Source organism: Nylanderia fulva, unplaced genomic scaffold (genome assembly GCF_048542155.1).
Source record: "Nylanderia fulva isolate GAGA-0341 unplaced genomic scaffold, ASM4854215v1 Scaffold8, whole genome shotgun sequence".
NCBI classification, from domain to species: domain Eukaryota; kingdom Metazoa; phylum Arthropoda; class Insecta; order Hymenoptera; family Formicidae; genus Nylanderia; species Nylanderia fulva.
The window spans coordinates 1,916,441-2,060,619 of NW_028190916.1; the positions used below are offsets into that span (position 1 = coordinate 1,916,441).

At 34.0% G+C, this 144,179-nt stretch overlaps 3 protein-coding genes and 2 non-coding genes across 6 annotated transcripts; 1 reads left to right on the forward strand and 4 right to left on the reverse strand.

Annotated features, from left to right (window-relative positions):
• Positions 1-993: 993 nt before the first annotated feature.
• smash (smallish) lies at positions 994-63,659 on the reverse strand. Its single transcript, XM_029307840.2, is given in 19 exon segments — positions 994-2,252; positions 2,556-2,720; positions 2,806-2,975; positions 3,366-3,568; positions 3,859-4,099; positions 4,202-4,524; positions 5,008-5,064; positions 5,492-5,867; positions 6,048-6,412; positions 6,629-6,853; positions 7,051-7,371; positions 11,607-11,771; positions 11,773-12,471; positions 12,473-12,538; positions 12,869-14,368; positions 14,923-15,210; positions 15,623-15,811; positions 16,123-16,274; positions 63,243-63,659. Coding segments are annotated over 18 exon segments (5,427 nt in total). The 5' UTR covers positions 16,174-16,274; positions 63,243-63,659; the 3' UTR covers positions 994-2,229.
• Positions 63,660-70,804: 7,145 nt separating this feature from the next.
• Positions 70,805-70,876, reverse strand: TRNAM-CAU (transfer RNA methionine (anticodon CAU)). Its single transcript has one exon. It is a non-coding gene; the product is annotated as a tRNA-Met (tRNA).
• A 232-nt stretch (positions 70,877-71,108) lies between these two features.
• TRNAM-CAU (transfer RNA methionine (anticodon CAU)) lies at positions 71,109-71,180 on the forward strand. The gene has a single exon. It is a non-coding gene; the product is annotated as a tRNA-Met (tRNA).
• Positions 71,181-104,381: 33,201 nt separating this feature from the next.
• Positions 104,382-113,136, reverse strand: Lgr3 (Leucine-rich repeat-containing G protein-coupled receptor 3). The gene is given in 22 exon segments (XM_085489223.1): positions 104,382-105,068; positions 105,148-105,182; positions 105,184-105,304; positions 105,500-105,690; positions 106,066-106,195; positions 106,307-106,457; positions 106,910-107,055; positions 107,521-107,682; positions 107,831-107,901; positions 108,250-108,321; positions 108,513-108,584; positions 108,936-109,007; positions 109,446-109,517; positions 109,603-109,674; positions 109,779-109,847; positions 110,662-110,805; positions 110,880-110,951; positions 111,023-111,094; positions 111,300-111,405; positions 111,473-111,538; positions 111,894-112,013; positions 112,737-113,136. Coding segments are annotated over 22 exon segments (2,160 nt in total). The 5' UTR covers positions 112,825-113,136; the 3' UTR covers positions 104,382-105,012.
• Positions 113,137-116,464: 3,328 nt separating this feature from the next.
• On the reverse strand, positions 116,465-126,700 carry hrg (poly(A) polymerase hiiragi). 2 transcript variants are annotated; one of them, XM_085489182.1, is made up of 13 exons: positions 126,133-126,700; positions 125,548-125,806; positions 125,142-125,385; positions 124,649-124,753; positions 124,428-124,532; positions 124,199-124,349; positions 123,907-124,118; positions 123,405-123,702; positions 122,686-122,862; positions 122,501-122,622; positions 122,198-122,353; positions 122,030-122,128; positions 116,465-121,538 (listed from the first exon to the last, which is right to left on the reverse strand). In XM_085489182.1, the coding sequence occupies exons 2-13, from the start codon at positions 125,754-125,756 to the stop codon at positions 121,485-121,487; spliced, it is 1,932 nt and encodes a 643-aa protein (XP_085345308.1). In that variant the 5' UTR covers positions 125,757-125,806; positions 126,133-126,700; the 3' UTR covers positions 116,465-121,484. The 2 variants fall into 2 exon arrangements, with proteins under 2 accessions (XP_085345308.1, XP_085345309.1); XM_085489183.1 differs by lacking the exon at positions 124,649-124,753 and having other exon boundaries at positions 126,133-126,699.
• Between the last annotated feature and the right edge of the window lie 17,479 nt (positions 126,701-144,179).

Consider the following 144,179-nt stretch of genomic DNA (forward strand, 5'->3'; position numbering starts at 1 on the left):
AATCGCGAACCTCGCGCGCAAGATTGACTTCGTCAGCCGCAAATCTTCGCTTCCTTCACATTCTCGGCGTGACGTCACAGCTCGAACCCGCCAAAAGTTCGCGCGCGCAAGTTTACGAGGGTGCATCGCGACGATTATCGGGCGCCTTTTGATGCGAAAATTTTCCAGTTTTTCGGCGTCGTCGATCGCATTCTGAACGGGCGATTACGCGTTTCCGGTCAAACTTTCGGGTCATCGTGTCGAAATATCATTTCGCGGCGAATGAAGTTCGTAATTGTCGCAATTAAAATCGTAGATCATCGTAGATCGATTTCGATAATGGTCCCGTCGCCATATTGATATATGTAATAATCAATTATCAATGTCGTACGCCACCCTCGAAATCTCCGCGATTTCTTCGTCGTTGAATATTCGGTGAAGTATAAAAAACGTAGTGCCCAATTTCGAAATATCGGCGACTTCTGAGTGCGTCGCGGGGAAGTCACCGTCGTCGTTCGATGGGGTCCTCGCCGATGAGTGACCTTGAAGCGGCGACGCGAAAACGGAGCATCGGTTTTGTTCGCGCGCGAATAAGCTCTCGCGATTCTCGCGTTTTACCGAAAACGCGTCGAAAACATGATCATTAAAACCCGAGCGTCGCGAACGAAAAAAAAGTGACGCGAGTGCAAGTGTTTCGAAGCTTCTACGAGAGGAGGAGGAGGCACGGGGTGGCATCGGGCATATTGATCCGATCAACTACATGGTGAGAAATTTATTTATTATTTATTATTACTATATATTGCATTTAATGCAAATAATAATTTTATTTTTCAAAATATTAATTGTATTTATAATTTATAATTGTTAAAATTTGTTAAATTTATTATAATTGTATTTATATATTTTACAGTTTACAACTCCGCTGTTCCGCATCGTGTCGGTGAGTCTCATGAATTTTTGTTTAAAATTTTGGGTCATAATTTTGTGAAAATCTCCGAAAAAAGAGAAAATATATAATTTTATCTGTGCTTCATTTATTTTGTTCAATAATATAAAATTGCGTTAATACTTGAATATGTTACAATATTTCACAATGCAACACGTCTTCGGCACGATTATGGGTACGCTTGCAGGAAACGATTAAGTTGTGTTGCTTAAACGCGCCATCACATCGAGAGTAGATTGTCTCATACGAAAGTATTTATACGAATCGTGCTTTGATTTGTGAACAGTGGCAGATTTTTCACGATTGACCTGGGTATCGATTGTGTAACTTTTTATAATAAAAACGTAAAAAGTGAAAAATTTCTTCCAATTACACATCGATTTCATTTTAAAATCATTGTGTGATTGGTGGAAATTTTTCATTTTTCACGTTTTCACTTTAGAAAAAGTTACACAATTGATACCCTCAAGTTGATATTTTTGCGGGAAGCTTCTTATAAAAAAGTTTAGTTTTATAAATTATATATATATAATATTCAATATTTTAACAATATTATATAGTATAAGAGATTTATAGAAGAAAAACCATGTTTAAAAAAGTATAAGTAGACACACAGAAAAATTAATATTATTTTTGACTATCAGAATATTTTAAGCTTGAATTGTGATGTTAATGTAATAATAAATAGATCCGCATGCCACTGTTTGTAATGATTAATTGTTGAATCCATAGAATCAATTAGATTTGATTATCAGCAGAAGCTCGATTTCGTATTATTTCACTTCCAATTAAGAAAACACTCACGCATTCTGTTATTCGAATATACGGTGTAAATTATCTGGTATAAATAAACAATACGAGAATTATATATTACAAAAATATACAGCGTTGCTAAATCAACGCCAATTACACTGAACCTTAATAACTATTTCTTACTTTTATACTAATTACATAAATACATCTTATATACATCCTTCACGTATGATTTATGTTAGTTGATAGAAACAGTTGCATAGATAGTATAACTCAATATTTTGAAATAAAAACACATTAGATTATATATATATATATATATATATATATAAATGTATACATATCTAATCGGCGGACACAATGGTATCATTCTTTTATCTCAGTTGTCAACATTACATTTATGCACATTTATTTATATGCATGTCGTTTGTTTCCAATGATATTTTTAAGCAAGGGTAACTTGAACTGGGTTGAGGTTTCAAAAATCATACGATTTAACTGAAAAGCATTACAATCGAATAATCGGCATTTTTTCGTTAACCACCAGGCTTCTACACACAACTGAACTTGACACCTGAAAATTTAATAGCAATATAAATTGTAAAGTGAACATATCTTTCCGAGATGCATATTTACACTTTCACAATCACGTTAATAATTAATTGGCTTTTACGTTTTTATAACTACATAAAACTTTTATATTGATAAGTATACATTTGAAATTATTAAAAATATAATTTTGTAAGACGTTCTTTAATTATTTTTTTCAAGTAAAAAAATGCATTTTATCATACCGTTCTCGAAATCAATAGACGCTCAATCAATATTACGTATATTATACGTAATACAATATTTAAAGAGAGTTAAATATATGTACCATCGTCACTGGAGTAGCAATTATGGCAGTGGAGCTTGTGATTTCGGACACGCACATCTGTACCCATTAATCCATCGCCGAGACGTACGTGACATACGCAACATTTGAAGCACTCCATATGATAAAACAATCGTAGACTTTCGATTATCATTGCAGCACCACGACCTAGGTATCATTAAGAATATCATTTTAACAAATGTATATACATATAAAGGTGAAAGAACGTTCGAAAAGTTTCCAATTTGATTACCTAATTCCTCTCCGCAGTGAGAACATTTTTTCTTTCCACTCACACTTAGCATTTTTTCTTGATTTCCATTGTTACTCGTGATTGGAGTATGTTGTGTTTTTTGAGATTGTAATGCGTATTGTGGTGGTTGATGTTGCACAGTGTTTAAGTGTTCTTGAACTTGCTCTGATCTGAAAAGATAAAGAAAAACTCTCATAAAAACACAAGAAATAGCTAAGATTTTGAAAAGAAAATATGTCATAAATCATAAATTAGAATCTTATTCTTTATTATTAAAAAAATATTATTTTAATAAAATAAAGAATTATAATAATATATATTTAATTTATATATAATAAATATAATTTATATTTAATAAATATTTATTTATATAATACAATTATTTAATTATTAAGTAATTGAATAATTTATTTAATAATAAATAATTAATATTTAGTAAATATATATTTAATAAAAAAAAAGAGTAATAAATAATAAAGAATTATAATTTTTAATGAAAAAATACTACACATTTTAATAATAAAAAATAGTATTTTATTAAAGAATAGTAAAATGTTTACCTTCTTCTTGTTAAAAGAGGTTTCTCTTGTGTTTTATTTTGTACTCTTTGCGTTAGAGTTTGTATGATAGAATCGGGTAGCGGTTTGCTATCTGTTCGAGCTGGAGCATTATTATATGGTACGGAGGTGCCAGTTATATGCGGTTGAGATTTCCGCGCTGGCGATCGTTGATTTCTCTCATTAATCCTCCTTTGTTCTGCCTCCTGTCAGAGGAAGTGTACAGTTAGAAATAGTAAATAATTAATCATTTATACACATTTGCATCTCATTTTATACGCTATACTCTATATGCATTTAATTTTATCAGAAATTTAATATAAAAAAATTAGCTAATCGTGTTTAAAAATTGAAATTTAAAGAAATGAGTCTTCAAAAAACAAAACGAATAATTAATCAATTATCTGAAAATTATTGGAAAGTGAAATACGGAGTTATATAAAAGAATTAATGTTTGTCTATTTGCTAGTTTAATTAAGATAATTTTAATACGCACTTGAATGAGCCAATGTTGGTAGTTTACATCGTGAGCGCCTCTCGGTACGTCACTTTTTCTCCGTTGAACCCATTGATCACCTTGGACAATTCGTGATCGCGGTACTGCGCTTAACGCCTGTAAGGTTTGCCTGGACATTTGCTGACCAGCGTGACTCGCAAGTGTCGTCGCCGATGCGTTCTCTCGAATCGATGCATCTACTTGTTGGGGGATCGAGTCCGCAGACGGTATACGGCTGTTTCTGTAAATTTGCGATTAAATGAAAAAATCAATTTCGATTATCTTACTTCATGTGGGGAATCTTAGAGTAACGCAAAAGTATCTGTATAATATTTGTATTGACCTGATAGTAACGTCTCTTTGTCTTTGATCTAATATACGTGGTTTAGTAAATGGAATCGGTGGTGGCGGTGGTCTTCTTCTTGGCTCTTGAAATGACTGTAAATTTGGCATCGAAGATCTGTAATTCACGGTAGGCGTGTGATACTTGTATTGTTGTGTATTCTTAACAGAATTTTGTGCAACGTCTTGCAAGGATTGCCACTGCTCCTGTAACTGTTCCGCCAATCTAAGTTGTTTTTGCTCACGATAAGCCAAATTATTGCGCTGTCTCTTTAATTCTTCTTGCTCCAATTGCAAAAGCTCCCTTTCTACTCGTAGCACTTCCTAAAGAAATACAATATTTTTCTATTATATTTGCCACACATCTCTATTTATCTAACATATTATTAGGCATAAATATTTTGAACTGTGTTTGTTTCTAGTCCTTTTTTAATTGAAGCAATTATTACAAATAATAAAAATTTAAATATATAGAAATATTTTTAAAATTCTGACTTGTCACTTTCGATTTTAAGTTATTGAATATATGCATATATGTATAACTCAATAAATATAATAATAAAACAAAATAGTTTTTAATAAAAATTATCTTGACATATAATGATTAATCTATTTGTATAACATATTGTAATGCAAATGAGAAGATCAAATTAAGCTAGCCTCAGATTAGTCAAGATGCCCGAAAGATATTTAAAATAGTGATAGTAATGAGAGATAAATAGAATTTTTAATGAATATAAAATGAATAATATTTAAGTAAAAGTTCAGTGCAAACAAGCGATTAAAAAATTACAATTATTGCCTTACCCCGGAAGGGAATTCATCTTCGTTGTTGCACAACCCAGCACCGACCAATGCTTTGTTCTGCGAATAATTAGCAATAATCCCTCTATCAATATTTACACTACGCTATATATTTAATTTGCACCGTCTACTATTCAACAATCGAATCCTTCGGGCAATGTTGCAAAAAGGAATGTGATTTTTTAAATTAAAGATTTTACAAATAAAAAAGTATCGAATTGAAGATAACATTGTTCGAAGGATATGTGATAATAACATTTTCAAGCTATCGGTTAAAAATGCGTGCCTCATACTAAAGGAAATATGTGCATAGTTTTCAAGTTTCTTGCAAACGAAAAAATTGACAGAAAAATGTCACAGGAAAGAACATATTCGGAAGATAGTAGAGACCTCGTTCTAAATTCGCTATCTACTTTTTAACATTGGCTTTTTATTTCCTCGCTAGCGTTATCCCGACGAAAAGAAAAAGCCGAATAATTGGCCTTACCTCTTGTTCGCGAATTTGACTTTCCATCGTTCGGATGCGCAATTCCTCCTTGCGACACGCATCGGCGACTCTTCGTTCTTTCTCTTCGATCTCGTTCTGCATTCTCAACTGTTCCGACTGCATCTTAAGCTCTCCGTCCTTTCGCTTGTCCCCAACGTACTTTACTTCCTCCTTCTCCTCCGTTCGCGCCTGGGTCTCCCGCTGTTTCGCTGTCTCATCGTGTTGCTCATGCGAGGAAGTATCTTCCTGCTTGCGTGCGTTGTCGTCCTTCTTGCGAAACGCGTCCTCGTTGCAGCGCAGTATCGCCTCTCTCTCCAGCTGCATCTTTTCTTCCTCGAGTTCACGCAACTTGTGAGCCAGCCTTTCCCCTAAGTCACTGTAATGATGTAACGACATATTTAGACTCAATTCGCAATATTTTTTTAACAAAAAATAAAGAAGACCAGAAAATATTTGAAAATATTGAACAAAATTCAATATCTTTTTGATTGACACTTTTTGGACTCTCATACTTGAAATAATTAATAGGGGAAAAATTTCGATGAATTATTTGTACCTATTATACTCGCGATTATCGCCGTATCGCCACTGTTCCTCTTTCTCGAGAACCTCCATGATCTCTCGCTCTTTTTTCGTGATCTCATCCTCTTCGGAGGAGGTCACACTGGCGCCGAAAGGCTCGCTGCTCTGTCTGCTGTGCTGTGACATGTCGGGGCTGACGGGCTGCTTCGCCCAATCCTCGACGTGGCCCAGTTCGACTCCAGAATCTCTCTCGTGACTCGAATCTTGTTCATAGTTACTGTCAGTATCGTAGGAGCGACGATGAAGTTGTTCGATGCGTCTCTCTTCAGCGAGAATCGCTGCCATGTCAGGTGGTTTCGTCAACGTTAACTCAGACTCGAGATCATCGTCGTTGACCTGCTATTAACAAAACGTACAATGTATATCTTCAAATATTTCTTTTATAAAAAGACATAAGATTCATAAAAATTACAAACTGAAAACATAAAGATGAAAAAAGGAAAGAGATATATATTAAAAATTTTGATCTGTAGTTTGTTAGATACATTATATTGATTTCTTTTTAAATCAAGATTTTTTCAAGATAGACTAGCAGATTTTTATTTTCGCACTTACCCCTTCAATACCGAGAAAATCCGATCGTCTTGTACGCAACTCTTTCTTTATTCTGCGAGTAGAGTTTAATCTTTTGAGCGGCTCTGGAGGAGGATTCTCATCATCGCTAGCCTCTACCGGAGGTGGCGGTGGTTTTTCTTTTGGTGGCTCCACACTCGTTGGTGGACTCAGAAGAAAAGGTTGATCAATTATCTCCTCGTCATTAGATAGAGTAAGTAGCACTATCTGTAAATATACCAGATTAATTAATACATAAACTAAAATGTTTATATTATGAATATCACTCTATATCTTATAAAATCTTATATGTTATCGTATACAAACAAGATTGAAATTAATATAATTTTACTTTATCACTTTCTCCTTTTATTGAAAAAAAAAAAAAAATAAAATTAAAAAAACTTGAGTGACGATCTACTAACTTGTTTGGAAATCGGTGAAGCTGGGTTCGGGGTACTCAACGCGTCGATCAAATTAGCTTCTTGTTTGACTAAACCCAGATTCGCTGGTCGCTCCAACGGATGATCGGCTGTCGGCGTGACAATTGTAGTAGCAGATATATCGTGCATATCAGTATCGACACATTTTTTCGTAGTGACGATAGAGTCGGTGGTGACAGGCATTTCGACACTCGTCGTAATCTCCGTCGTTTCGTGCTGCTCGTGTTTGACTACTGAAGCTACCGGGGGATTCGCAACGGTAGCTGCCTCCTCTTGGTCCGTTTTCTCGAGAACGATCCGTTCCTGAGGAGAGGAAACGTAATGTAGCCGAGAATTGTACGTAAAATGCGAGTCGGTCTCGCACCGTGTGCCACACGAATTTTGCAACGTTACATTCTAATATGTAAATCGACGGATCATTCGGAACAGTGTTTCTAAAAAAATCCACGAAAATTGTACGCGAATAAATTTCGATTGAAAGACAGATCTCATCCATCACAGTATTCTGACTGCGCTTTAGAGCGCTTGAGAACATATTTCTTGACACTATCTCTGATTAATGTTTCAGGAATATATTTTACACTAAATTAGAATCATCAATCATGACACGGAAATAAACGTGATATTCGAATGGCGATATTAAATTATGTCATTGAAAAATATTGCATTTTAGTTTCGCAATCATCCTAATTAATCTAAATATCTAAGAAATGTCAAAATATGTTTCATAATATTGTATCAAAGTAGTGATTAAAAAAACTATAAATATTATAATATTTAAAAAAAGTTTCTTCTAAAATTCTTGAGGATTATACATTCATAATTCGCGAATTTAATGAAGTAATTGTCATTAAGTGACATAATATAATGCGTCTACTTGAACGTCACGAAAGTATTGTCCCAAACGTCTCTTCTCAGAAGTAGAAATTGCACGAAAAATGTTGGGAAAAAGGTTTCGCGCACACTGGATGTGCAATTCTTGTCGTGGGAATATGCGGGTGCATTTTACCAGGTCGATGCGCATTGCGTAATGTTACACGTCCAATGGATCTCGCGGATCCCTGCAATTATGTGTGCTTTTCTCTAGCGATTTGACACGCCTTTACAAAGGAGATATACGAGCAATATTAAACGTGGTTAAATGTGGACTTGAGATACACTGATTTTGAATAATGATCCGAATAACAATGAATTCACGATCTCTATATTTGCTACGTATAGAAGCAGTACATAATGCAATTCTTTTATAACAGATTTTTAAAGCAATTATCGAAAAAAATATTACTGCACATTATTCATTAACTAATAAATACGATACGTTGCAAAATATGTGGATGACATTGGGCGTTGATAAATAATTTACAGAATATGTTAATATAAATTCTACAAATTAATATACTGAATACGTGGACGGTAATTAATGAGTGATTGGATAAGATATTGTTGGATAAAAATTTGTCAATTCTCAAAACTTGCATGCATTGTAATTTTTTTTTATAATAAAAGAAGCAGCAATAAAATTCAAAAGTTATAAGCAACTGAAAGAAAGAATGAATTTTTGCCAATAAAGCCTCGAAGATAGAAATAAATATTATAAATAAATAATGGAATTATTTAATCAGTTGTTAAAATGCATTAAATATTAATTTACTAGTTTAAAATTGATATATTTTATAAGCTTGTACATTAAAAAAATTTTTTTCAATTTTCTACATCTCTTGCCTCATTTCCACTCTATTTCTCAAGATCTTTTCTTAAGAAAAAATTGCTGTTCTATATAAAGATAACATATCACTAAGCTAATAGCTTACTCTGAATTTTTTTTCTAAAAGCAGATACACGTAAGCGTTCTTATTGTTAGCCCGTCAAGAAAAGACTACAAGTATATCGATCAAAGCAACGATCACGCGAACTCACGTACACTTCAAATATACTACAAATTAAAAATCGCACTTCACCAATATACACCCGGTTAAGTAGTACCCTTTACCTCACGAGTCATACTCGCAAATTGCATGCAGGGACGAGAATACACGCGGGGGAAAGAGAAAACTACGTTCACTTTCTCAAGTTGCAAGCGAAATATCGTGCAGCACACGCCTCGAAAATCGTACAGCCACTAGATCACCGTGATCTCAGGTGTTGTCGGACTGATTAAAGGCGTTGCGAGCACATGACGCGATAAGGTCTTTCGGCGGTCGAGATAAGAGAGAATACTTAGCCCCCGCTATCGCTAGGCTCGAATTTTCCAATGGAGTGCGGGTGTGACGTAATACGTAATTTGTCAATCAAATATGATAATTTGACTTTAAATGAAATTGATAAGGAAGCGATTCGACCAGGGTTTATCTTACGCCTTTATAACGAAGAATCAAGCACGTGTCTATAGGATTCGCGATAAATGATAATGAAGATAAGCGAAACGAGCACTCTTCAATCTCACTATGACTTTGTTATTTTCATTTTTATTTTAAATTATCAAACAAAATTAATTTTCTTTGTAATAGACAATTTCTTGAAAATAGATAAATAATATATTAAATATTCTTTAAATATTATATAAATATTAAATTTGTTTTGTTTATTATTAAAATAGTAGATAAAATAGAAAATTAGATATTTCTCCGAAGATAGACCCTGGATTCGAAAAAGCTACCGTACAGCCATGCGTGTCTCGTGAAATTTGTGCGATTCGTTCTGGGTTCTACTAAAAAAGAAAGCCGTTCGCCGACACGGTATTCTTCGGGGCTAACACACAGCTCAGGCAAATCGCTGCTTGTTCGATGCAATCAAAAATATATGACGTCTTACCTCTTCAGTGTATCGAGGACGAGACACGTGGAAAGAAAACGATCGCGAGGCTCGCGCGCCGACGAACGAGTAACAATCGTTGATGGAAATATCGTTGACTCTGACATGGGTGCTTTTATCACGGCACGTCAGCAAGAACTCTTTATTCATAATTAAATGTCATTGCGATTGACCTATGACTTCGCGCGTGTTGGGAATGATCATATCTATCGTACTTTGAACGTGACTGTTATTAAAAGCGCATATTTGTGTACCCTATTAACCTGGAGATAAACTGTGCTAAGTTTTTGCATTGACAAATAATCTCCGAGTGAATTTCACGCTAAACAATTCAATTCGTGATTCTCTAAATTAGGAAATATAAATATAAATGGAAATTGAAATTAGTAGGCACATCATTAATTAATTCGGAATTAATTTTTAAGTGATTAATATCGAAAAAAAAAATATTTTTATACTAAAGCAAAATAAGATTTTTAATTGAATAAAATCCACATGAGTGTGAGAAGAAAATACAAGACGGCAAATTTCGTTGGCTAGTGTTTTGTATCTTATGTATTTCATCGTTGCTCGTTCTCTTTCGCGGTCGACCGCTATACAATCCATGACAATTAATCATAATCGCGCGTCAAGTGTCGGCGAATTCTTTTAAAGTAACGTTACAAAAGACCGTTACAAGTGAAGCAAGTCTTATACATTTCTTGCATTTGCTTGGAGAACGCATCGCGATATCGTTTCTATAATTTCTCGCGCAATTGATAATTCTAATTGCATATATTCTTATTACGATCGATCGCATTCGGTAATTAAGATTGAATGTTATCACAATGGCTTATTCTCTCGTACGATCGATTTCAGCAATCGATTTTAATCTTAATTTAAAAAGTGCTCGCGGTTTATTTTTTTTTTTTAAATCGTAATTCAACTTTCCCACATTATACGATTAATGTGCCATAATTTGAGAAAGTTATCAATTAAAGTGCGATTAAAGTCGCGATCGACGTTGCCGAAATCGGTCGTCGATATTTTCTTTAAACGGCATATGCAATATCCAACAGCACTTATAAACAGCCTGCTGTTACGCCGCAGACATACCGCATAACATAAACTTTATTGCAAATCATTATGCCGTTATAATGTATATAGAGTAACCGTTACGATGTGTAGCGCTTTTGTATATATAACCCGATTTAACTCTATATAATACCGGAGATTATCTTATACCTTCTTTCGCACCTGCTTCGCGCTTATTTACACGACTAACTGACGGTATAGTTTAAGTTTAATTTTGCGCTCGCGCGATGCGTAATAACGTAGACGCGATAATGACCCCCATGTGCGTTATGCTAATTCCTTTCTGGATAATAATAATTATTATAATAATCCTCCTCTCGAAGGATTCGACGAACTAGCGGCAGAACTCGCGAGACCGGATGACTCTCGTAAAAACGTAAACGTTTTTAAAACGTTCGACTCATCGGTTAAACCGTAAGAATTGCTCCTGGCATCCTCCTCATTCTCTCAACATGTCACACGCTCGACGTTTCTCGCACTCTACGAGTCCGCATAGCCCCCTTTTCCCCGAGATGCAATCTATGTACAGGATCTAGCACGGCTTGTCTAGAGGCTGATCGAAAAAGCGGAGGACAGTACGTTATTGCGAAAAAAAGAATCCTCGCACTTTAAGACTTTTTCGAGGCGTTGCCGGCTTGCTGATCGTTTCTAACCTCGGTCACAGAACCCTGCTTGTCCGCGTTTATGGGCCGGTTCACCGTGATGAACGGCGTCACCGACGGCGTCGTAGAAGTCTTGCCCTGAGGTACCATCACCTTTTCGCACACTTCCACCACGGTTCGACGTCGGTCCGCAGGTAGTAGCGTCTCCTCGTGGACGTCGCGCGTTTCCTGAGCTGAGTCTCGAAGGGGAGGAAGGAAGCACGAGTTGCTCCGTTAGGTCCGATTGCGTGGACGTCGGCGAGGAAGAGGATTCGACGACGGTCGAGCAAATAGGAAGCGCCGTTTCAGATATTCTTCGAATCGGGCTGAAAATCTGACTCGTCGTGGACTTGTTACTCGTGTTGGACTTCGAAGGCGACGAGCCTTTGGAAGCGGACGAGGTCAAGACAGAGTCGGGAGGTGAAGACTTGACAATTTTGCGAGAAAGCGGGGTGGGAATCTTGGATATCGTTCGAGAGGACGTGGGTTTAGAAAGCGCAGGATTGGCTTCGAGGGAGGGACCGACTGGAATCGTCGTCGTTCTGACAGCGGGGAAGGATAATTGATAAGTTTCTGCGCTAAGAATGATATCCGAGGACGGCGGAAGAGTGTTGGAGGAGTGTTCCTTGACGAGGTTCTGTCGCTTTATTTGGCCAACGAATTTCGGTCTCGCTTGCTCGATGGAAAGTTTCAGACTAGCCGATACTATGGACTCGTTCAAACTCGGTTCGGAATCTGTCTTGAGCTCGGCCGCGTCTTTCCCGAATGTCCGCAATTTCGAGAAGCTTTCGGAAGTTTTTTCTCGCGGTGGTACCGTGGAACTCAGATGAGTGGCCGCGCGAGACACCGAGGTATATGAGCGAGATGTATTAGAATTAAGTAGTGATCTCTACGTGCGGCTGTGATTTGTTAGTCGATAGTTTTCCAGAGCTGTCAGCAGTACCCTACAGAATCAGAGAGTTACAACCTGATTTGTAGTCGTTTAACCCATAACCAGAAAAGAAAAATGTGAAAGATAGCGCGTAAAAAGTGGTAAAAACAATGATTGAATTTAAAATGTGAATATTTAAGGGATGTAGATAAAATTATAGTTAGTAATGGAATTGTATATATGCGCTTTTATTCGAGCATGTAAAAAATTGTTAGAAATTCGATCCAAGTTAACTTGAAAAGTTTAAGAAAAAATTGCTATAAGATAACGATCGTTTTTCGCTAGTACTTTCGCGGAGTTTATTTCGTATATTTGAAATTCTATAAAATAATATTTAACTTACCTTGTTCACCGCTACTGCCTCCCGGGGACTGGTAAACTGTGAATGAGTGGCCGGCGTGGTATCATTCGATGCTTCAACCATCATGCTAGACGACGTGTCTTCCTGGATGGTGGAAGTAGTAGATGATGGAAGTAGCTTGATCCTCTCCTCGACAATGACTTCTCGTCTTGGCTCGACGGTTGCACTACCAGTATGATGCATGATCTCCTCGTCGATCGGTTCGTCCGCCTGGCTGACCGAACAGCTCACATCTGCGGTATGGATCCCTGAATCTTCACGGTCCGTGTCATTCAAAAGTTCCGCGGATGATGATGAGGCAGGATATCGCCGTCCGTAATCGAGCTCTTCGAGGCTCTGCACACGTTCGAAGGTATCAGGTCCGCTGGACGCGTCGGCGTCCAAGGAATCCAGGCTCCTATGGAAGACTGCACGAGGTACACGGTATTCAGAATCCGGCGACGAACTTCTCTCGCTAGGCGTTGACGTGTCAACTCTGTTCTCCTGATCTCGGAAACAGAGCGGGTGTTTGCCGACATGCGCCGGTCCACGTTTGTCTGTCGCGTCCTTGTTCCTAGCAGTGTCGTTGAATGTGCTGAAGCGATCCTTGATCGTCCTGGTGGTTAACTCGCCGTTACGCGAGCGCGACTCGTTCGTCGGTACCGAGGACTCGTCGCTGCTGCTGTATTTTTCTAGAGTAGATAATCTTTCTCTAAGTGGCCTCACCGTCTCCAGATCTTCCGTGCTAAGCTTGCGGTGAACGGAACTCTTGTTCTCTCGCTCCGAAGCTTGCTTCTCCAAATGGGTGAGCCTCTCCCGAATCGAACTCATATCGCCGGACAATCGATTAAGCGTCTTGTTAGTAGTTTTGTCGCTGTTCTCGGTCTCGTACTTTTGCCTCTCGAGACTCGACAGCCTTTCTTTGATCGACTTCGTGCCAGTAAAGTCACCGGATAACCTGTTGTTCGTTTTACTGTCATTGCTCTTCTGCGACGCCTTCTCGAACACCTCGCGTCTTTTGAGTATATCCACTTTTACCACCGATAGCGGTGACTTATTGCTGTCGTCGTTCAAGCTCGTCTTGGAACCGTTCATCGACGACTTGGCCGCCTCTAGCTTGGACTCGATCCCGGTTAAAGACCTTCTCGGTATATTTTGCGCCACCCTCGAGACGTAACCGCGAATGGCGCCTTCGTACGTATATTCTTCCGGTTCGGGTGAGCTCAATGTCGCGGTAGTAGCGGAATCATACTCCTGATTATGATTGTGACTGCCGTGAAAACCATCACTGAATACTTTCCTCGTCGGAGTGGACGTTGCCGACGTCACTGTCGTAGTCGTCGTCGGCATCGCCGTGATGGCTTCCGTCACTGTCGTCACCGCTGTTGTCGACGATATGATCGTTGCTATTCCTGATGTGGTCGCGATTGTTGTCGCCGTTGTTAGTATCGTGGATGAATCCACGTCCGAATGGCTCTTCTCGATCTCGCTATCCCGGTCACTCTAAAATTTGATAAACGACAGTCATATTATCTCGATCAAATGATAGCTGTAACCAAACTTAAATATTTAAAAATATTTCGCAGTATAAAACATTCTTAAATTTTTTCCCCATTAATCTAGCCTTTTCTTATCACTTTTCGCACATATAAAATGGAGAAAACAAATATCAACCCGCGCGACAAGCGAGCATTTAACTAAATAAGTATTTATAAGAAACATGTAATATGATGCAAACAACTGAACGAACATACAGCATTCACGTGCACGTAATGTAAATTAATATGTGTCATTGTTAGCGAGATTTCGATGATTAAATTTTGAATTCACAAGCCTATACTTTTATACGTAAATTAACAAATTTATGATAAAAAGAATTAACGTTTCGCACAATGAAGAACTTTGCACTTGTCGAAAAAAAACCTTTAAATTCATAAATAATTTATAAATAAAATTTGAAAATCTACATAGAATCACTCTGTTAATAGATTAAATTGTCCTTCGATAAAAGCGAATCGAATGCAAACCATTGCATGTATTTAAATAGATAGACTTACCAGAACACTGTGCGTGTCGTCATGCGTATCGCCGCTGATCGAGCTCTTGCCGCTGCTGGTACCGATTCCAAGGTCGCTGAGATCGTTCGCGTCTTCATCGTTGTACATAGCCAGACTGATGCTTAGCTTGCGACCTCTATTACCGCGTTCTTCCATCATTTCCGAAAACGTTTTGTTTCGACGACGCTGACGGTCATGTTCCTCTAACTCGAGTTTCTTCACCTCCACCACTCGCTCTATTATATGTTCCTGCCGCTTCCTTCGGCTACTTTTCCAGTTATCTAAATTCTGCGGATTGAATGTTGGTTTTGTTAAAAAAGTTTCATTAATCTCTAATTTAATTTAATTCTTTATTTTAAAAAATTCAAATAAATAGTATGCGTTTAGTTAATTTTAATAAAAGATTTAGTGTCTTTGTAAATTTTATATGAGTGTAATAAGTGATTTAATTTATTTTATATTTTATATTTTAATTTAAAAAATTAATAGACAAAAAGAGAGCAAAATTAAGGGAAAAAATTTTGTACATACAAAATATATTTTTAATCCAGAATAAATATTAATTCATATAATTGACTAATCATAATTGTTAATTATATTAATAATTCTAGACTATCGTATGTGAATATAAGTTACTAAATTATGTCGAGGGGATTATCACTTTCTTTTTACTAAAAAGATATCAAGTACGGAGACTTACTGATTGCCAATCTTCTGGATCATCACGGACTTCCTGTTTGACCTTCTTTACTTCTTGAACCTTTTGCAATTGCTCTTGCGCAGTTCGATACAGCGAACATGGTCCAACCTTGACGAATTGTAAAGGATTCGTTGCTTGCTTAGGAGGTGTTTTCAATGTAGTTTTCAATTTCGGTGGTTCTTGCGTTAGCTGTGAGAGAATGGAGAAGATTACAATTTTTTAAACATTTTTTTATATTTTAATATATCACAACAAAACTTAGAATCGTAGACAGAATATTTAAGACTTATATATAAAGCAAACAATATTTGTTTGTTAAAATGTAGAATAATTTTCCGTAAAAATAGATCGATGTAAAGTGTATTATAGAAAATTAAAAATTTTTTCATTTTTCTATTCTGTAGAAAATTTATCTCGTTTTAAAGAATTACAATTATTTTTGTGAATCGTGGATTGTATATTGCATAATAATTCATTTAAAATATATAACGAATACTGACCGTCCTTTCGTTTCGCCGCTCGGTTGCGGCGGCTTGCGATGAAGCAGGCATTCTTCACGCTCTCCTGCTTCTCTCGCTTTTTTAAGATACTCCTCCCCTTCAGTGTTGAACGACACTTCTTTGCACGATTCGGCCCATCCTATGTCTTGTTCCTGCCCAAAACAAGTATTAAAGGTTAATAGAAAACATTTAATACAATTAGGAAATTTACGCCATTAAATAATAAAATTACCAGTAACAACACTTGATTGTATATATTAACCATAATATATTTAAGAAAGTAATTAAATTGTTGAAATTTCGATCAAAATAAAAATTAATCGCCAATATAACTTATCATTAGTGTATGGTAATATTCTTGTACTATAGTAATTCGATATAATTAAATTACAAATTTTTTTCTCGCCATAATAAGTTAAAAGATAAAATCGTTCTAACAAAGTACTGTAGATATTTTATTTGTCTTATTACAAATAAATTTTAAGTTAAACTTTTATCTATAGCAAATGCTCGTCTGGAATCTGTTTATTATTTCGCGCACAAATATTATATTCGGTTTATGCTCGCACGTCGCATTCGCCATATGTGTTATTTCCGAAAACTTTTTGTTCCAAAATATATCATTTCCTTCCGACAGTAAATTAACAAATTTGAAGATAAAAAAATTAATTCTGAAAATTGTTTGAGATCTCCAAGATATTTCAAATTCTATATCTTGTAGAATAAATTTTATGCATAGGATAGAACATGATTGTTTAATTCTAAAATATATAAACTCTGTTAATATAATATTAAAAAAAAAAAAATACACGGTTTTGCTAAGACAATAAGAGTAAAAGCATTTTGAGAGGATCATCTCCAGTCTCAATTTTTAGATACGCTTTGGAGACTCTTCAAGCGATTGAAATCGTATTTTTCTTGATGACCTTGCCGTTGTTCACGATACAGCAGAGATCGCGAGACACATGTTCGCTGATAATAGCTGTTCATTCGCCACGGCGAGACATGTCGCGTACCCTTCGATACGCCCGATTGCATCGCACGTCAGTCAGATAGAATTCCTACGATACCTATGACACGCGCGGTCACTTCAATGACATTGCGATCATGCATGCAAACGCGCGGAGATGAGTCGCTCCTCTTTCTCTCTTTCTATCTCCGCGTCTTTCGCCGCAGATCGTTCGAAGCGAAGCAAACAAGCCTCTCAAAGCAGTTCTGGAGCGAGAGACGCGAGAATGTAGTCTTCGGAGAAGGAAATCGACACGAGGATCGCGAAGAAGTCAAGGCTGGATATTTCTGTCCGCGTGGCTCGCGCACGTAACAGTCTCTGTCTTTCACTAGCGATTTTATTTGGTTTATCTAAGAGACCTCGCGCGGTACTAAACTGCGCATAGAGAGAGAGAGAGTCCGATCCGATTATCTCCGTCCGCTGAACTTGGATGTAATTTTTTTTCATCGTGTTTCTCTTGTGGCAACTTATAATACTAAGGATGATTTGCGTGATTTTTAATGCTCGCGGCGCAAAAATATATAATTAAAGTGTTGTTAAATGTCTAATAGATGAACCGCAATGATGATATCGCGTGTTCAGTGAGTTTTTCAATCATTAGGGAAGCAAAAACTTTATGAGACTATAATACGTGTATTCGAGAAATCACATTAAAAATGAAAAGGCTGGAATTATTTCCGATATATATTGAATATTGTGAAAAATAAAGATAGAGTCATTAAGGAATATTGTAAAGCCAATTAATTCGATCCAAGTAGAAAATAAAGAGATATAATAGGTGCAATTCATGCTCAATGCTTGTGTCAGCCGTTCTGTATAATTGAAATTAAAACCTAATTAATTAAAACAGTCATCGCGGAATGCATCTAAATTGCGCCTTCTTTAAATTTCAAGAAATATCACACAATGCATGGCGCTGGCATTTTGGTATATTGGTGTTGTAATGGATGTCTGCGGAATTGCAGCTGCGGTCACATACGTTCTGAAAATACCATCTCTGCTATTTCGTGCGCGCAAGCGCATCTAAAAAGCCTTCCGAATCGTATGGTATAAATTCGCCAAAATAATCTCCACTATTAAAACGACACTCTTACAAGTTGTTTTTATACGTCTTTACGTTTTCCTTTTTTTTGCATCATCCCTTTTCTTTTTATACCTAAAAGTCAACTGGATTTCAGCATTCGTGGAAAATATTTACGGAAAAACATGACTAAAAATAATTAATATCAAGTATAAATTGATGTAAAAATTCTGCTGCAAAGCTGCTTTCTTAATTAGGCGTTATCATCTCGACGTGTTGATTATTAAAGTAATTTTTACTCTTAGGGATTTATCGCCAGTTAGTTTATAAATTATAAACGACCCTGCAACAGATGATCAGTATTGCATAATCATAGCGGGATAGTCTATCATTTATATCCGTGTCGGTGCAAATGTTTACAGACGACTGCATCGATATGATAAACATTAAAGTAACACGTGAATAAATATTTTCGTATTAAGATCAAGGCTGATCGAGACGCAGTAAAATAACTTTTTTGTGAGGCATCGCGACGTTTCTTCGTCTTCTATATGAATACTTTTTTTTTTAATACAACGAGCCACCGTAACATTTTATGGTGCATAAAAAGATTACTTTATGCTACCGAGATCAGTGTCAGCTTTTATTAAACTATGTCAGGGTGTTTTACGGTCATCGAGCACTTTGATCATCATAAACTCTATAAACGCCAACCCATGCGCTGCCGCTTTCATAGAACGTCCAATTTATCTATGGTTGATCTTCACCATAGCATATATTACGTAGAACTACTTTCTACGTTAAGTTTTATTAGTACTTGCTTATTGAGAATCTTTAATATTGACATGTGTCTTAAACTTTAATATATACGCCACGTCATAAATGATACCATAACAAATTAATATAATATGTGATATAATAAAAGGCCAACTTAACGAGCTTATATGCTATTAATTGAAAAATTTTTTATTAATTTACGTCATAATATACAAAAGTTAAGATAAACGTTTCGACTGTACGACAGTCTTTTTCAATATCCTTATAATATGTCAAAAAATTAATTTAGTCATATCGACCTTATTATAAATACAACATTTATGAGATTATATGACGAACGCAGTACAAAATTCATGTTTGTTGGCATGAGTTAGAGCGTCAGATGCTGTTATATTATGTAACGACACTGTGAACAAATTAATATATCCGCTCAAATATTACATTTAGATTTTTAATAAATAGTGTTAACTTACTTTTTTGTCGCGAACATAACACTTTTTTTAAAAAAATTTTTATTTCTTTTTACTTAACATAATCACAATGTGTACTTTTTTAAAAAAACAAATCGATATCTGTATCTTACCATGTCGGCGCGCTGTATATATACCCAATTTTTAAGATGACGTAGACAATTTTTTTAGAATATCAAAATAAGAACCGTCAAGACGAAAAATTAATATAATCCGGGAAAAATTAAATAAAGTAAATAAAAGAATTATAAATTATAAATTATTATTTGCATATATATATATATATTCGTAAGCATCGTATGTTTAAATCCTATGCTTTCGCATAATAAATTGACCTAACAAGATTTATATATATATATACTATATATATATATATATATATATATATATAAATCTTGTTAGGTCAATTTATTATGCGAAAGCATAGGATTTAAACATACGATGCTTACGAATATGCGATATTATTACTTGTTGTCAAAATAATTCGAAATCTAGATAAACCTATGGGTCGTCTTAGAAAATCGTTTCACAACGGATGGGGAACTTCTATCGTATCTCACAAGCCGACTTATCGAAGCAGAACAGCATCGTTGAGGAAAAAAAAAGATTTGCGTAGGCATAAGCTGCAAGAATTATATTCGCGTGTATTTCTCCCCGCTTCTGATGTCAGACGTGGCGAGATGATAAGATGTAGAGGTGCGCTTAATGCGCCATTAAGAATGAAAAAAGGAAGGAGATGGGGATTTATAACGCGCTTATGTAAGAGACGCTGCTTAAGCCGAGACGTCTCACGGTAAATCCACGACGAAATATCGCGGAGAAGAGCAACTGGGCGAATGTGCGAAGGTAGCTAGCTCTCGCCATAACATATTAGAAGCTGGGCCGGTTTCGCTGTCGGTCCAGGGACGAGCATGCGGGCCTTTGCCATACGACCTGTACGCACGCACAGACACCTTTCTCGAGGGTCCGATCGCGTGATTGTAAGTGCTCCCTCTTCCAAACATGTATATATGTGTGTGTATATTTTAGAAATACGACGGAGCAGCGAATAGCAAGCAGGTATCCTGCATTTTCGAAACGTATTTCTTGAATATTTCGTGAAAATTTTCTAATATTCTCAATATATTTCTTATTTATAAAGCAAATGTAAAAATCTAGGAACGAGATCTTTATTATAATTTTGAGTTTAACAAGAGCATAAAATATTAAATTAAGTACATAGAGAGAATCTCTTAGAATTTACCCTAAAAATCATGGTAATCGTGGGACAGTATTGGAAGAATTTTAAAAGAGTTTCTCTATTATAATTAATATCTACCACAATAAGATATAAAATATGTTCGATTAATTTTATGTACATATTAATATTTTTTATTGTGGTAAAAATATTAATCAGAGAAACTCTTATACAATTCTTCCAATTTCTAATATTATATTGTCTCACGATTACCATGATTTTTTGGAAATTCTAAGAGAAAATTCTCTCCGTGTAGGTACTCTAAAAATAAAAAACAATGTAATTTCTAAAATAATTTTATGCAGTTTAATAATATGAATATAAATTACATTTACAGAGCATCTGTTTAAAAAAAATCTGAACTTTGTATATACAATATTAATTTTTTTATAACAATTATTTATTATAATGTATATTATAATTATTATTATACGTATACAAGAGATATGTACGTATACTTTTTTTAATAAAAAAAAATATCAAAATTTTTATGACAAAAATCACATCATATTATACTTGGTCAAAATCGTACGTAAGTTTCGCCGCATTTTCGACGATAAACAGAATACGATGAAGTATTCGCTCGCAGAGGAGCATCATTGTGCGACGAGATGATGGTACGCACACGTGCGTGTATCTATGTATATATATGTGTGTGTGTATGTCCCGAGCGTTCAAACTGGTCACTCGCGCGCGTCGATAGAGAGGATGGATGTGTACGTTCGTACGTACGTGTACGTTTGTTCGCTCGTGGAGAGCGGTGGCTAGGTCACGGTCAGGGCGATGCCCTCTTCCCTTGGGAGAAAGAGAGGAGGCCGTCGCCGGCGCTGTGATGCTTGAAGCTGCCTCTCGCGCGGGCCACGCGACCGAACGACGGATGAGCCTCCCGATATCGGGTGCGTGCTTTACATCGCGATCGGGTCTCGTCTCATTGTCAGAGAGAACTCAATTAGAGCGATAGAGGGATAAATCTTCGTCGGCCCCGGCAGAGGTACCTTCTTGCAATTCAAAACAATGCGATTTCGAACAATCGATCGCCCGCGATTGAATGGATTTTTCCAAAAAAACCTGATTTCGATAGGAAGCATCATAAGTTTATGCATTACAAACTTAGTGACAAAATAAGTTTGCCAACTCTATTCATGAATTGTGTCGAAAATTCTTATAATATTTATTCATTTTTCCTTTGGGAAAAAGTTTATTTCTCTTCGTTATACTTATTTATATCTTCCTGAAAATTGGATAAGTTGGATGATCTTCAAGATAATCTCGTATTTATATCGAAATAAAATGCAAGAAAATAATGAGTGACATATTTCTCGCCAGATACTATAATTAAAATTTATGTGAACTCTTACTTTCTTGATAATCAGTAACTATATGAATTACTTCATTTGCTTTTATCGTGTTGCAGGCGCGCGTAGCAATGCTTTAACGTGACTATATATTACGATACTATCTCGTGCTCCTATATATATGAAGAGAAAAGAAAAGACACCCGTATATGCATTGTACGATGACTTGTCAGTGCCGTTACACGCGTAGCATATGCATCGCGGTAGAATACGAGCGCTAATTATAAGTAAAGAGAAACAGAGAAGAAGAGAGAACGGTGGATATTCAATGAAGGCATGGTCGAGGCGTCATCGCAGTCGTTTGCATCGCGTCTCGGTGCCATAAATGCTCATTGTACAAATATGCATAGCCGTGTATTCGTCGTATCTCGCGTACGGAGGTCGTTTCGAAGTGTCGTCTAAATTCCTGGGCGCGCGATACGTTCCTCGGGGTGCACTTGAACCAGGAAACCGTCCGCATCCTTGGCGCGCGACGGCAATAAATAGACGTTCCCCGGCTGCTGGCACGCGCAAAGATTAATCGGACGTAGCATCGCGTCGGCGGGAATCGCGAATTTCGCGAGATTCGCGAGCTTGTTCGAAATCCAGGCTCCGAATGCAAAATTGACGGCGGTTACGCCTTAGTCTCCTTCGTCAAAAATGCATGCGTGTCTCTCTTTTTCCGCGAGAAAATGTGGACATTCGCGCGATTCGGAGATGAAAACAAACTGTTTGGGGGAACTTATTTTGCTCGTGGACGGAAATATCCGTGTATATGATCCAGTAAGGCGTAAAATTAGAGAGATGAGGGAGAAATAAGATTTAACTAGCTAATCAGATTTTTTTCTAATTATTTGTCAGATTCAATCCCTGACTTCAGTCATAAATAAACATGTTTCCTTACCAAAAATTATTTCTATTATTTGAACACAATTATGCAAAACAAAATCTTGATCTTTTAATTAATTATTAAAAATCACATTATTCAATGTTTTTTAAAAATATCCTTAATTTAATTTTTAGTATCATCTCAGATATATATACGGAACTTTAAGCATAATGGTTTTTTTTGTATTTTTCTAGTACAACGTAAAAACGACAAAGGGAAGGACATCTTACGGTAAATCTCACGTCGGTCCGCTTCTTCAGCTAGTTCCGCTCTAGTTTCTACAGCACGGTGAAAACTCATTTCCACTTCTACTTACGGTAAGTTTTGCGATATATTATTATGCGACAATGTCGTCAAACACGACCGCGAAAAATTAACCCTGCGCTACAATTATACTACCGTCGGGTATCTGCCGATCTTATTGCGAAATAGTGCACATAGAGTGCTCATAGAGCAAAACCTCAATTTACAATATTCAAAGCTCAATTATTAGAGAGCTCCGTCCGCCTACCTCTACCTAAAAAACAAAGCTGAAGACATGATATATAAATACTGTTATATATCCTGAAAAATATTTTTTCATTTATAAAATGATATGCTTGTGTAAAAAGTCTAAATAGTATATTTTCATAATAGTATATACCTATATATTTTTTCTCGGTAATTAAATATGCGATCTTTTGTCATTTTAATACATTTCCATATTCCGAGTTTTTTAATTGTTCCATATTTATCCAAAATCTCACTAAAAGATATTTGCAATTTAATGATAAATATTATAAAATTATATACATCATATAAAAAAATATTTGACGAGCTGCTGGTTTTTCGTGCTCAAAGGCGTTATCTCAATGAGCCTAATTGTATTATATTGCAACCTTACAACGTTCCGACACGTGATCCGCATGGACGTGGTCGCGTATCGGATTGTAAAAAAAAAAAAAAGAGAAAAAAGATTTCGACGGCCTACATTCGACGTTACGCCATGCATCCGTTCCTCGTGTACAATAGTTGAGGTTGAAATTGCATTGGGTTAATTACGATTTATCCAGCTTACGAAGCCGATTATATCGTCTCTGTCCGATCGGCTAGTACAACGTAATTAGCATCTAGTGGCACGCTATAGAAATCGCTCGCCCACTCGATTCTTGAACATTTTGTAACGAAAGTTCTTTCTCTACAACGAAAATTAAACCGTGCAACGCGCTATAAAATGAAGTTAAGCATAGAACACACGTTAAAAAATTTTTGTTTTGTTACAAAGTTAATCGCTAATTAATCGTAAAATTCGTTTTGCATTACGCCGTAATTTTAATGAAATAATATGTATATTATTTGATAATTATTTTATTTAATATTACTTAATATATATTTAAAATTATGCCTTTATATTTTATTGGTTTTTTAAAATAATTTTTTCTTAAAAAAAAAAGACATTTTAAAGATATTTAATTTATTTACTTTTAGAATAAAAAAACACGCATATATGAGATATTAAGATTATAATACTTGTAACAACTGACACTTGTCAGCTGTTAAAGGTTAAATTACTTATGAAATGTGTAATCATCTCTATAAGGGAAAGAGAAAGTATATTACGTGTAAACCGAGAATGCAGGTCTTATGAATTACGAAAGAGCGATTTTCTAAAATAAATGCACATACATCCGGCATAAAAATTGTCTCGTGTGCATATTTTCAATTGTCATTCTTGATGAAAATTGCTCGAAAAGATTGCTTTCGAAAGGGACAAAAGACCAATGAAATTAACTCAGAAGCACACAATAGCAATTAAACTAATATATTAATTTATTAAATCTACTTTTTCATTTACGATGAAAGATGATTCATATATATAATTCATTTCTCTATATACATATACCAAGTTCACCATACTATTATTAAATATAGTCTCGAATATAGTTTAGCTACTGTTAATAATAATATTGATTGCGGCAGATCGATATAGAATCATCAATTCTATTTATATATCTTTGTATTATAGTATCGCATTATCAAATTTTTTATTCCGTCAAGTATAATTTCAAATTAATTTTGAGTATCTTTTTATCAGATTAAAATTAATTTCTTTTCGAAATCATATATCTTTTACATATATTAATTTCCGTGCAGTTCGGCAAAGCTCTAGTCTTTTTCTTCTTGTATACATATTTCGGAATCTCAGCGGTGCTCCTTGTTGAACAAGATCGCCATATTCTTGGTTTATTTATATTTACCCTTACTAGCACAGGGCAACAGGAACATGAATGAAAGGAAGCGATAGGCAAGCTGCCAAAGCGTGAACTATTAATACAAGCGATACGGGGGCGGAGAAGCTGGAGTTGATTTTGATCGCGAGACGCGCCGCGCCACGCTTGAATTCTCGTTTACGTTTCCCGATCAATCGCAGGCACGTCTCGGTATCAATCGTGCGTATCTACTTATATCGTCCAGAGACTATACGCATTCGACAGTTCAAGGTTCGGCACGTACGACAAAAGTTATACGACACGCGGTTGCGACATATGGCGCGCACGTGTATTCTCTCTCTTCTCTCTCTTCTCTCTTTACGATGTATTTCCCCGGTCTACGTTATCCTAGACCGAAATGTGAGCAAGATCACGGAACGTCATGCCTTCCCGGCTAGCAATATATATTTTTGGATTGTTGGTATTGTAACAGCTTCTCGTCATCAGATAGCGAGGAGATCATAAAGATCTCCGATATTCAACTCGGAACGATCCGGTACTGGCGGATTCTTCTTGCGAGAGCATAGGAAGTAGCTTAGAGAATAAATAGTCATATCAGATAATCAGATAATCAGAAATTCATGTCATCGTATACGTTTATCAGGGAAATTTTTACAATATTTAGAAGATTGGACTATGAGAGAGCCGACAGTTAACAAAATCTTTTGATTGCTATATCATTATAATATATAGTGTAATCAAACTGTTAATATATATTTTCTATAAAATTTGTACATATAATCATGGAAAAAAATTAAGTACTATAATTAAATTTTAGCTGTCACTATATTACAACTTGAAATTTATCATGCCTAAATTTTAGCTATGTTAACTAATATTTTTTAGTTATAGTTTAATGGGGAATTCAATAGCTAAAAATATTAGTTAGCTAAAAGTTAGACATGATAACCAAATTTAATGTGTAATATAGAGACAGCTAAACTTTAGCTGTAGTAGCTAACTTTTTCCCGTGATATATTTATTGTATAAATTTGTCAGTAATAATATTATTAATTTATTAGAATATTATATTCTATAGGGGAGGGATTGTACCATCGTAGACAATTTATTTGGAATATCTTCAAAAGATATAAAACACGTGAATGCATATGACCGCTCATATATCACGTTTAATAGCTACGCAAATCGGCTGTAAATTTACCTCGTTTACCTTGATAACGTAATGCGGATAAGATATGAGTTTGAGCAGATGTAAGCAAACACGGCGCGCGGGTGAAGGTACAATGTCAAAGAGATGTTTGGTACACGTAAGAGTATCGTTTCATTATGCATGCTTGGGAGCAACTCGCGTGTAAAATACAACTGCTGAATCTCCAGGACGAGTCACATCTTTATTCGAACTTGAGGTGTTTTTTAGGCGGCAGAGAACTAAGTTCGCAATTTATGATATACAATTCATTGCATCGATGCCAAGAAATTCATTCATAAAACAGATTTGTTTGAAAAAGTAAACGATTATTAATAAAAAATATATAGGCTGATTACTTAACACGTTTTTGCTTGCATTTTGCCAAGTGCATTTGCTTCAGTCACTTCCACTCGTGTGACTCATTGTTTTTAAAAGCGATGAAAAAAAAAGATGATGCATCACGGAAAGTACATTCATCCCATCTTACCTATCAATGCGTTGCACTAAATAATCGTCAGTTCCGCGCGAGTTCTCGACTTCCTCCTTCCTGATATCGAGCCAGATTATCTTCGCGCGAGTGAAAGGAAAGATCCGAACGCGTTCTCGAACGATCTCGGAAGATTTCCGAATTTTATTTACCCGATTTTATTTACCCCTCTCCACTGTTGGCTCGACGAACTTTATCCGAGGAAGGACGAGGACGGGAAAAACAAGTCAACGACATCCAAACGGCCCTGTCGCGCCGTAGTTGCAGCCCAGCTCGTAAAAGAGTTTAGTGCCGGTTCTGGGACGAGGCCGTTCCTCGGAGATGACGTACTAAAATTTATGGTAGACGTGCGCCAGCAGGCTTCTTCCGATGGTAAACTTGATTTGTACGAACTCCACCAGGACGCGTGTTTTCTGCTCTGTTTGGTACTGTTCAGACACTGTTCTGAATAATTTCGTCTTCGAAGCTCTCCTCATGCGGAATAATAGTAACGAGAATTCTTTATTCTATGTTTGATATATAATTCATGTTAATTTCATTGGAGCCATTGGATTTAGATATTATAGTGATGACGAGTAAAAATGTAAAAAAAAAATTAAATTTTTATCCACAGATTAATTTTATCCATAATTTGGCAAATATTGCCAATATTCACGTACCTTTTATTTTTCATATATTTAAAAAAAATTTTTAATTTTAATTTAAAATTAAGAAAAAATCATGAAAAATTATTATCATAAAATAAAATTAGGCTTACATTTTTTTTCAACAGACAATTGTGACTTGGGTATTCTTTAATTAATTTTTAATTAACATAACAACTAAATAAATTAAATTTTAATATTACGATCTATCCATATATAATTGAGCGATCGAAAATGAACCAGTAATGAAAATAATCCCAAGTCTAGGAACATTCCAAGCAGAGATGACGGCGCCACGAACAAAATGAATTAATGCAATTCACATGATTAGCAATTTCGCAATTTGTCGTCGAGGCCGGTAACGGGTTCTACCGCTCGTAGGAGAATGTCACCGAACATTGTAATTTGTTGAAAGTGGCGCACAAGTCCGCCGCGGCGCCGACAGTACTATATTACGATTCTAATTAAACGAAGAGCTCGTTAACTGCCTATTTCATCGGGCTATCGTAAATTCCCTTTCTTCCTCTTCCCCGACGAACGGTTAAACGGTAAAGATATATCACATAATATGAAAATTAATTTTTACACTCGACACGCATACATACATGTCAGTTATATATACTTGGCTAAAAATAAATGATTTTACGATTGCATCTCGTGCATCCGAGCACCCATCGATCTTTTTCTCTTTACAAGGCAGAAAATCGAGGATATTCTGGGAAAAATAAATAATGCAAAATTATATGAAAACGTAAAGTCTTTTATAGTTTATAGTCTCGTTTACTTCTTTTTTTCAGCGATAATAATGTATTAATGCTGAATATTGTGTCATTTATACGATAGAAAAATAACGTACAACGTATTTAGTGTAACAGCTAATTGTAAGTTGTATTGTATTTTTCTCGCATATTTAAATGACTACAATATAGTTTTAAACTGCAACAAAGAAAGAAATTTAAATATGACAGAATTAGTTTTTTAATTCTACATTTAATTAAATTTTACTGTACTTTTCTTCAACGATTTTAAAACTAGATATTGATTTATCATAATAAAAACGTATGCGTGTGACGATAACTTTTTAACGCTATAAATATTAAATAGATCAAGTTTTTCTTTTCTTTGTAAGTAAAAATTATAATCGATTTTTTTTACTGTCTACTAAATGGGTCCGGATTATTCCGGATTTTTGAAGCCATTTTAGAGCGATGTAAAACACGGATCGCGAAACCTTTCAAAAGTACGTTTCCGTGGAAATTCGAGAGTCAGCGCGAGAAACAACAAATCTTCGTACTTCTAACTGAAACCCAGTAACGATCTCAAGGTAGGAATATACCACCACGGGTGGAATAAAGGGACCCTAAAAATAGCTATGGACCGTCTGTTTTCGTCCGATGACCCATCTGAGCTTTTATAAGAGAAGGCGCCGTATATTCATGCAAGCGGCTTTGCAGAGACAAATGACATGTGGCACTAAGAGAAGTGCGAGCCGTGCACATTAATTTATCAGTTTTCAAGAATTTTGTAGTTGCAAATTGATTTCCTAAAGTGTCAACTAAGGTTAGCAAATTTTACATTTTACAGTAACACGAATTTGCATTAATTATTTTTTTTAGACTGTTATCGATTTTTTGTTCTATAAAGAGAAAAATTATACGCGAAAATTTTTTATCATATTATTTTCTTTAATAGATTTTTTACCATATAATTTGTGTGTGTATATATATATATACACACACATATTATACATATATATATTTATACATACAATTATATAAAATTCGTCAAAGGACAATTTTTTATTAAAGTATAATTCTTTTAAATAATTATATCAAATATAGTTATAAAAAACAAAATTATATACTGCTCTTTGTGAAAATTGCAACACGATGAAGGAATAATAATATATATTAGTTGTGTTGCAATTTTCACAAACAATAGTATATATTTGATAAAAAAAAGTTTCTTGACAGAAGAAACATAATTTTATATAATTATAACATCAGATGCGTTTATCGATCACATTAAAAAAACTGCATTCTATATCTTTCGTATACAGTATATGCAGTCATACTAAAAACGTTCACTTTTATCTTTGCTTGAGGGAACGATCTCGCGACCTTTCGTCTCGTTGTATTTCTTTTTCCTTCACTCTCTTCTTTTTAAAAGTTCACGAAGTTGTGTTTCTCTTTTGCGAAATAATGGCACGTCACATCTCTCACAGTCATTTATATACATTTTCTCGCCATTAAGCGGTGACGCTGTTATAAATTAGTAGTTTCACTCGTTTCAACATTTATACAAACTTTAACGATTATTCATTAATATATATAGTAGTATAAAAAACCGAGTAGTAACTTTTTGAAAATTAAAAAAGCTGTAAAATGACAGAGCTATAAATTTTTGTTCTTCAAGAAAAGGAAAGATAATAAAATACCAATAAAAATGTTTACGAGGTCAACGCTCCCTCAAGACCGAGTTACATAATTCTGTCATAATCCTACGTCAAACTGAATGAATCGACGCTGCATTCTTTTTATCTCCGTTTGTAAAAGCAGGAAGGGACGTCCTGGACCCTCTCATGTGCAAAGTTTCGCTGCGCTCGTCGTATCTCACGCATGTACCACCGTAATTTGCAATTTATATCGCGCATTTACATAAGTCAAGTCGGACGCGATGTTCGAGGACGGAAATTACCGTTAACCGGGCTCCGATCGCCCGGGATCGGATTTTTTCGCGCTGGAATGCCCCGTCGTTGTCGGCGGGTTCAACGCTACCGGTTGGTCTCTTCCTGGGTGAATTTTCATAGACCGTTCGAGTGACACCTTATCGCGGCGAAATTGCCTTGTAAAGGGTCGCCCCGAGAGATCGAGATCGGCGTCGTTTATAAATCGCGTTGGAGAAGCCATTAGGAGCTTGCGCACGCGCGCGAGAATGCGATCTCGCGCTCGCTTCTATATGCTGGGAGCAACGCGCGTAACGATCGCGTTATCCGCGCCAAAGATCTCGTCGGACGAGAAGCTGCTACCGCCCTTTCCACGCTTTTCTGCGGATTTGCCTCAATACCCGTGAGTGTCCACGTGACGCTATCGGGCGATAGTATCTTATAGAGATAATTGGTTATTTTTGTGTATTGCAAATCAAAGTATTTTCACATGCAAAAGAAATGAAATTCCTTTCTTTCTTTTTAATGTATAGCAGCAAACATGTCAAAAATCAAGAATCTTTGAGGAAAGAGAAATCTTTAATAAAAATTTTAATACATTTTCTCAATATGCCATCAATTTTATATAATTATTTGTATCGCGTTCTTCTAATTAAGATAATTAAGATAAAAAATAGACGATTTTTTATGATATACCGGATATCCGGATACAGTTGCGTATAGTATCCGGATAAAGATTCAGAGATCTCGTCGTCTAGATACGCGTATTCATTTCCGATATATCGGCTCGAAAACTATTATACTGTCTGTTATCGTCGCGGATGGAGATCAGCTGAGAATTTCACAAGCAGTGTATTCTCCCGTGTCGCTATCTCTGCAATATTATATGCGTGAAAATGTATTGAACGACGAGGAAATAGGAAGAAGTCTCGAGACGCGACTCGCAAATACGTCGGGGTTTCCGTTCGGTCACGACTCAACCGGAATAGAAGGCGGGTTCCCTGGGAGGCATCGACGAAGCTGGCAGAGTAGGTACGTATGTACTCTGGCAAGGGTAGAAAGTGAACGTAAGCGTGGAGTGTACGAGAGAGGAGTGGCGTTCTTCCATTCGAGAGGAAACGCAAGGACGTGGCATCGGCACGAGCGAATTCTTACGTCCGCACAGTAATATATACGCATATATATGCATATATATACTAAGCCATGCACACACATGCGTACACACACAAACACACGTGATTCTTTTATCTACGTGCTAGCTGGTTACACCAGCTCTCCGCTCCGTGACGCTTATGCCAAGTTATTTTATTATCCCGGTATCCAGCTTGCCTCGAACTCCTCCTACCATTTTACCTTTTACGATTTATACCTGCGTGTTGTATATATAATACACGTACGTAAAATATTCTCGCGTGTATTAATTATATACCGTGTATCTGCATATCATAGAGGAGCGCGATCGGGGTTTCGAGTTATCCCCCTAGTCGCGACAACGTCGATGAACGTCTATTTTGAGAGATCTTTATCACACACATACGTATTTATGCACATATACTCGTAAAACTTGTTTTACTTCTGTCCTTTTACTTCTGTCGTTGAAGTGATAAAATGAATTTGAAATATATGGGGAGAAGAGCTCCCGAGAGGAAGCGTCAATAGTCGAGAAGATAAATAGTATCAAGAGAAAGAGAGACGCGAAAACATGTTCAAGCGTTAAGTGTCGGATAATTTTTTTCTTTTTTTTGCGTTCCTTCCGTATTATTTATAGAACATTTGCACCTCCAGATCGAAATCGTTGTAGCGTTGAAACTATCCGAGTGATCGTAGTAATATTTTCCTCGCGATTATCGATACCATTGGCTCCTTTCCTCTCGGGACACACCTTCATCAAGTAACATTTGAGATACATCGCTACGCTTCGACGTTTCAGAAAGCGTGGCAGAAATTCAAGATGGGTGGCCAAGGCATTCTTGTGTGCCTTCTCTCCTCTTTTATCAGAGTTGCCTATGCTTTATAGCCTTCCTTTCGCCATTCTAAGATCGGAGAACACCGCGATTTCCATCGGACATTACACAATGACCTTGCGCCGGTAGCGACGTTATTATTCAGGAACGCAGACGTTCGTCGCGTTTTATACCCGCGGTAAACTATCACAATTCTTGCCAAGAAGGAAACCGCTTCCCTCCGAATAGATTTGCGCCACGCCGGTTAGGACATCTCTTGAAAGAACAATGTTGTGTGGTTTGATTATATCAGCACGTCTTTAATTAAAAATAACGGCTACATTGAAAAGCCACGTGACGCACAATTAAATTTATCGATAACAGGAATGCTAATTTTAATTAATTCTGTTTCTAAAATTCCGTGATCGCATGAAAAGATATCGTGAGTAATTAACATGCCGTATATCCATAATCAAGTATATTATAAATGCAGTTATGCTCTATTAATTTATGACTCTGATTGAGAATAAATAATGTATTTATAATAATATAATTTTACAATAAATATAATTAATTTAATTAATTATATTATTATAAATGGCAATAATTAAGTTCCCAATAATACGGCGGGATAAGATTTCATCAAGCTGTTATATTCAGCAACATCTAACGCATCATTCTAATAAAACAAGCTTTATTAGCGTTATACCTCGCACGTAAACACGTAACTTGGCCGCATGTGCGAACTCGTCTATCTGCCGAGAGAAGTCGTTTGCATAGTAGCCTTTCCTGCCTTTTTATTTCCACGCTTGTGGTTTACGATTAATTTCATAACGTTGTCTTGAAGCGTTACAGCTCTATGAAATATGTATATAATAAGCATAAGCATACACACGCGCGCGCACAAAACATTACGCTCATACATTTTCTTGGTGATTATCGAGTAATTAATTCTATGCTTTAGTACCACACCGATTTTTTACAGTCGCAGAGATATCGCTCTAGGGTTCTTTGAACTCGTTCATTTCGTTTGAGCAGACATTACAGTTATAATCATTACTTGTCAATTGATAAATAGGTAGACTAAGGAGTAACCATGATCTAGACATAAAATAACATATCAATCCATTGAAAACTTTCAGTTATAATTCTATATTATAGCAAGCGTTTGAAAACATAACATACTTTTATATAAATATACATCTAGTTTAAATTACGAGAAAGTCATAGAGGGAAATAAAAGAATAAAATACTTGTTGTTTATTTATCTTGTTTGTTACAAGAGAATTCCTATGCATTTCTTATTTTTATTTCAAGCAATTCGTTTTATATATTTGGAAAATACGAATATAGCAATTCAACTAGAGATTTATTGAATTCCCAGGATGTTTGTTTCAAAGTTAATGATCTGAAGAAATCTCAAATGAAAGCTTAATAAAAATATGCCAAAGTTACACAGATTGGCTTTACTACAATGTCATGATGAGACAAACCGCTTTGCCTCATATTACGCGGCTGCACTTTTGCCCGTCGTGTCGCTATTTAAATCGCCGCGCAAGACTACCTAGCCAAAAATACCGATCATCTTGGGAATGTCTGGGTCGATGCCAGTTGAGTCCGCAAAAGAATACCAGGCTAATAATGTAATCTTTCTGGCCTCTACGACATATTCAAAAGAATTCCATTGAAAAAAAAATAAATAAATAAATCGTCGGAGAATGAACATAGAATTAAATTGCGCAATACACAGAGTTTATATAAGCTTCGCGCGTCGATAGATTTTTCTTTTATTTCCGATTAGAATGCGATCAAAGATCGTTGTCGAGCTTATCGCGAGGCGTATAATTACGTAGCGTTACGGATTGTTTCCGATAGTGCGGCAAAAATAAAGTTTGAGTCACCAAGTTGTCAGTCGGCTCTGACAGCTCGACACATGGGAAAAGAACCAGAACCTAAGATGAAAACGAACATTTTTACTGCGGATCCTACTTCTCTTTAATCCTCCCGTAGATTTCTAAATATACATAGTATTTAGTAACAGATGTATAGATAGCAGGAAAAATCTACCTGTGTATTTCTAGACATTCAAACTATTTGGACAAGCTCCGCAGATATTTTCGTTGAGTAATCTGCAACATCTATTTTTCCCCGAGGAGAGAATTTGACCGGCCTATTCTCTGCTCTTCTTTTTCTCTAAATTATCTCTAATTCCCTCTCTCTCTCTCTCTCTCTTTAGGAAATTATCTCCGTAACATTCCGTATAACTAGACGATGATAAATTTTTGCTGTCGAGTTTCTAAGAAATAACGATACACGATTATGAGGCCATGCGAGACGACGACGTTCCTCTCGTTCCATCGCGCGAAACGACGCTCGGTATAACTGGCTACTCGGATTTTTGCTCGTGTCGGATCGAATGATCGTTCGTAGTCTCTCGTTCAGGCGAATCATATGGAATCTATACTTTACCGTACGTATATATACGTATACGCGTATTCCGAAGCGATGCGAAACGACGCGCGGCGACGCGACGCAGCCTACGGCGGAATGTTACCCTGGCCGGAGTCCAGTATCCAAGGTCCAGTTCTTCCTCGTGAACGTCGAGTGGCCTTTCCTTAAACCACGCTTCTCGGAAGATCTACCTGGAAACCGTTACGATATCTGGACAGGGCGTGATGGACGTGCGTGTTTTGTGTCAAAAGAATAGAGTTCAAGTGCACCGTTTCACGGCCGTTTCAGTCCTGATAATTTCGCAAATTCACGTACTGTCAGGGAAACGTCACGAATTTTTACCAAAAATTGCGGCTAACTTACCCGTCACGAGACATAAAATTTCGAAAAAAAAGTTTTATTAAAGACATGAGTATATCGTTCGATTTCGACAGATACTTAGATTTCCGAAATAGAATTTTACAATATCCTCAGATAATCATTTCTCAATAATATTTATAAAATAATCAATATATTTAAAACAAAGTGTCAAAAATTTATCGTTGTCTTTGTGCAAACAGAGAACTCTTCATTGTCTCACTCACGACTGCAATTGCAGCTCTATGCACTAGTTCTCGTAAACTCCAAAATCACAATTTTCGTACACTAAATTTCTGTCGATTATCCATAATTAATCTTAATTAATTAATATATATTATACTATCAACAAATCGACAGAAAGATGTTGTTGGATAGAAATATTCATTCTCTCTTATCGCATTTTCTATGAATCATCTCAAAATATTCTATTCAAAATAATTTTGAATTGATTAATAAAGGTATTAGAGCTGTTTTGATAGGTATTCATGATAAATAATTAAATAAATGATATCTTCACTAAAGATATAATAATTCGAGAAAAGGAACGAACAGCTGATGCAAGAGAGTGCCGTTCACATGAGTGTAGATTAATTACTGGGGGCCAGACGGATTCGCTGAATGTGGGGATGGGTTTTGCTCGAGTGCTGTCGTACGAGTATCAAGGAGGTTTTTGACGGCATATCGGACTGCTGCTTACATATGTATACATATATATAATTATGGTTCCGGTCCGATTAAAACTTTTTTTAAGCGATACTGTTCGGTTAAATATTTTTTACATTCGATTACATCACTACACTCATCAGAAGTTAGTGCGACATTAGTAATTCATGTCTATTCTAAGTTTTTCTATTTATTATTATATATTATTCTAACTATTCACAATTATAGTTTGAAAACATAAATTCTGGTCGTCATAACACATTTTTAAATTGATAGATTTTAGTATATGATAATTTTGTTAATGTTTGCTCATATCAATTGCGACACGCATCGATTGAAAGGGGTGTGAGTACTAACTTATACTTAACTTCGCAATTTCTCAGCGGGTGAGATTATAGTCGTTCACCGTAAGAGTACCGTGTTTTCCATTAATTCTTCATTAATCTATCTCACCGTGCGAAATCAGGTCGCGCATTTTACATTTATAAAATTTTTAATTCCGATTTCGAGACACTGACAACTACGAAACGTGTTCATGCTGAGTATATATCGCAGTTCTAGGGGGAGTTTTGGCTAGTTCTCGTAGAGTTCTATGCTCTGCAATTATTTTTAAAAATAGTTCCGGCGATTAAACATTTTTTAATAATTTTTAAAATTTTTTAATGTCCGATTTCAGCACGACACTCGAGCAAAGGGTGTCGTGCTGAGTATATATCGCAGTTCTACGAAGAGTTTTGGCTAGTTCTCGTAGAGTTCTATGCTCTGCAATTATTTTTAAAAATAGTTCCGGCGATTAAACATTTTTTAATAATTTTTAAAATTTTTAATGTCCGATTTCAGCACGACACTCGAGCAAAGGGTGTCGTGCTGAGTATATATCGCAGTTCTAGGAAGAGTTTTGGCTAGTTCTCGTAGAGTTCTATGCTCTGCAATTATTTTTAAAAATAGTTCCGGCGATTAAACATTTTTTAATAATTTTTAAAATTTTTTAATGTCCGATTTCAGCACGACACTCGAGCAAAGGGTGTCGTGCTGAATATATATCGCAGTTCTAGGAAGAGTTTTGGCTAGTTCTCGTAGAGTTCTATGCTCTGCAATTATTTTTAAAAATAGTTCCGGCGATTAAACATTTTTTAATAATTTTTAAAATTTTTTAATGTCCGATTTCAGCACGACACTCGAGCAAAGGGTGTCGTGCTGAGTATATATCGCAGTTCTAGGGGGAGTTTTGGCTAGTTCTCGTAGAGTTCTATGCTCTGCAATTATTTTTAAAAATAGTTCCGGCGATTAAACATTTTTTAATAATTTTTAAAATTTTTTAATGTCCGATTTCAGCACGACACTCGAGCAAAGGGTGTCGTGCTGAGTATATATCGCAGTTCTAGGGGGAGTTTTGGCTAGTTCTCGTAGAGTTCTATGCTCTGCAATTATTTTTAAAAATAGTTCCGGCGATTAAACATTTTTTAATAATTTTTAAAATTTTTTAATGTCCGATTTCAGCACGACACTCGAGCAAAGGGTGTCGTGCTGAGTATATATCGCAGTTCTACGAAGAGTTTTGGCTAGTTCTCGTAGAGTTCTATGCTCTGCAATTATTTTTAAAAATAGTTCCGGCGATTAAACATTTTTTAATAATTTTTAAAATTTTTAATGTCCGATTTCAGCACGACACTCGAGCAAAGGGTGTCGTGCTGAGTATATATCGCAGTTCTAGGAAGAGTTTTGGCTAGTTCTCGTAGAGTTCTATGCTCTGCAATTATTTTTAAAAATAGTTCCGGCGATTAAACATTTTTTAATAATTTTAAAAATTTTTAATGTCCGATTTCAGCACGACACTCGAGCAAAGGGTGTCGTGCTGAGTATATATCGCAGTTCTAGGAGGAGTTTTGGCTAGTTCTCGTAGAGTTCTATGCTCTGCAATTATTTTTAAAAATAGTTCCGGCGAGTAAACATTTTTTAATAATTTTTAAAATTTTTTAATGTCCGATTTCAGCACGACACTCGAGCAAAGGGTGTCGTGCTGAGTATATATCGCAGTTCTAGGGGGAGTTTTGGCTAGTTCTCGTAGAGTTCTATGCTCTGCAATTATTTTCAATAATAGTTCCGGCGATTAAACATTTTTTAATAATTTTTAAAATTTTTTAATGTCCGATTTCAGCACGACACTCGAGCAAAGGGTGTCGTGCTGAGTATATATCGCAGTTCTAGGGGGAGTTTTGGCTAGTTCTCGTAGAGTTCTATGCTCTGCAATTATTTTCAATAATAGTTCCGGCGATTAAACATTTTTTAATAATTTTTAAAATTTTTTAATGTCCGATTTCAGCACGACACTCGAGCAAAGGGTGTCGTGCTGAGTATATATCGCAGTTCTAGGAAGAGTTTTGGCTAGTTCTCGTAGAGTTTTATGCTCTGCAATTATTATTAATAATAGTTCCGGCGATTAAACATTTTTTAATAATTTTTAAAATTTTTTAATGTCCGATTTCAGCACGACACTCGAGCAAAGGGTGTCGTGCTGAGTATATATCGCAGTTCTAGGAAGAGTTTTGGCTAGTTCTCGTAGAGTTCTATGCTCTGCAATTATTTTTAAAAATAGTTCCGGCGAGTAAACATTTTTTAATAATTTTTAAAATTTTTTAATGTCCGATTTCAGCACGACACTCGAGCAAAGGGTGTCGTGCTGAGTATATATCGCAGTTCTAGGGGGAGTTTTGGCTAGTTCTCGTAGAGTTCTATGCTCTGCAATTATTATTAATAATAGTTCCGGCGATTAAACATTTTTTAATAATTTTTAAAATTTTTTAATGTCCGATTTTAGCACGACACTCGAGCAAAGGGTGTCGTGCTGAGTATATATCGCAGTTCTAGGGAAAGTTTTGGCTAGTTCTCGTAGTGTTCTATGCTCTGCAATTATTTTCAATAATAGTTCCGGGGAGTAAACATTTTTTAATAATTTTTAAAATTTTTTAATGTCCGATTTCAGCACGACACTCGATAACTATACTATTGCTCGAGTGTCGTGCTGAAATCGGACATTAAAAAATTTTAAAAATTATTAAAAAATGTTTACTCGCCGGAACTATTTTTAAAAATAATTGCAAAGCATAGAACTCTACGAGAACTAGCCAAAACTCCCCCTAGAACTGCGATATATACTCAGCACGACACCCTTTGCTCGAGTGTCGTGCTGAAATCGGACATTAAAAAATTTTTAAAATTATTAAAAAATGTTTACTCGCCGGAACTATTTTTAAAAATAATTGCAGAGCATAGAACTCTACGAGAACTAGCCAAAACTCCCCCTAGAACTGCGATATATACTCAGCACGACACCCTTTGCTCGAGTGTCGTGCTGAAATCGGACATTAAAAAATTTTAAAAATTATTAAAAAATGTTTAATCGCCGGAACTATTTTTAAAATAATTGCAGAGCATAGAACTCTACGAGAACTAGCCAAAACTCCCCCTAGAACTGCGATATATACTCAGCACGACACCCTTTGCTCGAGTGTCGTGCTGAAATCGGACATTAAAAAATTTTAAAAATTATTAAAAAATGTTTAATCGCCGGAACTATTATTGAAAATAATTGCAGAGCATAGAACTCTACGAGAACTAGCCAAAACTCCCCCTAGAACTGCGATATATACTCAGCACGACACCCTTTGCTCGAGTGTCGTGCTGAAATCGGACATTAAAAAATTTTAAAAATTATTAAAAAATGTTTAATCGCCGGAACTATTATTGAAAATAATTGCAGAGCATAGAACTCTACGAGAACTAGCCAAAACTCTTCCTAGAACTGCGATATATACTCAGCACGACACCCTTTGCTCGAGTGTCGTGCTGAAATCGGACATTAAAAAATTTTAAAAATTATTAAAAAATGTTTACTCGCCGGAAATATTTTTAAAAATAATTGCAGAGCATAGAACTCTACGAGAACTAGCCAAAACTCCTCCTAGAACTGCGATATATACTCAGCACGACACCCTTTGCTCGAGTGTCGTGCTGAAATCGGACATTAAAAATTTTAAAAATTATTAAAAAATGTTTAATCGCCGGAACTATTTTTAAAAATAATTGCAGAGCATAGAACTCTACGAGAACTAGCCAAAACTCTTCCTAGAACTGCGATATATACTCAGCACGACACCCTTTGCTCGAGTGTCGTGCTGAAATCGGACATTAAAAATTTTAAAAATTATTAAAAAATGTTTAATCGCCGGAACTATTTTTAAAAATAATTGCAGAGCATAGAACTCTACGAGAACTAGCCAAAACTCTTCGTAGAACTGCGATATATACTCAGCACGACACCCTTTGCTCGAGTGTCGTGCTGAAATCGGACATTAAAAAATTTTAAAAATTATTAAAAAATGTTTAATCGCCGGAACTATTTTTAAAAATAATTGCAGAGCATAGAACTCTACGAGAACTAGCCAAAACTCCCCCTAGAACTGCGATATATACTCAGCACGACACCCTTTGCTCGAGTGTCGTGCTGAAATTGGACATTAAAAAATTTTAAAAATTATTAAAAAATGTTTAATCGCCGGAACTATTTTTAAAAATAATTGCAGAGCATAGAACTCTACGAGAACTAGCCAAAACTCCCCCTAGAACTGCGATATATACTCAGCACGACACCCTTTGCTCGAGTGTCGTGCTGAAATCGGACATTAAAAAATTTTAAAAATTATTAAAAAATGTTTAATCGCCGGAACTATTTTTAAAAATAATTGCAGAGCATAGAACTCTACGAGAACTAGCCAAAACTCTTCCTAGAACTGCGATATATATTCAGCACGACACCCTTTGCTCGAGTGTCGTGCTGAAATCGGACATTAAAAAATTTTAAAAATTATTAAAAAATGTTTAATCGCCGGAACTATTTTTAAAAATAATTGCAGAGCATAGAACTCTACGAGAACTAGCCAAAACTCCCCCTAGAACTGCGATATATACTCAGCACGACACTCTTTGCTCGAGTGTCGTGCTATAATTATCTTATTAATTATTTAAGTTATTTACTGTTAATCGACAGAACTATTATCAAAAATTATTTTGGAGGTCAGAACTATCCTAGAACTCGTAAAATGCGCCCAGAGAAATAGATATTTCTACCAGCACGACACTCTTCCGCGATGTCGTGCTATAATAGCTTATTAATTAATTAAGTTAATTATGGTTAATCGACAGAACTATTGTCGAACATTATTTTGGAGGTCAGAACTATCCTAGAGCTCGCAAATTGCGCCGTGAGAAATGAATATTTCTATTAGCACAACAAGATAAAATTTTTACAAATATCGTTTAAATTTTGTTTTTTAACTCGTAGAATGCATAGTTCGCCGGAACTATTGTTAAAATCTATCAGGAACTCTAGATCTCGTCGAAATCTATCGAAATACATGAATAAAAAATTTTTTTTGCATAAGTGTCGTGCTGCAGGAAGTTAGCACGACATTTTTAAAAAATTCGTTTTTTGACCTTAAATTGACAGAACTATTTGCGAAACCTATCAGGAACTCTAGAACTCTTAAAAGTGCTACTAGAACTCATATGTTTTTTTTGAAAATCGAAAAAAGCCGTGCCAACTTCACAGAGTCGAAACCGTTACGATAATACGGACAGCGGCCGCGCGCTGCACGTCGGGACGGATGCGAATCGTTTTGTGTCAAGAGAGGATCGGCTTCAACAGCGACCGTTTCACGGCCGTTTCACGCGCGGTCGAGTAAATTCTTCGGCGATTCCAACGATACTGGACTCGAGGGAAACGTCCCAGGAATTTTTACCGAAGAAATATACCGCTACGTCTACGTCGCGTCACGAGAGATAAAATTGTTTCGAGGCGAATGTAATCAAGCACGTATCGATATCAATTAACGAGACAAGATGAAAGATATAAAGTGCACTGTTCGATTGATACGAAGAACGTGACCTTTAAGATTTTTCCGCAAAAATTTGCAAGAGAACATTTTTCAATATCTTCAAGTATAATATTTACCTCAAATATAATATTTAAATATAATATAATCAATATATCTCTCAAATATACCTCAAAGCTCGTCAAATGCGCAAGTCACTATCGTCGTGTCTAAAAATTGATGAAACGGAGAACGAGAGAGACTCTCTCGAGACTCTGTTAGCGGTGCAGGCATCACGAACATTGCATGATGCAGCTGTTGTCTAAATCCGCAACTAATCGTCCTCTTCCGTAGAGGTTACTCGGCAAAGTGGAATGCACAATCTTCTCGTATCACTTAAATTTTTTTTCGAAAATTGACTTTCTCATTTTTTAAATTATTTTATCTGCTAATTTTTATTTTTAATTTATATATATATATATATATATAATACATAATTTTTTATTTCAAACAAACTATACGTTACAGTAAAATAATGATTAATGTATTAGGAAAAATTAAATGAAAGAAATATTTACATCTCTCTCTTATCTATTTTTCTATTGAAATCATCTCATAAATAATTCTATTAAAATAAATTTTGAAAAAGCTTGTTTTAAAATCACTTTAATAAAGAAGTGTATAAATTAAATAGAGACATGATTTTCAGATCAGCTGTAGTTTCATGATATACATAAATAAATAAATGATATCTTTTCAAATCGGGTAAAAAGATATAAATAAATTTCTAAGAGAAAAGAGAGAGATCGGGAAAAGCTGAAATGGAAGAGAAAGACGACAGTTTCAACTAGTTTTATATATTTGAATCGTCGTAAGGATTTAATTACTTTGTGTGAGAGTCCACAAAGACGGAAATCTACGCTGAAACTCGTTGTGCAAAGGATGTCCGGGATCCCATTTCACGATTCTCGAGTGACGAAAGAATCGAGTACGAAGTAATATCATATGTGAGGATATCTTATGAACGGAAACACTATACTGGACTGACTGACTGCTTTAACATATGTATAACATATATATACATTTTGTTCATGTGGTTTACCGTACACAGATAAAAATAAAAATCCTTTTCTCTTTCAACGCGATACTTGTTTTCGAGACTTCAAATATTTTATTACATTTTTCTTATTACATCACTTACATCTTACATTTCATGTAATTTAAAGTCCACATTTAAGTTAATTCATGATCTATTCTATTCCTCTTTTTTCTTATTTTATTTATTTATATATATTTATTCTAACTAATTCAACAACAGTTATACAAAGTTAAAAAATGAAAATCGTTAAATATCATTGTCAGTCATCAACACATATTTTGAAATTGATAGATTTCCAATAGGATATAATTGACCTAATTTTTGTTATCATCGTAATTTTGCTCATATCAATTGCGTACAACATAGGCATTACGATTTGAAAGAGAGGTGTAAAGAGTACCTAAACTATGAATACTGTAACTCTCTGAAACAATTATTCTAACGAGCGGAAGTGAGAATATATAAGTCGTTCACCGTAAGACAGTAAGCGCGTGTTATTCGCATTAATTAGCTCTCATTAATCTACTCCTCACTCGTGCGAAGATCAGGTCGCGCATTTTACGCACCTGTATATAGGAAGGATTTGTTGAACTTCCGTATCTGGAAGAAAGTGGAGGAAACTTGACAACCTACGAAACGTGTTCATGTCGTCGCCTTAATTGACGTTTTGCTCGACGGTAGACCGCGACCGATTTAAAGATCGTCGCCCGGCGCGCCTTTAGACTTCACCGAGAGGTTAATTAGGTGGATTAACGTAGCGTTGTGGAATGGCCATTAATACGAAGCCCCGACACACACCGATTAGATCGTTGATCTTATTTTATAATAAGCGAAAGTCAACGCCTCTCTCGCGCCTGATCGAATTAATTACTCTCACTGCCGTGAGAACCTATCTAACTCGCGATCTGATACGATTCACGTTTGGAATTGTCATTGCATTACAAATAATTGGGATTAATCACAATTATTTAACGTGATATTTTTTTCACCAATTATTGTAATTCTTTTTAAATTAATACTATGAATTAATATATAAAAAATTATATCTTTTTAACATTGCTTAAGTTTATTATCTTATTATTCTTTGCTATATGATAATGCTTATTATTCTTACAGAATTTTATAATAACATTGCAATATAAATACATCCGTTGCGTGTATTTATTGAGAAAACAATATATATTTTGATCCGTGGAGAAAGTTCGTAATGATTCTTGAAAATATAAAGATGAAATTTTTGTAAAGTATTTCCTCAGCAAAAAGCGTTAAAGATATTATCTAAAGTTTATTTTTCTTCAACGCGCTGGCTGTAAAAAATTAATTTTTCGAAAGCACATTCTCACGATGCGCGTAAAGAAAATTAAAGCAAGGCAAAAACATCAAAGAAATTCAATTCGAATAATGCGCGCTTAACGTAGCTTAAGCCGAAAATTACCCGGAGGAGGAGAAAATATCCAAGTGCAGGCGTGAAGTAGAAAAGCGTAAAATAGATATCGTAAGATATCGTTTGATGCCCGCCTTATGCATTCTAGCGTTAATATAATAACAGTTCTATGAATCAAACGTAAGATTACATTTTATATATATATACGAATCTCTCTCGGTGTGTCGTAATCGATCGCACGAATGCCAAGAGAAAAAAAACATACGTGCAGAGCAGTTTCGTGCGGCTTCGATGCGGGTAAGAATCTCCTTCCGTGGAACGAGGAAACGTTATTCTCGAGGCGTGGCACATCGGCCGTAACGTAATCACCACACTTTCTGGCTGCAGGTAAAACGTGCATATACCTGCCCGCCGGAGTTATACAATTCGCGATATGTATAGGTATATGTCTGTATAAGATATACATATATGTATGTATTTATATATGTACTTATATGCAACGCGGTTCACCCATAGACTCCTCTTACCGCCTGTTACTTCGGATTCTACTACACGGGGTTACTTGGCCTGTGATGTAATAACTGTCGATGCACGTAATATATTTCGCTGGAAAAACGTGTTCGCGAATTTTATTCGTTAAAAAATTCCAAATATCGCCCTATATTATCCCCACCGAGAAAAATTAAGAAGTTAAAATTTTTCGCGCTAAAAAAGAAATATGATATGCGTTTTTGAATCGCGTGTATACATGTACTTGTCTTTCGCTTGCGGTCTCGAAAGCGTGAAACGTGAGCAAGAGATCTCGTCGTATATGCTGATCGTTAAAGTGGGAAGTTCCCGAGACACAACAGAAACGTCTCGAGCCTCAAGTATACTTTGTGTTAAACGACGCGTGGACAATGGACGATTTATTGGCATTATCATATATATTCTAACGTACTAAACGTTTCGAACCGAAGCGGCGAAACCTAAGGCGTGCGCCGATATCGATCGCTATGTATGTTAATTCGGTATTTAAGAAAGTGATTTAACGCGCGACCGGGTCTTCGATGCGCCCCGATAACCGCGTTATGTAAAATACGGGAGATGAAACTGATCAAACTTATATCTCTGCACCGAACGAAGAACGAGGAATACCGATATTACTCCACGTCCAACTGCTCTGGTTTCATTACAGAAATCCGCAACAGGAAGTCAATCCGAACGTAAATCGAAACGGTCTATCGGCGTTCGCAAACATTGCCTTCAGTTTTGTCAAATAATTACGGTGTAAAATAAATGTGCAAGCGCGACTAATGTTAATTTTCACGCTCAAATTTCGCCTCGTGCGACGTCAATCGCGAATCAACACTTAAAAACGATCGTAAAAAAAGAAGTGTTTAAATGAAACGAAAATACATAATAATATTATAAAAAAAATACTAAGAAATACATTTATCAATCTCTCATGCGACTCAAATTTCACTGTGTGCACTGTGTGTTATTTTGATACAGAGATTAATTAAAATAATCGCGTTAAAGCAAACAATAAAATATAATAATCGATAACGTGATATAATTATCAAGTTTCGAGCGACACACGTTCCTTGCAACAAAGTGAATTGAATTTCTAAGTGCAGCCGTCCTTGCTACTATTCACACAGTGCAACAATGCAGGAGACACGAGTTGCAATAATGGTACACGCGCGTGGTACTCCCGAGAGTTCTCCATGCATCTCCTGTGTACACAACACAGGAGATACAAAGGAAAGGACGATGGAGAAAAGATAGACGAAGTTAAACACGATATATCCCATTATCTCTCTTTCTTACCCCGGCTTGTACTTACGCGGAACGAGATTAATTCTCGGCGCGAGTCCCTTCTATCTACGTCACGGAGCGTGCGTCTATCGTCTCAAGAAGGAGAGAAAGGAACCCGCTCTTTTTTCATCAGCCTTCATCTTAGACGACGACGACGACGACGACGATCGTCGCCACCGAGGCGAGAACTCGTTACGCCGCGGCATTAAATCTCGAATGATTTATGCGTGCGCAAAATAATCGCGTTCTACGCGCACCTGTATGCAATGCGAATAATTCTCTCGCGTTGAGAATGAAAAGGATCGTCCTTGGAGAGAGAAAGGCCAGGGAAGTTCGACGCAATTCGATCGCGTTTCTGGAAATACCGGCCTTCGGTTTGTGACATATTTCACATATTTCACAGGCGCCACTGATGCTAATTCTCTCTCATCGGGCTAATCAAAAGAATTGCTAATGAAGAATAAAATTACTCTGCTAGATATAAGTTGATTGGTTAATCATTTTTATTTCTGCCAAATGATTTTATTATTGATTATTCTCATGTTATTACAGTAATGATAATGATTCTTCACATTATTGCTGATAAATATATTTTTAATTCTTTACGCACAAACCATAAAAAAAAATAATTCCGGGGTTCCTTTGTAAATTTATTATTGATGAATTTACTATTGCTAGTTTTCTAATAATAGCGGAATTAATAGTAACACTTGAAGTTAGTTTCGAGCTGGCACTCGATCGGGGTCGTTTAAAGCAGGAAGAATCGAAGGTACGGACAGCACTTGGCAACGCATACGATTGATCGCATATCCCATCGGTCGTTCTCTTCGCTATAAATATAGATCGGGGATACCAGGTAGATCGCGTCACGAGCCTGCTTTTGGCGATATTCCACGTGGTCATACGTACCACTCGAAACTACTAATGGGGCGATTGGCCTCTCTTTCAAAATGGTACCATGATGATTGCTCTCATCCTATTTCACCTTGTTATATGTATATTGAGAACTCACTCTAAATTCATAGAAAAACTTTTAAGAGACAAATATTTGATGATTAGTGTTTAAAGTTTTTGCATATGTCAAAAAAAAATAAAAAATAAAAAAAAATATGAATAATTCGTCGATAGCCAAAGAATTTTTTTAATAAAAAAAAACAATGTTTTTAAATGGTATAAAAACCGGTTTCACTGATGTTGATCGCAAACATTAAAACGATTACTTGCAAAACTAGAATTAATGACGGAATACAAAAATAGTGAATGGACAAATAGTGGATGAAACAGAGAGCCGCCAGCAATGAAGCTCGCTTTCTCGAAATTGCAAGGTTCGGGCTCGATTCGGTTTTCCATTTCTAACGTGTACGTATATGATCAGGCGCATCTCGAGTTACTACAACTCTCACGACCTCACTCTCGTCGCGACGACCGAGTTCACCTCTGTGTGGGTTCGCTTTTCCCCGTCGCTTTCCAAAGGGAAGGTGCATTCGCGCGCGCCGGTACATATGAACACCTTGCGCGTATTGTGTACAGGATGCACGTAGCACAACTGGTTATGTTGCAGCAGCGGCGTATCTATACGTGCCACTGTAGAGGCGTAAAAGCCGCCGACGCGGATCGTGGGAATCGGGCCTTTCGGGAAAGTTTTTCCTCGACGCCCGTCGCCGTATATATACATATAAGTAACGACTGCGCATGGCAGCATGCAATCGCCGATCGATTCCTTCGATTAGCGAATTATAACGATAGAGATTCGCGGTCGCGAAGAGAGATACGAGACCGGTGAAAAGATGTGATCACGTATGTACCGTATATATAATACGTATACTTGTCTTCTTTTGCGTACTCGTCACGTCCGCACTGTCGCTTCCTTTCGTTTAACCGAGAACGGCGATTTAAATGACAGTCGACGGACGAGTAAACGCGAAATAAGCGACGACGGTCAGGTCAGGGTAATAGAGCTTGTTCAAACACGGGAAATTGCGTACCCTCGAGAGGTAGTAACGGAGTATCATTATCCGCTTTCAAACGCTGCGCCGATCTCGCTCGATTAAAAAATTCACACATATGCGCCGCGATATCGAAGCGTTGCGCCGCGGCTTTAACGATCGTAAGAGAAATTTTATTCCTCAAAGCTATTGACGAAACTCTTCCTCTTGCCACTGCAAAGATATTGAATTTCTGCACGTAGCACGTGCATCTCACTTGGATGATCGCTAATAAATATTCCTAACATTGCATATTTAAAAATATATATTTTAGTGAACGTCGACAATCGAACGCAGAACTTTCTGTTGTTAAAATCGTATATTATTACTTTATTGCTGCGCATTCGTATTTGCAGAGAAATTTCTAATCTTATAAAATGTTATGTGTCTCATTATCTTGCTTATGATTAAAAGAAAAAGATTTTCAGGAATAAAAATATGAATATGTATATCGTAAAGATATCTGGATATGTTTAATTGTATTAATTATATACAGTTATGTGTAATTTATTTAAGTGTATATAATTATTAATTTATATTATATATATATATATATATATATATATATATATATAAATTATATGTATATGCATACATGTACACAATATACAGAAAATTTACATAATATATACAATTAACACATATCTTTACGATATATTTTTGTTCTTATAGATATACAATTAATTCTGTAACAATTTATATATATACATATTTATATAAAATAAAAATATTTTCGAGTCAAAGAAACTTACGTTAGAGAACCGAAAGCGTGCATTATACGTACATCATGAATATAATGCGAAATCGTATTCTACGCAAGGACGCGTTAAAGTAGTTTTGCATCAACAATCACAGCTATGGTATCTGACTTTTAAAAAATTAATTTTTTAATGCAGAACATAGCACTTTATTTGTATAGTTTTATCAATTAAAAAATTAAATAAATTTAAAAAACTGCGCAAGTGGATTGAGATATCTCAATGTCGAATGCGAGTTATTTTATTTTTTAAACATTTTTAATTGATATAAAACTATAAATAAAATTATTGTTATTCCAAACAACTACAAACGCTACAATAGCTTCAGCAATCTGGAATAGCGAAAATACCGCTGATATAAATCTGATTTAACGCAATTCGTCGTTTCTTTTTAGATGATAATTTTATACTTGGAATATATACGTACACAAAGAAAAGAAAATTAGCTTAAACCAGAATTAGCCTTAAGGAACGTCGATTCCTCCGGCCCTAAAGGTTGAGACGAGAGGAATCTTTCGCCCTTTCTGGACTCTCTTCCATTGTCAAGGATCCGGCCGGTTCTGATGAATATAATTCCGAGGAGGAACGATTGAAGCGGACGATCCCTTGCGTCCTTGAAAGGGCGGAGGTGCTTTCTATATTTCTTACAACACGATTGTGTGTGTGTGTGTGTGTGTGTGTATACATACCTACTATATACATATTGTTCGATCGATATTGCAAGTGCGCGATATTTCGCCATGATATTAGTTACGAGACGGAGAAATATCGAATATCTGGAACGAAGTGCACAGAGAAGAAACGAGATGAAGAAGAGTGTTTGTATTTGTTTGCGTGTGTTTTCCTGCGAGAATGGCCGACTGCGTTAAAGCTGTTTCACACACAATGGCAGGTGCCTGTTTTACGTAAGTCATGCTTGCGTTCTCCTCATCGTCGTCGTTGTCATTTTTGCAACGATAAATCGTTCGTCATTGTCTTCTTCATTCTCTTTCTCTCCTTCTCTCCTCGTCTCAAGAATACTCGGGGGATATTGTTCTATTATTTCAGCTTCTCGCAAGAGATTGTGCCTAGAGTTTACGCATCCTCATAAAACACAGACAATTCGAATTAAGCCGACCACGTCTTAAGTGCGTCGAGTAAGCGTTGAGAAGGCGGGTGTGGCGTGGGAGAGGAAGTACAAAGAGTTTAATGGGCCTTTTTCTTGTACAACAGATTGCGTAGGGTTTATGAGCGGTTCATTTAGTTGCTGCATTTGATTGCCACATTAAAAATGCAAATTATTGAAAATAATTATTTCATATATATGTATATGTATTCAGCGTGAGAATAATAAGTATACAGCAGAGGAGATATTTAAACGTGATTAAACTTATTAATAAAAAAAATTAAGAGAAAGAGAAATTCTTATTCAGATATTAACAAATTTTCGAATTATTCTCGTCAAATATTTCTTTCAATGGTGTTGATCTTCGATTGATAAAATCAACTAAATTTTTCAAATATGATTTTAATATAATACATAAAAAATATTTTATTTGCTTATAATAATATATTAAACTACCTTGAAAAAGATTAGTGATTTAGCTTAGGGGGTTAATAAAATTATTACATGTTACTTGTGTATAAATGTATTAATATTTATTCAATTAAAAAAAAACGCATTTTAATTTATTTGCTAAAGTTTTTAATCTTACAATTTTAAGACATGGCACAACTATAGTGTGGATCTATAGTATTCATTCTCAATCCTCGGTGAATACAGTAAATTGCGAATGTTGTGCGTACTGCCCGTATACCCCAGATCCGTTATACGAGAATGAATTACGAGATGAAATCCGGATTGTATCACGTGCGTATGTATTCGCGTTTTTAGACGTCATTTCTAATTCAACAATGACGCACTTAAAAGCAACTAGATTCGAGTCCGAACTCGATCGAGACTGACACTAAAAAGAATCGTCGAGTCGTGCGCGTTTTAAACTGCGGAAATGCTCCGTTATTCCTTTATTACTACTGACTGTTACCGCGACTTTCCGTTACGCCGCGTTGACTCGACGAGAAAAAGCGGAGCTCGCGGTTACATGAAGTTTCATATCACATCCCTTTCTTGATATACAAGAAGGTATTTCCATGTGCATAAAATAACATATTTGAATTTTTTTAAATTAATTTTAAAACATTAAATTTTTAACAAGTTATGTACCAATCAATATAGCGAAAATTTCTATTTCACATAAATAGATAAGCAAATTATTGTAAAAATTATGTCGTTACAATCATGTCGAACAATAAGAAAAATCTTACGTAACACGTTTATCATTTTCGAAGGATCTAACTCGCCATTGTGTAACTATATAACTATAACGGTAACATTGCATCAGCAACTTTAACCGTTCAGCTGAGATTTATGCAATTGACAAACTTCAATTACATCAAGAAATTATTATAAATAGTCTCAAGAAATATTAACGTAAAAGTTTCCAATTTTGGAAAGATTCAACAACGCATGAGAAAATGGATACCGCGGGCAGTTGTACTTGCTGAATAAAACTCGAGGGGAATTTGCCGAAAATTCAGTCGATCGCAATACGAATTCACGATCCGTCAGCCGTCACGTGAATATCGACGTGTTCCCGTTAGCGATCTTAACGGGTCGTATTTATCGGGCGCGCGCACGTCAGCTGCCGATGAAAGCGTGGAGACGAACGATTAATCCGTTAATCGACCGCCGACCACTTGTGAAGTAACGCGTCTCTTCCGTACACCAAAACGCGAACATACAATTTTGAAAGAACGACAGCTGTTTATGGGTGCGCGAGCGAATTCTGCTCTCTGGATGTTTTCTTACTTATAACGAGTCGAGCGGAAATCGTCTTCGGTAACGAGCACGTGGATTACGCGCATGTGGGAAACCTTTAATCGTGGATCGACTAGGGAGTGTACGAATAATTGCTCTCGTCATTTACTACGTCACTTCGCTCTCGCCGCAAGAAATCAGCCGCAAGTTTGCCCCGTAAATACTTCCGTGTTTTCAGCTTTGAAAAATATTTCGCGGATAGACTGCATAGTAGTTAGCGTTGATAATAAGTTCACATTATTCTTATCTACCATAATGCGCATTACGCGCGTAATTAACACTATTATGTATATAATTATAATATTATAACAGTGCGCAAATTATGATATATATACTCTCTCGGATTTCTCTTCTCTCCCTCTGCCCCCCAAAAAATATTCTAATCGACACATCGAATAAACAGTCTGCGAACGCGAAACTAATTTTGGATCGTAAAGTGTGCCGCGTATAAAAGAGGGGAGCGAGCAAGTGGTTAACGTATATCAATATGTCCCATCATCGCCATCTCCAACATATGTTTCGCCCTATATTGTACCTATAAGATCCAATGGGTTATGATTAAATCCGAGACTATCCCCCTCGTGTGCTATCTTGACGTTGTAAAATAATTTTACGAGATACCGTTATATTTGCGTACATGCACCGGCGCGGCGGGCGCCGAAAGCCGTAAAATTGCATAAATATAGGCGGTCGCGAAATGTCGGCGCTAAGTGCTCGCCTATCTGAAGATTCCGCCGTTGATGCATTTTAGCGAATTATAGCTAGTTCGCTCTGTCCGCAACGACGCGGACAAAGCAATTCGGGAGAGCATATTTTTATGCAACGCAACGGTAGTGTAGGTATGTATACACGCATTCGCGCACGTACGCGCGTGCGAAAAATCGGCGATCCTACACGTGGCTGCGTGCCTCTCTCTCTCCTTTCGTTGCGTGTGTATGTGCGTGACCGTTATGCAATTGCGCGCCAACCGAAAGCATGAAAATAAAACGCGACTGCTCCTCTCCCTCTGAGGTGAAGGACGCGCTGGAATGCCGCGACGATGGCGATGCAAGATGCAACGCTATGCGACACGTCACGATGCGTTGTAAGGCGCTGAGATATCTTTTCGGTCATCTAACCCTAGGCGTGTCCTAAATGACCACAAGATTTGACCTTCGAAAATTCACACTTTACGCTTGTAATATTGCATTGAATAATATTTGTAATAAATTAATTTATATATCTGATCTCTAATATAGTATAAAGAGAAAATATTAATTGTTATTAAAAGATGAATAATAAAAATCTACACAGATATTTTCTCTTAAAATTCACCCTAAAAATCATATATATAGTAAAATTAATCAAACATTTTTATCTGATTGTGATAGATATCAAGTAATATTATTTTATTGTTGTAAATATTAATCAAAGAAACTCTTATAAAATTCTTCCAATATCATATATCGTTTCACGATTATCACACGGAAAAAAATTAGCTATAGCTATATCAAACATGGAATTTAATTATGATGCTTAAATTTTAGCTATGATAGCTAATATTTTTAGCTATACAGCATATTCTCTATTAAACTATATTACTCTATTAAACTATATTATAATTATATACATACTATAAGCTAAAATTTAGGCATGATAACTAAAATTCAGGTTGCAATATAGGGACAGTTAAAATTTAGCTAAGATAGCTAATTTTTTTCCGTAGATGATTTTCAGGGTAAAATTCTAAGAGAACATTATCTCTGTGTATAATATAAATGCAGCTTAAAAAGCAATTAAACGCAGAGGTAATTTTCAAATTTATTGGACTTAAAATTTTTCAATTTTCTGCGTCTAACTTTTAAATTCATAAAAATCATATCTCAGGTAATATTCTTTTCATTAGATTATCACGTAAAGATTTAATATAATAATAATAATAATTTATCGCACTAATGACTAGGAATTAAATTACAAAAGAATTCGTGTAGGAGTTGGCTTTTACTGTCGATTGTGACATTTTCCCGCAACGATGCGGCATCACTGGCCACGTAATTCACACCGAGAGGAGTGGAGGATGAAAATGGCTTCGTCACGATATCGGTGACTTCCGTCGAATCCTCTCGCGCGGAACGCGAAGCGAGCGAGCATCGCATCCCATCGCATTGCATTGCATTGCATTGCATTGCATTGCATCGCCACTAGCGGCGGCGCGGAACAGGTGCATCTAAGTCGGTGACTCGTATGCCAACGGTATCTCGCGTGTGCGTTTTTGCGTCTTCTAAGGATCTTCTAAGGATGAGGTCAACGACATCCTCGCATCAGTGACAAGTCACAGCGCTTTGTTGTACCACGAGAAACTTTACGACTAACATTACGAGCAAACTCGAATCAGATCACGCTTAGAATAGACAATAACAGTATAGCGTAACGATCAATTAGTATATTGATTCTATAGCGTAGGGAAAGACGCAAGAAAAATTAAATAGCGAATATTCAAAATATAAATTTATTTTTTTTCAAGGAAATATAAAAATGCCGAAAATGGAATCTACACGCGTGTAATTTCGATATTATCAAATCGAAGTCACATCGCAAAAATAACGGGCATCATCCGTAAAGTTACGAATCTAATTTTACGGTTTAAAAACATAATGGATATTTCTCTATCCACCTTACCCATCTAAATTAACGAGAACGCAACGTCGAAACGGAAGAAAGCGGAATCGACGGGTAAAGTCAGTCGGGAGAGCACGCCTATATAATATCGCAATGCTTTTAGCCGCGGGCGTAACCGAGTCCGCAAACCGAGTCCGCAAACCGAGTTTACGAACAGCTGTATCGTCGATAATTGTTACGCGCGTGTACATACTACGCTTACGCGAGCATAGGTATACGCATCGTGCGTTCCGCATCGCTCGTTCCAGCTGTCCTCGTTTGCTGGGTTACTGGCTCATTTTCAACGTTTTCCGCGCGTTTCCGCGAATCATCAAGACGATTTATCGGTCCGCGGATAGTATTAATTTCGAAATAAACGCAATTTTTCCAGCCAGTCCGCTGCCTATCGCTATGTTCGCCTTTGATTCGCCCTAATACGACGTTTAATGAGCTCGGTATATAAAGTGTTATAAACACATTATTCATATTTGACATACATCGCAATCTCTAAAAAGTTAATTCTGCTTATCGCACTCTATTTACAGATTTTTTTTGCATCTGAATAAGAGATTCATGCAATTATTTTTCAAAGAAAAAGCAAGTTAGTAAGTACAGTTTTCGAGAAAACAGATTAAACATTTTTTTTTCTTAACATTAGAGAAGTTTAGTAATATGATATATAGCATAGGTTTTCTCGGAATTTATTTCTTTCTGTCAGAAAAAATTTATAGTGCAATTAATAAATTACTTCAAAGCAAAAGTAATTTTATTGACAATCCATCAAATTAGAATATGCATGTCTAATTTATATATATATATATTAGAATAATTTATAATTTTAGATACATGCAACATATATTATTCGTAAATAAACAAATAAAATATATAAAATATAAAAGTACAGTTATATGTTTATACTATACACTATAGGTTTATTTCCAAGAGGAAAGATGCACATTATAAAATAATGTTGACAACAGAATGATTACGCAGTAAAGACTTGTGCGGTTTTCTTTCTTCATCAACTATTTTCAAACCGCGTGCCTATTCTCACAAATGCATTTTGAATGGATGGTTCGCAGGCTCAATATCCCGCGGCTTCGAATGAGCGAAAATATGAGGCTCGAGAGACTGCGAGAGACTGAGAAGCCACAACGACGCGTTCGAAGAGCTAAAGCAGGTCGGTCGGAAATAAGCACAAAGCCCACTGTCAGCTGCCAAAAGATTTCTCGGATCGCATTGTGCGGCCCTGTTCGACTTGTAAAGATTCGAGAGTATACCGTGAAACCCATATAAAGAGCTCTTTTTTCCAAAGTAATATTTTATACAACTTTTTTTCCAAAGTAATATTTTATACAACTTTTTTTCCAAAGTAATATTTTATACAACGCGCGCTATTATTGAAAATGACAAAAAAGATTGTTGATCGCTAAACATAAAAATATCAAAAAACTGCTGATAATAATTTTTTATTATCTGATAAAACCCAAAATGACTTTTTACACTTGCATTAATATCTCATCACTTTATTTATGAGAGCATTTTCAATTAGTATAAAATTTATAAATAGATCCTGTTTTATTGGAAAATAATTTTATATATAAATATAAGTGTGTTGTGTGATATGATATTTTTAACACATATTTTTATAAATAGATTATTTTATTGGAAAACAATTTTACACGAATATAAGTGTAAAATTATTTTCCAATAAAATTGATTTATTTATAAATGTTATATTTATAATTAATATGTGTCAATAACACATCATCATATAAATCACATTTTTGTGCATCTAATATACAAATACACACGTGCATATATGTATAAATGTTATTTTAGATGAAGAATGTTTTTTCTTTGAGATAGATAAATATATTTAGATGTACAGAAAATATATTTAAATATAAATTATTTAGATATATAAAGGATAACATGTAGATATAAAGAAAACAATATAGACAAAGTGGCATATGTAACGGATGCACACATGTACTTTGTACATTGTAAAAGATGAAACTATCCGGATAATTTGTTAATGTGTGTTTCAAATAGTAAGAACAGGCGCCGTTAAAATATATCTCTCTGTCGGAGCAGAGTCTAACGAGTGAATTGTGCAAAAGGATCCGTCGTATCTCGGTATTTTAATAAGAATCGACTATTCAGCCCTCTCCCGGCCCGGTAGAAACGCGATCCTGCGTAGATTGCGCGGTGGCAAAGCATTACGCGTTTAAATCGAGCGAGCAGTTGGCGAGTATCCAATCGTTGATCCGATCGCCTAATGAGACTTTAATCGCCGGTAGATTAAATTTAAATTACGACTTAGCCGTCCAAGTATTCGCTGTGCACTGTGTCTTTTTTTTCTCCCTTTGTATCTTTTTCCTTTCCATCCCCTTGTGTGTCCGCGGCGTCATGGTATTTATTTTTCTGAGACAAAGGTTAGCTCGGGTCCACGTAAGTGCATCCCCGATGCACGCCGGAATGTGGTTCAATCTACCAGTGCCACGCCATGCGATACGCGATCGCGCGGTTTGATTTATGCACGTAGATATTTAGTGGCACGAGTCAGAGAGAGAAAATAAAAAAGGAAAATAGGTTTCTCGTAAACCAGGCATGTCGCGCGATTGCGAACATATTATCGAGCAGTTATTCGTGCATATTTCTCTGAAAAGTTATCTCCTGTCAGAAAATACCGAGAGATCCCTGATCAATTTCAAAAGTGAAATTCATAAATTTAATAAAATAACAGACGAGCGAAGAAATCTCGCGCAGTATTCCATCATACATTTCATCTCGTTTTATCTTGTTTTTTAGATACAATTTCTTAGATTCTTTTATTAATTACGGACTTCTTTTCACATAAATTACGCGTTGATGCGTATGATTGTTTCTTCTGACAGCTATATGTGATTTAGAGAGTAAGCTTGTATTTTTACCGTAATTTATTCCGGTCAATAACACGTTCTTCTCGTTTCAACGGCTAAAGTCTCACAAAGTTCTATGAGTCTACGAGACTCACAGCTTGAGAACCGCTATTTTAAACTCTGACAAGGCACAATGCACACGCAGCGTCGTATAAATAGTTGGAATAGAATACAATCATGCGATTTATTAACATTATATTATATTTTTACGAATCCATAATTAATTTATTATTGTGAGAGAAGCTAATTATTTTTTATCAACTGCCAAACAATTCCTTTCTTTCATATACGTAACAGATTACAAATAAATCTTCTAAAGCTAGTTTTTCTCAATCTATTATTAGTAAATATATCTACAATTTTTTTCTTGATGAAGGAAAAAAGGTCGAGAGATAATTAAATTGTGACTAATGCTAAGTCAAAGAACTTAAATGGTTAAAGATAAACAGTTGGAAGTACAATATATGAGAAAGGTATATCTATATCTTTTAAAGCTAGTTTTTCTCAATGTGTGTTAGTAAGTGCTGTCAAAGAACTTAAATGGTTAAAGATAAACAGTTGGAAGTACAATATATGAGAAAGGTATATCTATATCTTTTAAAGCTAGTTTTTCTCAATGTGTTAGTAAGTATCTCTAGGCTCTTTTTTTGGGGGACAAAACCCAGAAAAAAGCCGAGAGATAATTAAATTGTGACTAATGCTAAGCCGAAGAACTTAACTGTTTAAAGATTAACAGTTGGAAATGCAATATGAGGAAGATATCGATATCGCTTTAGAACATAGTCAATAAAACGGGCAAAACGCGTTCACAGCTGTCTCGTTCATCGATTCTGTCTCTCTCTCTTTCTTTACATACTTGAAGTACCCGGATTCCTACGTACATAATAGCAGACGACAGGCCGATGACTATAATTATCATATCTACGTATAACAGGTGTCGCACCTACTCAACATGTTTTTATCAACATGCTTTTATCGTACGTGACCGGAATGTAGAGGTACGAACTACATAATAACTGTCACATGTTTTGCGTGCATACAATCGAATGTAAATTATCAATGGCGCCGCAGATATAATCCGCTTGTTTAATCCGTCTGTGACAATACGTCACGATGATACGTAATTTTCGATGACAGTTACATTGCACTACGTGCACTTATTTTTCGTATCATTGTATTCAAATGAAATATTCTCGTTATCTTGAAAACGCAATTTTTTTATCTACCTATTCACGAGACGAGTTTAAAAGATGTCTGAAAGATTGTGACATCATTAGGATTCTGTTTTAGACATTATTGTAAGAGTATTATTAGCATAACATAATTCTCACACGATAAAAAAAATTAAATGATAATCTGACGTGATTTTTTTGTCGGATAAGTTCTTGAAAAATTCAAATTGTATGTTATACTCTTTAATATTAAAGAAAGAGAGAGAGGAGGCAGAGAAAAAATACTAGGTTTTCTTAGATATTATTTCGTAGCCAAACAAAGAAGCTTCACATGATAGAGTAGGTTGAGAAGCCATATATTTGAATAGGATGTAGTCGTCGCACAATGTGTAACCTCTGAATGTTGTCTTGGTTTAACTCCGTTTTTTACACATGTAAATATGCGCAATAAGATCCGAACAGATTTAATGATGTCTAGATCCATGCATACGTATCAGTCGATCTAAATATTGAAGGGTTTCCTGTTTCCTGTGTTTAATAGATGCAGAAAAAATTATCTTACAATTAATGTTATGGATATGCGAACAAGGAGAGAGTTAAAAGTGAAAACTAATATTTTATTTTTTTTTTCATTATGTAGCTATCCAGTATCAATATTAATTATATAAATATATACTATAACGAGATTGAAAAAAATTATTAGAATTAAATTAAAATATTGAAGTGACTGTGTGTGTGTGTGTGTGTCACAAGTGCTATTCTATTCAGAGAAATCATCAACGTTGCTATATGTATATGAAGCCGAGTTCCCATGTTAGAGATAGAGGTCAGAAAAAGAGAGAAAATGCTGTGAAAAGAGAGACAGACTGCGTGTGAACGTTTCTTTTTACCTCATTGAGGGGCTTTCCTTGCAGGAGAGTAAATAGTCACCTGTGAGAAGGGGGTCATTTTCACAAAAACGAGGGGAAAGCTCGTTCGAAGCAACATCGCAATGGCACATCGCGTATAATATTCACTTTGGTAAGAATTCTCAAGCTTATCTCTTGACTGATTGTTTGTACACACGCGTTACCTCAAAAATGATTTTAATGTGCGACTTCGTGCGAAATATCCTAATTGCCGATAATTGTGCATGACTGAAGTTGACCTTCAAAAACCGTCGGTTTACGGAGATAAACGAATAATCGTATGGTTTCTTAATGAAGATGAACGTGCAGCGTAAAGGCGATTTCACTCTTTCATTCCGCTAAGATCCACAATTTATCAATGTGATGATTAGACTTGCGTGATCTGCGGAAGAAACTCGCGGAGTAATGATACGTTAGAGACATATATTGTAAGAAAGAGTGAAATTTTCTGTATAAATCACGCGTTACTAGAATGGACATTATTTTCATTCAGTTTCCGTATTGTAAAGTATAAGAATCTAAGAATAATTTATGCCTAAGAGTTATAAATTACTCACGAATCTCTCTGTGACTCTAATCTGTGACAACAGCAAAAGAAGAATCTTAATTTATCTAAGTTATTTTTTATGCAAATCAAAATTTATTCCGTTATTCAACTCACTTTTGATTTGTTGTATCACGCATATCGTTCTATTGAAGCTGCCGAAAACCTTTATAGAATAGGCGAGCAAAGTCAGACTGACAGGAGTCAATTGAGAAGGTCGCAACATCGACAATGATATTATCTCATTACAATGGAGACGGTTACGATGTAGAAATGTCACGCATACATATTTACGTCATAATATATATATATTGTGGGAGATAATAAGAGTACATTCTTAACAAGTCTTTCTTTAACGAGATTCGTTGGATTCGCGCGTTGATATCCGCGAATTATTAATACAATAACGTGCAGGTGTACCGGATGGAAATCAACTTGACGGAGCATCACTGTGATGCAGAGAAAGTTAGTGTCGCGATGCGTGCACGTTAACTTTTTCATCATCTTTCGCGGTGCATGTCGCTTGTCGTCGTCGGAGTCCGAATCGGTACAGCAGGAAAGTAGAGGAACGCGAACTCGCGCTTACCGCATGGCCTATACTTCGCGGCGAATATACATACTTCGGTGACGATGAACCGGTTTTCTAAACCGGGAGAAAATGGCAAATGCAGATGCGAGCGAGTATAATTACGGCGACGGTATAATTTAATATGTCGGTCGACGTCGATTAATCTATACGCGCTCGGGCGAACTATATTTAGACATTCCGCGATATTTTCGATGTGTTCTCGCGCTCGTGAATCTTTCTCCGGCTCGCTAATAAATACCGTAAAAACTTACCGTTAATTCGTCAATTACACGAGTATATGTATGAAATTATGTGTTCACGAGTAAGCGTTCTTTATTTCATTCTAATTTCACAAATTCGCGTAAAAAAGATTGAATTTTTTTATATTGTATTTACACGCAAGGACTGTTTATACAATATATAGCTATATAATCGTGCGGATGTACGCGGCTGCGTCGCTAAGAGGAGGCGGTAAGAAGAAATAATTGCTAAGTGCATTAAGTCTATTAGCGCTTTTGCCGGCCAGGAACCGACAAGTCACTCTCTATCTACTGATGCTCCGCTCGTTTTAATTAATTGCCTTTTTAATATTTTGCGAACATCCCTTCCTTGCGGTCATCCTCGTGCATCGACCTCTCTCTCTCTCTCTTCTCTCTCGCCATCTATTTAAATGATATCAGATAAAGGTATATATCGAAAAGAGCTTTGAAAGGATTATCGGGTCTGAGGAAAGTATGTATAATAATCGTGAAAGCGCGACAGCCGACTTCCTCCGTGACTATTAAAGCGTACAAATAAGCAGCTAAAAACGAATCATCGATTTCTACCGGCGGTCATCCTCTCCCGTCTACCCGTTCGCGCATTACGATTGTTAGGATTTCCGGTATCGAGTTATAAAGAACAGGAAGCGACGCGTGTTTCCTCCACCTGTGTTCCGCATGTAGAGCAAATCACGTCGATTACGTCGTTGTTCGATAAAAACGTATGATTTGTTTTTAACGATGTAGTCGCAGCGTTAACGTCAAATAGCGTCGCGGGGCGACTACGAGATTTTTATACGCCGGATTTTATAACTTATAAAATTAATTAAAAAAATGAAATTATTCTTGGTTATAAAATTAATGTTATATATGACGCGTATAAAAATCGATATATATAATACATATACAATATAATTTATAATTCTAATATTCAGCTAATTATTAAAACACAATATTAAAAATCAAGAAAAATAACGTGTCATCAAGGTTGTCCATTCGAATGTGTGAAATTGCCATACAAACTGTGGGGAATTGTAATTTGTACATCGAGATGCGGATGGCACGCGGCTTTCTAAATTTGTATCAAATAACTAACTAAGAAACGTCACTTTCACCGGATCGATCAATTTCGCGTCACAACATGCAGTTAGATTAAATCCTGACATGAAAGAGTATACTCTTGTGATCCGAAAATTGCTTAAAAACTCGAATAAATTACAAAAAAGATAATTCTGGGATACAATTGGAAGCTAACAAGCGAATTGTCGGTATATATACTTTTATACAATATATCATAAGTAAAAAAACCGTAGCAATAAAAGATTTTAAACTCTTTGAAATAAGACTACCACGAGATAATACGGAGAAATACCACATGATATTGATCATCGTAAGTTAACTCGAGGCGTAGGTTGTCAACACCTTAGGCTATTCGTTTTTTCTGTCACGGTGAGAAAATGACGAATGACACTGGATTAGCATTTAAATCCTAAATCCTCGCATTTAAAATAAAGCTTTAAAAATGTAAACACGAACAATGTAAAAGAAAAAATAATTTTATTTAATGATTTTAATTATTTTGTTAATTATTTTAATTATTTCGTATATGCAAAAGTAAAATAATATTAATACTTATATTCTTGTGTATAAAACTTTATCGCGATATTTATCAATCAAATACTTAAAATCAAAGTATTAGCAGTTTAGATCATAGCACAAAAATTAAAAAAATATCATATATTTGAAAAATTAAAAAGTTTTTAGATATCTTTCGTAAGTTTAATATATTTAAATATATTTTAATGCGTGTAGATAATTCTAAAAAGATTAGATTAACATATAGAATTCTATCTCTGCGAGTGAAACATTTCGTGATTACAAACATAAAAGAATGAATTTCATGACGATCACAACTTGCGGAATTATTTCACAAACGCGGCGTTATAAATCAACTGCAATTTAATGGCGTCTATTATGTAACATGCCAAAATAACATGCGAAACAGCGTTGGTCGTCCTAATGGAAACATGTTCGCACGACATCACGCAACGAAAGACCCGGTGGAAAGAGACCATCCGTTCAATTTGCATCGTTAATTATTAACTACGTAATAACATTCACGCTAATATGGCCATAAAAAGATCGAATCAACAAAAACATTCATAGCAATAATCGAACGTCTTCGAATTTGTTGATATTAACGTGTGTTCAACGTTGACTTCAATTATAAACAAATTTATTTTCTCTGTTACACGAATCTTTCTAAATATAATAATAATACTTTTAAAAGGAATTTCGAATAAGCCAGACTTGCTTAACTTGATATAACTAGAATTGAGTTGACGCAACTAACAATAAGAGCGATTTCGTTATATCAGGCCTTAAAATTGAGCGGCTCATTTCTCAATTCCTATTTGCATACCTTTGTATAATTCGTCAAAAAAACGCTCTTTCGAGTTACTCATTATCTTTGTTGAATCTACTATACACCGCATCATTTTTCCTTCAAATATATTCTAGAAATTATGATTTCACTTACAAAAATATCTTGTTCACCTCACATGACGATATCAATTATGCAATCAGTTCGCTATAAAATGCGTTCTTTTAAATTACGACTGATTCACTGTAATCGAAACTGTTTGCAATGAAACTATTTTCGATATCTTTCATTATGACATCTTGCACGTCCAACGTAGACATCCTTATTTCGAAAAAACAAACGCATTCCATTATCGCGCAGGATCGTGTGACTTCACACGGATACACCGTAGTACGGAATTCGCGACGACGCGTCGTGAATTAAAAATGGATTTGGGTCAGACAGTAGCGGTAGCGGCTTGCTAAGTCAAGAAATGCGATCTCTCAGGTTTACGATCTCTTTCCCGGGCGCAGAAATGTTCGTTCGTTTGCTCGCTCGCTTGTTATCGTACGCCTTTCTAAATTCTCGCGTGCGATTTCCACGAAGCATCGTCGCGAACCCATCTTATCTCGGCGTCTCTTACCTTGCGAGAGATGCTTTTCCTGCGGCACGCGTCGAGTAAAATATCCACAGAGAGAGTGAGAGAGAGACAGGAGACACCGATCCTCGCACAAGAGAAGATGCTGGAGACGAAGAAGAGCTATGGCGGGTGGCTCCGCAGACTCACCCGAGGTCCGTGCGCTTGTCAAAACCAACTTATCGATCGCACTTGAATCCGCGGTACATGAGCCGTGTACGGATATCTCTACCACATGGAAGAGAGAAGGTATTTCACTGCTATCGCTCGAACGTTGCGTTAGAGCATGAAATCCGAGGAGTACTCGCGCGCGAGAGAGAAAGGAGAGAGAGAGAGAGAGAGAGAGAGAGAGAAAGGGACGCGAAGAAAGACGGCCAAGACGCAGCGCTCAGGCCGGTTCACCGTGAGGAACTGATCCGGTAGGCTGGCTTGTTTGCTACGCGACCGTGCGCTCGGTCGTTTCCGTGCCCGCTCGTGCTCGCTCGGCGGGCCTTGCTCATCGGCTCGCCTCGGACCGTTTCCGCCGCGACTCGGACGCGGGCAACCTCGAACGAACATTTGCGCGGGTCGAGGCCGAACGCCGAGAACGAGAGAGAAGAGGCTTCTTCTGGTATACTCTCCGGGGCTGTTACATACCTCCGTCTCTTCCTCGACCTCGCGCTCGTTAACTCCGCGACAATTCGTCACTCTCTGTTCTTCGCTAAATGAAGCTGCGGACGAAGCCGGTGGACGGTAGTAGACGTCCATTATTGACCGCGAAGAAAAGTAGAAGCGAATCGCGTAATCTCCGTGGCGCGGTTTCCCGCCACGAGAATCTCAAGCTTTTGTCGAGGATCTTCTCCTCACGGTAGTCTTTCAGCGCACGAAAATATACGGTACGATACCTTCATTTATGTACAATCTATAGGTAGGCAAAGATGGTATCAAGAAAGATGAAGGGCGAACACGAGAGGTTAAGCTTTCGTATTACGTTCGAGTTCGATACAATCGATAAATGCATATTTTACTATTATCGCAATCATGGTGCTGTGAACAAATTTAGTATTATTACTTTTTTGTCATATTTATAGAATTTTGCTATACTGTTGGAACATGTAAAAAATGTATTAAAATGAGCGAAATAAATATCAAATATATGTATATGATTAATTGACGTTTATTTCACTTATTTTATACATTCCACAGCATATATTATAATACAATTTATATAACATACATTATAATATATTTATATACATATAATGTTATAATTATATAGAATATTATATACTTTATACACTGGAAAAAATTTGTTAATTTGACTAAATTTTTTAATGAAATATTATTTTGTTAATTGAACATATAAGAATGTTTAAATTAAATATAATATATTAAATCTAACAAAACGTATATTTGACTTAAATACTAATATGTGTTCAATTAAAAAAATAGTAATTTATCAAGGTCTTGCAAAGTTAACAAATTGTTTTCTTCAGTGCATACAATGATTATTATTCCGCTAATTTTATATATACCTATATATATTAATAGTTAGAATTGTCAATTTTAAATATTATTATTAAAATTTGTATGTACATATTGACTATCTGTTTCGATTGAAAAATGATCCTTCAGTGTATGAAAAAATATTTCACAAGATTGAATCAACGTGGGTTCTCGTAATTGATTAATTATAAATGTTATATATGTGAATCGTAACAAAATAATCGATTGGCAACGCCAAATTCTTACTGACGTACGCCCGGGCTATACGAGTGGGCTTTAAATTATGACCAGGAAGATGCCGCATTCTTCTTCTCTCTTTTCTTCTTTCTCGTTCTCTTTCTTCGCATCTCTCATCCGGATCCTTTGTTTCAGATCCAGGCTCTTGTCCTTCCCTAGATGCGCGACACGCACGATCCTTTCTTCTCGCCAGCCTGGAAATGAGAAACGCCAAGAGCAAGGCTCATTTTACCGCCTTCGGACGAACATGACTGCGTAGAGTCGTAGAGAATTGATCAAAATTCGATCCATCCATTATATAAGGTAAGTTGCATGCTTTTTTAAAGTGGAATAATTGAACGTTGCTTCAAAATTTAAATGGCAACAATTTCAGTCTTCTATTAGACTGACAATAAATAATAAAAGTTGTTCCTTTCATGTATGTGTGTTACATCGAATAAGATATTTATTATCTTATAAATTTTCATTATTCAATTCTTCATAATTCAGAATTATATCTGATTCCAAAATACAATTTTTTAAATTGAGAATTTATAGTTATTAAAGAAAGAATGTTATTTATCACTGCGGTTAAAAAATTCTTTTCGACATATATCGAGATCGTTTGAACAGCGAATCAGTTAGGTAATGCTAATCGACGAGATAAAATCTGACCAAACATTATTTCTTTTATAATAGAGAACTTTAAATTGCATAGAACACAATTTATGATAATGGTCGCAGATATCGATGAAGGAGTTTTAAAGGTCTATTGTTAAACTGATTAAATTAACGATATGAGATATGATAAGCGTTTAATGCATATTTTGGCTATTATTCACTGGAATGATAGAGAATGATGTAGCGTTTATATATTAACATCTTACGAAGGAACATTTTATGTTAAAATCTGCTGAATCATATTCTGGTAATTTTTTTATCTTTTAATAATAAATATTTCTCTTTATTGAATTACGTTCACCGATCGACTATTACTGGTCGATTGCAGGTCTCAATTCCAATATGTATCGAATGCATTTGACATTCCGAGCATTTACACTCGTTGCATGCCTCTCGCATTTTGATTTCGGGTAAAAAAAGAGACTATTATGAACTCCGGTTTGTAGCGGACGCGTTTTACGCTGTCCGCATAATAATTGGTGTAGACATCCGTCGTGTTTTCGAAACTGAACTTTCTACCGATTCGCGATTAAGAGACGACAATCCGCGTGATCGCGGGACCGCGAAAAATTTTGATCGGGAAGAAGAAAGTCAACGAAAGTGATCTTCACTGACTTCCGCACGATTAGGTTTATTCCTATTCTTGTCGCGTTGCTCGACGAAAGTGATACTGTAAATACATTCCTGATTCTCGACAAGCGCCGCGAAATCTATTTATTCATGGAATATAGAAAGGATGACCTTATATCGTTTTTCGTTAGAAAATCTATCAGTAACCTATGGTAGAAAGTGTCGAAAAATCACGTAAGTATCACGACTGGTTTGATCTTTATTAATTTTGATTCCTGAAACATTTATTGCATTTCTTATCACGTATCGATTAATATAATAGCACTTTGTGTTATCTCGACTTGAAATAAATCCTCGTCGAGAAGAAGAAACTACATACGCATGATTTATATATGTTTCGATTTATTAATTTTTTTATAATCTAAGAATGTGAGATACACAAACATTTTTTAGGTATTAATAAAAATAGATCAATTCAATGGAAAGAAAGAGAAAAGAAAATATATTAAATAATGTTAATTATCGGTGAATTTAGCATCCGACTTCTTAAAAATTAATTTTTTAATAAGAAAAATAGCATTTTATTTGTAGTTTTTTTGTAGTAACAATAATTTTGTTTGCAGTTTCATCAATTACAAAATAAAATTTTCAAAATGACTCGCACCCGAAATGAAATATCACACATTCGCGTGCGCAGTCTTTTTAGAATCATTTTTAATTGTTCTAATTTTGCTTTCGTTCGTAGTTGTATAGTTTAAAAATTATAATTGTGTAAACAAATGATCAAGAGTAAACTTTAACAATTTTGATGATTTTTCAAATCTATTTATTCAGACTCGTTGGTAGTTTATGCTTATAGCAATTGTAATCGAAATTTATATTAACACAAACAACTATAAACAAGTCTGAATTATCTGGAAAAAGCAGATTTGAAAAATCTTTAAAATTGACAAAGTTCACTCTTGATCAGTTTAAAGTTTAAACTATTGCAATTTCTAAACTGTGCAACTACAAACGAAACAAAAATTACTGCAAAATATAAACAAATTAGAAAATATTCTAAAACAGATTGCACAAGCAGATTTGAGATATCTTAAAGTTAGATGCTGGTCATTTTAGGTTCTTTTTTATTTTTTAATTGATGAAACTGCAAACGAAATGATTGTTAATACAAATAACTGCAAACGAAATGCTATCATTTTCGTATTACATAATTAATTTTTAAAAAGACCGGTGCTAACTTAATATATAGCTTTAATTATTATTATCAGTTTTTGATCGCAGATTTTTTAAATAGGAATTTAACTTTTAATTAACATAATAAAACAACGTTATAAATGATTAAAGAATTGAGATTTAATCTCGATTGCTAATTAAAAAGTTTATTTCTCTTGCTTCAAAATTTTCAAATCTTGACGCATACATACATTACGTGTGCATTCGCAGTTGAAAGTTTGAATCACGCGTAGAACTGACAGTGGAATTATTACAAAGTAATAATAATCGTATACGGAATTTATACGAGCACGAGACGCGTCGTAATAACGCCTGAAATTCTCGCTCGCCTACTAATCTAAATCTCGAAACGCGACATTCTCGGATGAGTTCCACCTGCGTTGATGTATGCGCGCGGTGGATTAGTCATGCGGCCTCCGAGAGTGCGTCAAAATAGAACTCTTAGTCAGACGTCACCAGGAACTGCATTCGAGGGAGTCACCGTCCCATCGCAGCCTCCCCATCGCTGCTTACTTTGTTATGCTTTACGCACTTATTCGACATTTCACAAAGATCTATAGCATCGGAGATCTGCAGAATTCAGAGAGCGAGATCGTGTCGAATAATCATCGAGAAAGTTTCAGTTTTATAAGATATAGGCTTGTATATTTATAACTTTATATCTTATTCATTTACAAGTTATAACTTTCGATTATATAGCTCGCGTTAAAGCGGCATGTGTGATGATTCTGTAAAATCATGCTTTAGATTTTGCAAAGTAATTATTGAGATTTTTTTCAAGTTAATAGAAATTTGTCTATTTCTGTATTTTTTGAATTTTCACGTTTTAAAAATTTTTCATGAGCATCGCAGAAAATTTCAGCACAAAGCAGGTATGGTTTTTTATTTTTCATTTACAAATTTGTATCGATTCAACATATTTTTATTGATTGTATCTTGCATCTTTATATAGGATCTTTATAAGAGCAGAATAATATTTTTTTTATAATTATAACTTATATAATTTTTATCGTTTTTTATTTGTCTTTTTATGCAAAACGATTAAAAATTGAGAGAGGTTTTCTGGGAAGATAATATTAATATAGTGTACGGTAGCGGCAATCGCATGCCATGATGGCTGGCATGTATGTAGGAGAGCTAGTTCAAGATCTCAGATCTTAAAAGGGAAGCGTGCACCTGGATCGCACGAGATGTTTATTTGTATCCGCAAAGCGGCTCCGATCACGCGCCGTGCAGCATCGATCTCGACACACGGTGGGTGCTAAAGCTTCGATCGACTCTAGTACTGTAGAGATTTTCAATTTTAAACTGCTTTCGAAACAAAAAGAGATTTAAATGATCGATTTGACATCATAAAAAATTATGCATTTAAAATATTGTAAAAATATTTAATAATTAATAATTTCTCTGCATGCGTACTGTGCTATCATACACAGAAAAAAATTAGCCACTATAGATAAATTTTAGCCGTCCCTATATTAAGACCTTGATTTAGTTATCATGCTTAAATTTTAGCAATGATAGCTAATTTTTTTTAGCTATAGAATTCTCCGTTAAACTATAAAACTATTAGTTATCATATTTAGCTATGGTTACTAATATTTTTAGGTAGAGTTTAACGGAGAATTCTATAGCTAAAATATTAGCTATTATATTAGCTAAAATTTAGGCATGATAAGTTTTGGACACTAAATTTCATGTGTAATATAGCGGTAGCTAAAAGTGAGCTACAATAGTTAATTTTTGTTTTCCGTGAATAGTTTATTACAACGTAGTATGAAATAGCAGCATAAAATTTTAATAATGATGGCAGAAAATATAATAAACAATACTACAAGTATGTATTATTCAGATAGTATTTCTATTATTATAATTTACAAACGTCTCTATCCAGCAATTGAATACCATCTCGCAATTTAATATTCGAATCAGACGTAATCGACTGGAGGAGTCCTTGAATATAACGTGTGGGTGGATAGATTATTGACGATGGAAGTTCTTCGCAATGGCGCGAATCTTCTTGCTGCGAACACGTGTAACAGAAATGAACTCGCATATGTAAAAGCATGCTGTCGCATATGCATTCGATCGCGTTGATATTCCATTTCGGAAACTAGAATGCGAATGAGCGCCGTGAATTCACGCGCCTTATAAGCCAGGTACCGTTGTGTTACAATGATGGTTGCACGCGACGTCGACCATTCGCTTTCTATTTTGCCTCTTTTCGTTTCTATTTACGTATGATTTATGCGACATCGTGCGCTGTTGTACACAACATCGTGTCATTCGCATACTAAAAACTACCTTTGCATATGCATACAAGAGCAGTGAAAACGTTGCACGATCAGCTTTAATAAAATTTGAACCATCTCGTGGAACAAAATGCACGAAAATGCATTCAACTAAATTATTTGTCGTGTATTCTATCAGATGAAAACCAGTTAATCGATGATTAACGGGAAGAGAAGGAGAGAAAATATAATCAAGAAATTCATTTATATAGTAATAGTAATCGTGAGATAAGAGCAGAGAAATGTCAGTTACGTGAGCGGCTAACATTCAATTTCATCAATGTTGGATAACTTTAATTGTAACTTCAATTCCTCTTCTGTATCGCTAATTCTAGCCTTAGGAAGAGGCGAGGACTCAGTTGAATTAAAGTTAGAAAATAAATCAGTCTGAGGTTAGTGATTTTAAGCAAGAAAAGATGGTATACTGATCAGACTTTGCGGTGGGCTTTACAACACTGAATTTATGTCCGTGAACTCGGATGAACCTCTGAACTCGCGTCGTTTCGACTCCCTCACGAAGAGCGACAATGATGAAGGAATGGCATCCTCAGCCATTCGTGCGTGTTGCGTACACAACATGCGACCGCTATCGAGATTACGGGACTTTAGGACATTAGGTATCGTGTTATTCCTTCTCCACCGAATCGCCAAAATTTCGTGACATTATCTGAAATATAAAATAAAATATTTCGATGTTAAGTAAAAATTCTCAATATTCTAATGAACACAATAATTTTAAATATATTAAGAAATCTTAAACACATACCTGAAATAATTTATAAATATTATTTTATATTTGTTTAAGTTTGATCACATTAGCTATGTTAGACTACATATTATTTAATTTTATGCGTTTCAAAATTTTCTTATATTTATATCTTTACGAAGTAATGAATAATAATTTTAATAAAAATTAATAAATGTTCAACAAAATTAATAATAAATAATTTGTGATTTCTTTATCAAATAATACTTAATGTATTATGAATAATTCTTATGAAATTTAGAATTATGACTATACAAACTGCCTAAATATATTTTATTATTCTTTGTTCCTAAAAATTATATATAAGGACAAAAAATTAATTTTAGCAGAACGTGGTTTCGATCCACGGACCTCTGGGTTATGGGCCCAGCACGCTTCCACTGCGCCACTCTGCTGATTGAACTACACCCTTGCATGGGGTGAATAAGTGGAAGCATTTTTTTTACTAACAATTCACAATTTTATCTTAAAAAAAGTAACATTTTTTTTAACTCATAGAAGTGTCATGTTGGATGTAATAATGCTATATTTGCGATTACAATTTTTAAAGAAAACAATTTTTTAAAAGTAATACAAGATTCTTTACAAGCACCTTAAGTTACTCTGTTAGAGGGATGCATTTCATCAAGCAGAGTGGCGCAGTGGAAGCGTGCTGGGCCCATAACCCAGAGGTCCGTGGATCGAAACCACGCTCTGCTAAATTTTTTTTTGTTTTATAGATATATATTTAGAAACAAACGAATATTGAAATATATTTAATCATTTTATGTGTAGTCATAATTCTGAATTCCATAAGGAATTATTTGTACTTCAAGTATTATTTTATAAAGAAATCCCGAACTATTTTCTTATCAATAAAATATCGACGGCAATCGGAGCCTGTGCGGATGACATGCACAAAATTAATAAATTAAAATGAGATCTCAAATCAAACTCATTTATTAAATTCTAAACGTTTCGACCCACTTCGGGTCTTCTTCAGTAGCTGCAAAATACAAAGAAACAAAAATAGAAGATAATCGGTACAATCAGAAAATTATAAAACTCGTATACATACAATCCGCAAATAAATTAAATATCATTCTCCTCCCTATTCAAACCGTCCGGCCGTCGGAGTGTCTCCCTAACGGTGACCATCGTCAGGAAGGAAGCACAGCCGTGACTCCCTTACCAACACTAATCAACATGGTATAAATTAACGTAGAACAATTCACAAGAATTAAAAATTAAAAACCGGGAAGAACACTCACCCCGACAGCAAAAACAGAGAGAAGACGATGCTACGAGTTTTATAATTTTCTGATTGTACCGATTATCTTCTATTTTTGTTTTTTTGTATTTTGCAGCTACTGAAGAAGACCCGAAGTGGGTCGAAACGTTTAGAATTTAATAAATGAGTTTGATTTGAGATCTCATTTTAATTTATTAATTTTGTGCATGTCATCCGCACAGGCTCCGATTGCCGTCGATATTTTATTTTTATTGTAACACAATAATTCGAGCCGAGATTAACAGTTTTTTTATATTTTCTTATCATTTATTTTGTTAACTATCTACTAGTTTTTATTAAAATTATTGTTTATGTGCACATATCGATTTATGATCATGCGAATTCTCAATAATAATACCATTTGTTGTTGCAGTACCGTACGATTCTGAATCAATATAAATTATAATTTGAAAATTAAAACTCTGAAATAATTTAATCACATATATGAGAACGAAGTTGAACAACGTTATGATTCATAGTCTTAGAATAAAAATATGAAATTATATGTAGTTTATAAAACAATTTAAAATAATTAATATTAAAAAGATTGTTGCGTCTAACTAATTTCTTACTAGTCTCTTAAATAGATATTTGATAAAAAAGATCACAAATCTTATGAAAAATAAATGTTTTCTAATTAAAAAATTTATTAATTTATTGTACAAATAAAAATGATATATTAGATAAGTTATAAATTGCTTACTCCAGTTGCTTTGCTATCATTTTTTTTTTTGGACTTTGTTTTTTTTCGGATTTATTTGTTATTGTTTCTTTATTGTCGCAAAAACACGGTTAATTATATATAATTGCTCTAATCAGCAGAATTCGATAATCGCGTGGTTTTTTTTACTAATTACATGCGACGTACATTTTATTGTATGGAATGCAATGGAAGAATAAATGCAAAAACTACGATTTGCTTGGCATTTGAAAATTACGCGAAATTATGTGGTATGCAATTGATAGATATTAAAATGCACAGGATTAATAATTTCATTTATTATTTCATTTTTATGCGACTATCGGACTTAAGACACACATAATGAAAATATATCAAAATTAATCATTATACATTAATAAATAATATATCAACAGTAAATTTATGATGCAATACACCTTTTCGTTACTTTAATCAAATAACAGCCGACGTAACACTCTTATATAACATCTATTGCAGAAGTTGATCAATTTCATATATATATGCGCTGGTAATTGCTAATTACAATAATTATATAGAATATATTGCATTTCAAAGGTAGTACGGATACTAGGTAATACGGTGAAATACGGAGCAACTCTCGCAGCTATATATGTGACCCTCTTGAGTCTCGCCGCATGAATGACAGATGACAGTAAGGCCACAGCATGTAAAATGTAAACAATAAAGCGCTATAGACTACAAGGTCGAACGTTTTATACCGTGAGACAACTAATTAATTATTTTTCGGGAAATATTTACGTACTACAAAATAAAAGCATACGGAATCTTTTGTTCATCGAATTAATTATTAATAAATATTTGATTAGATTTATTTTATCAATAGCAGGACTTAATAAAACGAATTAATAATCTTGAAATTTCGTAGAAAAAATCGTGTACTTTAGCCTGATTCACGTAATTTTATAACATGACATCGAGATAAAGCCGATATTATTTCCGTGTGTCTTTAGTCATTAAGAAAACATCGTCATAGATATAATAGATCGATTTTCAGGTTGAATAATATTGTAGCGCGTTTAATTTAAAAAAGTAGTTATTATTTTACATAAATTCATTAATTGTTACATTAATAATATATAAATTTGATTTTTATATATTGTTGTTCAACCGCGTATTTTGCAAGATTTATTCGACCGAAATATGTCGTGTGAATAATCAAATTTAATTTTTGAATATGCTAGTGTGTATATTTATCTTTCATAATATGTATATTTTTATTTATAAATTAGTATTAGTTATAATGCAAAATAATTGCTTCAAGTATGTGATATACTATTATCAGAGATGATATTGTCATTGACGCATTTAATTTTCAAGTACTAAGTGGATTATAATTTGTGTATTCTCTTATCGTGATATAATGAAGTACACATCAATCGTCAATTAATAGCTTGGGAGAGCCTTGCATCGTCGAAAAGATCGTATTTTTTATATTTCATTAATTAATGCACATGCGATTATTATTAATGTGTTTTCGCATATGAGTGGCACATAAATGATATTAAAGAGACAACATATAAGAAAGAAGGAGAAGTTTCAGACAGGTATTGGGTAAAGCAACGTGCATTGCAATGAATAATTTATAATTTATTATTTTTTAAACAAAACAGGAAATAAATGTTATAAATCATTAAAAAAGGAAATAAATGGCTAATAAAAGTCGAAGCGTTGTTGTGGCGCAAACTCGTACAGCGATAGGTATGTACATAAATAATAATGATTTTGTCTCACGCATCCTGTGCTCCCAAAATTAGGCGTGTGCGTGTTAACGGTGAAGTCACCCACAGTTCTCATGGTGGAAGATTTAGATTATTTTTTATGGTACATACACAGGAACATTTTCTAATATTAGAGAAACATGCATATACAAATTGGCGACAATGTTGAGACTGACCTTGTTGAATCGTGCGTATTTATGCGTCCGATTTCGCGACTTTGAAGTCATTCTGGTTGCAAAGTGACTGAAGATATCGTGTTTTTTAATCAGCATGACATTGTAGATGAAACAAGAGCAATTTGGATGGTTGGATTTTATCTCACAATCTTATGGCTCTTAAGTTAGATTTTCTCTTATTTATATAGCAGCTTATATTGCTATCTTGCATGAATGCAAAAACGTTGGAAACTATATGCCTCTTTGATATTTCTTGTTTCTGAAATGTGTCGATAATATTTTGACATTCAACTGTGTTGTTTATGAGAATTGCTAAAAATAACTTGTTAAATATCAGAAAAGGTGACTCTAAAAAACATCTGAAAAATATTGAAAGACGTTTGAAAGAATAGAATTCTTTCCAGACGTTTACTTCACAAAGCGTGCTGCTTCCTTTGTGTTTGTTTTTATTCCATTCAGTACAGGTCTTTTAAATAGCAAGTTTCAAAGTTTCCATTTATTTTTATTTTTTTAGAAACTTGTTTATCTTTACTCTTTCTTGTCATCTTAACAATAATTAAATGCTTTAAATCTATGTTCAACAGAAAGTACTATTTAGAAAAAATATACAATAATATAAAATTATAACTTTTATGTAAAATTTCTTATGTAAAATAATTTTTTATTTACATAAAATATTTGATGTAAAATTTATATGTAGAATTGTTATATTAACCTAATATAAATTTTATTGAAAATTAGATTGTATAATTTAAATAATTGCAAATAATAGTTATCAAAGGAATATGAAATGTTTATCGTGACTAGATGATATAAAACCTTTATCAAGCCACCGTCTATAAATTTGCGGTTATACTAATTGTAAGTACAGCAAAAAATCACACACTTTCTCTTACAGATTACAGCTGCACTAATCAAAGTAATACAAGAATCTCATTTATTCACATATGAAAGACTATCATAATATAATAAATCTCTATATAATTTTCGCAAATTAAATTTTAGCGATAAAAATAAATAATAAAATTATACTTTTTATTTAATTTTAAACAAAAGTTTTCGATAAAAATTTAATCTTTAAAACGTTATATTAAAAATTAAAGAATTGTTAAAAACAGCGTTTTTAATTGAACTTTTACCACAAAGTAGTCTCCATGTCCTTTAAAATAGTTAATATTTGTAACAAGAAATATACTTTTGATATATTGCATTTTGTGTTGGCGATCATCTATTATATTTACTCGGATTATGTACGGAAAGTTCGGTACACCCGCACGTGTTTCGCGGTTAGTGATGCCGATTTACGATACACCTTGAATGTGTGGTCGAGGACATTGCATTGTCAAGGAGGCTACTTTCGTGGTTTTATTAATATTCCACGCGAAGCTGACATATCGACGATTTCGTCGTCGCGTGATCTTTTCAACATGTTTGTCGCATGCATGATATCTGCTCTTCTGTTCGAGTTTTGTAAATTAACTTGTCAATAATCTTCTTATAAATTTTTATGGAAAGAAAAGTAGGATTCTCATCTTGAAATATAAAAGATTTTTGGCATAAAAATATTTTTTAACAATTATTTTTTATCAGAGATTTTTTATCACATATTTAATTAAAACATTTAATTAAAATTAATTTAAACTTTTCTTCTTTTGCAAAGTTAACTTTTAAACAATTTTTCGGAAAAATCTACAAGAAGTATAATATGTGACATTTATAATCGCGATAATAAATTGAATTCAAGTTTTTCGTAAAAGAAAAAAAAGGAAGTTTTAATCTGCCTACCTTCACATTTACCATCATAGCATTAAATATGATAATTTGATTCTCCATTCAATACAGTATACGATCTTTGAATGAGATAAGTATTAATACTCTCAGGATCAGAATGTTTAAATGCGACATATAAATTCAGATTTTTGCAAGATTTTTATCCGTTTCATACATGCTTATTCATGAGGAACGTGCAAAATGCGACTTCTATATCGTAAGATAACAACGGCAATCGACGTAAGAATTGAAAATTGGCTGTACTTAGTTGCAAGAGATTATCTTACATGGAGACTAAAACTAATTTCCTGTCACGGTATCATGACTCGTGTCGTCAACTTGTGGTGACCGTTATGTAAACTTCTCTCGAAGTTACATAATAACGTACGTTGTAATTTTTTTTTGTTTTAAACTCGCCGTATAACTATGATCGATAGAGTCAAACCTGCGGCATTTCGATTTTGCCGAACAGGTAGATGGGTGTCATAATCGTCTACGCAAATGATTATGTAAAGGTGGCAAGTAAAATTGTTTTCTGCGCATGATATTTGCAAGATCGTGTGATATGATTATCGAACGATCGTCTTGATTTACTCATTAATCTAACACGTTATTGCAATGGTTCTTAAAAATTGAAGACATGCATAGTATAATTATTTAATAAACATGAAATTTTCTACTTTGCTACCTTAGTCATTACTTTAGACAGTAATTTAATTTTAATTCAATTAATTAGAATATCAACTAATGACTTTCTACATGGATGAGGTTGTTAATTATGTGCGACAGCAGATACTCGAAGAATAAACAAACATAAAAAAATTGATCATGGTAATCGAAGACGCACCGCAGCCTCCGGGTTTCTGCATCAAGGTTGCCTGCAATAACCAGTGCTGTTCGCGATAATCTATTTGCTCTCGACTGTCAGTCGATCGGAATTTGTTTCATAAGTGGAAGAACGGTTCCTGATTACGATACCGTACCGTTATGCACACAACTTAATCGTGGTTGGCACGTGTGGTTCCGAAGCGAAAAGTATTTGTTCTTAGACTTTTTTACGAGATTACGAAATCACGTGTCTTAAATATTCCAAAATCAATGCTAAGAAGAAACATATATATGATCTCATCGATTTTATAATAGAAAATGTATATGAAATTGAGAATAGAATAAGAAGATAAAATTTGATATTATTAGCGGTAATAATATAATTTTAAATGAAGTGTTAAGAGGTAAGTTAGTGATAATACAATGTCAATAGTGATGGCAAGTTTCTTTCAGCGAGCTCACTGATGAGACGGGCATGCAAAGGCTCGACGAATTAACCGATAGAGTGGGCGGCAAGCGTAATGATCGCCGGCACATAAATTTAGCAAGGAGACGAGGCGAGAGACGAAATGCCGGGCGAATAATCCAAACGTGATGAATGCTGGTCAGCTTTACTTTGGAACGGATCCACGCGCGCGAGCTCCGGCGCTCTCGCGAATACTTTGTGAGAGGAGGCTCTCGCGAGTCGACACGCAACGTCAAGCTCGCGGACGAAATTCTCTAACGCTTTTCGACGTTTGACATATTCGCCCACACACACCTGCCGACTCTCCCTCAAATCTCTGAACCGCGCGTCTCGTTTCCGCTTCATTGCGCAGCATCCGTCCCCTTCATTTTTCATGATTCTTTGGCTCCCCGTTGATAAATGCACGGTTTTGCCTTCGCTTGTACGGGATTCGTCAGATTTCGAAGATTATATTTATTTCAATTATCGATAAAATAATTGATCAAATCCCTCGATATCGTTTTCAAAATATAATTGTTTTATCATCTCGGTTAATTGCATTTCGACGTTGACATACGTTACATTCGGATATGCGGCTCGTTTTCTGAAATATATACTTATCGCGATATCTCTTCATTCATTATCTTTACCGTCATTATGACATAATTGTGTTTGATGATTCGAAGATAAGAGATTTCGATCGCGTTGAACGGCACTCAAACTGTTCTCTGACACGTATAGAAGTAGGCATGGGTATATTTATCTTCTTCGATATAGATGTATGCGCGCTGGGACAGATTCGCTAATAAAATTATAACTTCGCCGCGTAAGACCCCCCTGTACAAAGAGGCTTTGAACGCCATCAACCGATCGTCTGTGCGCAAATGTACCTTTAAGTATTTATAGCACGTGACGTGTGTATCTGACCGCGACGGAAGGATTTATCGCGCTGCCGAAAGCTGCGTCAACTATTTCGCGAGATAAACAGACTCGTTGTTCCCACCTGATATTTCGTAGCGATGATACATGTTGAAGAGACGGGGAGATGGAGGAGCAGAGGGCGGTCTGTCGGAATTATTAGCTCGTCAAAAAATTAATGTTACTCCGAGAAATCGCCACGCGCTGCTTTCACTTACGCGCTACATATTCAGCATGGCAAAACTGCGGAACGCCAGGGATGAATAATTCCTGTGATTTTCCGCGAGTTCATTGTGATGCTAACTGCTAAGAGTAGATGTTACACCGCATATGCGGTGGACCGACGCATATTCTTTCATTTTCACGATGCAAAACGAAGTACGCGCGGTGCGTTCATATCAATCGATGCTATGTACAGATATATACAGGATTTTCTGCCGCGAACATAATTCATCGGTCATTAATATTCTTTTGTGCAGAAAAGTAATTTTCTCGCGTTCTTACTTATATCTTTCTTACTGCGTTCGTGCACATGCAATCAGTTCCATAAATATTAGTTAAAGTTAACAGACTTTAACTGGTCCCCTCTTTTTAAAGACGGGATTGGAAATAAGGGACGCGCGCGAAGTCAGTCGAAGCTCCAGTTGGCTTAGTTAACGAATGTTTATGGGAACGGCCCTACGGGACGACCGGCAGGAGGGATGATGGTTGACTATAGACCCTCGGGAGATCGCGCGATAAATTCTCGCTCGCGGACATCACGAGGAGAGGAAGGAACGAAGGAGCGAGGGAGACGGAGAGAGTCTCCACGCTAACTTACTCATTTCGCAACCCGCATTTTCCGCGACATCGGGTGGCGTGCCGGACAGAAACGGCCGTAAAATCTCTACCACTCGGTGATTAAGGCGCGCCGGAGCGATTCCCTGGGCATCCCAGAGATATTAGCTTGTAACCCAGGGCCAATCATACTCGACGAGGTACAAACCGCCTTCGCTTTCGCCTTCGTGCATCGCGCGACCATATTTCTTTCTCTCAACGAGCGCGAACGCGCGCGGTGCATGCTATTTAGAGTCGCTATTCGGAGGCGCCCAATATGTCGTACCAACGCGAGAATTGGTCGCCATTCGGTCGGTTATTTGGGGACAGAGAGAGGCACTATCACGAATATAAACATCCAACGACCGCGATCCTTATGGTGGTACGGAGTTAGCAGGCAACTCCGCCCGGTTGCCAAGAATCTCACGTCCCTACAGCATCCGCCTTGCCGCAGTGCCAAGAGAACGCATTCTGTTTCTTCGTCTTGCTCGCTCTCCTTGCTTTCTCTCCTTTTCTTGCTCTTTCTCCTCTATCTCTCTGTCTTTCTCGAACCTCTTGCTATGCGTTTTGCTCGCCATCTCTCTCTCTCTCTCTCTCTCTCTCTCTCTCTCTCTCTTTCTCTGGGAGAAGTTCTATCTTAACCTGGACTAGGGCGTGCTAGTAACCATTTTTCTTCGGACACCCGTTGCTTCGTTCAATCGGTGATCCTCGGGCCAGAAACATGGAACGGGAGATTAGTACAGCACGCAGTTGATACACCTTCTCTGTCTATTCTTCTCTCTGCCACGCCGTTTGCTCTCGGGCGAAAAATACGCGCGGTAGGGCAGGAGAGAGGTAACGACGGCTAGCGACAACACCGTCGACGGCGTGTCCATTTTCAATGATGGAATGACGTGATACATCAACATGATATTCAAAATTGTCGCAATTCGTTTTGCCTAATGACGCTCACCCCTGCTGGTTATTTTCGTCAACTCGCTGACTGATGAATCGATGTCTTCCAACATTGTAGCCGCAACCGTCGTAAATTCTCCGCGCGCATATCTGTGAAGATATTTAGATAAAAATAACAGAATTCTCAGTAAGAAAGCATATTTACAGGTCATGTAAGGTTTTGCTTCGTCTAGAAGCATCTAGGAAATATTTTTCCAAGTTTTTAGGATAAGTAACTCTTCATTATATACATATGTTGCTTGAAATAATTTATAAAATTCTTATATAGATAGAAACGGAACGATCAAATATACATCGCATCAAATTCGATCATTATATTGTTGAGCGAGTACAAAGGCATTATATATTCGCGCAATTTTGCCGCAAGGTCCGCAGTATCTCTTTGCAAATCTAGTTTAAGTTTAGTATCTACTTTACATAATTAGAGTGGTTTGAATACCGGCGATTTTCCTTTTACAATGCACGCGCGCGACTTCGTCGCGGATATTATGGACGAGCGATTGGAGTTACTTCGAACGGTTTTGGTTTACGTGAGTAAAAGATCAGCTATTAAATTTATTATTGGTCGTCACGAATATTGCGGAAAAAATCGAGGTCTACTTATCGGAAATTTTCGCAAAATATCTAGGTGTAGTTTACAAAATTGGAAAAAAGGAGTTATCTTCGATTAATACAGATTTACAATTCTATTTTCATACATTTACATTTATACTAGATGTATAATTATATTATTTTATATATAAAATGATTATTTTTTTTTATAACTAAATATATTTTTTTAATTTATATTACGTTCTAAACAGCATTATGCGAAAGATAGTTTTATCGTTATCGTGAAATTTAATAATATATGTTAAATAATTTTTACATTAAATATTTTAATAGCAATATATTGCAATTTACTCCCATGTGTTTATAGGACACACGCAGTTTCCAAGTTACGCTTTAGTTCGCTCGATAGAGCTATTACTGCTTTTTGCTTCCTCTCTACACAATGATTTTGATTAATAGTCAATAATTCACAACGTGGATGGCGATTCGCGCTGATTATGCATTCCTCGTAAGGGCATACGAGGCCAGGAATATGTGCTGTTGCAGCTAACGCAATCGCGTCGTAATTGAACCATTGCAAGTGTTGGGGAAAATGTAAGACTTGGGTCGCGCCGTCTCTGTGAATCGCTGATCGATGTTTTACGATCCAAATGATCTACGATCCAATGTGCCAGTCCTATTTTGGCTGAAAGATTGCGCGATGACTGTAATCAACGTTCTTGGGTTTCTACGATAATGCTGTGCTTTTAATATTTTTACACGTGCAAAATAATAGAATCGATGGAATCGATTCGTATAATTGTACTTGCAAGTGCGGCGTGAAGAGAATTTTATATTCTCTAAAAGAGCACGGGAAAAAAATTAGTTATTATAACTAAATTTTAGTTGTCCATATATTAAACATGAAATTTAGTTATTATGTCTCAATTTTAGCTAATTTTAGCTTTAGATAATATTTTTTTATCTATTCCATTTTCCGTTAAACTATAGCTAAAAAATATTAGTTATCATATAGCTAATATTTAAACATGATAACTAAAATTTAGGTTATAATATAGGGACAGCTAAAATTTGACTTTGGTAGCTAATGTTTTTTCCTTGAGGAAGAAGATATTTTTTTTGAAGTACAATAAAAATAAAATCTCGACGGCAATCGGAGCCTATGCGGATGACATGCACAAAATTAATAAATTAAAATGAGATCTCAAGTCAAACTCATTTATTAAATTCTAAACGTTTCGACCCACTTCGGGTCTTCTTCAGTAGCTGCAAAATACAAAGAAACAAAAATAGAAGATAATCGGTACAATCAGAAAATTATAAAACTCGTATACATACAATCCGCAAATAAATTAAATATCATTCTCCTCCCTATTCAAACCGTCCGGCCGTCGGAGTGTCTCCCTAACGGTGACCATCGTCAGGAAGGAAGCGGAGCAGTGACTCCCTTACCAACACTAATCAACATGGTATAAATTAAACGTAGTCTAATAATTATCCTCTCAATTTGATATTTCACACATTACAAGCGCGGTTAAAAAAGTTGTTCTTCCGCTATAATAATAAGTTGCATAACAATAGAGCAAATGTATGCAATGACAAGATTCTAACGCAGAAAAAAGTTTCGTACTTTAATATTCCGTATATTAATAATGTATCGAAGAGAATCGAGGACATTATACGTGATTTGGATGTCATTCCATCATATACAGCAATTAACAGTCTCCGTAAATTCATTAAAGTACACAAGGATAAGTTACCAAGAGAACTCCATAATAATGTAGTATATAAAATTGATTGTATGGATTGTGATGCGTCGTACGTAGGGCAGACGGGTAGATTGTTGAAAACTAGGATGAAAGAACATTGCAACAACATAAAAAGAAACGCGTCACAATTATCAGTCATATCGGAACATAGATTATTGAACCATGAATTTAATTGGGAGGATGTAAAAGTCTTAGACGAGGAGCCTTTTTTAGGTAAACGTTTGATATCCGAAATGATCCACATAAAACGTCAGAGGAATAGTTTAAATTTACATAGCGACACTGATAAATTAAACGAGAATCTTGATCTGTTAATAGAAAAATTTACCAAAATCTAGCTTTGTGATTTTACATAGCCGGGTTTTTTTGTTAGACTTTTGATATGAGTGCCGATTAGTTTAGTTGTTTTTATTTTTATTTTTATTTTCATATTTTATTTTTATATTTGTTTTTTGCGTATATATGTATCGACTGTGTCGAGGTAGAATACCGCACAGTCGTTAGAGTGATGTGTCACGTGTAGCATCGTCTTCTCTCTGTTTTTGCTGTCGGGGTGAGTGTTCTTCCCGGTTTTTAATTTTTAATTCTTGTGAATTGTTCTACGTTTAATTTATACCATGTTGATTAGTGTTGGTAAGGGAGTCACTGCTCCGCTTCCTTCCTGACGATGGTCACCGTTAGGGAGACACTCCGACGGCCGGACGGTTTGAATAGGGAGGAGAATGATATTTAATTTATTTGCGGATTGTATGTATACGAGTTTTATAATTTTCTGATTGTACCGATTATCTTCTATTTTTGTTTCTTTGTATTTTGCAGCTACTGAAGAAGACCCGAAGTGGGTCGAAACGTTTAGAATTTAATAAATGAGTTTGACTTGAGATCTCATTTTAATTTATTAATTTTGTGCATGTCATCCGCATAGGCTCCGATTGCCGTCGAGATTTTATTTTTATTGTAACACAATAATTCGAGCCGAGATTAATAGTTTTTTTTTTAAGTCTTACAATCTCATTTTTACAAGTGTGGAAACTATTGAAAACATAGCAATTTGATTTAACGATTTTTGCGAGCGACTTTAATTTTGATTTGCATTAAACATAGATTATTTATCTCGACATAATTTCAAAAATAATAAATTTCGCAAGAACTCGGTATATATAATCGTCGAAAACGACGCAATATCGTGAACGTTTTATGGTATCGTCATTGAAAAGTTTCGTTCGAGTTAAAACTAATTTTAACGTTTGGTTATTGCCGCGGAAATTATCACGCCGATCGTAGAAAAATGCCGCGTGGACGTGTTTTGCTTTTTTTATTATAGACACGATTTAACAGAACGAGACCGCGATATGGCGCGTGAAGTAAAAGTATTTATAGGCTGAAGCTTCTTGTGTGAATGGAATCTGGAGCGAAGTCGTTCGTCTGAGACGAACGATCGAACGCCCAGTATTTATCATATTGTTTTATTCATCCGTCGATTATCGTGCTCCTCGTTTTACAAGCATCAGGTAATAAACGCTGCGCGCTTAAAACGCTTAACTACGAAGGGAAAAGAAAGATCGGGGTGCGGCTGTTTTTGCAAATGAGGCAATTCGTACATAACTCGGTGAAACTGTCGAGGAAATTGTTGAGCACATCATTAAACAAGGAAAAATATCAAACAATAATAATTAATCATTAAAACTAAATAAATATTTTTTTAGAAATTTTCTTTTCATTAATCGACTTGATTTCCCGATCCAACTTTATAAAAAACGCGAAATCATTTACATATTTCACGAAATTTCGATCAATTTCCAAACTGTTAACTCTGACATTTTATCGAAAGAATTTTAACTTTGAGACTAGTGATTGGAATTTTTCAGTGAAATAACACTGGTAAACCAAAAATACATGTTGATACAAAAAGTAGAAAGTATTTCTGTGACTATTTACGAAAATTTTCTGTTCAATTAATAAAATTCAACCATTCAAGTTTTGACAATCAAAATAAATTAATATTAAATAAAATAGTGTATTGCAAAAATTTTTATACTGTTTTGAACTACTATACAAATGTACAATAATAAAATACGATCTTAAATTGTAACGAAATTGTTATACAATATTTTCTACGTTGATTTTAAAGTATAAACTATCGTTTTAATAGAACGTTTACGCCACGTAATTAATACGGCACTCAATCACCAAATGACAGAGTTATTACCAGTGTGTTAACTAGATCTGAGATCTCATCTGCAGATGATGACTACTGTTTTCATTCATTCTTTGTTTCACAATCCTTTCCCAATCATCGACCTATTCAGGTGTTCGGGTGAGATAGATTTATGGTACCAATATCAACGACCGTGCTGTAGTCGAAATGCACGGTACGATGCATTTTACACGCACGTGATATAATCGCGTGCACATGTTAATGTTATATGTTAATGGATTCGTGCTCGAGTCCGAAATACCAAACTACTAAACAATCGCCAGCCTACGCACCATTCTTCAGATTTTCTATGCGGATAAAGACAGGAACTAGTTCTGCTGATCAGTCAAGGCCTAGATCACTGCCGTCGATGTCACGGCGATTCGTTCTTATAGATTACCTACGTTGACATGAGTGACCTCGGTCGTTGCTCGGTCTTCTTAGGCAATCCTTATATAATGTACAAAAAAGTATAATATATCTTGCATGGACATGCATGATAATAAATAAGTAGAAATGAAGAGAAATAATTGTAAATTTTCTGAATTTGAATTTTATTAATAGAGCAAAACATTTGCATAAATTATCACAGAAATACTTTCTACTTTTTTTTGTATCAATATATATTTTTAGTTTACCATTATTTTATTGAAAAATTTCAATTACTAATTTCCGACTTACAATTCTTTCGATAAAATGTCAGAGTTTGGAATTAATCGGATTTTCGCGAAATAAATTATTTCGCGTTTTTAATGGAGTTAAATCAGGAAATTGACTAGCTTCTCTTTAATATACTGCCTCTCTCCGAATCTGATTAATATAATATCCATATAGTCAGCCATTGATCCTCGGGCGTATCTGATACTTCGTGACGTTTAAGATGTAACTCGAATCGAGCAGCGGTTTATTCTAGCGGATATAAATATTTTTTTCTTAATCATAACAAAAGCTTAGCAAGAGATATAAATTCTTGATGATTAATGACGGATGCAAAATTGGAACAACGTCGATTATGCTTAGTTCTTCCTGTAATTGTTTTATTAATGCCAATTATAATTTATGTTTATGCTATATGCTATATATATCCGTTCCATACAATTTATCATATATAACAAATGATGCATTTAATTCTGTTTAATTCATATTTATATTAATAAATATATTAATAAATTTAAAAATAATATAAAATCTCACATTTTATTAATAAATAAATTATTAATAATATTTATTATACACATTATAAAAATAAAAGTAAAGTAGAGAAAGAAAGCTGCAAAATCTTTATAGTAATTAACATAAAAAACATTAATATTAAACTACAAGAATAATAATATGTATATATAATAATTAAATATCAATGTTATCAAATATTAATATCAAGAATATATATTAATGATATGTAATATATTATATTAATATGTTAATTATTAAGATATTAATTTGCTATTATTTATATTTATTACATAAATATTTTATGGAACGTCAATAATTAGATTAAGTAGACAGGCTTCAAATTACTGATAAATAAGAAAGCTTACAATAATTTGTTCGAGTGACGAGACTTTTGCAAAATCGTCTTTCCTAAGATATTTACGATAAATTATTTATATTATGCGAGACAGAAAAAATATCTTCCACGTATGAATAATCGTATACAAGAATACACCTACGTCTAGCAAACTAACGGCTATATATATCGAGCATATCGATGATCATATCGATGACTGGCTTGGCTGGTCACCTACATTCGGTATCTCAATCTTCTTTCGCGGGACACGATTAAGCTAACCAGGGATCGAAATGTTTTTGTTTGATGCAACGAGACGTCACGTCGGCTAATTCTATCCGATGGCCTCTTTGTGTCGTTTCCTTTTAAGGTAACGTCGACAATATTTTTGCAATGTGTTCCGTTTTTATTTGACTGTGTTTATCGATGAAAATATAATATATTGATTTTCTTCTATAATTATTCAGTAACTGAAACATAATTACATGGAATGCGGAAATACATTGGAAAAGTTGTCTTTTTATTTATTACGCGATTCATGTATTTATATGTATATACATATGTTTGGAATGCATATATTATCGTAAATTAATTCTACATATACATATATTCTAATATATATCACATATTTAGATATGACATAATATATGCCACATACTTTTCTAAAGCAAAAATAAGATTAACGTACAAGAAACAGGATATCTTCGGGGAATGTTATAACATAATTAGGTTTCACACATTTTATCGCATCATTAACACAAAAAAAGAGATAACAAGAAATTTTTATCTTAGTATATCCCAAGATGCATTGACACAAAATAAAAATTACTATAATATTCTTCAAATTAACACCCTTAAATTAATTGAATATACTTACAATAATTTATTTGAGTTTTATATTTTATATTTATTAAATATACTAGAGGTTTGTTTGATATTTTCTCTTTAGAAAGGTTCCTTAAATATAACTATTTGCAAATCTACGGTTTAAGGGTTAAACGAAGATAGACCGGATGTGGGAGATGACATGTAGTACCATAACGTGTACTCATTTAGATAGATCATGGCTATCATGAGATATCTAAATGGCGGTCCGTGAAAAAGCGACGCGCATCGCGCGCCATGCAACATCGCTCGTAAATTTACGCGGACGAGCGAAACGCCGTTAACGCAAGGTTTACCGTCAACGGCGTGAAATATTCTCGGTAAGTTGCGGTATAATTTACGCCGGTAATTGCAGGATAAGGCGAGGCGAGCTATGCTCGTACCGCGAGGGACACGTAAAGCGCCGGCTTTTTCCGTTCCGATGAAAACTTTAGTATGTTGTTGCAAATCTTGTCATTGTGTTCTAGAAATTTTCCGCGAAGACGAGAGCAATTACAACAGTATGTAAAGTTAAATTTCTTCGTTGAGGATCCGGCACTGATTTAAGAGCACGCTAGTTCAGGATATACTAAGAGAAACTTCTCCCAGAACTGTTTTAAGATTTCTCTGGACGTTGTTAAATGATAAAACTTATAATTGAGTGGGAAACGAGCGCAAATTTGCGTGAGAGAAATAAGTTTTTAATTTAATTCAATTTTAACATCTATCCGATTCGAAATTTTTCTTCTACTTTTGTCTTCAATATTCAATCTAACATTTACTTTGATACTTTAGGAAATCAGATCGCTCCATTTTGAAACTATTTAATTTTTAGTTTTACCGAAAGTAAAATTTAGTTTTTTTCTCTAAATATATAGGAAACTTCGTTTACTGTCTATTTGAAGTATCAAGAACTCAATTCTCATAGAAATAAAACCTGTCAAAAATCTTTAGAATTTAAACGTGAAAAAATAGGAGTTGAAAATAGGAGCAAAATTTCGAGTCGGTTTAAATCAATAAACGCTATATTTTACTTTTTCTACGGTTAACTTAATTCATATATATTTTATATTTAATTTCCATATTCCCTAATGTCTATCAATTCAGTAAAGAGAATTTAATTATCGTTTTAAAATTTACTTACATTTACTGATCAGTATTATAAATGTACATTAAACATTTAATTTTCGTTTGTCTCTTATCTAACAGTATTGTTATGTCCAGTGAAACAATGATTACATTAACTTTCACTCCTTCCGAAGTAGTTACATGAACGAGATAGGCTACTATATCTCTATAATGTCACGAAGTTCAACTAGCTTACAGTAAGCGATTACGCAAACATTCGCATCTTTCACATTTTTAAATAACATAATTAGAGATTTTCCAAAAAATAGTATTTTTTACCTTTTCGGAAAGATCCGACTTTTTTGAACAAAATCTTTATAATTTTTTATAAAATTATGTTTTATATATATAATTATTTTTTATATAAAATTACTATATAAATTTTTTTTTATAATTTTAAAATTCTTTTTAGTTGTAAAATTTTCATTTAAATAATTTTTCTATACGTAAAATTTTTTCATATAATAGAGTATTGTTTAAAATGAAAGCGAACATTGCGCAGTCTACATATTTCGTTACCGGACTGCAACGACAATATAATCGATCGAGTCGACAATGGAGAAAGTTACATGGATAAAAGAACCGAGTGTAGACCAAGCATTGCCTACAATGAGAGAATTCGTTCGTTTTTTTAAGACGTTCTTAAAATGAGTTTATGACAAAGTAAACTATTATAATAGTTTCACCTGACATCCTATTTTAGTATTAACTTAAACTTGAGTTCAAATATAATGCCTTATTTCTTTCTAGAATTAGAAATTGGACTATTATGCTGACGCATAGTTGTGATTTGTTTAATTGGTTTATTTTTTAACAAAATTTTTTTAAATTATTATTTTAAATAATATATATAAATATAAATTTAACGTATAAGACGGGCAACAAGAGCCAAATCGCGGATGACAATGCGTTATCCTAACGAAACTAAATAATTTTTCGTTAGAATTAAATACCGGTGCACAAGGCACCAAATTTTTACTTGGACACGGCCAAGATTTTAAATATGAAATAATCTCATATTTTGAGATTTAATTTCAATACCCCTTTTAACCCCCCTACGGAAAATAAATAAATGAATGCAAGAGAAAAATATAGATCCGAAAATCGCTGAATCGGGAATCGAACCCGAGACCTTTCGCTTGCCGGGCGACTGCTCTTCCAGCTGAGCTATTCAGATCCTTTCGATTCTATACTTTTCTCTGTTATATATATTAATATATATATATATATATATATATGTACAATGTGCACATAATACTTTTATATAATATGTAATAATTAGAGAAAAAATTTAATACGGAATTTTTTTTCCTATCGCGATTTTAATTATGATCTTAATTACGATGATACTTGTTATTAAATTATAATTATGGATGAATAAAATAAAACGCAGCGAATTAAAATCTGAAGGGAATTAGATTCGCTCGACAATCGGTGGAAGGTCATCGACCGTTCATGATATCGCATGATCACATTCTAACTAGAAATGTAATATATGTATATGCATATATGTATATTATATCGCGTGTATACAAATTGACAGAGTGGCATAAAGCATGAACCATAAGGTAGCCAGCGTCATGCTACAATTATGTATATATGCAAAAATTATTGGCTAATATATAAATGCATTTTATTATGACGTTGTAAAAATTAAAACATGAGAAAAATATTGATTTATGAAAAGAAGTTTATATAATTTTTAGTTATACATATAAAGAAATATCAAGTTGTCTTTTTTCCTTCTTTTATAAAGAAGTTATAATAAATCTATACAAGTCTGTCTAATTTATTTTCGTATGCTGGTAGTAAAAGGCTGAAATAACATCTTGGAGAGATACAGAAAGTCACTTGACAATATAACAATATTCCTTTTGAGTTTTGTTAATTTATTAGATAATTGCAGATGCTTGTAGTCTTTACGTAATATGCAAACACGACCTATCCATACATGTTGATCTTCTAATTAAGAGAAAGTTAAGGAAGCTAATTGGCTATTTAGTTGATATAAAACTGCCGACAGTCGCTCTATACACATCCGTTGGAATTAAACTGATGGACACATTGCGGCAATAGCGTCGCGCATTTCTTCCTTTCGCGGTTCATGAACTAATAACGCTAATCATGACTATCTGACTCTATAACTAGAAATGATGGTCAAACACCACAGTCATTATTCGGTATTGTCGGCTTATTTTTTTTTTTTTTAATTATTCTAATTTATATTTTTATATAAAATATCTTTTTCTGTATTGATAATAAAAAAATAAAAAAAATTAAAAAGGATATGTCGGACACATTTACATTGAGATTCATGAGCGTTGCATCGCGTGCAGACTGTCCCGCGGTAATGATAAATCGTGAATCCGAACGCATTGCGAATTTGTCACTCGCGTATTACATTAAAACGTCAACCGGAGCGAGCAGACTGGAGCTGGTTAGCCGCGAGATCGATTTTGGATAACGTCCTAACGTCCTAAGGTGCGCGAGATGCAACCGGCGCGGCGCGGCGCGACTATCTGCGCGAGTCCGGACGCCTGACATCCGGACATTAATGGATTAACTTGGCAGAAGCGCGATTGCGCCACGATAGAATCACCGCGGGACATTACCAGCTGCATTCAATGTTACATCTATCGCTATTCTGTTAGGCTGACACGCGGGCACTTCGCGGATACCAACCACTCTTGGGGATTGATAAATGCGTAACGCGCGCACGTAAGATCATAAAGCGCCGATTTATGGTTTCGCGCCGTCGCCATCCGCCGTCGCGACGATTCTATTTATAATTGCGCGGAAACCGAAGAAACTCTCTCTCTCTCTTTCCTATTTCTCTTTCTCTCTCTTGAGTGGATCACGCTGCTAAGGTGAACTATCGTTTCTTGATCCGCAGAGGAGCTACGAGTTCCTTGGCTTGTCAAGTAACCTGATAAATGTCCAGAGTTTCTAATAAGAATATCATGTACTATTTACGTGTAAATGACTAATGAGAGTAATTGTAATGTTGAATATTTTTTGTTATATGAATCTAATGGATTCATTATATAAAAAAAATAATACAATTTTAATTTTTTATTTTGTCAATATTAAAAATGATAAAGACAAGTATTCTTTGATCTCATTCTTCTGAATCTCTTGAAAGCTGCCTCGCGATTTACTGTCTAGGTTTCCATAATGATAGAGATAATAGCGAAATCGTTAAGTCCAATGCACTCTTGATGGCCTCAAGCGGCATCCGGCTTCGCGGTAAAATTTAGAAGCTGTCCGTAACAGCGAATCGTAAATTTATAGAGGCGCACCTTTCAGCTTTTCGCTTGGATGCCATTTGTAGCGCCTGATTGCGTTTCAGTTACAATCCTCGTCGCAAAAAGAAAAGTCTCAATACGAACCTTTCCATTCTTACGCGCAAACCAATCTCGCGATTTCCAAATGCGATTGATATTGTGTTCAGATTTGCGGGAACCAAAGCGAGAGAGACACCCTGGGAACAGCGACAGACAATGCGCTGTAAAGCATCCGATATTACACTATAAAAAGGACACGCGTTCGTTTTCTTATACATGTACTTATACTCGAAATGTCCCGTCGTTAAAATCGCTGAACGACGTATTCTTTCAGGATTGCTAAGTTCGCTTTTGCAAGAGCTTCGCTCTTGTATGGCGCGTTTATGCGGGGGTCGCGAAAAAGTATGAAACTTGATTATAAAAATTATAAAATGCGGGGACGCGAAGTAAAAGACACGAGCGTATGTGATATACATTTTATCAAACGCGAAACATCATATGCCGTAAATCTTTGCGAGACGCGATCGTTACTTTAGCAGGGCGCGGTCAGACTCAAACTCGTTTTGCTCGTACGCATCTCTTTTCGATTCTTCGACGTCGCGCCGCTTCTCGTATTTCTGTCTCGTATGGTCACATCTAAGTACCGCAGTCAGTCTAGCTTTTTGCATCGATGATCAGCAGTCGGGAAATACAGTGGTCCAACTGCGATTTCGTGCCAATGGTTGAATGTGATTGGCTGGATCAGTAGGTATGCACCGATCATCGGATTCAATTTGCTACCTGAGCTCCGTGCAACAGTTTAATTTCCCGAACGGAAAACGCCAATTATGGAGATCACTGAACCCAATTTGTCTTGAAATTGCCCTTAGACAGCCGTTCGTATAATAACGTTGATCCTTATACTTGGCAATTTCGTTTCTATCGAAGGAAAATATTTGGCAGTAAAAAAAAAATATACGGACAAATCTTAAAGAGTGCAACAATTTTGCTTTACGATCACTCAAGAATTCGATTTATTTTGTTGTCAATAGATTTCTTAATTATATCGCGCTGCTGATTGAAACAAATCGACAACTGTCACGTATTAAAAAAATTTCTTTTTGCCTTATTACGAAATTATAGTCATTGCCAGATTCATTCTGAGCCTGCAGCGTGGGAAGTAAGTGAGAGAAAGTGGACGCAGTTATAGACCAACTCTAAAAACCAGTTTTTTTACGATTTTAAAATAAAATAATATATTTTGCTCTAACACTATATCGAAAATAGTCACTGCGGTTTCCAGTTTATTTCAGAGATACGTCCTGCGAATAATATATTAGATTTTCTGCCTTCATCTCTTAACCGGAAAAATGTGCAATGTGGAAAAACTCTAAAAATAGCAATCGCAATTCTATATTAAGCGCAATCTCTCAACGTCAAAATATTTCCCGGTGAAATATCGACTAATATAGCCTCGTTTCAACTAACAACAAGCGTCATTTCCGGGATTACCGCGCAGAGAGGCAGAGAGAGAGAGCTAACAATCAATCGACCGATCCATTCAAGTACTATTTTTTCGCGAGGTCGTTAGAACCCAATGAAATTCAATTCGCGCTCCGTCATTCCGGTGTATCATTTCTGGATCCGCGTTACGCAAGTACCTTTCACTAGCGCACTAACTGTCACCTTCCTTCACATTGTCCGCGTCCAGGCGATGCTGCGGTGCGTCGCGACGCGTCACGTCGTGCTGCCATACGTGCTGCACGGCATGCATACGGACCGATGGTATTCTCGATGCGATGCGCGGACACTCTATTTTCGTCCGGCACTGGAATCCGCGTCGAATTCTATCATCCGCGTCCCTAAACGTTCGCCTGACTCGCGCATGAATATACGATGAAAGTACGATGAAATTAAGAAATTCACTCTCTCTTTTCAAGTCCAAACATCAATCCAGGACGATGATTTTTCATTTCCTTTATCGAATAATTGTAGCAACTTTCGCGTACGTATGCTTTACATAAGAGAAGGAAAACTTTCTTTAACAAGTCGAGATGAACAAATGATGAAAAGAAAAAAAAATAAATCAGAGAATCTAGTATAATATACAAACATCCAGTAATTAATAATTATTGATAAAAAAATTATCGATAGGTACACTTTTCCAGAAATTGTAAATTCGTTTATGATGTAAATAAAAATCTGGACGATACATTATCGTATATCGAAAATAATACTGTGAAAAAATTTTTAAGATTTTGTGTGTTTCCAGATTTAACGAAGTAGGTCGAAGTAGAAACTGATAATTGTCAAATATGTTCTACAACACGAGATAACGAGACATGCGGGTTATAAGCATATTTTTAGAGTAATTTATACCGATTCTCTGAGGAAAGCAGAAGCAAGTTTCTGTCATCTATCTCTTCCCCCTTTTGATCTCTCCCACCGATGATTCACATCCTTCATCTTTATGCGCATATTGTGCTTCGTTGCATCTTCACGAGAGTACTCAAGTACTTCGCGTTACGCATCTCATGATTGCATAATGTACAGTGTACCGTTATTACCCATAAACGCAGCTGGTAGCCGGCCAATCTCTTATAATAAATCACTTTCCTCAACAACACGATTAGCTCCGGCCAGCTGAGAAGAAAAATGCATATTTTAAAGAGGATAAAAAGAGAAGGAGTTCTACCCTGCTTATATTCTACGAGGAAAGTTCATTCCACAATTAGAAGTTCGGTTATTTAACGTTAGTTTTGATGGGGTCTCATTAAGATTCATTAATCATTAGATACAAGTCGCTAACGATTTGAAAGAAACCTACCAATTAATTTCAAATTAGTAAGAATTAATCTTGGGAATCGAGACGATAATAAATTAAATACTGATGTGGATTATCTCACTAAGGTGAGATAAGCTATTAAGCGATTTACAAGAGTACCGATCATTTGTATTCTATGCATTATTTTCTCTTCCTCAAATATAAGCTGTGCGAGGAGGTGAAATAAAGTAACGTGTTAACTCTCGTTGGCGATAACGCGATACAACGCCGAGAGATGACAAGGATTAATACCGGCATTTGAGAAACGGATAGTTCGGACTAATGTGTCATGGCCTTATTAAGGGGAATAACTTAGGCGTGTCGTATCTTCTGAAACGCCGGACAGAGACGACTGTCACGAATTCATCGTCTTCGTATCCGATGAAAGCTGCGCGGGTTCTTCTTCTTCGTGAAATTAACATCTTCATTAATATTACACGATTGCCATAAAATTATGCGTAGAACTTGCTGACTCCGCGAAACCGTCGTACACGTATATAGGACCGTGATTTAACGGCTGGCTAAATGAATTTTAGCCGCGCTACTTAATTGCGGCCATAAAAAATAGAATTTAAGGGCGTAATCTGTCCTTGTAAATGTCGCCGACAACTAACAAATCGCCGTAACTGAACTAAGAGATGGATTAAGGCGGCTATTATCGAGTAATTTAAACGTTGCGGTAGAAATGCGCGATATAGTACACTAAACATTTCGCTTCGCGATGACACGTGCACGACTATTTATTGTATTCTATTTTAGTATCTTCCTCTCTTATTTTAAAAATATTTAAAAAATTTCTAATCGAATATTATTCGGCTCATCCTGATTCAAAGGTCTTTCTTTGCGAAACTTCCTAAATTTAAAATTAAAGTGAAAACATTGAATATAAGTATCGAGAATAAAACAAGGCGATCAAATGTTGCTACAAGTATTTAAAATATTAAAAAAATATTTTTAAAAAACATAGTTGCACAAAATTGTTTCTAAGAAGAAATAGCTGCCTAGAAGAATCTGTTGAGAAACATAAGTGTGCGATCTTCAAAACACATATAATATAAAAATGAATATATAAAATAAAGCAATACATTTGTAATTCAAAAATATTAGAGACAAGAATTATATCGATGGATTAGTACACCAGTGATAATTTAGCATTCCACGCTTACTCGCGCCAGATGGTGAAAGTACTGCAGCAACCTTTAAACACTTTGCCCGCCAGCATCTTTTCCGTTTACGTATTCAAGAGGAGATCTGGGAACGGTCACGGAAAAGTGTGATTGACCCTTCTAGCCTGAACCACCACAAGGGTCGTAATGAAATTACTTTCCTCGTCAATTTCGCTACTCTACTATAATTAATCCGCAAAACTTTTCTATATTACTATCTCACGATTCGTAGCATATAAATACGATTTCTATATCACTTTTTCCATTAGATGAGTGAGAGAAGGTTCCCCTAATTTTTCTCTAGGATTAATTGGAGGAGGAACATGATGACACAGGGCGAGGAGAAAATAAGAGAGGGAGACTTGTGATTAGTTTTAAAGGTAGGTGAGAGGAGGAATAGAAAAGAGGAAGGAGAGGGAGGCCATGGGTGAGAGGGCATCCATTTGCTTACATAAGTAATTAATCACACTTTCGTGTTGGATGTTGACCTTGATCTCAGCGATGATAACGATCAATTGATACATACATTTGATTATACTTTAATGCGTTCAAGGACGCTGACACCATTCTATTCACTTTTCTTCTAATTTTTTTCTTAAATATTCTGTAGAGAATAATATTTATTAATTTAGAACAGTGTATAGAGAGAATATATATTTTAGTCACATATAAAAAATAATCTACGCATTGCACATGATGCAACCTGATTTTCTACATTGAAAATAATTTATCGAAATCGAATAAATATGTACAAGTGTTTAATACTGTCTTATAAATAATTTTAAATTAATATTAATTTGATGTGAAAAAATATTTGATATAAGAAAATCCTTTAAAAACAGATAAATATTTATTTGTTTTAAATAAATGATTTATAAGGCAGTATTGAAATAAAAATATTTATTAATTTAATAATTTTTTTTCAGTGTATGTATGTATTATTATTCTAATATGTTTTATGTTACGAGAATAAATATTTTTTCTTTTACGGTGCAATAAGTATGCAAAATTACTTTAAAGAAATTTTATTATCTTTCTTGAGGGATAAGAGAATTATAGCGAGAGATTTGCGTGGAATGAGTTTAACTGCAAAAGCATTGCCGCTGAAACAATGCCGATCTGTTCTTTAGGAGGTACCGTTAAGTCGCTAAGAGAAGCTTGTTCGCGTCTCATTCGACTCGGCGTGAGAAGAAAAATAGAAAAGAAACTATACCAAGAATCTAGATGCGAAGATCGATATCTTGAAATTGATGCACCTGAACAAAAACACTTTAGCAATTATAATTCCATAATACTAAATGTAAGAAGAAGAGAGCTAATGACGCTATAAATCATTCGCACGTGATGTATAGAGATTTTTTTAATCATTTCTACATTTTCGAAAATCAGTAAAATTTTCGAGTACATAATTAGGACAGACTTTCTAATTAATTTCGTCTTGTGATTTCGTTTTATTAAGCCCGCTACATTTTATAATCGGAGATAGAATAATCGGTCTTTTGCAAATGAGCAGCAATCTCCGGAACTTTTTTTATTTATAAATCGATAAAAAATCCGATTGTCAATAATATAATCGAACAGTCAGAGTAATAAAATCCGAGATGCAACAAACACAACTTCTTTCACAATCACAATGTAAACAAAAAGATCATAAATGTTTTCACCGTAAATTTTTGCATAAAATTAGTAAAGTTTTTTCTCAAGACCTCTCAAGTGTTACAGAAAGAGAGAGACGACGATATACATTTATAACGCGTCGGAGTTGCGTGGTGCCAGTCTAGAGATTAAATCGCTGCGAGATTTTTTACAAGGATGCAATTCACGTGGGTTTAAGTAAGTGGGTAAGTGAGAGCAGAGAGAACGGTGTTGGGGATGATTAGGGCGGCGGGCGCCACGCAAAGTACGCATCGTCCGGCAATGCGTCGGTCGGCTGCGATCTCTGTGACGGCCGCTGCGAGAGTACGGATGCCATCGGGACTTACGTCGTCGGATGCAAATAATACATAAGTGCGTGCGACGGCGGTGGGAGCGAGAGCCTTTACAGAAGTCGAGCTAACGACCGAAAGAGTATGAGGCCGCGTCCTCGAGTTTTCCGTGACGTGAGAAAAGAGATCGTTGCGAGAGTCGATTCTATTATAATATGTATAGTATATCTATAGTATGTATATGCGAACGCGTACTTTTTTGCATATTAATTGAACTTTACAATTGGCCCGCGGTTATCTTGCCATTAGCTATTTTATCGTTAAAGTTAAACGTTGCGTTTTCTGTAGGAAATCGTCCGCTTTTTGTTCACAGATGTTGAGATGAAAAGAGTCCATTTTTTTTCTCGGCTAAAATGATCGCGGCTTTACTTTTTAATATTAAATATATCTAGATGGTTAATAGTCTCCAATTCCTATCAGAGAAAGTTTATGTTAAACATTTATAAAAATGTATATTTAACGAGATTCGGGGTTACTTCTTTATATCTTTAAGATTTTATATTTATTTTACAGCTTTCTCATAATTTTATTTACAGTTTCTAATATTTTTAATAACTATATCTATAATTATTGGTACTTTGATTGAAACGTTAATACTTCGTCTTATGAGAATGTCGTAAATTAATCATATATTAAAATTTGCTCATTATTTCTATATTCTATACTCGGCTTTTGTCATAATTCATGACATGAGAATATTTTGCGAGAGACCAGACTCCGGATGCCATTATTGCCTTTGAGCGAGATTTGAATGCGGTACTGCAGGTTTGAAAAACGTAATTGGGATCGTTGCATTTCATTTTTATCGTCTTACGAACCGACATCGGCGCCCGACTAATTATCCGCAATGGCAGATAGTCTCGCTGCATTTCGCACCGGCGCGGCGCAATTAATTTCCGTCCGTTTGCTTGTTTATGCGAGTCTCCGCCTTCGTGTTGCTGACCGCACGAATGCCGAAGCGCGAGTCGAGCGTTGCCGCTTTTAATTAATAATTATAAGCCGTGCTGATAGGAGAACGTCGATATCAAGGATTTTCGCTCACGCATTCCTTCCTGAAATGATTTAACACTGATTTCCTCACTCGACCTTTGCTCGAGTTTACGTCACGTTTTACAGTTCAACGATACGTGACAACCCTTATTTTATCCCGAAATTATTTTTATCTGGACATGTGTTATATATGCAGGAAATAAATTTATATGAATGTATGAGATTAAAGATTGTATATTAAAAAAAATAATAAATTGTAAAAGGCGATTCCGTGCACTTTACAATTATTTTTAGAACATGCAAAATTGATAAAATAATTTAAATAGTTAACTGTCAGGTTGTTTCTATTCTTGATTTAATTATGTGTCACGTAATAATAGGAATTTAGTGTGTCCTTGTGCACTAGTATTCGTTCACGGATGTGCATGGCACATCGCGAGGTTTTTGCCGCATCCGAGTCGATGACCGTGTAGCCACGACATGTTGCTCATTTGCTGGGAAGCCGACCGCAGAAACGGTTTTGTAATTGGCAGGTATGGCGATGTGACACCGCGACACGATGCCACACGATACACTCGACTCAGATGCATCCCTCACGAATACGTGGCACATTCCGGTGGCTCGCGTCTTCGATCTCTTTAAGAGTGCTGGACCTTTTTAGGTCCGGACTCGACGTACGGTATCGCTTCGCATCTTGTCACTTGATGGATAAAGCGTAAACGAGACTCCACATAATAACTACGTACGGTAAAAATATTAGAAAATCTTGACATTTATTTTTGCTCCTTATTTGCTTATCAAAAAAATTAATGAAAATTATTAACTATAAATATTATTTTGGATTAATGAATATTCTCTCTCTTTCTTTTTTCTCTTATTTCATAGTTATTATATAGAATTCATAGAGAGAGAAAGAGAGATATAAAAATCAGATAAAAAATATTGACAGTTCTGAAAATAGAGCAAGAAATTCACAATGGTCCATTGGACTGTGGGGAGACTGTGTGCAAGGTTAATAATTTGCAAACAACGAAAGAAAGAAGAGCCAGAGGCGCGTAAAATCGATGCCGTGTATTTCGCAGCTGTTGCATTATTTAATATACAGACGAGAGGGAGAGAGAGAAAGAGTACGCGTGTTAAACGATACTTTTTTACTTCCTCTCTGTGTGTCCCGTTTCTCTTTGTTTTCACTTCTTCCAAAGCTTTTCGCTGTTCAGTCGCATCTGTACTCTCGCACGCGATGTCGGAGTAAATTTCGGTTTTGGGTGGATTTTATTTCGCAGACAGTATTGAATGACCTAAACTTTCTAATTTTTTTCACATTTTGCACTGGCGATTTATCGCTTCTATTTCTTTTTTCCCTACAAAGAGTTAATTAAAAAAATAATTGCTTAATGAAAAACACAAAATTGATTTCTCTCTTAAACATAATGATTATTACCGATAGTATCATTCAGGTGACAATATTATTCGTGTAGGATTTATTATCGTCTTCTTCTAACAGATGTATCATCGTGGTCTAATTATTGGCGACTTATTATTATATACTTTCACAGTGTGAGTATATAATTATTACATGTATTATTAGTTATCGATGATAGTATTATTATGTCTATTTCTCATCGATCTCCCGTCATTTATGTCGACTATCCGTAATGAACGTAATTCATGTAATAGAATATAATAGGTGAACACGCGTTACTGGTCTCATCACACCATTGCTGTGGTCTTGAACGATTTTTTGTACGGTAGCCGAGATGATCGACATCGTCAATCGATAATCACCGTGGCTGGTCTTATTAGAATGCGCTTCCGACTCGTATTTATAAATCAACGCTGTATATTCTTGCGAGAAATTGATGGATATTACACGAATGCATATACATAGATGATTGGATAGATAATTTATTATCTCAGGAGGGTTTCCTTTTATGTACATTTTATATATATTTTACGCGACATAAAATATATTATATCAATAATGAAATTCCGAAATGTAGAAAACACTCTGCACAATTAAGCGAGAAGTAAGGTGAGAGCTATAAGATGTATATAATGACAAAAATAAATTAAGATTAGATATAATTATTCAAGTGATGTTGAGAGTATCACAAGAAAAATAATATCTTATTACATATTCTTAAAATTACGTATTCTTATCTCAATAATATTTTCGACGACACAAACGATAATTGAATAATATATTGATAGCTTGTGTCAACTGTAATATTTCTCACATTTCAGATATAACACGTATTGTAGAATATTTATGATTATATACGACATTAGGTGCGTGCGTTAAAGATTATTACGCAATATCGGGGTTTACGATAAAAGAAACACCCTACAATCAGCTTTCACTCACATACCGCTACCGATGATCGCATTGAAGCGTAAATACGTATATTATAGTCGCGTTTTACTGAACATTCTTGGATTTCTCCACGTGGCACTCTATTTTCTTATCGCAAAGACTGGAATATCCGGAGGATCTCTTCCACGCTGTAAGGATTCGAAGCAGCGCCAATTACCGCCTCGCACGTAAATCTTCTTCCCGTGGACCGAATGCAGCCTTTGCTCGCGTGACTGAAATCCGAAAGAATTTTTATACCCTATAATTGTGGGAAGGAGAAGATCCGTGGCGCGGGCGGCTCTTTCGCATCGATTTCGCGCCGGAGATCGTCTGATGGCCGTCTTTAACTCTTTGCGAATCTCGCCGGCCAATTTCGTAGATTGGCGAGCGATCTGTTCGAAACTTTATTAACGTTTTCAAGACCTTTCCATTGTTGGGGGCCACAGACAGGCGTATACCTTTCATGATCAATTTTTTTCCATCTTTATTATAAGAATTTAATACGATAAATTAATGTGATATATTGAATAATTACTCATATGCAGATATAATATATATACATATATGTATATATTTATTTGTCATTTCTTGAAATATATATCGTCTTTTTCTGAGTAAAATAGATGTGACACAATTGGCGACATGCATTACTGAGAATCGAATTATATTTGAAAGAAAAATTATTTTTTGTCATTGATATTGAATCAAGATATAGAAAGCTTTATTCTCGCTATTCATATTTGTTATTCGAAAAGGCACTCGTATGTGACGTTTCACTCCTTTCTTACATTCCAGGCTAAGATAGATACTCACCCGGAGCAATTCTCTGGAAGGCCTTCGGAAGGTTGTGATCTTGTTGTTCGCTTTCGCTTTGTGTTGCATGTGTGCAAAATGTTCTTCTATTGCCAAGAGCTGCAGCAATCTATGCTATGCCGTCACACTATACGTATAGATTGTATGTTCATTGTAAATTCCTTCACGTTTCCTGCCTTCCGGCCGGTGTCTCGGCATTCCGTTATTGGACCTCGGAAAAACTCTCTTTGTCACGTATATCAAATAGAGATGCTTATTGACACGATAATAATCTGGAATTTAATTTCAATATTATAATATTTTAGAAATTTATTAAAATTATTTGCGAGAAATACGATCTTATTGAACATTTGCTTTAGCAACGAATCGTAATATATTAATTATTGTTAATACATATTATTAATATATATATATATATACATTTTTATGGATGGCAGTTTATTGCAGAACAATTTTGTTTTTCATATTCTTTTGTATTTTACCAAAAGTTTATAATAATCTCCGAAGAAAAAATCGAGAGTCATAAGTGTTTTGTCTTCTTTTCGAGGGCTAAAGGAGCTTCTTCAATACCTATAATGAAAGGTAATTTTTGTTTCGGACATGACTCGATAACTCAGCAATGTATGTACCAATTGCGTCACATCCGTTTGCCTTGCCTACCAACCCGCATCGTGTTGTAGCGATGTATTTGTCTTTTTTTTCTTTTTTTTTATTCCGGGACATTTATTTCGTCCTGATATTTCGTGGACGATCGCATAACGCATATCCGCCCACGTCGTGGCGTAATTGTATTGTAGCCGAAGAAATCTTAGCAGCTTAAGGCGGAAGAAAAGTCAGTTCTAAAAGGCGGTCTGTCTCGGGCGAAGTATCGAGGCCCCTTAACGGGACCTCACCATTGGCCATCCGCCATAAATTACACATTATATCGCGTAAGAGCCAACCCACGTGCCGGTAGATCGTAGAGTGCTCGCGAGATGCATTTTTCTTGGCCGTTCGCATGATTTACGGCTGACTGTAACCATCTGAGAGTCGGAAGTCGGATATCGTTGCGTATCTCGTTGTTTGTACCTCTGCGCATTTTAACAGATTTCGATCGAAGAATTTACTCGTAAAAAAAACATAAAGAAAGATTGTACCATATCAGTATTTTAGTTTTAAACCATTCATCTTCTATCTTATAATTTTGCTCTCTACGGAAACATTTTTCAAATAATAGGCATCACGCGTCTCATTTAAATTAGAATGTCATAAACATATGTATGTGTTTCTTCAAGTACTGCTTACTGCGCGCTTAATTTTTTTGTTATATACGGTACATAGGATTTATATTATATTATGACATTTGATATCTTGATATTTATAATATCTATATTTAAAAGATTTTTATAATTATTTGATTAAGAAAAACGTGAACTTCGTTGATTTGTTGTATATAAGTCGTCTTTCAACTATTATTACTTCAACTATTATTATCTGATATATAATAGTAGAGATGTGTAAAAGAGAGAAACACGTATATATGTATTCTGAAAGATGGGAATTAATTGTCAGTAATTCCTTATCTTTGTTTCTTCGTCTTTATCATTTATTATCGCTTTGTAAGTCATGTCCAGGGATAGTCACGTCGACTCGATGATCTTACACCAACTAATCGAATATATTTGAGTGATGTACTGCTTGTTTTAGAGCTTACAGCGGTGTGGAGTCGTTAAAAAGTTACGCCCGCGTGTTCGAAGATAAATTTCTCATCTCGCAATAATAATACGGAACAAGTGGCGCTGACCCGACATAACGGTGCCAACATCGTGGAACATGATTTGCCGGTACATCAGAATCGATGTCGTAAATTTTTCGGGCGCAGTCGCGTTTTCGACTTCGTCGGAAAATAATTTATTACGTTTGCGAGCACGATCTCCGCTGGTGGGTGGAGAATACTCCATCGGGGGTCATCGGAGTATACGTATAATCGAAATATCCGCTTCAGGATTGCCCATGCACGAAACAGAAGGGATGGTTCTGAGGATATTCTTTCTTATATCGCGCACTGATCTAAGGAAAAAGGATAGGCATGCTTGCAATGCAAAATTATTTGCAGAACTCATGCAAAAAACAGTATGCAATCCTTCAGATACAGTAGCACTATCTTATAAAATAGGTTTTGTAAAGAGAATAGGCAAAAATATTTTGCACAACAATTTATATTGATAATTTCTTGTGTTATACTAAAGAAGATTTCTTCGAGGGGGTGCATTTACAATTTAAAGTGATTTAATTCAAATTATTTACACAAATATTTTTCTTCTTTAATGATTATCGAATTAGAGAATTTTACTCTTGTTCTAACAATAAGCTAATCTATTATACAGGGTAGGCCATTTTAATCTTTCCACTAAAATTTCTCAAAATCCAAAAATTTAAGACAAAAATGTTTCAGATAAAAGTTGTATGGTTTCAAGGGGGACATGAGATGGTGTCATTGATTTGACCTTGAATAGCCATTTGAAGGTTACGTAAAGGTCAACTTCAATTTCTTAAATGGAACACTATATTTTTTCTTGCATACTTTTGTAGCTGACTTCGAGATCTTTCCAAAACACTACAATAAAATATTTTTTCATGAAGTATTTTTCGAGTTATTAAGGCTGCAAATTTGCAGTATTTTGACATAAAATACAAAATATCTTGGGAAATATTCATTTTTCGATTATCATACCTTAATACTTTTATGCACAGAATAATGAGACGAATCAATTGGTGTAAAGAAAACACATAGTTGTCTTAAAGAAAAATTATCTAACTGCTTATTGCAATTTTCATATTTTTTTTTAAAGGTAACTATGTGTTTTCTTTACATCAACTGATTTATCTCATTATTCTGTGCATAAAAGTATTAAGGTATAATAATCGAAAAATGAATATTTCCCAAGATATTTTGTATTTTATGTCAAAATACTGCAAATTTGCAGTCTTAATAACTCGAAAAATACTTCATGAAAAAATATTTTATTGTAGTGTTTTGGAAAGATCTCGAAGTCAGCTACAAAAGTATGCAAGAAAAAATATAGTGTTCCATTTAAGAAATTGAAGTTGACCTTCACGTAACCTTCAAATGGCTATTCAAGGTCAAATCAATGACACCATCTCATGTCCCCCTTGAAACCATACAACTTTTATCTGAAACATTTTTGTCTTAAATTTTTGGATTTTGAGAAATTTTAGTGGAAAGATTAAAATGGCCTACCCTGTATATACATATGGTGGATATACATATGATACACGAAGTTTTATAATTCTCAGTTGTAACTACAATCTATTGCCTCTCTAATGCGCACGAAAAATTATTAGCGGTAATAAATTATGAAACGTATAGTAAAGAAGTGCAATATAAATATTAGACAATTGATTAATTTTTTAATCCTGATTCTCGAATAGAATTTTTTCATCAACAAAATCAACGAATGATAATATTCTTCTTCTGTCATTATTATGTCTGATCCATAATGATTATATCATGTTTTTATCAATAATCCTAGTTTTGTTGATATCCGATGTCTGCGAATCTGCGATAAAAACAAACGTTTTGTCAGTCTTCTCGATGACAGAGAATTCGAATAATTGTTTATGTCAAAGTACACAAACCTTGTTTAGAATATTTTCTTGACATATATGCGCATCTTTCCGAACCAACTCTCGTTGAATCTTTCGCGAAACTTTGGCGTGGTAAAAGTATATAACAGCGGGTTAATCGCGCTATTTACTGGCAGAATAAAGATCACTATCCAAGCGTGCAAATCAGCTACAAATATATTTAGTTATTAGATAAATAATATATGAAATTTATTTGTTTTTTATAATATATAATAATATAAAATTTAAAAATACTAGGAAAGAAGAAACTTCTTTGACTTGAGCAACAATTGTTTAATGAAGGCGATATTGCGAATGAAATGAATCGGTGATGATGTGAAATCTCGCGTCATTTGTCACTTACGTGCAACAGGATAGTTCATCATGGCGAGAATCTTCAATCCTATAATCGGTGCCCAACATGCCGCATCTGTCAATACGATTAGGAAGAATCTGAGAGCGAACTCGGAATCGCCGACCGATAACGGTGTGGCGTGGCGCGTTCTCCAGACGCTGGCGAACATGGCAGCGTAAACGTAACTGATAATCATCAATCTGCAAATGAATGCAATGATAGCTTTGAGCGTTGCCCACTTCCTATGCAATATCGAGGCAATCACGAAATGAGAAATTGATCAAGCTCGCGCGCGGTACACGTTGATTAAATTTTTTATACAACGCTATATCATTGCTACGTAATCGAAAATTCAAATACCATTAATTAGATGTAACAATATGCGATATAGAATCATTTGAAGGAAATTATTTAGGTATAATTTTTTTTAGAAAAATATTACGAATAAAATTTCGTGCCTTAACGTTGTATCAAAAGGTAATTAAAATGAGTTATACAAATGAAAAATGAAACAGCTGGTCATATCGTATAACTACGTTCAATTTACAAGATTGTTGCAATAATGCGTATTTTACCCGAAAAGATTAAGTCCCAGGAAGATAAAGGCCGAATATTCCCAGCCTATTAGATATGGATCGTCTATGTGTAGAGGAAAGCACATTCCATTGACACCGTAGTATCTCGTACTGCTTCTCCAGTGGATAACTTTCGAAAAAGATAATTAAGAAGAAAATTCTATGTGTATGTGTATATATAATATCAAATTAAAATTGAATAAAAATTAAATGGAAAAATTTATCTTATGTGAAAACTAACCTGGTACAAGAGCCAGGATGAATCCTATAATCCAGATAATGATCATCGATGAAGATGCAGTGTGATACGTCATTGGGCGATGCCGTTTCAAAGGTGCTGCGATCAAAATAAATCGCTCCACGGACATGAATGACAGGATGAGCACAGAAACCTTGTCAAATAATTCAAGATTGTGTATTTTTAATTTGTGGCATTATCGATTTTTTAAACATTTATATCCATTAATAAACTTATATTTTTTACCGTAATATATATTTATTAGAAATTTCTGTCGACGATTCGGAGAAATTAGAATCTCGTAAAAAAAATTGAAAAGTTAAAAATTTCCTTTAATACGGATTTAAAACTAAATTATTCGCAGAAAACATATGGAAGTGGTTTTCAATTGACATTCATTTGGTCAACGAAATCACATAAGTGCACTTAATTGCATCTAAATGCACAAATAAAATTGTAAATAATGTGAGTTGATTTTTTATCATAGTGGCTAAATTTCATTTGGTAGTAGCATAGAGACCGTCATTATAAATAGTACCGTTAAATAGCAAATTGTACGTTGCGAATTGAAAATTGTGGGATTCAGCATGGTGTTAATGTGCATACTTCGGATGACATCATCGCCAATGCTCCTAGAAATGTGCAGGACCACGAGGACATCCACGTACTCGCCTCCTGTTGGTAGTTATCGCGGAACCTCGCGTCTTCTATAGCGATTATGAAGAGATATATTCCCATCAACATGTCGGACACTATAAAAGGATTACGTGACTTTACTGCCTGGTGATTTATGGTGAACCCAACATTAATATGGTCGATCGATCACAGTGTTGCGCTTTGTTGTTAACCGCAACGATGATAACTCGCGTGCACTTCGTGATTCGGTACGAATCTACCACGAGTCATTTGAATAAGGATTATTTACGTCGTCGTCATTTCTTCTACATAACGGTCTATCTGCGATATTTAAAGAGCTCAACTCTAGCTGTCATATTTTTACAGAAATTATTACGAAACACATGTATCATCGAAACAATCAGCATTCAGGACCGCAAGAAATGTCAAGATCGAAAAATTATTTTTATTTTGTTTTTATATTTTTATGTTATCGTATGTTTAAAATAATCACTTTATTTCTTCGAATTTCAAAGAGTGAAGAAAAGAATAATTTTACTTCCTTATTAAATTTGTTGTCAGAGACATATTCGTATAATTACCTGCAAGGTTTCTGATAACAATACTTAAAACACGGTTTTCATCCTTGGCGGTAAATCTTCCCCACAGAACAAGACTGTTACCGAGACAAGTTACACAAGATATGCTCCAAACAGCAGCTCTTAGTAGAGATTTGCTGAGCAAATGGGACGTTGATGACACACCTTGAAGAAAAAGAAAAAAAACGAGAATAAGAAAAGAGAAGACATATTAAATTATCTTTTTTGTTGCTTTTTTATTTTGCATTTGATTTAATGCCGAATTAATCAGTCGTTGCTACAATTTAAAAACTTTATACGCGATATATCTTACCATCGCTAATGGGTCTGCATTTTTGTACCTTTGGTGCATAGGTCATGCAGTAATGGAATTTCTTGAAGTATCTAAAAAATTTGGAATTTTTTATATCATGATTGATTTCAATGAAATTTGTATCAAATAATGAAGATATTGTATACCTTTAACTGAGAATTACTGTTCAAAAATTTTAATCATTCCATTAGAAAATAAGAAATAAAAAATTATATATATTTTCAGTTTAACTTTCTATTTTAAAATCTACACTGCTAATTACATGAAAAATATAATATATTAAGATATTTTATATGAAGATTTTATTGAAATAATAGATCTTTATATAAAATATTTTTTATTTTTTAATAATTTCTATTTTAGTTGTTTTTTTTTATTTTAGTTACTTTATATATTAAATAATCATAGTATAAACGTACACAAAATCAAGATTTGAAAACACGTTGAATGCATTTTTTTCCATATCATCCATATTTATGTCTTCGACACTTCTGAAATTAAAAGTTTCGAAATAAAAAAAAAGGATATTGATTATTTGATGCATTTTATATTAATATCGAAATTGATAAAGAGTACAAAAATCTTACGGTATAAATATAACAAAGTTGATATAAAATTTATGCGTATCAACATGGGAAAAAATATTGTATATAAATTATCTTTGTAAAAAGATGCAACTTACAGAGATCGAAGATTTTTCAACGGATTAAAGAGCGTCATTGATAATTCAACGATAGGATTGTAACCGATTAATCTGAAAAGGCGAAAGATCCTATGAAAATCATAAGAGAAAAGAGAGAGAGAGAGAGAGAGAGAGAGAGAGAGAGAGAGAGAGAGAGAGAGAGAGAGAGAGAAATTATATATTTGCTAGAGTAATGTGTTTTATTTTGCAAATAGATTCTAGTTTGCATCCGTGCAAATTTAAATTGTAATTAAAACCGGTTGCAGGTAGTTGTACGAGCGTGATCTTTTCGTAGTTTCGCGAACAAATCTTCAGTGGTAAATACTAGCGAATGGATCTCAAGCACGTACATAAGCTCGAGCAGTTTAGCAGTGATACTAATTATCACGCAAATTGTATACGACATGGATAAATGACACTTACAACTTCGATAGATTATTTACAGGCTGGAACACGGTTGACGGTATCCTGATTATTTTGTTATAGGCCAAGTTACTGAAACAAACCGCGTGCATTTTAATTGCATTCTATTTGCAAACAATTAATTAGACGCGGTGCAGTTTGAAATTACTTGTACTTGACGTGAACTTTTAATTTTTAATTAAACTTTTACTTTTAAAGTTTCTAATTATATCTGTAACAAATCTTAATATTTTAGCTTTGAAATAGATGTGAGTTGGAATCTTACGTGGAGATGGATATAATAAAATAAAATCGAATACTACATTTATATTTATATTATATTCATAGACTAATTGGGGAAAACTGAAACAGGAAGATACTTTAAATAGAAATCGATCATGCGCGACGTAATATTGCTAATAATCGAAGCGATGCGATGCATTTTATCTCGATAGCCCATAGTTACGATAGCCCAACCACCGGATACCGTTAACTTGAGAAATCGAGTCACATTAACATTTATGCACTTACAGCTCGACAAGTTGTTGCAAATTTCGAAACGCGTTCTCATCAATGTTGCTTATGCTATTGTCCTCCATACTCCTGAATCATCGTTGCGCCGTTAGCTCGCATGGATCTTATTAAGAATGACAGTAATCGCTTCTCCGTAATCTACTTACGTACGTACAGTGATTTCAAACCGGGGCATCCGGCGAATAAATCTTCCGTTATCGACTCGAAGCGATTTCCATCCAATATTCTGAAACGTAACTTTGGAAAATCGATTGTGTACGTGTGCATGTCGTTTCTCTGATTCGTTTTTTTTTCTTTTTCATTAAAAATAAGCTGCATACATTAGCTTACATTTCTGTCAATACCGGTAATTGTGGTAGCTTCAGGGTAGATGCCGTCAACATGTTCTTACTTAGATTTCTGTTTGCGAATAAAAATAGTTTGTAAAAAAAGTAGAGTAACATATCAAGATTATAAATCAAAATTGGCGAATATGAATGACATAATCCGGTTTCGAAAAGCAGCACGTCAGTGATTATTGATAGTTTTATTCTTGAATAAAAAAAGCGTATTATATGAAACACAGGCACACATTTAGAAAAATAATTTTTTAAAAGAAGCAGTATACTGATATAAGTGTCTTGATAATCAACTGTAATTTCGCTGCAATTTACTTTGATCTGATTGCGGTAAAGAATTTGCATATTAGTCGTCTTCGTATAAACTATCGTGAAATTACCGTACATTGCACAGGTGATCTACATATAAATCTATGTTTTTTAAATGACTGATATATTGATATACAGTCAATAATAAGTATGCTCATTATTGCTTATTCATAACGTGAATTAAATTATTTGGAAATTACTGATACTGATATACAGTAAATAATAAGTATGCTCATCATTGCTTATCCATAACGTGAATTAAATTATTTGGAAATTATAATTTTCGATTTTCAGTTTTTAATCTTTTATGAATCATGTCATCAAAAGGAGCAATATAAAATATGTAGTACAGATAAACAGAATTTGCGATTTCAAATGACAACTTTAAATACATATAGAGAGTTAAGTGAAAAAAATATAAAATAATATTCTAAACAGAAAACATAAAAATATTTATTTTGGAATAAATGATGAAAAGTTAACAGATTAAAACCGCTCCTTATACTTATATATTATTTTTCAAATATAATTTAGCATAAGATAGCTTTGTACTGTGACAGTTTTACATCAAGTATGCAGTGGTACTGTTTTCCAAATCATAAAAATTTGCCATCACAATTCTATTTTGATCCAATCTCAGGGTTTCCAATCTATCCAACCCCGTTAAATGTCCAGGTAATATTTCTTTGATTTTATTATTCGTGAGAATTCTGTATATATAAAAAAAGAAATTTATTTACATACTAGTATTTTACATATAATCGTGGATTATTCTTATACTCACAACCAAAACAACTTAGTTTGGTGGAGGAATGCTCCTTTTTCCAACTCGAATATATTGTTACTATCAAAATATCTGAAATTGCAGAAGATAATAATATTTTATAGAGAGATTCATGATAGTTTCGTTGAATTTTTATGACTTACAATAAGCGTATTTCTGGATATCTTGATAATGCATTACGGGACAGATACGTAAGTAAATTTTCGGTCAAGAAACTATAGAAAATTACATTATTAATGCTTAATAATTATTGATATAAATAACATTAATAATTAACATAAATCCACCCTATAATTCTTAAACAAATCATTCATTTTGCACGATTACCACTAATATATCTTTTATTATTAAATACACAAAATTTAGCTTTATATAAAAGTATGACATATTGCGAAAAGCGTGATTTTTTGCAAAGCGTACATCGCTGTGACGTTCGATGACAAGTTCTGCGGTATTTCGGTATAATTCATACAAGTCACACGACATGTATCATAGACACATCTACCTAGTGCGTCCTCGAATGCATCTGCTATAAAAATAATTTTTTTAAAAAGTTGCGAACGTTAAGTATCTTGTGTATTTTATGACGTTACCGCAATACTCCGAGTTTCCCCAGTCTCTCTTTTTCATAAACCAATCCCAAGTTCCGTGCATGTCAACTGCGCAGCAAATTTATCGATTAGAAGAGTGAAACTATCTTTGGAAATCTAAAAATCAAGCCAATTTTTTCTTCAAATGTAATTAAAATTAATAAAAATTAATGAATCCTGTGTTAAAACGCATAATATTTATTACTTCGGAATTTGTCGATGATATAATGAATTCTGAAGTAATAATAAAATTTTTGAAAAAAAAAACAGTCAAGTTTATTTGTCTTTAAGCAAAGAAATAAATTTGTATGTAGCCATTAGCTAAACAATTTTAAAGATTTTATAGATTTGAATAACAATTAAAATATGAATCTGGCGGAAGATAATATTTGTTGCATTAATATTAGTAACATTTGAAACACACAGCAATTTTCCGTGGATTCATCATCACCATATGGACAATCCAGTTCACCATTGCACCAGCTATGTTGTGGCATGCATGTAGTGCTCTGATTACACAAGAACGTACCGACAGGACACTTGTCTAAAACGCACACAAAAAATATATCAGAATTTCTTATTATAATTTTGTCATAAACTATCATAAAATTAAGAATTATTATTTCCGAAGATTTACATGCGGCAATTATTTATCACCGCAACATATATCTTATTTTCATTTTGTGAAAGCTGCTTCTAATACTGCTGCACTATAGCACGAAGAATTTTTATCTTTCGCATTTTTATCTTTTAAAAATAACACGTACGTGTTGAAGCATAAGAAATAACCACTGAGTAATTTATATATTGACATTAAAGTACTATATTATATATTATTTTAATATAAAGAATATTTAAAAAAAATAACGTTTAAGGACCACAAATAATAACTGAAAATTTTTCATACAGAGAATATAATTTTTTCTTTCAATTTTTTATATAAGCACAACAAACTTTTTGTCAAATGTCACAATTTCTCAAAATTGCTGAGAATTGTTTTCAAATATTGAAGAAAACACGAAACTTCTATTGTATTTTCAGGCACTCTCTAATTAGAATTACTGGCAATGTTTATGTATTTCGAAAATTCTGTCTTTATAAATTAATATTGTTTATTAAAAAATGATTTTCTTTATAATTCATTGAATTTTTTGCAATATTTCGTAGAAATAAATATTATAGTAAGAATGTAATTAATCTTGACAATATTAAGATTGATTAAAACAATAAAATTTGCTTAAGACAATGCATCATCAATCAATCATACCTTGATTGAAGTAGTACATGAGTCCAGATAATATGCAGAGTGCCGTAATTAGTGATGCACCGACAAGAGTGATGTGTTTGTACCGCATAATGCTTTAGTAATTTTTTCGTTGCGTTTTCTTATAAAGCTCAATTAATGCTTATTATTTTAAATATGATCACAATCTTAAAATTTAAAGAAAAAGAAAGAGAGAACTGAGAAAATTTTTTTTTGGATCACTATGTTGAAGTTTTCACATTCGCCGCGTAACTGACTAGAACTCGGAATACTAACTGTCTGACACTAGTTGCATCCATCTGCTGATGGTGTAAGCTCCAGCACGTTGCACACGCGCTCTTCGTCAATTCCAGAGCTTTTCTTTATGTCCATTTCTTCCACTCTTTCGACCAATCGCCTCACTCGTCTCTTATTGAATAAGTATAGAAAAACGCGTATGTAAATGGAATTTATTATAGATATTGCAAACTCTTTTTATTTTTTGCATTCTATTATATGCATATACAACATATCTTGATGTTATGATATAACACATTGTAAAAATTTTGCAAAATGATGTATATAATAATAAATAATTATACTTATTATTATAAAATAATTGCCGCATAAAATAAAATAATTTTGAGCATTATATTATTTTAGCAGATTATGAAATTATTTTGTTGTACAAATAATTAAATTTTAAAGGCTACAATTGACAGTTTAAATTTACGTTTTACATATGGTCCTAAAATAAGGTAACGATTATGTATGTATTATTATTTAATGTTGACTTGTATTATGAGATTTTAGAGATGTGAGCCACTAATTAAAAATCAATATTCTTTGTTACGTCAAAGTTTAATCGAAAAAGAGTCACGTCGCAATATTTAAGATCAAAATACCTCCAGCTGTGTTTAAAGTACGATATAATACAGCTTATGAGACATGCAGATTTACCTGCATCAGCATCGTTGAAAATTATTCCCATGCTCGATCCACATGAACGATTTACACCGTTGGCAAAATTTCGCACGATACACGAGAACTATCGTGAAAACGTGTAGTTATGGATTAATAAAAAACGATATGAATTTTCAAGACTTGCCATGATGATATGGTAGTGATAGATATGATGGTAAAGTTTCATTTCGTGTAAATTTTGAGTACTTTTACCATTCCGAGAAAAAATTTCTCTCTCTTGGATAGACTTCAATCTTTTATTCTTCGTTTTTTTATAGAGAAATTTTGCTAATATCTAGATGATAAGAACCATTACTCTCTGGAGACGTAAATATTTTCTGTTAGCATTTGTCAATCTCATGCGAGATTAAGAAGTGATGAAGAAGACATATAGAAAAATTTCGTTTTTACAAATTTTGATTGGCAATTTTTAATCGGTTAACATTTTACGTTTAATAAAAAATGATGTGATTGCAAATGTAATCGTTTTATGACGAGGAAATGCTGTCACGGAGCATACCGTTGCTCTCGATTATATTATCGATGATAATATTATCTGAACTCGGACTGAAAAATCACAACTGTTAATTTTTCTTTTATATTACTTATAATTTGTACAACGTTTTTTGTTGTGAGCTTTATACACAATATGCATGATATCAACAGGTGATGAGAAATATTGCTTACTGTTGCATATTGATTGATTGTGATAAAGAACGTGATGTTTCGATAGAAAGTAAATCAATTGTTACATTTTCTGATAGCTATAAAAAGAAACATGAAAAAAAGATTTTATCGAAAATCTGATAAACTGCGCAGGATTATTTGATATAATGTGATATCAATGTTATTTATTATGTCGTTGATAATATGGTTGTCCTCAGTGGTCACGTATTACATAATACTAATCTTAGATTGTCTTCCATCTAGCTGACTAGGACACTTCGTTCCAGTTGGACTGACGATCAAAAATAGATTAAACGACTTTAAAATAGTATAAAATAACGCATACAAACGTGCATCTTCGATATATTGTAAATGAAATTATACAAATTGGCAGCTATATACAATGGAGTACAGTTAGAGAAATCATATGATTTTCCATCATCTTTATATATTTTAATAGAGATTGTGTTTTAATAAGATTAAAACACAATCTCAATTAGAAAAAATATATATATATTTAATGCATAGTCTAATGTATATCCTGAAATATATATTTCATATATGTGCATTTTTTTCTTCAAGTCTTTTCTGAATTACACATTTTACAGAATTCAATTTATAAAAGTATAAATAAAATCCTGTTTTAATTTTGTCAATTAATATTTGTTAAAGCAAATTTTTTAAAAAATTATTTGAAAGAATTATAAATATTACTATTTGAAACGCTATTTTTTCTCGATATATAATCTATATATTATATATCGAGAAAAAATAGCGTTTCAAATAGTAATATTTATAACTCTTTCAAATACTTTTTTAAAAAATTTTCTTTAACAAATATTAATTGACAAAATTAAAACAGGATTTTATTTATACTTTTATAAATTGAATTCTGTAAAATGTGTAATTCAGAAAAGACTTGAAGAAAAAAAATGCACATATGAAATATATATTTCAGGATATACATTAGACTATGCATTAAATATATATATATATAATTATAAATAGAATTTTCTCTCTAAAAATTAAAAATTTTATCACAAATAAATTATTTAAAGTAGACTTAAAATCTTTAAAGAAATATGTAAAAAGATAAATAATTAAGTAGTATTACTCACATAAATGTTATTTCTTTTATATTAAATAATTTCTTTTATATTATTTTTTCTAATTGAGATTGTGTTTTAATCTTATTAAAACACAATCTCTATTAAAATATATAAAGATGATGGAAAATCATATGATTTCTCTAACTGTACGCCATTGTATATAGCTGCCAATTTGTATAATTTCTTTTACAATATATCGAAGATGCACGTTTGCATGCGATATTTTATACTATTTTAAAGTCGTTTAATCTATTTTTGATCGTCAGTCCAACTGGAACGAAGTGTCCTAGTCAGCTTGACATTTTATTTGTGCGGCCAGCTGTCGATTCTTGATCATTGGAAAGCGTCATTTAAAGTTATCAAAATATCATAATTATAATTATGTCTAAATTTAGACAAACCTGAAGACATTGAATATATATCTCTGTTATGAAATTATTTTCAATTTATTTTTATGATCTAAATTATATTAAAATATATAATTGCATTGTATAGACGTTTATATAATGAGAATACTTTATATTTCCATACTTTTATATTATGTTATTTTAATCTTATTAAATTATATTTAATTTTATAATTAAATTGCAAAAGAAAAGTTATACATATCAATTATTATTTATCGCATGATAAATCATTTATACCATGATAAAATCTTTTAATTGCATATCATTTGTACCATGTGATAAATTATATACAATACTTACCATAATTTCGCTTGATAATAATCATTGACGATTGACAACTAAAATGACTGCAAGATTGTCACTCAAATGGAAAATATCAATGAAATGTCAAAGGTTAACAATAATAATTGACTCCATATAAAGATCCATAATATTCAGTAGTTATAAAATCGTGGATGATGGACAGGATACTTATGAAAAAAACAATCTGTCGATCGCGTCAAGGCGGGACGATTATAGATAATTGAAAACAATTCATTAATATCATTCAAAGGTAATTATTTCTGAATCATCGTTTCGCCTTGACGCAACTGACAAAGGCGTTCCATTTTGGCTGAAGGAGTTGAAAGAAAAATTTATTTCAGTTTATTCAAGAAGGATACATAGTGTACAATGATCGAGGATACAAATTATGTCTATTTTTGTAATTTTTGTTATGCTATTGCCAATTGTGGACGCGCGGCAGATCGATTAATTATTACGCGTGCATAATGCGTATAACATTCACGATCTAACAATAGCGAATTTTATGTATCGATGCGAATAATGCATAAAATTTGTGAGATGTAATTTGTTTCGAAAAATTTTCGCGAAAACAAAATTGCATACTGCCTTTCTCGCTCGAAAAAAATTGTGAATGCTGATACGGCATATCTCGCGGAATGTATCTTTGTGAAATCAAATGTATACGATCGCTATCATGTATACAACTGAGTGTGCACAAACATACATGATCTCGATGTATGCAAATGTAATTTATGTCATATAGTATCTCGAGGATTATTTTTCAGATCATACGCGATTGTAAATATTTTTGCGTATTGCACGCAAGCTTCGAGCAATTTTTTAGAATGCATTTTTATTTTCTTTTACATCTTTTCAATAGCTACGATACAAAGACACTAGATCTTATGCGCGATTCTCGTACAGCTTTCGCGCGACGGAATCGTCTCGAACTGAATTTTGCATCTTAAATTTTTGCGTTTATTTTTCCTTCAGCGTATTTCCCGCATTTCTGTCTCAAGTGCGTGTTTTCTCTCCCCCTTTTTTCCATATATTTAATAAAAGATAAAATTGCGGATTGAGAGAAAGATAGCGCTCCCCTTCCCTTTATCTCACCTTGCTCTATTATCGAAATTGCAAGATGCCCACGTTGATCAACGATAGTGGTTTTCAGGAGAGGGAGAAGCTGCATGGGAATGGAGAATGTGCTACAGACATGTCTAGCTATTCCCAAGAGTAAGAGAAGAAGAGAGAAAGGTACGTACGTATGAACAGCAATATAAAAGAGTGACAAGATTTGGCGTACAAGGATAACATTGATGTTCACTACTCACGATTCTCGGCGATAGTACTTTATTTTTTTTCTAATATAATAACAACGATGTTCTTATCGCGCGTTTAAGTTGTGCAATGTACGATCTCCGTGAATCTTAAAATTTAAAAGACAATGATCATTAACGTCAGAAATATATAGATGACTAGCTAATAAGTTTAACATATCCAGAGACAATGCTATAATGCTTTATGGAGGAATTGGTGCAATAAAATAATCAATCGATAGCAAGGGAGATCAGAATCCATTTCTATTGAATATGGCAATTTTTGTGGCAGATCCAAATGTCATGGCATTTGTGATCGAGTATTGTTTTCGAAAGTTTGACTTGTTTTAAATCATGAAAAATTAAAACATTGTTCAAATAAAGAGCGAGTCCTGTGTTTATTACGATAGAAAAGTAGAGATTAATTATGAAACATGTGACAATAATAGCGATTAGATATATATATTAACGATACTAATAATAGTGATAATGATCATAGTAACTGGAGTGCGCGGCAACAGAAGTTTAAACGAAATCTAAAAATTCATTCTTTTCAAAAAATGTCTTAAAAAATTTCTATGAATTTTTGTATGCTTATTTATAAATCATTATGAAATTCTTGATATTATCCCATGTAATTCGCCAATAAGATGTTTAACATGAATAATGAACATGGATGAGGAAGTGCAAAAGATCTTGACATTTATTTGACGGAATAAATACGCAATCTATATATATCTTTTTTATATATTAGCATTAGTATTTCTTTGTCACATTTTATCGCACAATGTTAATCAAAATTAAATTTAAATTTGCATAATAGAAAAATTATTTCCTAACTAATTAAAATGACTCTGTACTTTGTATTTAAAAAAAAAGTAACATATTGCACCGTGATTAATATGCTCCGCAAAATTTAATCATTGCAAAGCGCACATTATGCATCTCCACAAATTAAACTTTTTTTTAATTTTAATTCCGTGTGTGTATACACACATATATCTTTTCTATTAATGTTCTTTGAGTTTTGTGTCTAAATGCATGAATGTCTAATTTGTCAGGAGGCAATGACGGAAAATACGATCGTTTCATAGCTAATATATCAGTCATATAAACTAGAAAAACTTTATATTCAATAATGTACAAATAATCCTATTCATTATTTGAGCTTCACATATACAACACGCTTTCTGAATTTTCCAAGAATAAGCAAGAAATTTAGGAAAATATAACAGTTAGAAATATTTTTATTTGCAAAAAGAATTTAATTTTTTACTGATATGTTTTACTGATGAAAAGTCAAGTCTCATACTATTCCTTATAAATTGTAAATTAATATTTGTTTAATGTAATCACAAATTTTTCTATGGACAGATATTTATAAAAAAATTGGCATTTAATTTCAAAAATAATTATATTTCAGCAATATATTGTGCACATAGTTTATAAAAAAATTTTTTTAAATAATGTTTTGTGTAATGTTTGATTTTAGGAAGTTTGTTAAGAAAGTTGGAAATTTCTCGGGATCAAGTATAAATGAATGATAATAGATTGTATTATCTTATACAATCTCTTGTAAAAAACAAAATAAATCTCATTGTCGCACGAATTTATCCGTTTTTTCTGCACGTGCGAATCAAAATAATAATTATTAAGTGGATATGCGAATGACTGACTACTAACAATAAGAATAAAATTATCTAGAGAAATATTATTTTTTCCTCTACATCGAATCTATACAGGAAAGCGATCTATGATATCAATTATATTGCAAAATAAATCCACGGTTATTTCATGGTATCATGCGATCATAATAACGAATTCGGTTGAAAAATAATTCTACCTAACTACAACCATGAATTCTACACGTTTTCTACGTAGTTATCTAAAAAGATGACCGTGTTATGTTATTCGCGGTATGTCATGTTGATATTAATACGCGTGAAAAAGGTTTCGTGACCTATCGAATCAACTGGCCTAGTCCTTCTCGTGTGTACACGGTACATACACTTCAATCTTAGATTCAAACGTGAAATTGGCGTGAATCCACGAAAAAATAAGACGAAATAAGGCAGCACTATTCTTTTCTTTTTAACTTATGGGAAAACGTATATATCTTCGATCAATAAATAAAACGACTTAACGCAAAAGACAGGTCCTAAAAGAATGAAACTTATAATCTCAGCACATTTATGAGTATATACAAGTAACGGAATGGTTCTCCTAATCACTGTACATTAAATCATAGCACTTGCAAAGTGTCATAATATATAATAGTTAAGATTTTTCATATTGAACATAAAATTTAACTGTATGATAATCCCATTGAATTGTACGTATACTGTATTATTACAGGCGTTCTAAGATATAATAATCGAGAGCTACTGCTAATGTCGAATTCTGCACGAAACATAGATATAATATTTGTTCTCATATTTTAAAACAAGTTTTTAAATGTTGATATTTTGATAAATTGTATCTCAAATCTTTTTGCCAAATGTTACTCTGCAAGTACGTGATTTCTGTATACACATTGCGGTATTCACAAGTTTTGTTTATAAATACCACAAAGAATGAACATCAAATACCTTGTAGCTTACGATAGTGGACATGCCTTTAACACATGAATCGAGACTGTAAAAGGGAGGGTGATTAGGACTAAGAATATCAGAGCCGTAGATTAGGAGCAAGGTGAATAGAAAATACCTGAAACAACTCAAATTTGATGACAAATGAGCCATCAATCAACCAATTGTCAGCCCGTTTCTAATTCGTTAAAGCTACATCTCTTTTTCTAAGGAAAAAAAACCCTAAAAAGCGGCTCCGGATGAAAATGTATCGCAACATAATCATCAACAAGATAGTCAATGGCCTATTTACGATGTTTCATTTGCAAGTTTCTTTCTTTTTTCTTTTTTTTTCTTAAACGAATATTTCATTCTACGTATATACTCTACAAATGAAACATCTTCGACTTATGCCAGTGTCGGTGATTCTTGTAATGCGGTTGCATTATATTTGCACAGCGAAAAGTGATCGCATCTCAAGTAAGCATTTTACAGCATCTTCTTTATAAACAGTGAGTTGTACGAATGAATAAGATATTCTATTCTCTGCAACTTGCGTTGGAATATCTAATTCTTACAAATAATAGTATATTAAGTATCACGTAAATAATAGAGTTTATATACATTTAGTACAAACAGTAAAGCGTATTAAAACGCTAATATTACAATACTGTTTGTAAGTCCCTAAAAAGGCAGATCACGACGTGTGATTTGCGTTAATATTAATAAAGTATATATCAGCTACTTATACAACTAAACGATACATATATGCATTTTAAAGCATATTTCACTGTGCATTACAAAAATGCACTTTATATAAGAATATATTCTATTTTTCGTATTTTTCTTTTTTTAATTTTTTTTTCTAACATGCGGAAATATTCGTAAATTTCCATACATGTAATTTTCTCGACCAAACTATTTCTGTTTGTCATGTAAATTATGTAAAATTATGTTACATCAGGTATTATCAAATCTTAAGTTTCTTGTTCAAGTATTTATCAATAAAAAAGAGTAATGTAATCAATATATACAAAAAGGAAATATAAAAAGTATAATTATTAATTTCTTTCCAAGCGCGATAATAGATTAACTCTCGCGATGACAAGTTCTTTCAATTATCGTGTCTCAGCTATCTGAAATACGTCCACTGATATAAGTAACATTACAAACGACACTGGCACAATCGCATAAATATTGGCGTATAATTGTTCCCATTGACTGTGTCGATGTTCTGTTTTCTTTTATAAATACTATTAATTATAGCGTTTGTTACACAAACATATTAACAGTCATCTGTCGATTGACTCCACCTGGATAGCTTCCTCCATTACATTGTTTTGCTTTTACGAAACGAAGGACTTACAGTGGGCAGTGGATGGTTGCATAAGAAACGTTACAGTCTAGATGGCCCAGAAGAGCATCTGTGGATTGGCGTAAGATAATCCTGCAGTGGTCATCAAGTGCATACAAATCCCTCTTGCGCTACTGTGGATGTACTAGTAGGTCCTTCCTATAACAGACATACATTACGGAAGAATGAATTATATCATTAATTGCAATTAAAATGCTGGAAATTTTAATGAATCTTCATCCGCCAGAATTTGAATTCATAAACGCAGCTGTTGAGTGTCTTCATAGAGACAAGAAATAAGCTATTTAATATTAATATTCGTTTTGTGTGCATTTTTTTATAATCTTAAAATGTTAGTGATATGGAATGTTTACATTTGTAGGATTTTGCATATATATGAAAAATGAGATGATAAATATTAACAAATGTTAATTTAAAAAAGCAGACAATTAGAACTGTTACATATTATCATGTGTCTATTCATTTTACCTTTGCCTGGCGAGATGTGGAAATAAAAATATTTTATAGTAAATTTAAATCTTTCACTTATTATATATATATATATATTTATATATATTGCTTCATATATGCTTATGTAATTATCTAATCCTGTATTTTGATTATGATTCATTATATGTATAATGTCTTACGTCCTTAGCAGTTGATAAATTCTGTTTGTATTCATCCAGGCTGAATCCAGAATTGCTATCATCTCCACAAGATTGAACCACTAATGATGTATTCTCTGTCTATAAAAGGATTAGAATGTTTTCAATAATTACAAATAAGTTCTTCTGCACTTTATATGTACTACCTACTTGTTCTTCTGTGTCAGTGACTCTACGTTTCTTTCCACATGTATCAATAGTCTGATCTGATAATCTCTTCTTACTGTCACTTTGGTTCCGTGGTGATACACTACCACTGTTCCCATTTCCAGCAATATTGCCATTTCGATGCACACCACTAGAAATCTGTAAAATTAATAAGTATGATTAAATACAATGAAAAAAATATATTTTTATTAAGATTAGATTACACAGGATAATATATATAATAGTTTAATTAATACTCAATGATAAAAAAAATTAGAGCATATATAAGAATATATTTTTTCTTACCTTTCTTTCTTTTTTCAGTAAACTTGATGATACATAAGTATGCAAATCCTTCCTTTTTACATGCTTAGCTTCAATCCACATTCCTTCCTTCAACATATTTATTTGTTCTGCTTGCCTTTCAACTGCAATGAATACATGTGTAATTAATACTTTTTCTACATATTATAATTTATAATCAAACTTACTTGTTTCCACAAAAGACTTGATATCATATGTGAGGTCAATGTTGAGACTCTCACTCTTAGCGAAGGACAGGCCAATAAACCACATAGAACAATGTTTGCCTGGTTCAGGATCCAATGGTGGAAACGCTTCCGGATTTACATGTGCCAAAGTAATATGAGGATTTCTCTCCAGTGTACCTGTATGAAAGATTATGATTTTGCCAATTTGGCATCCACAAATTGTTAGTATATATCGCAATGTATTATGTAAATATATATATAAAAAAAAATTTTGACATCTCATTACAAAATATATTACAGGGTAAAATAGAGATTAATCCACTAATTACTACTTTTCACTTTTTTGAAAAAATATTATTTGTTTCATCTTTTTTTCTGTATTTTTAGTTTGTACATATAATACTTTTGTAGCTACTTATTTATATTGTGATAACAGCAAAAGAAAAATAACAGGAAAGTTATAACTACAAGATATTAAATAATTACATCTATTTCTTTTTAGTGAATTAATCTGAATTAAAAAAAGATGAATTGTTATTTTAATCTATTATCTAAATTTGCGTCTGCACATATTAAAAGTTAATTAAAATTGTTTGATAAAATGTGTATAAAATATCATTCATCTATATAAATGTAATACCATTCAAATGTATATATATTACATTTACATAAATGTATATATGTACATATATAAATGCATATATCATTCATTCTGTTACCTATTAGATGTCGTATTTTTGACTCGACAAGGCCACACCACTCAAGTTGATCTTCCGCACTTGAACTTCTGGCCAATAATACTATATAATGCTTATATTTTCCAAAAAAGTTTGGTGGTTCAAACAACTTATCCCACGTAGCTTTACTTATGATGATCTCTTCAGTTATGGCTAATCCATTTTCAAATGCTTCTTGCATGATAGTTCTGGTAGATACGGACACATTAAAAGTAGAATTTTGTTGAGGATATGCTGGCGTAATTATTGGCATTAGATGATATCTGTCTGATACGTTTACCTAAAAAATAATAAATAAAACATTTAAAAATAAACAAAATTAAAAACATGTAAAATGTTACATATTTCATGTGTACAAAACTTTATTATATATATATATATATATATATATATATATATATATAAAGTTTTCTTGATATTTATATTGTTAAATTTGATTAAATATTTATTTGCAAGATATTAAAATAGAATTTTTCTCTCTTACTCTTGGATCCCAAACTGCATAACCCAGATTGACATTATCAGGTTGTTTTAAGAGTACTGGTTGTGGCCATTTCCACTGAGAGAATACAAGGAAAAATTTTTCTATTAGAGTTGCAGCCACAGCATTAGGATAAAGCTGACACGTTCGAGCGACTAACATCGCCCAGGATACACCACCAAGATAGCCTAAGACATTGCTGTATATGCCATGTCCTAAAAATGAAAAAACAGATGTTGAGTAAAATATGCATCATGTTGTCAGTTATTATTAAATTGTAAAAATATAATCTTACGTTTCGCCCATAATTTTATAGCTCTAAGAGCCAATCTGAAATTTTCTATATTAGGTACTAAGCGCAATATTTCATCCGTTACTCTGCAGCCATTGAGACTCCTGACGCATTTTGGATCAAGATTTTTTAGTAGCATGTCATCCCTGAGATCCTATAATTATTAAAGATATATTATAAAATTCAAAACTTGTAAAAGAAAGTACTTTTTCAAGTATTAAATATTACTAACCATTGAATCTGGAATTTCTTTAAGAGTTAATTTTGCAAATAGCATGTCGATTTCTATACCATCAAAATTCATTTTTATGACGGGTACAAAGGCTTCTTCTACTGCCTGCAATATCATAAATATAGCAAATATTATTAAGGTAGAATAAGAATTATATATATATATATATATATATAAAAATCTTTTATATAATACTTTTTCAAATATTAAATATTACTAACCATTGAATCTGCAATTTCATTAAGAGTTAATTTTGCAAATAGCATGTCGATTTCTATACCATCAAAATTCATTTTTATGACGGGTACAAAGGCTTCTTTTACTGCCTGCAATATCATAAATATAGCAAAGAATTATATATATATATATATATATATAATTCTTATTCTACCTTAATAATATTTGCTATATTTAAGATATTGTAGGCAGTAGAAGAAGCCTTTGTACCCGTCATAAAAAATGAATTTTGATGGTATAGAAATTATATATATATATAATTATCATGAACTTTTTTAGTTTGATTTTTGTTATATATAAAAATTTTTTTGTTATATTAAAAATTTTCCACATTTTTAATATATAATTTAGAATATGCATATACATTAAATAGATGAATAAATACATCTTTATTATACATACTATGAGTGTTTTCTGAAGAAATAAGTATTTAATAAAAAAGGTAGCAATTATGTATTATATTTTTGAATTACTTACCCTTAAATCTGTAACTTCTTCTTGCATTTTCAGCAATTCAAAAAAGGATGAAAAATAATCTGTTCTATATATATGACGTGGTACAACACACAAAGCATCAATATCAGCACCTTTGTGATGTACACCTAATCTATATGAACCAAATGTATATATCTTGCCACCGACTTGTTCAGCTACATTAGGTGGCATATTTCTAGCTATACTTGTATCCCTTATCCATTGTTTAACCAATGCATTCAGTTTGCTGTGAGAATATGAGAATATAAGCAACTTTAAATATTTTATATATATATATATTTTATTTGCTCTTATTATCAACTAAATATATGTTAATAATACAACTATATTATAGTTTTATTATTAACATATATTCAGTTGATAATATTGAGTTACAATTCTAAAGTACCTTAAAATTTCCATCCTGTGATTTAATTCTTCTTCAGATTCAAAAACATTATAGGGTTTAAGAGCCTCTTTCAATTCGTTAGTTCTGGCAATGTCGATGGGTTTGGGCTCTGCTACGCTAATAGCAGATGTCATACCCAAAGTACGTAAATTGTTCTTCTCACTTGGCGTAGAGTTAGGATTAGAATTATTACTTTGCGTTGACCACATTGTAGTACCTTTTATTTAAGTATACACCAGTGAAACATAGATATATATTGCTGTAAATAATAATCATTTTTTATTATACATGTAAAGTGCATAGTTCTAAAAAAATAAAAAAAATAAAAAAATTGCATATTGCATCGGAAAGAGAAACAGAAAATGGATGCATCAGAGATACAGTGAATTTAATTTAAACAAATGAGTAAATTCGAGAACAATTTCAATAAGAAAGCTTCGAGCATTCGTTTAATCGTTCATAAATGATGCAACCCAAACAACGATCGGCGTCGAGACAGAACAAATAGAACTGAGAATGAGTCATCAATAAGGACGAAACTAATAACAAAAAAGTGTCTCGAGCGACGTGGAGAAAGTGCCTTACCTCTATAATGTTTCGTCAAAGATGCAATAGCATGATAAATAAGATTAATCCAGGACGAAGTACTTCGCTCGTGTTGTCAGGTTATAAAATGCGCAGATGCACCAGTAAACGTCGAACGCGGGACAGCGTGGTGTATGTGGTCAGATATCGCGGAATTCCTCGAATTTCCTCGAAGCTGTCTGTCGCGCTTCGGCCGAACGTAACTGGGATAGTTTTCACGCGCTTCTCATAAATTGCGCATCGACAATTACTCGCGGAAAAACGAGGGAGAGATAATATTCGTAAGCTACGCGAGCAAACCTACCGTGCAGGCTCTCGAATTCGACGAGAACGATTCTCGAGGAATTCGCGCGACGCCGCGACGAAACTCCGCTCCACGTCTCGCGTGAAATTCGACGAACGCGGATGAAAATCCTCGTTCGCGTTACGCGCTACGTAAATAAACAATAAGCGAGCATTATCGGACGCACGCGAAAAAATAATGAAACTACACGTATCTAAACCCCGCACACCTATACCACGCGTACCACCCACAACTCTACTCACTATACGAACATGGCTGACCTTTCGTTGGCTTTGTTACAGGCAGAAAGTTTGCAAATGACGAAGAGTGGCCTACGTGATCGGAGAAACGTCGTCCCGCGATGACAGCGCCGTTCCTTGACGGCTTTTCGTTTTCGAAAGTAACCGCAGATGGCGCTCGCATCGAGGCGTTGGTAACAGGTGGACTTGCTTGATCGTGTGAAGTTTTTACAAGTTGGCAAGCCTGTTTCGCGAAGAAAAAAGGCGGGTCTAGCACGCTCGGAAGTTTCTCTCCTCTTCAGATAAAGTATGCATATTATTTTTTCATCATTCTTTCATTTGTATTAATTGCTACTGTTAGCTTTCATGTTTATCAAGCGTCTACAAATGTTAAACTACTTTGCAGATGTTGCACATATTGTTAAATATAACTGTTTGATAATGTCGCCTGGAATATGCCGGGAGTGATCGCGCCAATTGGCTAAACATTTTATATCGGTCAAAATCTTGATGTAGAATTACATTAAAATTGACTAAAAGCTATCTAAAATGTAAATTGTTGTTGCTTTCTGTGTTTATAATGATATAATTAAAATATTTACGAAACATTTATATATGCACATATATATACGCATACATATGCATATATACATATATACATACGTACAAATACATATGTACATATATATAATACGTATACAAAATATATTTTTATATCAATTATAAATTATTAAATATAATGTTCGTGGTTTACGCTTTATGCATCGATGAACGAATGAATTTTATTGTTATTTTTTACCGATTCTTTTCTAAAATGTTACGTATAAACTGAATACCGTGGAAATGTTATAATCTTGTTGGAAATTTTGTTAGGCAAGCTCGAGGTCGCGACATTTTTTCGCTCCTGCGAGATGCAAGAAGGTTGCTGCCTGGAAGGGGCTGAAGAAAACGAGATAACTGCGTGAAGCTCGAGTTTCATTTGCGGCTGGGAAGTCTTGGTGCAACTTACCCGGGGGAATACTTCAACTAGGGCATTTGCTACCTGCTACTAAATTAGCGCTGGAATTAATCTCCATCTACCGCTCGGTCTCCGGCAAAATATGCGACTTCGACGAAAATATGCAAGTATGTCCTACAATGCGATATGATAATGTGTATAATTAATACATACACTGAAAAAAAAAGACTAAATTAATACATATTTAGTTCAATACTGCCAAATAAATCATTTATTTGAAACAAATAAATATATGTTTTGAAACAGATTTTCTTATATCAAATAAATATTTTTCATATCAAATAAATATTATTCATTTCAAAGAAATGATTTATTTGGCAGTGTTGAAATAAATATTTATAAGAATTAATTAAATTTTTGTTCAGTGTACACATCTCATTATTATATTATCAGCTATAGCACATTATACTATTATAGCACGTAGTAATGGTAGAAAAATTTGATCTAATAATCAAAATAATGAAATAATGGTGTTTGATAGTGATTAGAAATTTCTTGTCATAGATTTTCATGACATTTTGCTAATTTTATATATGTTAATATATGACAAACAATCTGCTTTCCTTTCCTATTATGGTCAATTTCATTTTAATGATTCATCGAATAATTTGGAAATTTTCCAAATAATTAAGTAATTATTGGCAACACGGAAAATAATTAGCTATATTATGTTAAATTTTAGCTGTCTGTATATATTACACATAAAATTTAGTTATCATGCCTAAATTTTAGTTATGATAACTAATATTTTAGCTATAGAATTCTCCGTTAAACCACAGCTAAAGAATATTAGTTACCAGTAGTTAAAATTTAGGCGAATAACTAAATTTCAGATTGTGATATAAGGATAGTTAAAATTTAGTTATGATAGCTATTTTTTTCGTGAATTTTTGATTAATAATTTAATGCTTTGTCGAATTTAGATTCGACGTTTTACTTTTTGGATGTTAAAATTGGTGTTTTTTATATAATTTTTTTCAAGAATCAACAAAAGATTTTAAGTCAACAATTACTTTTAAAACATTGCGGTTGAAACATCCTTTGCGACATTATTTGTTCTTTGAATCTAAATTTTATGAGCCAGGCATTTTTATACGTTTTTGTTTGTGCTGTCTGATATTTCTTTAACCGGCACCATCTTTCTGCACGATTTTTCTTTTGTCCACATCACCCGGGAAATCAGGGGTATAACGAGAGACTGCGAAATTAAATGTCTTTGAGCCGTACGCTTCGGGACCGTGAACTGTGATTGGACTCCGTCGTAACTGTTCATTCTAAACGGTTTAACGATTCTCTGTAGGCCATTTTCTAGATCAAAATCAAATCGAGATACGATATGTCGACATGCTGAAAAATAAATGTGACTCGAGTGCAAAGATGTAACGCAATTTTCTGACACATTATTTTCTAGAAAATATTTTCTAGATGTTCGATTATAGATTAGTATTTATGTTTAAATACATTATTTTATATTGACGATCATAAAATAATGTGTTTAAACGTAATGTAAATACTAAACCACAATCTAATTTCTAGAAAATATTTTCAAAAAATTGCGTTATATCTTTGCACTCGAGTTATATTTATTTTTCAGCACGTTGACACATCGTATCTCAATTTGATTTTGGTTTAGAAAATAGCCTACAGAGTTCATAAACCAATCTTATTTATACAATAATGACCATTTTATCTATATAAATATTATCTATAGACATTTTTTTACATAATTTAAATTATATGATAATTTTTTAACATTAAAAATAGATCGAGATATATGTTATTTTAAATAAAGACACAAAGTTTGGAACTTACAGTCATTGTTAAAAATCAATTTTAAAGATACATCTATTATCAGTTACAAAATATTGCAAAAACTTGTACTATAGATATCTTTTCCTTTAAAAACATATCGGTACTTAATGTTTCTATTTTCGTTTTAATTTATTACATATGTTATAAAATAGAATTGCTTTGGGTTTAAAATCGCGGATTTAATATCTGCGGCATGACGCGGATGATTGCTTCTTGCGTCAACAAGGAATTATTGGCAAATGCCGCATTGGGCTTTTTTCGATCTCTTTTCATACCTATATGTGTACTATGTACTTTGCGTGCTCTGTAAATAACCAGATTTAATTGTACGCTACTGCGTGATTCAATAGCGTATCGCGAAGCTGTGAATAAATACGCTCTTCCGTGCGATTGCAAAAAGCGCAGGTGAAATGTGACAAGATCCAATAATTTCCAATAGAATATTGCATCTTGCGCACCTCGTTTTGCTGCAGCATCTCATCCGGAAAAAAATACCGTATTTTTCAAATAAAAGACTCAATTTTAAACAGAAAATTAGCTTGAATATTAAAAAGACATATTTTATATATAGAAAATGTTATTAATTTTTACTTAATCGTTCATTTAATTAATTTAAGATGATGCGCTTTATTTGTTGCATTATCTCTTGTCCTATTAAATTAAATTAAATTAAATTAATTTCAACAATCTAGAACTAGATTGTAAACGATTGACAAAAAGTTTCTGAAAATATAAAACAATATATTGAATAAAAGTAAATAGAGAAACATTGTTCTCTTCTCCAAATTTACTTTCCTTTGAGGTATAATTTTTGTTTGTTCTCAGCTTTTATATATATATATATTTTATCATATATCTATTATTTAAATTGACTCAAGAATTGAATGAAATTGCGTAGCATTTCCGCACGACATACGTTGAAACCCTCAAAGCGCGCTTTCAGAGTTTTCTATCTAAAAAAACAATTTTAAACGCTGTCGTTTCGACATCATCATATAGCATTTCTGCTCAGTGTAGCAAACTAGTGCGAGAAAAGATGGAACAGGAAGGTGAAATCGGATTGAAGTTTCCAACCGATTCGTGTCTTCACCCTTTTCTCTTACCGCTCTATCTACCCATCGCTTCACAGAGATGACGTAGTCAATTTTTTTTAATGCAATATATATATATATATATATATATATATATATATATATATATTGAGGTGGGTAACAGATATATAGCTGGATTCAGATAAGACTTTATTTTTCAATTTCTTCTTTAACTGCTTTTTTTTACTGTTTCTGTTATCGGGATGAATTCTTGTTCGATTACCAGGATTATTACGATATAGAGTAAACTGCCGTCCTTTATAAATGTTTTCGCACGTTGTATCGTACGACAGAATATTATGTACGATTTTTCAAACTTGTAAAAGATTTGTCGTAGTGCCAATCGCCATAAGCTTCTTACAGCGAACACGAGGATTATCCTTTTCTCGGTCAGTATTCTGGTAAAATATTTCCCATATAAATCTCTAAACAACTTTGTATGTGTGTGAGTTGTTTTAATATAATGCCGTAAACTACAACTCTCTTTTTCTTTTCGGATGCAAGATTAAAATATTACACAGAGATAATTTCGAATATGAGAGATTGTTTAAGTTGTAGTTAAATGACGTGACGTTTTATTAAAATATTATGTATAAATATTATAAATGCTTTCTCTCTCTCTCTCTCTCTCTCTCTCTCTCTCTCTCTTTTTTCTCTCTCCCTGAGTTAAATAGTTATTTAACCTTCAAATACAAATCTTACTGTTAGCAGAAATGCAATGCGCCCTACTTTGCCAAGATAGTTCATGAAAGTTGTTTATCAAAGTCAGCAAATATAGAGATAAAAATAGACCGGCGATAAAGGGATCAAAACTCACCGCTAATAAAACAGACTAAAATGTGAAAATGGTGCAATCTAACAGATAATTTCCTATACATTTGAGGATTATGAAATAAAATTCGCTATCAGAATTATATGTTATTTACAAAATTTTCTCTTAAATTGAATTAATAAAAATATCACTGTTTAAATTAGTGACAAGAATTCTTTTCTTATCAAATGGGGGAATCTTCAATACAATGAGATCGGTATATTTTGATGAGAACACTTACTTTATTCCTCTATTTTATATTTTATTTTATATCACTAAAATTTTATTGAAAAGTCAACTATTACAATTAATTCTTCTCGGTGAGATTATACTATTGTACTTATGACTGAAATCATTTTTTACCAAAATAATAATTTACTCGTAATACTAGTTTTATTTAGAACAGTGTGTTTCTATAACTGTGTTATAAAACATTTCGGTAAACCAATGTTCGTGTTGCTGTAAAAAAAATTCGAAATAGATAATTTCGCGCCCGACGATTCGGACGCGACCGGGAACATTTGCATCCGTTTGCAAAATCGCGCGGTTTATATGCATTTCTCGAGTTTTTCTTTGCGGAACACGTAGTGACTCCGCGTGCGATGCTGCATACACTCAAATCACGTTGCAACCCGCCATTTGTACGCTTCATCGAATAAGTATGCGAGTACACGCAAGCGCGCTCATCCGTTAATCATATTTTGCACTTGGAAAAAAATTTTTTTCGCGTTTCCGCAATTTTTAGCCAGGCGAAATGAGTTCTCCTATTTTTTTCCGGACACTGTATGTGCGCCCGCGACCTGACCTCGACGCAAACGTATCGTTTTCTACACCGCCGTCCTATATCATCCGTCTTCATTCGTTAGCTTCGCGATGGTGTTTGTCTATTTCTTTTGCTAGGACATATAGGATGAGCATTAAAGGACAATTTACGAAAAGCATTTTTCATCGGTTGAATCATCCGACTCGTTCTTCTTTAGATGAACGAGAAATGTGACAGTCAGCGGTGGAGGGAAGGAATCAAGTACGACTTGATTCCACGAGTTTCCGCAATGTTCCGCGTAATTGGAATTGTTTTATATCCGCGGAGAAAGCTACATTACAACCGCGCGATATCCGAGAAAATGAATCGTAACTAGGGATGCAGCTGAATCCTCAATGCTGCAGCTCTCGTTACAGGATAAAAGGCCGGATTTATTCGAATTAAACTACTTCAAAGCTAAGAAGATTGAAAAATGTCTCGTAATATAAATACTTAAAACATGCACGTTGATGACATTTTTATATATAATTTACATGTACTTGTGATATACAGTTTGTTTTGAAAAAATAATAACGATGACATATTATGTTTGTCATTGACTTATTAGTATAAAATATTTGTCTATATTTTGATAGAGAAGTTTGACACGAAGTGTGATTGAATTGGTCATTCAGATGAAATATCTATATTTATTTGATGTTTATAGAAGTATAGAAAAAAAATATTTTTACAATCGACCAAAAATATGGAATTTTTATTTCACGCGTTAAATCTGCGATACGAAAAAAAAGCTACATGTTTTCTTTTAATTAACATTTTTGTTATCTATATAGTTGTAGCAAATCATGATATAAAAGTAACGGGATATTTTTATTCTGTAATTTCTATGTCTGCAAGAAAAATATATATGCATGTACACTTTGTTCTCCTCCATTTTTCTTACAATAGCTGCGCGACACTGACTTATTCATAAGTGTATGAGCGAGTGCATACGTTTCGCAGTGAATTCGCGAGGATACTCAAGACTCGGATTTGCACTTAAATCTGTGTGTTGCGCGCCGACGTTATTTGCAAGTGCGATATTACAGATCTGTGAAATCTAACTTAATACCGAGGACGCAACAGATGTCGTGATGTTATTGCGCAATATCTGCAAGGCGTTAATCACAAGATGCCTTGCACGCTCGGAGCGGATGTCCGTTTCCTAGTTTCTCGATTTTGGGCTAGCTACAACAGCTGTCTACATTACTAAACGGAGAGAGTCGCGAAATTATCGGACGTCCTTTTAGCTACGAATTTCGCGATTCTTGATGCTGATTGTCACCCGATATAATAATAGTTCCGTCTCGACGTCTCGGGAGTACGATTACGTTATCAGAAAATTGCGCTTTGTTCATCAGCGAGCGAAAGAAATGAATAAAGAACTCGAGCGGGATGTTATTATTTGATAGCTGCACAACAATTGTGCAATTTTGTGGAAAAGAGGTACAGAGAGAAAGAGAGAGAGAGATATGTCGTGCATATATTAAAATTCCCTTGACGATATCCTCGTCGCGAATACTATTCACAATCATCCACACCGACAACTCTGCAAAATTCATGCTCCACCGTTTAATTATCTCTCACGGGCGGAGCTCGTCAATGAATATCGCAATCTGAATTTCCTCGGCGTTTTATCGATATTCAGAAAGGCCGAGTTTATCCTCAAAGGATCATTATTGCGGGGCTCGCGAACGCTTTTGGGGGGATAAAAGGCGCTGGATACGAGCGGCGAACGGTCACGATGAAGGTGCCATTCGGAAAAATTGAATATCGCTGGGTGCCATAACTTAGGAAATGACGACGAGCCGGCCAGTTCCGTGGCGTAGGATTTAAAAGTAAAATGCAATCTCAGCTATGCAAATCCCGCATAAATCGGTCGGAATATGCGAGCGAGCTGCCCAGTCGTGTGCCAAGGATCAAAAATTTCCCTCGGGTTATAGGAATTCAAAAATATATTCGATAAATTGTGCTAAAGAGCCCGTGTGTCTTCTAGCAAATGGCAATATTGCAGGATAATTAATTCAAAATGCGTGTACGGAATAGATCTTCGAGGTTTAGCTTTGACTTTTGAAGCCACGAATACTAGAAATGTAAGATCGAAGAATAATTTCAGAATTTTTGGTTCCAAGTTGAAAGAAAATTTTATGGAATTTCACATTAATTTATCTTTTTTTTAAGCTTAATATATCTAACAATGCTTAAAAAATCATTATATTCGTCATAAAATTATGTTTTATTCTATATAGCATTATCAGAAAAAGATAACGTCTCATATTTTATTTATTTAGATAAAAATGGTACATTTAACTTTTACATTTTTTCCTCTCTCTTTATATTTAAATCTCTCTTAATATTTCATTTATGCATATAAAAAACCGGAGGGAGAATTTTTTCTCCTTTTATTTTTATCTCTAAAAAATTATGTAAATCGATACGTGACTGACAGACATGACATTTCGCAGTGTTATTCGCGTATGGAACGTCTATTTCTCTCCAATTAAACGGGCAGTTAATAAAAACATTCTGGACTACCGCCAAACCGCCAAACCGATTTGCTGTGAGCGGCGTTCGAGTGGATGGTACGTGCGAAGCGACGGACACGCGGAGAAAAAGCGCTGACACAAAGGGTCCACCATCCCCTACGGGATACCTGACGGGATACCGGATATTCGATGCAGTGCACCGAAACGCGCGTTATATTCCTCCCGCGTTATAGGATTAAATCCATTGTCGCAGCAATCGAGGTGAAATGTTTCCGATGCATTAATAACGCATAAATGTCAACCGGCATGGTTTCTGGAGTCCGGCCAGCGCGTTTCAAGCTTCCACTATTTAGGAAATCCATCATTCTCGCTCTCCGGACTGGTCAGTCGTCGTTTGGAGGCTTCGGCTTCGTTGCTCTCGCTAAGTACGCGCTGTAGAGATGCGCGTGTTAACTTCGACCATGGCTGTTCCGACGAACGTGAGAAATCCGATTACGAGCTCGTGGACCTGAAACGAGATTGCGTTCGTCGCGGCTTGGATCGCGCGCACATTTCCCGACTCGTTTTCCCGGCACAATGAATCGAATTTCTTCAGTCTTCCGACGTAATGACAACTTTACGCCATTATGACTCAGATGTTAATAGGCTGATATCCTGTTATGGGATAAATTCTCTCAGCCAGAATTTTGACAAATTATGTGGCGGATCGTTGCTGAATTAATATTGTTCCAAAACAAATATTGCCTTGTGTAGCATTTGCAAATATTGTATAAGAGAAATCAACAATTTAAAAATATACATATATACATATATTATGTATATATATTGAAATTTTACACTTATATATTTAAATAGATGAAATATATATCCTACTATACATGTATATATTTGTTTGTTTATACAACTGTTCCACATAGATATGTTTAGAGTCGTTATTCATCAGTATCGCGATTCATGCAGCTAACAATAAGTGAAATGTTGTTTTACATATTATTAAACAGGTGAGATTACGAAGGTATTTCGTAGAGATTTTCCAAGATTACATTCCGTGCTTGCAAATCCTCGAGCGGATTTTGGTGAAACGCAAGCTTGTCGCTCTATGGTATAGGATGATTCGCTTAGTGTTACAAGATATTTGGTTAGAAAATATTAGGACAAATGACGAAATTTTTTTCGCGATATCTTGAGACTCATTAAAATAATGCTAAAATATTCTTCTTAAATATTTTCTCCTTCTTTCCTTCAATAAAAGATATTTAATATATATATTTTTTATTTATTATATTAGATTCTATTTGTTTTATAAAAGAACTTAATGAATCTTAAAATTGCAAAAAGAATTTTGTCATTATCATTAATAGTTTTCAAGAAAATAGCTTGTAACATTTTGCATCGAGCTTTCTTGTATTTTACACTTCTCGATAGTAAATGTACAATGCAAATTGTTTAATTCTTGCAAATTAATTGCGTCTCGTAAATGAATTCCGACACGAAGCCCCGTCGATGTCACATTGATGTCGCCCGAAGTACAAACTTTCCCCGTTGTCCTCTCCTTCGATCTCTTTGATGAATTAATGATTTCGGATTTCGATGAGCGGCAGTGCACTTGACGTCGTACTAATCAGTTAATCAGTTATCGATTATTATTTGTGCCGTTGCAAAGAGAATTTCGTCATAACTGTAATTAATACTTCGGTATTTTCAATTTTAAATTCGATATTATAATTATGATTTATGAATTACGTCAAATGGAAAAAATCTCCAAAAATTCTTTTCCGAAATATAGATCGAAATAAACGAGTTTCTTTATTCATGCGTTGCTCCTTATAACTTTTTCTTTTTATCATTATATATTTCTTTAATAAATAAGAGGCCGCGTGTTATTTTACATAAATATATTACGCGCTTAGCGCTATCTCATCTATAAGATAAGACTGCGTCAAAAATTCAGCGCGTTACATCGAGAATACTCCAAGATTTCGAATTTCTGTCCTTTTACTATTTAATCGTCTGGATAGTAATTAATGCAGACACAGTTGTGGTGCGCGCAAGCCAAGGTCTATCATCCGGCCACAAATCTAATCATGTGCTTTGTTCTCGGTGTTACATCATAATAAGTGTGTTATTCGACACTGTCGGATGTCTGCGATTAAGATATCAACATGCAATCAACTATGCTCTTCAGTTCTATACAAAAAAAATCTTAATTTAAATTTACACCCAGACAATTTTGACATGTTTATTGTTATTATCGATTCGATCTATTATAATATTAAAGAGATCAACAGATAAATGTATCGCGGAAAAAATGGTCACTATTGAACTACTGAAATTAAATTACAAAGTATTATTTAAAGTATATCAGAGACGACAATTTTCTACTAAAAATAAAATTATGATTAAGAAAAATTAATAAAATGATTTAGAAAAAATTATTATTATTTAGATTTAATAATCTTTGATTATTTTTAATATCTTTGATTATATTTCTTTTTGATATAAGTTATTAAATTATTCCGTTTATTTTCAAAACGTTTATAACATTTTCGTTATCAGGAATATTCACGAACTGTTTTGAGCATCATTTGCAATGCACTAGGATTATACATGTGAGCAATCATTTACTGCATTTCCCTTTGGGAAACAGCAATAAATAAATTTGTTTTATTCCTAAAAATTATTCTGGATAATGAAATGCGAAGATGCATATGCTTGCAACTAATTAACGACAGTATGCATAACGCATAATTATGAGAATTCGCATCTCTCATTGACCCATTTTCATGTTACTATTAATTTATGATCAGATAAATCATAAATTCCTCGAAACTCTTGAAATTGTGAAAGAAAAAAGAAAAGAAGAAAGGAACTTTTTACGATAGAATTGATAAAATTGATTAATCTGGAATAAAAGATAATTCAATATGCATATGCTCTATAAACTTTATTTAACAATATATAATTTTTTTAATTATTCCTGTATAATTAAATAATTTTTGTTACACAATCTCTTTTTTCTTTTATTTTAATTATTAAAAATGTGAAATTTGATTTGAAGAAAATTAATGGACAAATGCTCATCTTAAAATGTCAAAAAGTTTAACGCAGGGTATATAGTAGGCTTAGTAAAAAATCCAATATATAATCCAATAATTCGCGAATAACGAGTGTTTTGACGAAGATATATAGACAATTGATTTCTTCTTGGCTTCTCACGCAAATGGTATTTTCAGTTTACCCTATTAAGCCTTATCTTGCGTGCGTTTTATCAGAATGTCTACCACGCGCCGTCTTTTAGGATTTGTTACTGTTAAAGGGGCCACGTAACTTAACGAGGGATTTCGACGAAGATTCGATCGTAAAGTTTCTCGGCGGCAAAGCACGTCGACCACAAATGTGAAAGAACAAAATACACCGTGAGTACTTAGTTCGGTAATCCCGGTTGATAGGAGGTTTTCAAGCCGAAGCGGCAGCAAACACCGTACTGGATAGGTAGATAAAGGCAGATGTGTTGATGAGCGAGAAGAGAGCACGACGGCGAGAAGAAGTTGGAAGAACTATTAAGCGAAGGCCTCTTCACGCCGAGAGCTGAGACTAGATTCCAATTTAACAGATCGCGTAGAACGTCATCATGAAGTTAAACGCGACCTTCTTTTATCGGGATTTAATGTATCGCGCTAGAAATGTCTTAGTTAGTTTATTTTTTATATAAAGTCGATGTGTGTGAATTATTATAGTTTCGCATATTCAGTCAAGTCATTTCAGCCTTCAATTATTTTCGGCAGCTGATATACAAAATTTCAAATTTTTCTTTTTATAAAACTATAAAAGACTGCTGTAAGAAATTTTCTAAAGAAAAATGATGGGAAACTTTCTGCTCTCTCATCATTCTCCTGATGGAAATTTAAAGATTATCGCTATTCTCGAGATGAAATTATCTACAGTGATGCACTCAAATAAGCGTCCGCTGCAATTTAGATGAAAAAGGCATTTTGTAGATAGTCACGATAATTATTTCCTATCGATCGATTGCAGCAACCGACCAGGTCAGTTCTGCATATACTGCCGTTGTAAATTCATTGAAGTATAACTTTCTAGTTATTCCCCGGCTGGTAACTTTCCGAATATCTGCATTACGAGCGTATCAACTATAATAAAGCCGGCGAAATGTATAGCTTATGCAAAATTATTGGCCGATTCTAACTTTCTCCAAAATACATTTATCCTCGCGCTACCGTTAATACCGATCTGCTCGCGGTTGCAACCATGTTAATGGCTTTGTCGTTCCGTAATGACGATGAGCCGAACTTCTGATTAATGTTGCATAGCTAGCCTATACAGCAATATAGGGTAATCATTGAAATAAACACAGATATTGAGTTGTGTGCAATTGATTGCGATATAGATGATTGATTATCTTTTGTCATTATATATATATATATATATATATATATATATATATATACACATATATATAATTTAATATATGTATATATATAATTTATATTATATATGTATATATAATTTAATGTATGTACCTATATTTTTGTTTTTTTAAATTTTTTTCGAATGATCGAAATTCCCGAAATTAACGAAAACTCAAAGTTTGCCCAAAGCAATTTCACAATGCAGATTTTATACAAAAATATCAACGAAATTAACATCAAATTTAAAAAAAAATTTAAATTAATACAGTAGAACATTTTTATATAGAAAAATATTTGAAATATTAGTTAAAATATTTTTTCGTCTTTTACGTACATGTCTAAATATTGTATCTACATGTAAAAAGAAATTTGTTGCAAAGAAAAATGTTTGTGAAAGCGTCGTTACTAGTAATAGCGAGCATATTCCAAATGCAGAAGAACTATTGACAATAATTGTTTTTTTACATATAATCTTGTTTAAATAAAATATTATTTTAAAATATTTTTCGTGAAAATATAACAGAAATACATATATATATATATATATATATGTATATATATATATATATATATAAGAAATATTTAATTAAAAGTTAAAATTTAATCGTTTTTGTTACAATTTTAGATTATTAATCAAAATAATAATTTCGATAAAATTCGAAAATATTTGTTTGAAATAATATTCGAAATTTCCGAGCTTGCATCGCCCATCTAAAATTTAATAATTCTTGTATTTTTTAAATATCTTATTTCCAGTATCGTATAGTTTTTATTTCACATACTATTTTATCCGTCTCATCAGTAAAATTATTGTCATTATTACAGAGTTGACAGACAAATCATATATTATTTTCGCGATTTAATCGAAGTATTGCAGTTTAAGCCTACGCGAGCACGTTTAACACGATATATGGCGTTTGTGCTGTGCGGTACGAAGTTATTGGCTGAATAATGCATATTAGTCGATTCGCCAGGAACTAGCTCCAATTTCCCTCGAGATTCAATTCTCTACGGTACCGTTTCCGTCATAGCCTTTTTCAGTATATGGCGCTATTCATAAGCGGCCTTTGGATGCTGCTCGTCATCGTCAGACGTGGTCTGAGTCTTTACATTAGAGATTAATGAAAATATTACATTATAGTGAATCAATTAATCTTAGTCATGTAATTCCAAGGAACGAAAAAGATTTGCAGTATTTTGGATGAATATAAAAGATGATATTAGAGACAGAAAAAATGATAATAATTACTAATTAATTAATTATATAAACAACATATTAACTATTTATCCAATTATACACACACACGTATATATATATATATATATATATATGTATATATATTCAATATCAATAATCCAATTCACTAATAATATTACAGATTATCTCTACGATATTTAGATTAAATTTCCTTTATAATCCGAAATAAGCTTGCTTAATGAAGTCATTATAGTCAGATAAAGTCTGTACTTCTGGCATACATTGGTTCAAACTAGATGTAACAATTTTGACTGAAAACTACTGTCACGTGGAAAACATCTGTTTCGCGGAGTTAGATGTTGTTTCGAAATACTGCAATTATAAGATAACAGTGTAATATTTGAAGCAAAATTATACACGTCCGCAAGCATTTCGTTCGTATCACGTTTCCGAAGGAAACCTCTCTTCTACAACTATCTATCAGAATTAAAAGCAGCTTGAGAAAAGTAGAAGTAAGGAAAATTTGCTGGTTGTTCTTTTATTTTATGCATATCAATTTTATTATTACGTTACTATTATTACTCTCATTTCATTGCGCGATATGTATTTTTCAAAATCTTGTTTCCAGAATTGTATTCGGAACTTAAATAAAAAGACGAAAGTTATGAAGATAATTTATTTAAAGTCGCGAAGAGAATAAAGTTTCAGAACGCCAGCAATGTCCAGCTCAACCGCGGAAATGTATGCGACGAATAAAATTTCGCCGTGCAATTACCATCTTCACCGCGATCACTTGGCGCAGCGAAACATCTTCTTGTTTCAATTGCGATAAATTATGCATCACAGTCTGGCCGGTCCCTTTATCTCTTTCTCCCTGTTTCTTCTGTTCTATCTGACTCCTTCGCTCTTTGCGTACGCGCGTTTCATTTCTCTTAAGCTCGGTAAAAGTTTTCCACCGCGAACACCGAACAAGTGGATTACAAATTGTTACGAGACTTTTATAAATATTTAAGTTATATATCTCTGGTTGTGGAAATAACGAATTGGGATGCCTGTTGTATTAATTGAAAAATGTAGATAGGCAAATTGACTCGTTGTATTAAAATTCTGTTGGAGTTCACGGAGAATCCAATTTAAGTTAAATTTTTCATGAAAACTGTATAAATGATCACGAAATATCATTCAATCAAATATGTACAAATTACGAGATAATATATAATTTAATATAATGTTACTAGATTGCAATCGATTATTAAAATCGATTTTGTACATTTATCTTGCTTTCTCTTTTTCTGCCGTATTTTATCATTTTTATTTTTATCATTATTCTATATGATACAATCGTTTATTCATTTGTTGCAAATAAAGCAGCCAATAAATGACAGTGATTACGAATATTGCTTTCATTACTGAGAGACTGATCCGATAGAAAGTGAATATAATAAACGTATAAGAGAGCGAGCTTTTTCTGAAAAGAAAATCTGGGAGATTAAGTCTCATTTTATATATTGAAAGATCACTTTGATGAAAGATCACAATCTACTTAATAATCAACGAGCGGTATATCATTGAATTGAATTTTTGGATGAATATTTACATCGCTCCAAAGTTCACTAAATTTCATAAAAGCGGAACATTACTGCTCTCAAATCACGGATCCGGTCTTCTCTTTATGAGAAATCTTTCGTATTCACGCTTCCTTTAGCCCTTTTATTGTTCGCTCTTCTTTTCATTCTTAAGCAAAAATACATGGCTCTATTGTAGAATATATTTTCAGTGCACTAATCATAATATCGTGCAGTTGTCATTGTTTCATTATATAGATTCATTATATTTTCTGTCTCTTTATTATATTTTTTATTTTTTCTATTGATACATTCTTGTTATTGTTATTTTATTTTCTTTATATTTTTTCATGCGTTAATTAATTTAACAAAAGATGCTGTCCAGAAATCGCATAGCTATAAAAAGAATACAATGTCGTCATTTTTCAATTGTTATGTGTTTCTTTAATATTTCTTTGGTAAAAAGATATTACACACATAATTATACAAACGCGCATATACAACATATGTACTATGTACATATTATAATATGTACATTTATTTTGTTTATATATATATATATATATATATATATAATTAAAATTTAGATCTTTTGAAATAATTAATTTTGCCAAAATAATTAATCTCTACAAAATTAATTTTTTATTAATTAATTTGTGTAATATCTACTGAATTTTTAAAACGCATATAAATGAGATTGTCTTGCTGCGGTTCTAATAATAAGAATAAATAGAAAGTCCGAAAATTTTAGCTTTTTCCAGTCTAAGGCCAATACGAGGATCAACATATGCATTATGCTTGCACACAAACCCAAAAAATATCGTGTTGCATTGATATGTGATCGCAGTATGTTGAGTGAAGTGTTATTGGGAAACAAACTCTCTCTCTCTGAGGTTTAAGGTTTCTTACACATGAAAAGGAAACGTAAAAAATTTCCTATAATTTGTATCTCCTGTCATAATTATCCCGTATCTCGTAAAAATAGAAATACATAAATTTAAAAAAACTCAATTTCAAGATTCTTTAATTATTTTATGTTAGTTTATTAAAGAATTATTTATATATTGATATATTGCACACAAATATAGAAGTATAAATTGAATGATAATTTTTCTCATCTCTAATATAAAATTTACGATATAATTTTCAATTTCAAGAGGTTTAACTCTTCAAATAATCTCTTTGTGAAGGATAAGATCATCGTCTACGATTTTAATTTTAATATTTTATATATTAATTTTATTTCAATATTTTTCATCTCCGTAAAATAGGAAAGACAGACAAAATTTCAAGTTTCTGCATTTGATGTTCTTTTTACTGACATTTTCTTTAAACCGGCATATATCTGCTTCGAGAAATTCTTCTATTTCCGCTCTAGTTAGAAATGTAAAATCGTAATACAACGATTATAAAAAGGAAGAGCGCATAAAGAAAAACGGACGTTTGTGAATAATTCCAGGATCTTCTCTTAAATACTAGTCTTTAGAAGTAAAAGATATATCGCAGATTATACGCAACCATATTATTACAACGAACTTAAAGATTCTTTAATTTAATAATAAATATGGAAAAGATGAAAGGATATATACATTTTTATGTAAACAAGGAGCTAAATAATAGAATTTACATTGTCAAATGTAAATAAATAATATGTAATCTAGGAATTCAGTTTAAAAAAAAAATTTCAGATATAACCCTTTCTCTATTTGGATACAAAAGGTTCTCTTGTCGCGTTTTCAACAGATTCGTCAGACACTTTCCAAGTTTTCATTTTTCCAACGAGATCCGAGAGAAAGAAGGATCCCTCGGAGGACATTAAGAATTAGACGCGAAGATTTTCCATTAAATGGAACATTGATTGATTGCTGTGGATAAAGTTCTACGAGGCGGCCGCGTGATAAATGGATATTTCGGAGTACTCCAGTAATTGTTTCCTTGTCGGTGTACTATCACATTGAACGGCATTTTCCTGCTGCAGGAGGACTGCACGAGAGTAATAATTTGTACAATAACATGAAACAACAAGGATAGCAATAATCGTGCTACTGTTTTTAAATTTAACAGTCTCTTCATTTTTTTTTTGAAATCATATAATTATTTTTTTTTTTACTAAAAAAATCTACAGCAACGTGACACGGTAAATGAATACATGACCAGACATATCACCTCGAATATATTTGCGTGCAGTTGATATTTTTTAATGCAATCTCGCTGGTTGATGCAACATGATTTCTAAAAATTGTTTTCTCTGCGAAATTCTACCATTTATAATGTACATGCTGTTTCAATTTTTACGAGTTTATCTCATACGGTTA

Bases quoted from the DNA above. Each gene is read 5' to 3' on its own strand.
- hrg (XM_085489182.1), bottom strand. From the start codon at position 125,756: ATGTGGTCAACGCAAAGTAATAATTCTAATCCTAACTCTACGCCAAGT. The intron at 122,623-122,685 runs GTAAGTTTGATT...TATTCATTGCAG, and splicing joins CAAGTCTTTTGTGGAAACAA to TTGAAAGGCAAGCAGAACAA. The intron at 121,539-122,029 runs GTAAGACATTAT...TGTCTGTTATAG, and splicing joins ATTTATCAACTGCTAAGGAC to GAAGGACCTACTAGTACATC.